This window comes from Hemibagrus wyckioides, linkage group LG28 (assembly GCF_019097595.1).
Source record: "Hemibagrus wyckioides isolate EC202008001 linkage group LG28, SWU_Hwy_1.0, whole genome shotgun sequence".
Lineage (NCBI taxonomy): Eukaryota > Metazoa > Chordata > Actinopteri > Siluriformes > Bagridae > Hemibagrus > Hemibagrus wyckioides.
The window spans coordinates 11,346,818-11,451,849 of NC_080737.1; the positions used below are offsets into that span (position 1 = coordinate 11,346,818).

General features: G+C 37.7%; 10 protein-coding genes and 5 non-coding genes across 22 annotated transcripts; 2 read left to right on the plus strand and 13 right to left on the minus strand.

Moving 5' to 3' along the window:
• Window positions 1-10,888: 10,888 nt before the first annotated feature.
• On the minus strand, window positions 10,889-23,243 carry kank1b (KN motif and ankyrin repeat domains 1b). The gene is made up of 11 exons (XM_058383820.1): window positions 23,216-23,243; window positions 17,953-20,379; window positions 17,717-17,794; window positions 17,120-17,213; window positions 16,570-16,707; window positions 16,355-16,442; window positions 14,168-14,387; window positions 13,457-13,599; window positions 13,182-13,382; window positions 12,987-13,085; window positions 10,889-12,896 (listed from the first exon to the last, which is right to left on the minus strand). The coding sequence occupies exons 1-11, from the start codon at window positions 23,241-23,243 to the stop codon at window positions 12,885-12,887; spliced, it is 3,528 nt and encodes a 1,175-aa protein (XP_058239803.1). The 3' UTR covers window positions 10,889-12,884.
• A 5,412-nt stretch (window positions 23,244-28,655) lies between these two features.
• prkaa1 (protein kinase, AMP-activated, alpha 1 catalytic subunit) lies at window positions 28,656-42,694 on the minus strand (the record flags this gene model as incomplete). The annotated part of the gene is made up of 10 exons (XM_058383822.1): window positions 28,656-30,622; window positions 31,152-31,278; window positions 32,583-32,934; window positions 33,414-33,563; window positions 34,400-34,624; window positions 35,434-35,521; window positions 35,649-35,793; window positions 37,082-37,175; window positions 38,031-38,172; window positions 42,454-42,694. Coding segments are annotated over 10 exons (1,869 nt in total), but the record flags the coding sequence as incomplete, so codon positions are not given.
• An 832-nt stretch (window positions 42,695-43,526) lies between these two features.
• LOC131348545 (kynurenine--oxoglutarate transaminase 1-like) lies at window positions 43,527-52,169 on the minus strand. Its single transcript, XM_058383616.1, has 13 exons — window positions 51,293-52,169; window positions 50,989-51,047; window positions 49,810-49,957; window positions 49,465-49,614; window positions 49,243-49,329; window positions 49,032-49,157; window positions 48,660-48,780; window positions 48,458-48,534; window positions 47,709-47,798; window positions 45,089-45,275; window positions 44,888-44,964; window positions 44,730-44,816; window positions 43,527-44,455 (listed from the first exon to the last, which is right to left on the minus strand). The coding sequence occupies exons 2-13, from the start codon at window positions 51,042-51,044 to the stop codon at window positions 44,411-44,413; spliced, it is 1,251 nt and encodes a 416-aa protein (XP_058239599.1). The 5' UTR covers window positions 51,045-51,047; window positions 51,293-52,169; the 3' UTR covers window positions 43,527-44,410.
• Window positions 52,170-53,968: 1,799 nt separating this feature from the next.
• LOC131348724 (kynurenine--oxoglutarate transaminase 1-like) lies at window positions 53,969-59,240 on the minus strand. Of its 3 annotated transcripts, none has more exons than XM_058383885.1 (14): window positions 59,143-59,209; window positions 58,993-59,036; window positions 58,689-58,762; window positions 58,134-58,281; window positions 57,786-57,935; window positions 57,387-57,473; window positions 57,140-57,265; window positions 56,910-57,030; window positions 56,561-56,637; window positions 56,219-56,308; window positions 55,783-55,969; window positions 54,788-54,864; window positions 54,618-54,704; window positions 53,969-54,388 (listed from the first exon to the last, which is right to left on the minus strand). In XM_058383885.1, the coding sequence occupies exons 3-14, from the start codon at window positions 58,739-58,741 to the stop codon at window positions 54,308-54,310; spliced, it is 1,284 nt and encodes a 427-aa protein (XP_058239868.1). In that variant the 5' UTR covers window positions 58,742-58,762; window positions 58,993-59,036; window positions 59,143-59,209; the 3' UTR covers window positions 53,969-54,307. The 3 variants fall into 3 exon arrangements, with proteins under 3 accessions (XP_058239868.1, XP_058239866.1, XP_058239865.1); XM_058383883.1 differs by having other exon boundaries at window positions 53,972-54,388; window positions 58,689-58,777; window positions 59,152-59,190; XM_058383882.1 differs by having other exon boundaries at window positions 53,973-54,388; window positions 58,689-58,777; window positions 59,143-59,240.
• A 2,403-nt stretch (window positions 59,241-61,643) lies between these two features.
• LOC131348723 (kynurenine--oxoglutarate transaminase 1-like) lies at window positions 61,644-70,688 on the minus strand. 4 transcript variants are annotated; one of them, XM_058383881.1, is made up of 15 exons: window positions 70,469-70,688; window positions 70,121-70,181; window positions 69,937-69,982; window positions 67,983-68,041; window positions 66,374-66,521; window positions 65,944-66,093; window positions 65,744-65,830; window positions 65,501-65,626; window positions 65,196-65,316; window positions 64,834-64,910; window positions 64,472-64,561; window positions 63,062-63,248; window positions 62,757-62,833; window positions 62,579-62,665; window positions 61,644-61,818 (listed from the first exon to the last, which is right to left on the minus strand). In XM_058383881.1, exons 4-15 carry the CDS (start codon window positions 68,033-68,035, stop codon window positions 61,762-61,764), a joined length of 1,260 nt encoding a protein of 419 aa, XP_058239864.1. In that variant the 5' UTR covers window positions 68,036-68,041; window positions 69,937-69,982; window positions 70,121-70,181; window positions 70,469-70,688; the 3' UTR covers window positions 61,644-61,761. The 4 variants fall into 4 exon arrangements, with proteins under 4 accessions (XP_058239864.1, XP_058239863.1, XP_058239862.1 ...); XM_058383880.1 differs by having other exon boundaries at window positions 70,121-70,208; XM_058383879.1 differs by lacking the exon at window positions 69,937-69,982.
• A 993-nt stretch (window positions 70,689-71,681) lies between these two features.
• On the minus strand, window positions 71,682-74,608 carry surf6 (surfeit 6). The gene is made up of 5 exons (XM_058382499.1): window positions 74,397-74,608; window positions 74,192-74,299; window positions 73,110-73,331; window positions 72,924-73,003; window positions 71,682-72,663 (listed from the first exon to the last, which is right to left on the minus strand). The coding sequence occupies exons 2-5, from the start codon at window positions 74,283-74,285 to the stop codon at window positions 71,953-71,955; spliced, it is 1,107 nt and encodes a 368-aa protein (XP_058238482.1). The 5' UTR covers window positions 74,286-74,299; window positions 74,397-74,608; the 3' UTR covers window positions 71,682-71,952.
• A 14-nt stretch (window positions 74,609-74,622) lies between these two features.
• LOC131347992 (surfeit locus protein 1) lies at window positions 74,623-81,770 on the plus strand. The gene is made up of 9 exons (XM_058382501.1): window positions 74,623-74,835; window positions 76,313-76,382; window positions 77,865-77,992; window positions 78,355-78,437; window positions 78,526-78,717; window positions 78,821-78,893; window positions 79,158-79,320; window positions 79,506-79,587; window positions 80,584-81,770. The coding sequence occupies exons 1-9, from the start codon at window positions 74,773-74,775 to the stop codon at window positions 80,648-80,650; spliced, it is 921 nt and encodes a 306-aa protein (XP_058238484.1). The 5' UTR covers window positions 74,623-74,772; the 3' UTR covers window positions 80,651-81,770.
• Window position 81,771: 1 nt separating this feature from the next.
• rpl7a (ribosomal protein L7a) lies at window positions 81,772-86,051 on the minus strand. Its single transcript, XM_058382503.1, has 8 exons — window positions 86,026-86,051; window positions 84,964-85,084; window positions 84,574-84,723; window positions 83,784-83,924; window positions 82,772-82,851; window positions 82,372-82,502; window positions 82,112-82,181; window positions 81,772-81,930 (listed from the first exon to the last, which is right to left on the minus strand). The coding sequence occupies exons 1-8, from the start codon at window positions 86,026-86,028 to the stop codon at window positions 81,826-81,828; spliced, it is 801 nt and encodes a 266-aa protein (XP_058238486.1). The 5' UTR covers window positions 86,029-86,051; the 3' UTR covers window positions 81,772-81,825.
• Window positions 82,253-82,324, minus strand: LOC131348790 (small nucleolar RNA SNORD36). The gene has a single exon (XR_009203977.1). It is a non-coding gene; the product is annotated as a small nucleolar RNA SNORD36 (small nucleolar RNA).
• LOC131348789 (small nucleolar RNA SNORD36) lies at window positions 82,632-82,709 on the minus strand. The gene has a single exon (XR_009203976.1). It is a non-coding gene; the product is annotated as a small nucleolar RNA SNORD36 (small nucleolar RNA).
• LOC131348794 (small nucleolar RNA SNORD24) lies at window positions 84,401-84,473 on the minus strand. The gene has a single exon (XR_009203980.1). It is a non-coding gene; the product is annotated as a small nucleolar RNA SNORD24 (small nucleolar RNA).
• LOC131348793 (small nucleolar RNA SNORD24) lies at window positions 84,821-84,893 on the minus strand. The gene has a single exon (XR_009203979.1). It is a non-coding gene; the product is annotated as a small nucleolar RNA SNORD24 (small nucleolar RNA).
• On the minus strand, window positions 85,159-85,231 carry LOC131348792 (small nucleolar RNA SNORD36). The gene has a single exon (XR_009203978.1). It is a non-coding gene; the product is annotated as a small nucleolar RNA SNORD36 (small nucleolar RNA).
• med22 (mediator complex subunit 22) lies at window positions 86,021-91,767 on the plus strand. 3 transcript variants are annotated; one of them, XM_058382504.1, is made up of 5 exons: window positions 86,021-86,161; window positions 86,406-86,564; window positions 86,837-86,917; window positions 87,001-87,209; window positions 91,215-91,765. In XM_058382504.1, the coding sequence occupies exons 2-5, from the start codon at window positions 86,442-86,444 to the stop codon at window positions 91,402-91,404; spliced, it is 603 nt and encodes a 200-aa protein (XP_058238487.1). In that variant the 5' UTR covers window positions 86,021-86,161; window positions 86,406-86,441; the 3' UTR covers window positions 91,405-91,765. The 3 variants fall into 3 exon arrangements, with proteins under 3 accessions (XP_058238487.1, XP_058238489.1, XP_058238488.1); XM_058382505.1 differs by having other exon boundaries at window positions 86,028-86,161; window positions 86,410-86,564; window positions 91,215-91,767; XM_058382506.1 differs by lacking the exon at window positions 91,215-91,765 and having other exon boundaries at window positions 87,001-88,280.
• A 90-nt stretch (window positions 91,768-91,857) lies between these two features.
• On the minus strand, window positions 91,858-96,981 carry lg28h9orf78 (linkage group 28 C9orf78 homolog). The gene is made up of 9 exons (XM_058382502.1): window positions 96,791-96,981; window positions 96,546-96,605; window positions 95,294-95,345; window positions 95,034-95,104; window positions 94,837-94,908; window positions 94,477-94,674; window positions 93,301-93,437; window positions 93,030-93,128; window positions 91,858-92,274 (listed from the first exon to the last, which is right to left on the minus strand). Exons 1-9 carry the CDS (start codon window positions 96,868-96,870, stop codon window positions 92,180-92,182), a joined length of 864 nt encoding a protein of 287 aa, XP_058238485.1. The 5' UTR covers window positions 96,871-96,981; the 3' UTR covers window positions 91,858-92,179.
• Window positions 96,982-105,032: the final 8,051 nt, after the last annotated feature.

A 105,032-nucleotide genomic window follows, 5' to 3' on the forward strand; every position in this document is an offset into this window, starting at 1 on the left:
ATCCAGTCAACATATTGTACTGTACTGTAATATACAGTATATTAATTTTAGTTTTAACACCCAATCATGTACATTACTGTAAAGCAAAACTATCATTATCTGTGTTTTCTCATGCTACACAATGTGCCTGTTCATATGCATCTGAATATGTTTAAGACTAGCTTTGAACTTGATGACAAACAGCCCTGGCCCTACCTCAGTAAAATCTTTAAATATGCTGATTATACAAAGACTTGTATAAAATCTGATGTTACCTTTGCCTCCCTGGAAGGAATAAAGTGAATCTAATTTGAAAAAGAATGTCAAGGTACAGCCACTCTTAAAGTATTGGAAGTGCAAGGCCGGTTCTCTTTTATTCTTTTTGCTATACACTGAAGACATTTGGATTTAAGATCAAAAGATAAATATGAGATGATATATCAGAATGTTGGCTTTCATTTCTGATAGGTACATCTAGATGTGTTAAAGGGCCTCCTGGTGGTCCAGCAGTAGGATCCCACGCTCTCATTGCTGCATTGCTGCGATTCCTGAGCAGGGCGCTAACCCAGCCACTGAAGAGTTAACTTTCAGTGCCGGTCCCAAGCCCAGATAAAATGGGAGGGTTGCGTCAGGAAGGGCATCCGGCATAAAACCTGTGCCAAATTAAAACATGTGGATCAAATGATCTGCTGTGGCGACCCCAAACAGGGAGCAGCCGAAAGAACGTCAACGTCTAGATGTGTAAAACAACTTACAACATGGCACCTTTGTAAACCATAAAACCTTTGACCTTTGATCATAATATTGGAACACAACTAGTGGAACGTGTAACTGACAGATGTTACTTTTTGCACAGGTGTACCCTTATAGATTTATAATTTGAATATCTATGCTTGGTTTGAGCCTTTCACCTATGAGTTGAAACCTATGAAGGTTTCACCTATGAAGACTGAATATGTTATTAAAAAGGATAAAGAAACATGAAGACCAGAGAGCTATCTATGGGGCAAAGCTAGCTATTTTAGATTATTCTGAAAAATAAAGAAACCAGCAGCTGATGACAAATATTGTGAGACCTGTATAGAAAATCCAAAAAATAATACCAACAACCAACAACCTCCACAGCACAGGGGTGAAGGTATTAATATCCACCATTCCGTGAGTCAGAATGTATGATAACTTGGTTGCACACACCTAAATTTAAACCTAAATACTTAGTTGAAGCACCTTTAGATTTTATTATGACATTAAAATGTTTGGTAAGAATCAATTTGGCACATCTTGACTTCTTCCTTACGAAAGCATTATACTCTTTCAGATTGGCCGGACATCTCCTGTCCACAGGCCTCTTCAGGTCACCCAACAGATTATTGAGAGGCTTTAGATCTGGAGTATGGAATCTAAGATCTTGGGCCATGACCTTGTTTTGGTATAGACATTACTTTTTCCAGCTGAAAAAAGTAGCCCCAAAGCATGATGCTACTGGGGGATTGTATTCTTTTGGTGATGTGGTGTGGGTGTTTTTTTGTTTTGTTTTTGTACCAAACATATCTTTTGCTCTCATCAACCTATATATATATTTTTTTGGTTTAAAAAAAATGTCTCCGTCTCCAACCAGGAAGTAAAGACAGAACAGTGTGGCATTGCTACAATATTTTCTGTTACTGGTGATTTATATGTTGGCAGAGCACGTATCATTGCCACTTCACAGCTACAGGGTCTCCAGTTACTGAAAGTGAATGAGTGGGTATGCATGGCACTTCTGATCTATGTAGCATTAATTACTGTCACAAAAGGATTCATGGAGGCGGATGCAAGTGCAGGTGAAGAATAATATTTAATAACAATGGCACAGTGCAAAAACATAAGACTAAATCCAGATAGAGTTCAGGACAAGCCAGAAAAGGGCAGGCAAGATCAAAACATTGAATGTCTTAAGGATCAAAGAACTAGTAACTATGGACATGGAAAAATAACATGTACAGGAACAGGGCTTGGGAGGCTGCCACATCAGCCTCATCATCATGAAACATGGCATGGAGTGCTGAGGGCTGGCATGTTGGCCTTTTATTGAGCAGGGTTTTGAGCTCAGCATTGGAGGCAAGTCTCAGAGCTCAGCTCAATGTTGTGGAACAGGGCTTGGTGTTGAATGCCACCCACCGGCCTTGTTATGAAACAGGGTTTGGAAGGCTGCCAGATTAGTTTCCAGCTGTGGCTCAGGGGCAGAAAAGGCCACCACAATGGCCTCCAGCTGGAACGCCAGCAGGGACAATAGGAATCCCAGCCATTATCTCTCTTTGGAAACGGTAGGAGTTGGGTGCCCGCATGGCCTTCCTGATATAACTCCATGCTGCTGCATACATGTTTAAGCAAACATGTATTCTGTCAAGTAAGGATTTGCAAAGTGCAGGTGGAGAATAATATTTATTCAGTGGGCTGTAGTGGCTCAGATGGTTCAGACTCTGGGCTGTAGATTAGAAGGTTGGGGTTTAAGCCCCAACACTGCCAAAATGCCACTGTTGGGCACTTGAACATGGCCTTTAACCCTCCCTGCTCCAGGGGCACTGTATCTGGGCTGATGCTGCACTATGATGCCCAACTTCCTAAGCTGGGATATGTGGGGAAAAATCTTGGGGAAAAAAACACAAAAATCTTGGTTTCTTCTTCTAATAACATAATAACAGTGACACAGTCTAAAAAAACATAAAGTAAATCTAAATCCAAAAAAACAGGCAGAGGTCGGGCGATCAACAAGCAGGCTATACAAGGGCAGGCAAGATCAAAACAGTGAACTTTAGTCAACAATAGTCAATCAACTAGAAACTATGGACATGGACAAAAGGCTCAGTATAGACAAGCAAATATAATTCATGTTGAACAGGGTGTACATAGACACACAATGAAAAACGTAATGTAATTTCATCAGATAAAAATCCATTATTTTTAATGCTAGAGTACATGTGAACTTTTTTTTCCATTCATCTGAGTACTGGAATATTTTGTCTGGGTACTACCACTTATTTTTATTTTAAGACAAATAATATATATATTTTCACTTTTCCCTTTGATTTAAAGCTCTGAAGAGAGGTTTTTGTCACTTAGAGTGCCCAAGAAAGTCCTGCAGTTACTAAAAGATTTTATATGACTGACATTGTAAGCACTCTAGGCCACTTACAATGGCATAGAGGGATGTGGTTACAAAAATGGTGACAGAAATTAGAAAAAAACCCAGACCTGTTTATTCCTTAATTGGTGCAAGTGGAAATATTCAAGCAAAACCCATAAGGAGCTATCACTCACACAAACCTTTTTCTATCAGTCCAGTAGTTACAGTCACTGTAAGTAAATGCATGTAGGTGCATATTTGGGCAACCTATAAAGCAGACAGTGCATGACTTCTAAGATTAAGAGTGAAGAAAAGTATAAAAGTATAAATATTTCCAGAATAATGGTGCAATCCTGAGAACTCAACTCAGCTCTTTTTTTTTAAGATTCTCCATTTTAATTGCCATCATGCTTAAGGGTGGAATAAACATCTAATACCATGGTTTGCAGTAGGTTGTTCTTATATCTTCACATTTTCAGAACATGACATAACAGGTGAGGTTAGGGGGTTTTTTTTTATTTTTTTTTATTTAAGTCAGACCATTTTTGGTGAGGTTTACGGCAATAACTCAATAACAATTATGAGAAACACTGGTCTCTTTGGCACCTCAGGCTCTGTAAACCGGTGAGGAAACACATGATGTGGACCACCACCGCCAAAACAATTCAGTACATTATCTGTTGTGGCATAGCATGATTTTAAATTTCATTACAGTATTCTATACATATTCATATACAGTATTCATGCTACTATATTGGCACATGGCATAATAATCATGGCTATTCCTTCTATTTTTTACAAACCTGCTTTAAACTATATAAAACTGTTTGATGAAGTAAATTTATATTAATTGTCCTTAAGAATATTATAGTCTCTTCTACTCAACCCCTGAGGCAGCTTTCACGAGTGGGAACATTTTTTTTAATTGCAATTTTGCCATGGCAACGGTTGTAGCACCAAGGACAGAGCACGGTTTCACTGATCAAATATTAATGCAGCTATATTTCAAGAATCACGTTAGAGTTGAACCATTAAACCAGCACCAACAGGGCAGTGTGTATGATGATCTAGTGAAATGCTGTTATAACAATATAATTCATATTCATGCTTTATACCCTGATTGACTGGGGCATTTCTGTAAAACATCTCTGTCAGTTACCATGGCAACAGCACGTTTTACTGCCTGCAGAGCTGTAACACTCTCTATAGCATTCACTACACATGCAAGCATACACGCACACTCTCTCTCTCTCTCTCTGTCTCACTAACACACACACACACACACACCAAAGAGATAGAAATATAGTCTTTAGATTGTACCTTTATGAACCATAAAACAATTGCTGATGGACCGATAAGCAAAAAATACATATCAAACAAGTAAACAAGCATTCATAGTAGGACTCTAAGGCTCTGGGTCCAAGTAAAAATCTCAATTCTCATTTGTTCTTTTCCTCTGGCGATCATTATGCATTGTATGAATATAATATTTACAATATTGTGCCACAGTCAGTGGCCCCCAGTCTTCAAGGCCACTCCTGAAGAGCAGTCAAGAAAAACAATGTAAATGTAATGCAAGAGAAGCTATCATATATTTAGGACGCATCCCAGACCACCAGAGGGCAACCCTGAACATTTGAGTTTTCTTTGGTTGTGTGATTCATTTTCTGTGTTCACTGTGCTCACCTGTTCCATGTTTAGTGATTACTCATCTTATTTAACTTCTGTTTTTTCATGCTGTCTTTGTCTAGCTTCTGTTTGTTCCATGTGTGTTTGTTGAACCTAGTCCCTTTCTAGTTTTTTTAAAAGTGTTTCTGTATGTTGGTACTTGTTTTTCGTTCTTTGATTCCTGTTCTTGCTTGTTTGTTCAGCACAGAAAATTTTTTTTTCTGCATTTGCGTCTTCAGCCCCCTGATGTGACACAGAGCTATACATTAAAATGGATGCAGCAAAATTCAGGCAGTGCTGAACAGGACAAGTAGTTCCAGTAGAACCAAAAGCACCTCAACTGGCTTACTGCTCTCCTGGTCTGCACTGAGGCCTCCCCAGTGTTGGGGCACCCTGCCTGGAGGACAGCAACTATACACACTCCCTACCCCTTGGATATTGCTCAGCATCGCTGCCCTGCTGAGGAAGCTGTCCCTCTTTCCAGCTTTGTGTGGGATGCTGCTCCACCTCCTGGTTCTACAAAGGATGTTAATCCACTTCCTGGTCCCATGGAGGATGCCTCTCTCCCCTCCTGCCCTGTGGAGGATGTTACCCCTATTGTCTTTGATTATGGTTCTTGTTTGTAGTTAGTTCAGCACTGAAAATAAAAGAATGTTCTGGACCACCTTCTGTTCTGTGCCATGACAGAAGTCTTCTAATGACTTCCATTGGTTTGGGGTTGTTTTTCATTAAAAGCAATCAAAGAGAAGATTTTATGTTGTCCTTTTCTAGAGAAAGTGGGCATTCTGTACTATGTGGCTGTGGCATGCTCAAGCATCAGCTGTGAACAGGTAACGTGTTATGATCCTCACCTATGTCTACTTCTGTGTCTCTTTGTGCTATTATTGACTCCCCTAACCAACGTGAGTAAGTGAAATAGCTGGCAGAGCTTGTGAGACACACATGCACATAAATACACACACTCCCTGTGTCTATCCTGGATTTGCAGCTTTCATTCCAAAAGGTTAAACTCCATCAACCCCAAGACTAAAGCACTCCCCATCCTGCACAACAAGCAGTAACTTTCTTTGTGCAGGAACAGGCTGAGTGCTGACTGGCTTTCCAGGGAATGCTGCAGCCCACTGAATATCCAGCGGTGTCCCCTGCCTTCATGCTACATGTGCCATTCAAGAGGATGGCCTCCAAAGATGATCCAAGGGCCAAGGGGCCTTCCTGTAGCTCTTTGAGCATGTTGAAACTGCACGGGAATAGTTCTTAAACTCCTCCCCATGCTATCTGAGGAAGCCCTGCTTGCCACCCAACAGACACAGCTGGAATATTCCAGCATCAAGAGGGCAGTCCTGCAGCACATCAGCCAGACACCTGGGGAGCACTGCCAACAGTACTTCCAGTCACTGCAGGTTCCAAGGTTAGCTGCTTTTTTACTCCTGTCACTGGTGGTTGAGAAGTAGATACAGAACAGATCATCAAGATGGTACTGGAGCAATTCATTACTAAATGCAGAAGAGTGGCACTTGCACCCTTAGGTGATACAGCAGTCCAGCCCATGCCACAAAGTGGTTGCCAAACAAAACTGTAATAGTCTACTTGAGGCCCTGAAACATAACCCTTATTTCCGGTGAAGCTCTTGCTAGTGGTTGGAACACTCTAGAAAACCTTTCTCAGGCATTGTCACAAACAAGGTAAAAGGTGTGGCACTCCAAGCCAGATTAACTGCACCTGTGGGGTTGGTCATTTGATCCAGTGGGCAGACTGATATCTATGGCATGAGAATTCAGGAGTGCTAGAACCTTACCGTAATGGCCTTATGCATTGAAAGCATTGGGCTTAAAATATTATTCTAGAAGGACTATGTAATCTTCATCCACCACACTCCCCAGCCAGCTATAGGATCTCCCCACATGTGTTGAAATCCCTTAGAGTCTTTCCTTAAGGAAACTTCAGCAAGGGCTGACAGAAGTAAGCTTGCCCTGAATGCACCAGTGATAAAACTCACATTTCCTACCCAAGATTATATGTTTCAAACCAAAAAAAATACTGATAATTGTCCCTCTTTCTCTATTGTGCTGTTCCTGCACTCCTACACTAAGTCTGGCTGATGTACAACACTAAGCATTCCTATCCCTCCACCACCTAGGATAACAGGTAACCAGCCTACTATCCAACACATTAGTCTGTAAAACAAGTCAGGGGGAGAGAAAGGAATAGAGGGAGAGGGAGGCATCAAGCAGGAGGGACAGGAAGGGAGTCATGTCCAAGGAACTGGTTTTGTGGTAACAGAGTCTCGACTTTAAATTCTTATGATTGAGTACAGGGTAAAATATTCTGTAGTCTTTTCAAATGGCACTGGTAAAGAGTCCAGGTTTGAACAGGAGCAGGAGCAACACAAGGACACAAGGTTTGGTGGTCAGTCAGATGTCATGGGGTTTCAGAACTGTTGAATATTTGTGCCATTGCCTGACCTCCTTTTTGATTCTGGCTGAGATTTCTTCAGCCAACTGAGGCATTGTTAGATATCACACTTACAAGGTAACTGAAGCTGAACACAAATCTTTAAATCATTGTAGATTCTTGGCTGATTGAACTGGAATTTGAAGCAGGCTGGAAAAGTACCTTTGTTTTACCCTGGCTGGTGGTGAGACCAAACTTCTTTGAAGGCCCTGAGAACTTGCTGAGCATGGCTTACATTGATTCATACTTTTGAGTAATCAGTGCATAGCCATCAGCAAAAAAGGGCCTCTTGAATTATGGAGTGGACAATGTTTGAGTTTGCTGAAAGTCTTCAAAACCAATGACAGAGTGGGATGTAGACTCTTTGAGACTTGCCACTGATTGCATGAGGACACAGGTGAAGAACAAGTTGAATAAGATTGGTGCAAGGATGCAACCTGGCTTCACTCAACTAGTGATCTACAATCGGTATGAATAGTTTCCACTAGAGATCACCTGGCAAGTCATGATATCACGAAGAACCTGATGATGTGGATGAACATGTAGGGGCAGTCATACATTGACAGCATAGTCCGGTGTGCCTCTCCGTTGGCTGAGTCAAAGGCTTTGGTCAGGTCAATGAAAGCACTTTTCTTGGTCTTCACTATGGTCCCACTGTGAATATCATGTACACCATACTTCTTTCAGGCTGGAATCCTTATTGGGTCTCTGGAAGGTTGGTTTCTACTACCTAAATAATCTTTGTTCTGTCCAGCACTCTGCACAATGCATGGTTTGTATGATGCACATATCTTTTCCTGACAATGATAAAATCTATCAGTGCTTATATCTCAGTATATTTTGTGCTTACCTTTGTACAAGGTAGTGTTAGTGATGCACAACATGTGCTCCAGTGGTGCTGTTCTGACAACCCACACCATGGGGTCCCTTCCAGCTCAGACTGTGAGTCATTTTTATTTTGTTATTATTTTTTACATTGTGATATGAAAGTTTGAAGGATGATCTGCCAGCCGAAGTGTGCTGGCCAGACATTGTGAGGCAAGCAATATTTAAGTACCTTTTTAAACCCACTTCCTTTTGTGAGGGTGGGCAGTACTGTCCTAATTATGACTGCTTATTCATCCTGGATGCTGCCAAGCTCCTTTCTTGCTCTGGGTTTGGAGATGAGTGACTGCTATTCGAAGGACCATCTACATGCCGGTTTGTTAGTATGACCACTGTTAATCATCTTCACCTGTCACTTCACAACTCCACCTTCACCAAATGACTTGGGTAAGGGGACAAGATTTATGGGAGGTTGGGCCAGAAAGGAGAGAGGGACACTGGAAACTGGAAACTTCCTTGGTTGCAGTTGGTGATTGTGGTATCTTGACATGGCAGCCCCCCCCTTACCATAGATACTACCCTTCCTTAAATGTATGCTTTAGCCATCCATTTAGCCATCTTCATAGCATGTCTCTGGTAGACATGCCACAACTGCTACACTTTTTACAAACCCCAATTCCAGTGAAGTTGGGACGTTGTGTAAAATGTAAATAAAAACAGAATACAATGACCTGCAAATACTTGTTGAATCATATTCGATTGAAAACACCACAAAGACAAGATATGCAATGTTCAAACTGATAAACTTGATTGTCTCTTGCAAATATTCACTCATTTTGAATTTGATGCCTGCAACACCTTCCAAAAGAGCTGGGACAGGGGCAACAAAGGACTGGGAAAGTTGGGGAATGCTCCAAAAACACCTGTTTGAAACATTCCACAGGTGAACAAGTTAATTGGAAACAGGTGAGCATCATGAATGGGTATAAAAGGAGGCTCTGTCATTCACAAGCAAGGATGGGGAACAGTTTACCCCTTTGTAAACAATTGCATGAACAAATAGTCCAACAGTTTAGGAACGACTTTCCTCAGCTTACAATTGCAGAGAATTTAGGTATTCCATCATCTACAGTCTATAATATCATCAGAAGATTCAGAGAATCCGGAGAAATCTCTGCACATAAGTGACAAGGCCAAAAACCAACACTGAATGGCTGTGACCTTCGATCCCTCAGGCGGCATTGAATTAAAAACAAACGTCATTCTGTAAAAGATATTATCACGTGAGCTCAGGAACACTATGGAAAACCGGTGTCAGTTAACACAGTTTGTTGCAACATCTACAAGTGCAAGTTAAAACTGTACCATGCAAAGCACAAGCCATACATCAACAACACCCAGAAACGCCACCGGCTTCTCTGGGCACGAGTTCATCTGAGATGGACTGATGCAAAGTGGAAAAGTGTGCTTTGGTCTGATGAGTCCACATTTCAGATTGTTTTTGGAAATCATTGCATCCTCTGGGCTAAAGAAGAAAAGGACCATCCAGATTGCTGTCAGCACAAAGTTCAAATGCCAGCATCTGTGATGCTATGGGGGTGTGTTAGTGCCCATGGCATGGGTAACTTGCACATCTGTGAAGGTATCACTGATGCTGAAAGGCACATACAGGTTTTGGAGCCAAATATGCTTTCCCTTCTAATTTCAGCAAGACAATGCCAAACCATATTCTGCATGAGTTACAACAGCGTGGGTTTGTAGTAAAAGAGTGCAGGTACTAGACTGGCCTGCCTGCAGTCCAGACCTGTCTCCCATTGACAATGTGTGGCACATTATGAAGCACAAAATACGACAACCCAGACCCCAGACTGTTGAGCAACTGAAGTCATACATCAAGCAAGAATGGGAAAGAATTCCATTTACAAAGCTTCAACAGTTAGTGTCCTCAGTTCCCAAACCCTTATTGAGTGTTGTTAAAAGGAAAGGTGATTTAACATAGTGGTGAAAATACCCCTGTCCTAGCTCTTTTGGAGCGTGTTGCAGGCATCAATTTCAAAATGAGTGAATATTTGCAAGAGACAATCAAGTTTATCAGTTCGAACATTGCATATCTTGTCTTTGTGGTGTTTTCAACTGAATTTGGTTCAACAAGGATTTGCAGGTAATTGTATTCTGTTTTTATTTACATTTTACACAACGTCCCAACTTCATTGGAATTGGACTTGTAATTATGGCAGACAATAGTGATAACATATATTTAATAATCTCTTCATTCTTTCTGTAATTTGCCAGGTATGGCATAGTATCTACATCAATGCAGTATTAACAATATTGCCTAGTTAGTGGCATTCAGCTGTGACTCTGTGTTCTGTGTAAAGCAGTGTAAATATATATATATATATACATAATGTTTTTCTTAGACAGAGAGTGAGCCAGTTAAAGACAGTAGAAAGTGTCTGAATATAAGCAGAAAGTCAGAAAAAACCCTAAATGATAATGAGCCATAAAAGATAATGACCAGTTTTATTTAAAATGTAACATGAGATACAACGTAATTATCCACAAAAAGAGGAGAAAGAAATGCTTAATAAAAAAGAAGGAAAATTACAAATGTGAAATAATTATCTAAAAGGGAGATTATTCTATAATTAAAATACTTTTATATAAAAAAACAATTTAAAGTAAAGAGCAGTCTTATTTAAAAAGTATAGTTTAGAATATGATATTACACATACTGATTAGAATAGTACACATACTGTACCTGCAACACAGTATAAATGTGTATATAATATATTAAATGTCTGATATTCAACAAAGAAAATTATTTATATTTTTATAAATTAAACACAGCTAATTACATAAAGTAAAATTTTGCTATTGGCAAAATTTATTCTTATTCATTTTGTACTGACAGTCAATACATAAAGAACATTAATTTGCTATAAATGACACTTTTTGGAGTCGGCCAAAGTACATTTAAAATTTTTAAATCTACGCTGTCTTGGTTAACTTCTGGTTAACTGTTAACTTCAATGGGGTAATGGTTTAGTCTGCCATCTCGTGAAAGTTGTTAAGATCAATAATTCCATAACGGTAATTCATTGTGTGGTTTTATAACAGGCAACAAATATGAGGCCATTTTATGGGACCATGTGTATTCTAATGCCCTAAGACAAACTACAAAGTAATTTGATAAGTCAAGCATCTTCCAATATCCACTTCGCCTCCCCAGTCACCACATTTAAACAACCTTGATTCTTTATGAGAAATTCTGCAGTGCAGACTGTAAAGAAAGGTATGGCCAATAGAACTGAAAAGATTTCCATGGTTCCATCCCAACACATTAGAACTGTCTGACAACAGTCCAAGAAGGATAATTCAATTCAATTCAATGTATTTATATAGAGGTTTTAACAATAGACATTGTCTCAAAGCAGCTTTACAAAAGTATAGAAACAGCAAAGGAAAAATAATTATAAAGTTTAAAGAAAAGTAACTATTTTATCCTTAAAATAAAAGTTGTTCAGGAGGAAAAGTATGGCCCTACCCCTTTGTTCACTTCTATTATCCTTTAGCATAGTCCGACAATATACAACAGACAATATAACCTCATTATATGCAACAGTAATTTCTGCATATTATTTTGTAGGCTTAAATTATAATATAATGCAAATATAACATTCAAGTAATTTCCTCATTAACATATGCTACCACAATAAATACTGTATATTTGTGCACTATATTGCCATAATGTGTATTATAATGTAGATTTGGCAACAGTTCTTTGCTGGGAATAATATATTGCATGATTTAAATCACCTTTATTAACAGCATTCTTTTAATACAAACAATTTTGTGACCCATATCATTCTGTTCAAGGCACATGCTGTATTATAAAATAGAAATATAAATCCATTTTACATCACATGGATATTGCTCTAATGCTAAAATGACATGTGAATGATATTTAGTCATCTAGTCATATATAGTGGGTAGACTTGTCAATTCAATTCAAATAACTTAAACTTAAATATTTAATGTATAGCTTGTGTGTTGCTACCTAAGAGAGCCTCTAGCTATTTGATTAATAGCAGTATGATAGCAGTATATATATATATATATATATATATATATATATATATATATATATATATATAAACATCATGCAGTGTTTTATGGTTATTCCATGGGGTGTTTCGAGACTTCAGTTGTTCACAGCCTAATATTTAATATCTGAAAATGTAATAACATTTAAATGGAACTTTAAATGGTAATTCAATGTGTATGCGTACATGCTGGTGCAAGGGAAACAATGCAAAGGAGAAAAAACTATAGTCCTGTACTCGGGATTATTTTTGTGATGAATCAAAAGCAAAATAATTACTAGGTGGTTCAGTAAATCATACATAGTAGGTTTAAAATTTCCTCATATCTGTTCTTCATTCAGATTATGCAATAGACTTTGTTGTGTTTCATATAACACATTAGAAGCGTTAGAAATGTTGCATTTGCAAATACAATATAATGCAGCAATATTTCAACTGGACTTATAGTTAGATTATTATTGGATCATCCATCCATCTATCCATTTTATATTGTGCTTATCCTACACAGTTTCACAGGGAACCGTGAATCGCACCTGCCACCATGCCCCCTTTATTGGATCATTAGGCTGTATGTAAATACTGTCATCTAGGCCTTGCTTTTTCACAAATCTCCTAAAAGTGTCAATACTTGACTTCTAGATTTATGGTAGTGGTCTATGAAGATTTACAAGGACCAGGCATGCAGAGATTCTAAATAAGCGAAACAAATCAATCAAAATGTCCAAAGTTGTCAAAGTTGGTGTCCAGCTTCAGGAAATAGCCTGCAAGCACAAAGATAAAAAATAAAGACAAAAAACTACAAGAGTTTAGCAGTATCACAATCAATAGTCACAATATATGAATGATCCTACCAATGGCTGGCCCATTCCATAGTTTATATGCGCATACAAGAGCATGGCAATGTCATTGTGGCCAGCATCCAGGGCTATGGACATGGCAGTGCTGTCATCCTACCAGAAACACACAGATACATACAATGAAGAACACTGTGACACTGATCCTTGATAATAAAGTTTGTGTTGCTTGAAATCATATAGGCTGCTTACATTGTCACTCAGAGTGGCATCACAGCCCGGGTGAGCTAATAGGAAACGGACAATATCAACATGGCCATGCTCACTGGCACACATGAGTGCGGTAGAGCCTTCGTCATCCTGAATATTGACCTTTGACCCTGTAGCTAGGAGAACTTTCACCATGTCCATACGACCATGACTGACCGCCAGCATGAGAGCAGTCTGACCAGCCTACAATGTGAGAACAATAGTATACAAATATATACAGGCATACACAGTACACTACACAAAGATAAACACAAAACCTGAATGGCCTTGGCATTGACGTCTCCCTTCCTAAAGAGTCCCTCCACTACGCTCATGTCCTCCTTGGTTTCCACAGCAGCCAGAGCAGCCAACATGATGGGAGTGTATCCAGCCTTATTCTGCTGATTTACATTACATACTCCTGTACACACACACACACACACACACACATTTATATTTCTAGGACTTGCTAGACGCTTTTATCAAGAGCGACTTACATTTTATACAACTGAGCAATTGAAGGTTAAGGGCCTTGCTCAAGGGCACAGAGATGGCGGCATTGTGGACCTGGGATTAAGCTACACACATCCAGCTTGCACAAAAAACAATAAGCAAGCAGCAATATTATTAAGAATGTTAATGTGGTAAGGGAACAAAACTTCTCCGTGTTATGGCATTTTGCACTTCACAATTTATTAGGACACAAAGGGAAACTGCATTGAAAGATAACATTTTTAATGTTTCTGCATGTCCACTTGCCTTTGGGCTTTTGGGAAAGGTAATAAAACCCTGATTCTTCCTAACGAACAAATGTTTTTGTTTTTTTCCTGAGCACTTTTTTTAGTTTCTCACATTATAATAAAGTGCAATAATAATAAAGCTGGCTCATTCACTCTGAAGTTCCTAACATATAATGTTAACTGTTTTCCAAGATGGACAAGAAATTAACTACTTAGACACTGACATGTGTCTCAGACACAAATATGTACCTGCATCTAGCAGTTTCTGCACCACCCTGAAGTTAGAATGGGATACGCTGTAGTGCAGTGCTGTGTTCCCATTCTGGTCAGCCATGTTAGCCACATGAGTAAGAACAGCAGGTGATACATGACGACACATGCTCAGAAAACCCTCAACTGTCTCTGGACATGCATTCTTCTGACTGGACACATAGAACCAGTCTTGCTGGATCACGTTCAGACAGGAACGCTTTGAAGAGAGATAAAATTAGAGAGATTTGAGTCAACACCTTGAACACTTCTTGTCATGTTCTTCATGTTCCTGAACAGTTTTTTTTCTGTGTGGCAGGCTGAAAGAGGCCAGTGCTATCAAGGAATATTGTTGGCATAACTGGCAGTACATGGTCTGCAAAAATGTTTAAGTAGGTGGTGTGTGTCAAATTAATATCTACATGAATGTCAGGACCCAAGGTTTGCCAGCAGAATTTTGTATAGAGCATCACACTGCCTCAACCGGCTTTGCTTCTTCCCATTGTACATGATTTAAAGTAAATGTGGTGTATCAGATCTTCTTCCATTGCTCTATGGTCCAATTCTGATGCTTGTACAGTGTGTAGGCACTTTCAGAGGTGGACAGTAGTCAGCACTCTGACAGGTCTGCAGATGTGTAGCCCTGTACCTAACAAGTGTGTTCTGACACCTTTCTATGATAGCTAGCATTACCTTTTTCATCTAGATTCTATCACCAGTTTACCAGTTGTCCTTCCTTGGACCACTGTTGGTAGTTATTAACCACTGCATACTTGGAACATCCCATAAGACCTGCTATTTTGGAGATGCTCTGACCCACTTGTCTAGCCATTTTGGTCCAGCACACTTTGGTCTTTGTCAAAGATGCTCAGATCCTTACATTTTCCCATTTTTCCTGCTTCCAACACATCCAGAACCTCAAAACATTTCACATGCTGCCTAATATCTCCCACCTTTTCACAGGTGCCACACGATAATCAAATGTTTTGGCTGATCATATATGCCTCATTCTACTGAAGCAAGTGTTCAGATGACATACCCAAAGGATTTTATAGAAAATGGATCATAATGTTTTGCACAAACCTGTGGAGTTTATTCCAGCTCAAGTGCACAATGTGTCATTAATGCAAAAAGGGGAAATAAAAAGGTTTCTGCTTTTCACTCCAGTCAATAATATAATTTATAATGAAAATTGTTGTATCAAATTGAGAAGCATTTTTACTAGTGGTCTTGACTTTTGGACCCACTGTGTGTGTGTGTGTGTGTGTGTGTGTAATGAATATACATTTAAACATAGAAACAATATCTCTGGACACACACAAAACGTGATCCAATTGCATTTTGTTCTTAGAATACATAAATTTAATTAAAGGTTAGATTTCTCATATTTTCAGTTTGACCTAGTTTGTTCCACAATTTAAGCTAAAAAACTGCATGCCAGGAAGGTAATTGCAGGATACATGTGACAGCATGGTAATGTGAAACCCAAGAGAAAATAGTTTATACTTTGAATGCCAGACGGCAAAGGGTAGTTTTACAATTCATAGTCATCTAGAAATGTTCACCACAAACACACCCTTCCATAACTCTCTCCACTTTATATTTTCTTTCAAATGAATTTATTTTCAGCTTTTAAAGCACAAATGTATGTACATAATTTCGCTCCTGTTTATGAACCACTGTTCTAATCAAACATTTATTCCCCTAAAGGTTTGCAGATCCATAAACAGCCAGTAAAAAGTGGCCTCAATAGCTCAAATTTATTCTCCTCTTCCAAGGCAAAATCAAGAACACTGTAATATTTGTTTTCCTGATTACAGCCCCCAATATATCCACCTTTTCTTGATTTTACCTTGAAACTTATGCATCTAAATAAAAATAAGTTTGGGGATTATCCTACCATTATCCACTTATTAAACTTAATATCTTTATCTCGGTATTGAGAATCTTGTCAGGCAATCAAGTCTAGTTTAAACGAAAGTTAGCAATGCTAACTTCTATTATCATTTAAACTATATCCCTAGGTCCCTGCACAGTAAAGATGAAGGTATGGTTCAAAGTGCTTTCACTAGTATTTAATGACGATGCTTTCCCTTTAACAGATTAAAGCCCAAGCAGGGAAGAAACACTGCTTACTGTAATAAAAATAAACTAAATATTTCTCTGCTTCAGGTTATGGGAACTTACCAGTTCTCTGTTGGATAAAACTTTGGTGTCATTTAGATGGGCTTTTAATTTATGACACGCAGAAATCACCTCGTCATTCATCTCATATCTAAAAAATATGAAACAATTCATATTAGTGCTAATATCAGTGCAAAAGAAATTTTGAAACCAGCACAGAATATTCATAGGGGAAATTATGTGTATGTGTATGGAAACGTGTTTCCTTTTTAACCAACCCTTGTCTTCTCTCCATTTTAGAAGATTTTGTACTGGTCTTGGGGCCCTCCTCTATCTGCTTCATTCTTTTTCTCCCCTCTCCTTCAGTATCAGTCCATTCAGAGAAGGATTCTTCAGTAATGGATAGACACTCAAACCTACAACTTAGACATAAAGGACTAAACCAGTGTGGCTCTGTGGTTCATTTCTGAATAGCCAGATATCATGTCCCTTACATCAGAGAAAAAAGCTAAAGGAATCTGAAAATTGAGTTCACAGGATGAAAGCTGTGGTTCAAGAGTATTCATGGAAGTATTAATGAGCTGCAAATAATATGGCATTGCAAATACTCTGCAAATGTGATTAGAAAGCAAAGTACAAATAATAATTTAAGCCCTGTCGGTACCACAGACATTTCACAAAAAAGAGAAATTCTCACTTAAGGTTTTAAAAACAAAATAAATGTGTCAATTGGCCAAAAATAAAACTGCCATATTATTAACTCAGTACACTCAGCTACCTATTTGTTCAATATTTGGAGAGATGTTGTAAGAACTGCTTCATTCTCACCCTGGAGAAAGAGACCTGAGGGTCTTCCTGCTTTCTACACATCTCTTAGATATGTCCTTTCTTGTGATAATGGATCTGATGGTGCTATTATCATCTTGAAGACAACAAAGAGAAGAAAATAACCCTTATTACATGTTCAAGTTCCAGCTAAAATGGTAATCAGGCTCAGTTTAGTTGCAGACTTGCTCTCTAGAACCTTTAGAAAACACAGATAGGAAGAACAGACTGATCATTTTTGATTTGTCTCCTAAGATTGCAGTAACACCTGTTTGAGGCCTTTTTAAAATAATATGGAATTTAGTTCTGTGTGTTCCTTCTCTTTTCTTCACCATGCACTGAGCAGCTAAACTCAGAATAGATAGTATTTATGTCCTCTGTATGCCGCAGACCATTGGACTATGAAAGTTTTCCAAACCACAATGCTATCCAAAATATTCTAAGTGTAGGGCTCATCCAGCCAAAAGGCAAACCAGAGTGAGCTATTTCTATCTCCTGTCTGCATTCCATTTTTTAGAAAGGAAATCATGGAGTCTAACTCTTCTTCTAACAAATATTGGAAAGTTTTACTTGAAGTAGATGGATGCAAAAAATGCTTACCATTGAAATGGCCCATTAAATTCTTTGATTTAAGCTGCATGCTGTCATTGGCTTTCGAAGAAGGGCCATGCCCAGGTACTAGGAATGTTAGAAAGAATGTTTAAATGATATTGCACATTACACAACCAATGAAACCTACATAAAAAAATTAAATAAATAAATAAATAAATCAGAAATATAATTTTTACCAAAAAACAAAATTAAAAAAAAAAAAATCTCAAAAGCAAATGCATTACCTCCATGTTGTGTGTCCAGGAGGTGCTGGGGTTGAAGAGCAACTTCATCCCTTTGTTTAATATGGCTGCTAGTTAGCAGACTCTGTTGCTCTTTTAGCAGTCTCTGCATACGATCTATGTAATGATCTAGTCCAGGCTCTGTCTGTGGCTGTAGAAGATGTACAGGCATCCACATGTGCCCGTTCACATCCCGTATCCTCCCATCACCCACCTCGACCCCAATACTTCGGGTCTTGTTAGGGTCCGGTAAGCGGGATGGACCACATGCCATGTTCCGTGTCCGAAGCCCAACCAAGAAATTCTCATTAATGTTAGCCAATCCAACACCGGTATCACGAGTCATCACTTTGGGGGTACCAGGGGTGACTGTTATTTCCTTCAGGTATACAGGAGTCCCCACTCCAATGGAGCGCATTTTTGGAGCTACTTTTGGATCAACAACTTTCCCATCACCAACTGCAAGTGTTCGTGTAATTATGTGGGCAGTGTTGGTATGTCTCGCCTGTGTAAGCATATTTCTTGGGATGGTACTTGATTCAGAGATATAAACTGGTGAAGTGCTAGTACAGCAGGAAACTGTATGGACCTCAGTGTTGGTGCACTGGGACATGGTTTGTGGAGTCATTAAAACACCAACGTCTATACCTCTGACAGGTTCAGTGACAATACCCTGGGAAATCAAAGGCTTAACCATGTTGACATTTACATCTATAGTGCAATCACCACAGCCTACTGTTCTACTAGATGACTTCTTTTTCGTCAGAGTCTCCATTGACTCTAATGTCATAGTACCAACCTCACAAACACTCACAAACGTCCCAACACCTTGACTGCAAGTTGGCACATATTCTGTTCCTACACACTGAGCCCTCTTTTCCACCTTCTTCTGTATCTCCCACATGTCAAAGGGTGTGTCCAGACCAGAGGCCACATCACTTGTCTCTGGCTGGCAGGTCACTCCTACAGTGTTAAGAGTTTGCACAGCCCCTTCCCCAACAGCAACATGTACAAGTTCAACAAAATTTCCAATGCCAATTGTCCTTGTCATTATTCCTGTCTGAGTCGTAATGCTTTGCATATCTGCTTGTGCACTATAATTCTTGGAAGCCCCAGCTTCCTGTAGCTCACTCTTTAGCCTGCACAATTCTGCATTAAGCATTGCCTCTTTAAGCTCTACCTCCAGTGTTTGTACCTTGTCCCTCAAAACTTGAATAGTTTGTTGTTGTATCTCAAACTTCAACACAGTGTCTGACACCATGCCCAGCATGGATTCAGTAACACCAACTGCTACTGACCGTACATTGAGTTTGTTTGCGATAGCAACATCTCTACAATGCACAAATTCCTCCCCCATATTCTCCTGATCATTGACAGTCGACTGTATTTCAGCATTTTGTTGCTTAAAAGTACTGCATTCCCAACTCTCTACCTTTTTAGCAGACCCCTTCAGGCCATCGTCATCTTTTTCTGGTTTGGAATAGTACACAGAGCTTCCTGTGCTAAATGCTCTTTTCCTGGATAGACCTTGCAAATCTAAATCTATATTTTGACTCTCTAGATTTTTTACCAGTGCTCTAAGCTGTTTCTTTTCTTCTTTCAAGACAGAGATCTTGACTTGCAACACAGGTATAATTTTTACCCGTTCTTCCATCTCTTTCAGCCTTTCTAGAGCCACCACCATTTGGTCCCTGACCAACTGAAGGTCAAGTGGACTAACAGTAGTCACTGGAGTGGCCTGGCCAGAGCTCTTTGGGCTGGTTCTCAAAGAGCTGCTTCCTGAGGAAGCCTGATCAGAAGCTGTTAGTTTAGACCCTTTATGGTTTTCCTGGGACTGAGTGTGGTTAAGAGTATTCCAGCTGGTATGAGGTGACAGAATATTACTTGAGCCTAAGCCAGCAAAACTAGCCAGTCTACGCCGTGGGTATACCTCTGGGGTCATTGTTTGAGAAGAACCCTTCTCTTGCTCTAAACGCTTTCGTGTCTCTACCAAGGTCCTTTCCACTGAAGGATTTGGTTTAGAAGTAGTGGATTGGCGTGTCACTAGGGGATCCTTCCCATCTGAGCTACTCTGGCAAACCTGTAGGGCTTCATTATGCTCAGAACGTTCAGAAGTAGATTTCGATGAGGAATGGGAGGGAGGAAGTGGAGGCTTTCTTCTGTTAACAGAAGATGAGGAGGAAGAGGAGGTGATAGAAGAATTCCTAGTTTCATTGCTGCTTACAGATGACCCAGAGGAGGCCCAGTGCAGAGGGTGAATCCCACTTTGTGGTTCAGAGACTGGTTTGGCCCTGGGCCGTCTGTTAAAACCCAGCCGCCGAATGATGCTAATATATTTGAGGCCGTCCACGAATTTAAAATCTACTTCGAGGTGATTGGTGTTTGGTGCACTAAAGCAAATGGACAAATTCTGGGAGGTTTCAGCACCATCTGTACAACAATGGAAAAGAAAAGGGGTCATCATATAGTCATGAGTTCAACTAATAATATTGATATACAGCTTAATATTTTAGATTAGTTTCCATCTAAAGATCATCTCTACTGTTCACTTCTTGCAAAGTTAATTCCCCACCTAGGCCATATTTGTGCACTACATACCACAGTATCATTGTTACTGATATCCACATACAGTCTCTGTCCACTTTAATAGGAACACCTGTCCACCTGTTCCTTTATGCAATTATCTAATCACGTGGCAGCAGCACAATTATCAAAATAATTGAAATAATTAACTGAAATAGGAAAATACCTGTAAATATCAACAATATCAGCATCAGCTCTTTACAGCTCCACTGCTAACACAGGCTAATATACAGACATGCCTGGGGTTTGATAAAAGGCATGTTACAAAAACTGAGAGCTTTTGGAAAAAGATTTTTGCCATTTTGTCTAAAAGCAAACTGTTATTTTTGGCACAGACCCCCAGGTAACACCATTCCCACCACCAAGGACAATGGTGGTAGCAAAATCCTCTGGGCTTGCTTTCCAGCAGGAGGGACAGAAAAAAAATCCATTCTAATGTATTTCAATGTAATGTTGCAACAACAAAAATAGAAATAATCACTAGAGGGTGAATACTTTCTGGAGGCACTGTACATTTTGGGATTTGGGATACAAAGAGAATACTGTAAATAGAAAAACGCCAGCAAACTTTGATTTATTTCTATTGCCCATATCTAAAACTTTATTTACTCTTTTTTAAAATCATTTTACAAACTTCTCCAGCAAATAATAAATATACAGAATTGTAGCTGATCATGTATAAATAATAAAGAGGTTTTGCTCACCTGGCAAAAAATGTAGTCAATTAGTGCACTCTTCTTAGATTTTCTTAAACCATTGACTGCTCTCTAGGTCTCTACTTTCACCCTTCATTTCTCTAGGTTCTTATACTCTCCTCCCTCATACAATATTGCTCTCCTCCTCTAACCACCTATTCCACTCCTTCTGTCTCTTTCATCATCTCTAAATAAATAACTAAACTGAAAAGGAAGGACAAAATCTCCATCTCAAATTTCAACACAGAGACTAAATCGATTTCTGCAGCTTTAAATTTTTCATCCTATAGTTAGGACAATGGCTATGATATTAAAGACTGTTAGCTTTTATGCAAATTTATTTACCTTACTTAGGCATATGTCCCTTTTGTCTGCAAGTCATAGCTGATGTTGTTTTTCAGAGTCTATTTCATATACTGATTATTTACTTCTTACTCTTTTTATGATTATTTGTTTTTTCAATACCTGTCTCATGTGTCTTGCGTATTTTATTTCCTTTTTTCCCTATATACTGCTACACAATGGACATAATAAATAAATAAAGCTCTTGAATCTTTCACTTGAAAGAATTTCTGCCTATACAGTGTGCAGTATATTGCACTGGAAACACGTTTTGATGTGTGGTCAACCATTTTTGAAATTCCCAAAGAAAACTGGACTTTTTTGGTTGTTTCTTGATTATCTGTGTGCCACTGCATCGCTAGTTCATGCTTAGGAAAGAGAAGAACTTGACTGAAATATATTTTATAATTTGTATTATTAAATGATTACTTATTAATAATATAAAATTATTTTAAAATATAATTATTATTTTTATTAGAATCTTTATTAAAATTTAAGTTTAATTATTAAGTACCGAAACTAAAATTAAGAATGCGCACAAGAGGGTCATAAAATATAAACCACTGATATGCCACAAAAAAAAGCCGACTAAACTGTCTGAACAGTATGTTAAATGCCTAATTAAAGGTCTATTCTGAAACAAAATGGACAAATTTGGAAAATGTTACTTGCAGCTACATAATAATAACAACGGTGATGAGCAGAAGTAAATGCATATATAGTCTTGGCCAATCTGAAACCAACATGAGCCAAAGATAAGCAGATTTCAAGCTCCTGTTGGGCCTGCTGTGTTCCTCAGACAGAATACTCTGCCAATGCTCCAGAAGCTCCTGGAAAAATGAAGCCCCCATTATCCAGTCACAGATCAACCTTCAAGTGCAGCATCATCATGATCTCCTTGGCCTGAAGAAACGTGAAAGGGATACATACAAAGTTCTCAAGATCAACTGGTGGCCTATAGCCACAGCCAGTGGAGTGGGTTGGGTTGAAAGACAGAGCTGGCAGAGCTGCCTTTGGAGGAAAGCCATTCTCTGTCACAAAGAAGGTCCTGGTTCTTGCATTTGATGGCTATGGCCTGACCCCAAGAAGCCAGAGATAGTGGTTGAAAGAGCGGTACAGGAACAATTTGTCACCGGACTTTAGACTGGCATAATAAAGTTATTCCACTGGCACCACACTGCCACACCCAGGACCTACCCTAAGCCACAGCAAGCTCCACAATACTGATCCCTGCTGCTGGAGAAAGAAATTGCACAGCAGATGCCAAGGAAGGGACAGCCAAAGGAGAAAGGAATACGATCCAGCATTTCCTGCCCAGAGTATGTTTTCCACTCCAGAATCTCAGTAACTTATTGACCAGAGCTTATTCGATAACCTAACCTTGCATTAAAACTATAAGACTACATTTGCAATATAAACAGCATTGTGCAGATGAAGAGTTGTTTGTGTGCAGCTTAGAAACATCATAGTTTAAGAGAATTTTTCTCTCCTGAGTCATGTATCTTTTTTCCTTGTAATCATGGGATCATTTCAAAAGCAATGGAACCAAAACAAACATTCTGTAATTTTTATAGAATGTTTTTAACACATTGCCATTCTTCTTTTCTGGTTTTCACCCAGCATGAGAAGTGTGTTAACTTCCTTACCTGTTCCATTTGGGCAGGTTTTGGACATTATTTAGTTACTGAGCCCAGGACATGTCATCTGTTAGTATTACATGAAGCATTATCATAAGAGTCGCATTGCAAACACAAATTTAATCATAGAAAAAGACTTGTTTGTGTTATAAATAGCCTCCACAGTAAGGTTAACCACTGATGAACTGCAGCTGTTGCGTTTCTGATTTATTAAATGATACCTACTCCATTGCTGCCTCCTACTGGAAAAAACTGGTAATAGCATTGTAACGGGATTTCTAGGTTTACAGTCATACAAAATCTACCTTCCAGGGAGGGTGAAGGATGACATGTGCTTCCTCTGAGACATGTAAAGCCATCCAGCCACATCTTTTCAAACTGCTGCCAATGTTGTCATAGTGCCAGAAAGTGCTATATGCCTTCCTCAGGACAACATGACACCCATGATGGTCTGGTGTTGCTATGACTGACAGGGGAAAGAAATATGCTCTCAAAACCAGCTTGATGAAGTGGTCTGTAGTGTGGGTGGTGTCCATGATCATTTTGAGACCCCATTCTGACATCTGGACATATAAATGTCCTCTACATCCTATAACTGTATGCTAATGATGTTTTGAGCCATCCTGCTGACCCGCTGCAGAGCCTTCTTGTCTTCTTTTGTGCAGCTGGAATACCATGCTGTAATGCAGTATGTCAGTCCATTCTCCACTTTACATTGATACATTGAAGTTCACAAGATCCTGGGATAGTCTCACTCACCTAGTTATTGTTGTGATAGCATAGGTCTGTGTGAACCTAAGGCCAGCTCTTCTTTTCTTCCTGAAGTCTTACTACAGTCTCCTTTGTCTTCCTGGTGCTGAGGATAAGACTGATGATGGCTTACCAGGCTGTCAGACCAATGACTGTTATGCCATCTGCGAACTTGGTGTTAGTTAGTTTTTTATTCAGGGTGAGAGTGGAGGATGTGTGCTTTCTTAACTGAGGACAGCTGGTTAAAAAGGCAAGAGTCCAACTACAGATGGCTATGCTTAGGCCTAGACTGTAGACACCAGTACACTGGGAATAACCATGCTGAATTCTGAACTTAAATCAACAAAGAGCTCTTTTTTTTCTTGCATAGGATATTAGTTCTGTGCTAAAATATTCTGCTTCTGAGAAGGATGCCAACAATCTTCACAAGTACCCCCAGTGGAGAAAACAAAAACTGTATGCAACCTCATATTTAGCTAAATGCAATAGAGTTTCAAGAGAGCTTTTTTTTTTTTTAAGTTTATTTTATAGGGTTATAGTTTATTTTATTAGGATAACAATTTCTTGCAGTGTGTTCATTTTAAAATATTTTAGGTTATCCATCGTATTTCCACAAGCACAAGTGTTTCAGAAAATAAGTTTAAATTCTTGTGTGTGTTTTACATAACCATTGTTTGTCCATGGTGCATGAAGGTTTACTGTATATACACAATGAGCATGGAATTAGATTTTAAAGAAGGGAAGGTGGGGGTGTGGCTGGGCTACAGTGGCTACAGAGAATTTACAGATGCTATACAAATTCAAAGTCAATACAATACAATACAAAGTCAGTGTTTTTAGATGAAGGAGGCACATACCCCACCCTAGCCCCAACACACACACACACACCATCCCGCTCCGCTGTCACTGCAGAAATAACGGAAACCAGAGACCATCTTTGTAACTAGCATTGAGTCAGCTGAATGTCTAAGCATAGGAAGAGTCAACACTCCAGCCAACAAATCCCCCCCCCAACACACACACACACACACAAGTCCCTAAATCTGACTTGATCAGTGTTCCTGTAACAATACATTATGATTTTGTATACTCAAAGAATACAGGAGTCTTCTTGCTTGTCTTATTTCACTGAAAATTTGACATTAATGGCATTTGGCAGATGCCCTTTTCCAAAGCAGTTAAACTTATATGATTCTTTTACAGCATAGGAGTTGAGGGTCAGTTGACCTTCAGATCAATAGTCCAACATCTTTAACCCCTGATCTACCACTGAAATTGAAGCCTTTTATGATGACCTTCACATAGGGACATGCCAAATGATAGGTATGTAACCCTTATAGTCATGTTTTTCTCTGCAATCTTATACTCTTATACAACTCTTATACTCTCATAATATAAATGAGCTCTATTTCAACTAAAAAAACTTGGAAACAGTAATACATATAGATAGCTCTTCCTTATTTTTAAAAGAGCTAAAGGAATTGAGACACACACACACACACACTCTTCATGTAAAACTTACCAACAGGACTGTGGTCAAGCATCCAGTATTCCTGCTCATTTTGTTTGGTTCATTAGATTTCACTATAAAAATTCAGAAAAGATTATTCCTAAATATTACAAATTTGATTGACTGGATTTGATCCAGTAGGGAGACAAAACCTCATACCTTTTCCACCCTGTTCAAGAAGTTCTTCCATAAAACCACCAGAGAACTTAACGAGCGCGTCAGTGCCCCAACTCACAGTGCTATTTAGTGCGCGTTCATTGTGAATGTGTGTGTGCGCGCGCATGTGTGAAGACATTGCGGTTACGTCATGACGCACAGGTACTAGGTCTCGCACCGTGCTTTCAGTGGGAAAAGGTGTGTAATTATTCTGGGTAGAAAGTGAAATGATGCTTGGAAACTGACAAAAGTATTTTAATATAAATTTCGTATGTTTGGATTACATTCTGGTCGGATCCAGAATCACTTTTAGGGGCTAGTGCAGTGACAGTGAACAGCTGATGTGATGTGATGTGATGTGATATGTTCCAGGTCTGCAATGGTCAGTCCTGTAGGTCCTGTAAATATCCTTTCAGACGTGTAAGCAAGGTGGGGCCCATGGGTCTGCTGTTAACATCTTGGTGCCAGATACCACAACACACCTTCAGGGATCTAGTGGAGTCCGTGCCTTGATGGGTCAGGGCTGTTTTGGCAGCAAAAGGGGGGCTAACACAATATTAGGCAGGTGGTCATAATGTTATGCATGATCTGTGTAATATGATATAATACAATGTAATAAAACCTAAGATTAATCAGAATGACAAGTGCACCTGAAGCCTTAATGTTCTTCTCCTATACACTGATCAGCCATAACATTATGACCACCCATGACCCTGTTGCCGGTTCACCACTGTTCCTTCCTTGGACCACTTTTGATAGATACTGACCACCGCAGACCGGGAACCCCCCCACAAGAGCTGCAGTTTTGGAGATGCTCTGATCCAGTCATCTAGCCATCACAATTTGGTCCTCGTCAAACTCGCTCAAATCCTTACGCTTGCCCATTTTTCCTGCTTCTAACACATCAACTTTGAGGACAAAATGTTCACTTGCTGCCTAATATATCCCACCCACTAACAGGTGCCATGATGAGGAGATCATCAGTGTTATTCACTTCACCTGTCAGTGATCATAATGTTATGCCTGATCGGTATAGATAGTACTCTACAATGATGTCAAGAATTTGATGCTTAGTATACACTAGGTCCAGTCTAAATATTCAACACATATATCTGTATGGCGATGTCACCCTCTTGGGCTGAATTAGAGACTGTTTGGAGTATATAACGAACTGTGCTTAATACCCACTCGATGCCTTTCATCAGTTAGCTGTATGATTGCCGGTCAGTTTAGATTAGCAAAGCCTAACAAAACAGGGCATTACTAAATAGTTACACTGGACATGTGGTGCTTTACATCACTTTTTCCTGAGTAGACCAGATCTTACCCAGAAAGGGCTAGAGGATGTGGTAGTTCAGCGCTCAAGGCGTTGGATGACTGATTGGAAGGTTGTGAGTTAGAATACCAGGATCACCAAACTGCCCCTGCTGGGCCCTTGAGCAAGGCCCTTAATCAAACAGAAGCCATGTCTGATTCCACTTTGCTGACTCGGGGGAACTTGGCTTTCAATAGACTCTTCTGCTTGGTTTGAACGAAAACTAGCTAGAGTTCGATCACCCTCAAAAGCATTTACTTTTCCCCATTGCCCTAATGTACATAACATTTGTATTTCTGAAATTTGAAATATAATTTGGTAATTATATTTAGTTAATTTGTATTTACAATAAATGTGAAATGCGTTAATTCAAATATACAAAATTTATATTCAAATACCTTCGACAGCTTCCCTAAATTTCCACACCCTAAATGTAATATATAAATAAATTGATCAAATTAATAACACACAATAACTGACATTGTTGAATCAATCATATCTCAAGTTTATACTGCTACATTTTTTTTATTTCTTAAAATTTTGGCAACTTTTTTACAAATCTTTGGAAGCATTAATACAATAACAAAAGCAGTTTATGCCATTTCGGACTTTATTAAGTAATTAAATGGAAAATGTCCTTTAAACACAATCAGGAATTTGTCACTGGCCAACCTCACATTCCACAAACATCTTATCATTATTTTTCTTTTTTAACAGTGTCTTTGAAGCAGTTAAGACAAAGCCGCCAGATGTTCCCCACCTGAGTACCGCAGTAGACAGTAAACACAGCATGTGGAAAAATCTGCTACATCAGCAATCACACAGACCCCAATCTGACAGTACGAGTTTCCCTTTTATTCAAAAACAAAGATGAATTGTTTAGGATGTTCCAAAATGTTTTTTAGATAGCTGCAGATCATGGTCTGGTGTGATTTTTCATGACTGATTTTCAGTGCAATCATTGAAATAAAAATGGAAATATAACTTCAAAAAAAATCTACTAAAAATACATGTTAAAAAAATATATTAAAAAAAAAGGAATTATAAGGACAAGTCATCAGTGGACATACTGTCACGTGTTTGAGATCATGCAGCTTTTTTTAAGGTTTGGGACAATGAATTCGATATTACTGATATTATAGTGACATCTCAGCACAAATATTCAGGGTGTAACCACCATGAGGCATTTTCATGTCACTGCTGAAATAAAAATCCATTGGAACAGATGTGTGTCTATTAAAGCTAGACAATATTCTATGACAGATTATTTTAAGGTGAAACATCCTTTTGCACAACTGATTGTGACAACTTAATACATGTTTAATTAGACCGTTGAGACAGGAACAGGAAAGACCCTGAAATTGTGCCCTACTTTCAAAAAATTTAAATATGAATACTTTATATATGTGTGGTTATGGATGGTATATCAGAGTTTAGTATATTTTACACTCCTATTTATATTCCTAATGCTGGGGAAATACGGTGGTCCATACTGCATTGTTACTGCTTTACAAATGATGAATATCTGAAATGAGGTATCACAGATCGCCCCAAAACCTGCAATGATAAACACCACTTTTTTTATGGTGTTCTATTTTAAAAAGATACTGTTCTGACTGTATAGCTTATATGAATTACTAGATGTTGTAAAATAAGTGTAATGATCAGACACAAGAAAATACTCAATTTTTTAAAATCTATAGGCCCAAAACTATATGTACAATTTTTAAATAGATTTTATTTACTCATTAGGTCACTTCAGCAAGGACAGACACACGAAATGTGCTTTCTCCAATCTTCAAACACCAAACTCTATATTTGCACTGTTACATACAAATAAATACGGACCATAGCTGTTTATGCTAGTCAGTTACGGTTGAATCAGTTAATGCAGTATATTTTGCATGAAACATTTTGCAAAGATACTTTTGTTCTGGCATTGTATAAGTACTAAGGGTCAACATGGACCTCCCACCAGCAATTGACTAATTCTGGGGTGTAAGCACACCGGGCTATCATTTCCAGCTTTTCCCTCCGAGTTTCTTGTTGATGGATGTGACTGAAATGGCTCGCCTGGGTTTCAGTTCTGTACTAATACTTTTAACGAAGCAATTTAAAGCAAAGTCAGAAGTCCATTCTATTCCTCAAAGCACATGTTTCAGTCTATTTCCTTTTTAATTTCTGGGGGGGGTCCTTTGTTGAAAGTATAATAACGCAAGGTGAATTCAGTCGATTTCATATGTAATTATTTTTCCAGCTGATTATATATATATATATATTTTTTTTTTTTGTAAAAGATCTATAACTAAAAGTTTTCAAAATGGATGAAGCAGTGTATGGAATAAAACATCACAAAACATCATGAATCAACAACCACCAAAGGAATTTTCAGTCCATTATTTCAATATAAAATACCATCCCATAAAGCACTGATAAATATATATCCAAATGCCATTTTATTATGTATATACTTCTATCTATGTCTAAAATGTGAGCAATGCAAAGAAGTCTAATATGACGTGAAATAAAATCAGAACTTAAGTCTTAAAAATCAATCAAGTTTACATCAAAAAAAAAAAAAAAAAACGTTTCTTATCTATGAAAATGGTTAGAGGAAGGGTCATTGCACTTCCTTAGAACGAACAAGTTAAATCGGCCCACTCATTAACTAAACCCCTCTGCATAACCCACTATCCACTTGATCAAAGTTGGCCCGTTAAATGTTCATTCATTAAGATGGCCCCTTTGTGGAATTACTTGCTTCTTTTATAACATTGGCCAGCAGAAGCATGTGAAGAAAAACCTGTGCAAAAGTGCATTCTGCCTCATTCGCTCTCTCTTTGTGGTGCCGTTATATACAGTACAGCTAGCTCAGTGTATAACAAATCATCGTGCACACATTTCCAACACTTCCACCGCGGGCCAACAAGCCCATCAATAAACAATTGTAAAACCAGCTCTAAAAGAATATTCTATAGTTATTATAAAGTGGCTAGACAATCTTTTGGACTTCTTGTCTGTGGCATGAAAAACATGCTTTCCCTTTCTCAAGAGGCTCAGCTCTACTGTCATCTCCTCATTCACCATCAAAAACGGACTGTAGCAGTACCACAGACCAATCGGCTTGGTTGTGCGTGTGGGATTCATGGAGCCGTGAGACGCCTGCTTGCATGCTTATTGCTCTAAAGACACTTAGAAAGAAAGAAAGAGCGAGCAAGAAGAGAAGAAGACAAGCACAGAGAGAGGGGGGGGGAGAGAGAGAGAGAGAGAGAGAAAGGAATTGCTGGAGATGGAAAGAAAAGGTAGGAAGTCCAAGAAGCAAGAGAAGCAGAAAGACAGGGGAAAGTGGGGGGAAAAAAAGGCGTGAGAGCAACGGCAAGTTATCGTGCCAGCAGCTTGATGAGGTTAGCACACATTTCAAAGAATTCAATGGTGTGACTGCCGGGCCGCGGGTATGTCTCTCCTCCTGCCGAATCAACTGAGGAGGTCAGCGAAGACGCAAGAGAGCCCTCTGCCTGCTTAGCCCCACCTACTGGGGGTGTGGAGGGGGCTGAGCCTTCACCCTTTATCACCTCCTCTGATCCGTTCCTCTCACTCTTATCGTTCTTTAGAGTAGTTCGGTAGTTGCCAACCGAGCCGGAGCGATGCGGCGTAGCAGTACCCGACTTTGTCTCCAAAATATCATCTATTTATAAAAATAAAAATAAAAAAAAAGGTGGTTAAAAGACAAGAGTAAAACCATAAAACTTTACTAACTACATTCTGTTTGACACACTGCCATCAAAATATCACCATTTAACTCCCTGTTTAATTTGGTTTACCTTACCAGATATTTCCATTATACAACAATAGGGTGACAAGTGAATTTCTTTGTCTTCTATCTGACTTATCTCCAAAGTTAACATCCACAGACCATGATACAGAAATGAAACAACTGATTAAGTTACACTGTACCAATTTTAAATGTCTTAAATCTTACATTTGGAGATAATTATTTGCCCTGTTTTTCCTACATTGCTCTGTTAGTCAAATGAAAAAAAAAAAAAAAACCTGTCAATGTGCAAAATTACATTACCATCGTCTACATCATACAAACTTTTTTTCTCTACACAAAATAGAAACCTTCCTTGAATACTTCAAAATAAACAAAAAGACAGCTTCATAAAGGCAATAATTCTAAAATGATTTTTTTTTTCTAGAGGTGCTTGCATTACCATCTATGCTCCTGAAGTCCAGTAGATAGGTCCTACTGTCCACTTGGTAAAGCTGCAGGCTCATCTTAGTTTGGAGGCCTGTAACTGGATTCTTCCTCCGCACGCGTAGATAATAAGGATTAACGACCTGGAACCACACAAAATAATCCAATTACTCATGCAAGTATTTATATAAGAGTACTGCAATTACGTTAATAAAAAACAAACAAAAACAAAACAATGAAGATTCATCACTGTTGTGTGGTATTTCGTATATATAATACACACACAACTAGCACTTTATTAGGAATACCTGTTTACCTGCTCATTTATAGTTATTCAATAATTCAATCGTGTGACAGCAGCACAATACATACAATTATGCAGACACAGGTAAAGAGTTTCTGGTTATTGTTCACATGAAATGTGAAAAATATGTGATCTCTGCGACTTTAACTGTGACGTGACAATTTGTTGGTGTCAGATGGCCTTGTTTGATATTTCAGAAACTGCTAATATCCCACACACACAGAGTAGTCTCTAGAGTATAGACATAATAATGTGAGGAAAAACCAAAAAAACATCCTGTGAGCGGAGGGGCTGCAGTCTGAAAAGCTGATAATGGAGATCAGAGGAGAATCACCAGACTGGCCTGAGAGGACAGGAAGTCTATTTTAACTCAAATAAGCACTCTTTACAGTAGCATCTCATCAGGTTTCACTCCTGTCAGCCATGAACATGAATCTGAGGCCATCATGGTGCACAGATGTTCCTCTTAAAGTGGACAGTGAGTGAATATTTTAAAAGCTTAGTTGTATGGAGGAACATGTGAAGACCTTGAGTCATACAACGCATTAAAAGTTCATTCTGAGCATTTTTTTGTTCCGTTTCGTCAAGCATGCTTGCAAGTAAAACAGCAGTTAATACTGTCACCCTTGATATTGTGACACCACATGGTGCTAAAAGAAGCACTGAAAACTAATGTGAACACCTGGATCAGAAATAGCAGACCATTTTAAAAATTCATTCATCAGCCAATACAAAAATCAAACATCGAATAGTTCTACTAAAATAAAACCTTGCAAACAAATTTCCTGGGCATCCAAAAAATGATTAGATCATGTTGTTTGACTTTCAGTAATCTTTAATATAATTCTCAAATTTCAATATGATTCTCAATTTATAGTCCAGTCCACAAAAAAGACAAAACCTAAAGCAGTGCTATGAAAAAGTATATGTAATTGTAAGGTAAGCTGCAATAAATGGATTTGTTTATATAAGGCAAAAAAACCCTGTGAAACATTAGCTAATCGCATTTATCACTCTTCTGTGGTTGACCATTAGGGATAAATAATCTACAAAAACCCTTGAAACAACTTTTACCTTCCTACCCTTCCTTTTACAATCTCAGGTTGTTCTACTCCACCCCCCAGGCCCCTACTTCCACCTTACCTTCCACTCATAGTCAAGCTGCTTCATGGCTCGGCAGACTTCACTCATGATATCATTAGGCCTGCTCTGGCTACGAATGCCTAAGTGCCACTTAGCACGGCGAACACCCAGGTGCTTGGACTTTTGGGGGTTGAGTTCATCCAGAGTGTGACGGGGTCGCGGTGGTTGAGTTTCAGCCACCAGGAAGGGCACTCGCTCTGGGTGAGGCTTGGCAAAGTGGTGAGCAGGCAAATCATCAAGGAAGGAGTCCGGGGGACTTGTGGCCAGGTAGAAGTCTTTGGCTTCACTCATAATGCGCCGGTTATCTATGATCAGATGGTATGCAACCGCAAGAGGGTCCTGGTTTTTCCGACTATAGAGAAAATAAGAGTCAAAATTTAAATAGGAATGAAGAAGGACAGTGAGATAAATCTACTCAGCTGCCAATCTATATTTTTACTTGTGTAATATACACTCATCTAGCACTTAGTAGGAACACCTAAACATCTAATCATTCATGCAATTATTTAAATCAGCCTGTCCTGTAGTAGAATTGTAATGCATAAAATCATGCAGTTATAGGCCATGATAGCTTTGGTTTATGTTCACCAGTCTCATGACTGTTGGTCTCAAACAGATCTGAGTATTGCTATAATTGCTGATCTGGAATTAACAGGTCAGCATGGGTCAGAATTCTGTGGAGTCCATGTTATGAAGAACTGAGGCTGGGAGGCCCTGTTCAGTATTAGTATAGTGTTCCTAATAAATTGCTCCATTAGTGTATATTTCCAATTATTTACCAACTTATCCAGTCTCTATGCTATACACACACACACACACACACACACACACCTGTAAAGGCAGTTGAGCACCTCCTCCTCTGTGCACTCGAACTTCTCACACACTTCCTTCAGTGCTTCCTCGTCAATCATGGTGGTACTGTAAGAAGCATCTTCTGGAAACAGATACTTGGGTAGGTCCTGTTTAAACCACTCGTCCTCCCTAAGAACAAGAAAAGAGAAAGACAAGAAAGGGATGCCCCCAAAAGTGTAAGAATTCAAAATGTAAGAATGGAATATTATAATAATTTATACACATGGCCACTCCAGGTACACCTACTTGGTAGCTACACATAATGGTCAGGTTATTAGATATCTCTGATACACACCTGCACTTTGTTAGTAATGTAAATACAGAACATAGCTGAATCCATTGCTCTGCAGTTTGTTTGGCCTCAGGTTACACACATAAGGAAAATATTACATTACCATACATTCAAGAAGTCTCAGTTACAAGTTGTGTAGTCTTAAGGAACTTAAATGGTAAATATTGCTAAGCCTATTGGAGAACCTGCCACAGTTCTGGACAGTTCACTGACCTCCTAAATTACACCTTAACTGTAATGTTTTGTCTCTGAAAAATGTACTCACCTATACAAACATTTTTTGTAACTTTTTTTGTTAGAAAAATTGATGTTTGGAAATATAAATCATTTTTGACTAAGTTTATTTAAAATAAATATTAAATAAATGTTTTTCAAATTTAATTGTGCTAAAACAGTGCTTATGACGTTGAACAGTATGGTATGTAAACCTTTAAGAAGAGAACCTGCAGGATCCTCAACTAGAGGCTTCCCAATCTATTTTTCTATAAACCATATAGTAAACTAGATGAACCATTGAATCAAGATACTACATCATGTTCAGCTTCTCATCTATAAGCAAGTGCAGAGCTTTTAAGAACATGTCCGATTTGCCTATATGCACAAAACAAGCTTTTTGTTTATATGAATATACTTATACGTGGGTGTGTGTGTATGAAAAAGAGGGAGCTCTCACCGGATCTCTTTAATGGTGGCTCTCTTCATGGGGTCCACCTGCAGCATGTGTTTGAGAAGGCTGATAACTGAAGGATTCAAGTACTGTGGGGTGAAGAAGATGCCATCACAGATCTTCTTGAAAAGCGTTGGCACATGGTCATCATCGAAGGGCAGCGTCCCGCACAGCAGAGCATACAGGATCACTCCACTGCTCCAGATATCCACCTCAGGTCCTGCATACAGCCTGAGCACAAACACATGCATATATATACACATCAGCCACATACAACCGAATAGATATAACAGACCTAAAAACAATAAGGGGAAGAAGAAAAGTAAAGAAGGGTCAACACTGCTAGTCATATAACGATGCTAAAATGATGTAAGCAAAAGTAAAGAAACCACAAAGCATATAGCCTTCTGTAGTGAAATATTTTACTGCTGATTAAAAAAAATTATAGAATAAAAATTATAAATATATATGTCCATCCCAATGAAAACTATAAAGTGACTGAAATTGACTGATCTGTACCACAATTAACAAAAGAAATTCCATTTAGTTTTTTTTTAATGAAAATGACCTTCTTGTATGTCCAGGATTTCTACATTTTTTCAATTAAAACAAGTGAAATGTCTGCTAACCATTTAGCCATGGTTCTCAAACTGGGGTCTGTGAAGCATCACCTATTTTATTTTATTACTGTAGTGGAAAACAACTGAGGAAAAAAAAAACCCTGTCGGTAGTTTGGTAGTTTAATTTCTCACACCCATGCCATTAACCTGACAAGTGAAAGGATAGGGGAATATAACTAGCTTCATGAAACTGTCAATATCATGCTGCTTTGGATTAATTTGCTTTCAAATAGAAAAGTTCACATTTTCACACAGTGGTATTTTCTGCAAAATAAAAGTATTTATATGTTTTGTATACATTTCTATGTAATTTCTGACAGTCTTTAAATTGTGTGTTTTCTTTCACTTTAAAATAAACTAATGGAATGAAGCAAATAGTTAAGGAACAAAAAAAATAAAAAAAATAGAAAATAAATATACCTCCCCGAGATGACTTCAGGAGCTGCATAATTAGGGGAGCCACAACTGGTCCGCAAGAATTCCCCATCCGACATCATATTTGATAATCCTGCACAAATGACCCGTTGAGGGTATGATCAGGTTTAATACATAAAAGAGTAAATGGGAAGAAAATTCAACGTAAATATCAGACATAATTTAATATCCATAAAAAAATCTTGTTCGAGGTTTCTAACCGAAGTCAGCGATTTTAGCGTTCATGTGAGCGTCTAAGAGGACATTCTCCGGCTTGAGGTCTCGGTGTACCACCATGTGTCTGTGGCAGTAGTCCACTGCTGAAATTATCTGCTGGAACAGACGTCGGCTCTCCTTCTCATCGAGCTGGTGGGTAGAACACAACATTCAGTTTTTTCAAAGGAATGAAATTATTATTACATAATCATAACTGCTGTGAAGCATATTCAGTGTTATGAGTAGTTGCGTAGGTTTGCTTCCATTCACTGAATGGAAGTTCTGTTTAACAAAGTGTACCTAGTTAGCCAAAAACATTACAGGATAAATTCTAAATGGGAAAAAATCATTTCAAATCCATCCTGAACTGCTTCCATATTAATGATCAAAATTAACATGATTTTCAGTAGCATCCAAGATTTACTTCATAATAAAAGTTGGTCATTTCACATTAAACAACTTTTTCTTTTTTTTTTTATTTATCTATTTTCAATTTAGTTGAGCCTCTCCAGCGCTCTCACCTCCTACACTCTGTTTAAACAGATCAGGTTCTAAAGCTTCAAATATTAACATAACACCACCGTCAACACCATTGGGTTGACATTTCATAGATCAGTAACTAGCACAAATGCATTGTATAGCTGCACTGCCACCACCTTCTACACTGGATTTCAACTTTGTTCAACATTGCTCTTCTGTTTTTAGGAGGTAATGGTGAAATCTGGCCGCTCACGTTTGAGATCCTTGAAATCTTTTCTCCTACTGTATTAAACAGCACTGAAATGAGCTAGCAATGTCTCCCTTTGACTATTCATGGATTATATATATATATATATATATATATATATATATATATATATATATATATATATATATATATATATATATATATATATATATATATATATATATATATACATACACACACGCCACACAATAAATCATCACCATCAGAACCATTAAGCAACTATTTCTATATAAATGCAAATATAGATTTCCCCTTGCATGGTTACAACGATATTGTAGAGGAAAAGCTTTTCTAAAGATATGCATCAAACAGTTTTATTTATACAAAAAAAAAAGCTCTATATGTATTACCTACCTAGGGGACCACAGGCCCAACATCCTGTTTTCTACTGGCACACGAGAACAAGGTTCACAAATGATCAAAGTTCACCTTGATAAGGTTAACCTTAATATAGTTAGGTTAGCATGTTCCTTCTCTTGTTCAGTGAATTCTACCAGGCAATTTTTGTAACTTTTGGTCTGACCAATGCAGAAAAGTATCAAATGCTATGACCAAACCATAGATAGTGGCACTGGTGTAACAGCAGTGTTATTTGAGTCACATGACCATCCACTTCACGAACCACAACAAGGTCAACCTGTGCATGTGTCTACAAATACTATTGTACATTAACAACTGAGAGGGTCTTACCTTTCCATTTTTGCAAATGTAGTCAAAGAGCTCTCCCCCAGACACATATTCCATAACCATAAATATGTCGGTCGGTGTGCAAATCACCTGGTACCTGCAATTACAAGAGAGAAAGAACTTGACTGATTTCTTCCCAAGTACTAACCACTGTATACTGGAAACACTCCACTGTTTCCATACTGCTGAAGATTCTGTGACCCAGTTGTTCAGCAATCACAATCTAACCCGAGTCAAAGTCGCTCAGATTCTGCTTCAAGAAGGGACTTTTCACTTGCACCTAATATATCCCTCCCCTCGACATGTACCACTGTAATGAGACAATCAGTGCTATTCAAGGGTTAACAGCAAATCCTTCCCCTCCTCAGTCTTCTGTAATTACATCTGTCTTTTGTGCCTATTTAGAAAATCTTTAAGAAAAATGCTTCAGTTATGAGGATCTGTAAAATCAATACACAGACACAATAAACAGAACTCTTTCATAATGACAAAGCCTCTCTAAAACATTGAGGACTGGATCATGTTCAAAAACAAGTCCTAATGTAGCCTATTTTTCATGTACCAAACCCTGAAAGAGCACAGAGCAAGTCTGGGTGCAATAAGAAGTCAGTGAAAGAGGAAATACAATGTGACTAAGCAAAGTGAGTCAGAGGCTGTTAGGATAGTGAGAGTGTGTGAGAGGTGGAGACTGAAAGTGAGGAAGACAGTGTCAGAGTGTGATCCTTTTAACTAGAGGCAAGGCTTGATTTATACTGAGAAGCTCTGAAATATGATGTTTTTTTCCTGGCCTACTGCACATGTGTGGTGATGTACACCTAGTTAATCCATCTGGCTATTTTTTTATGTGAATATAATACAGAGACAAGGTCAGGACGATGACAGATCTTTTTAAAATAGCAGTGTCCTATCTAACCTTTACTGAGCATTGAAAAGAACTGCCACTGATACTCACAGTTTAATTATGTGTGGGTGTCTGAAGAGCTTGAGGTTCTGGATCTCACGGCGAATCTTGCCCACTACATCCAGACTGCGGATCTTCTGCCTGTTCAGGATCTTCACAGCTACCTGGTGCTTGGTCAGTTCATGTTGGCCCACTACAAATAAAAACAAGAGATTGCTGAATGTTTCATATAAAACAATATGAGAAATGCCAGACAAATGTATTCATATAATGCAAACCATGAGAGGTGAAAACTTCAACAAGGAACATCACGTGGAGGCAACAAGCCCCAATCCTGACACATCATTCTGAAGTCAGTGTTCATCACACCACAGATTCTTCATCTCACATCCATTATAACAAGCTTTTTTATTCTGTAATGATTCTGCATCCTGCTGCACTTATTGCTTTTTTTCCCCCCACCAACATAAACTTGGTAGAGATGCTTTCAAATCCCACTATTGCGTTTCCTATAAGCTTGGAGTTTAATTTAACTTATGTACAATAGTTATCCACAGTAATAATTATATTGCACATGTAAAAAAAAAAAAGTATGTGGACACCAAACCATCACACACACATGAGCTTGTCGAACTTTCCATTTCAGATGTACTCTGCTTTGTGGTTATAATAACCTCAACTCTACTGAAAAGGCTTTCCACTAGATCTGAGCGTGGCTGTGTGGATTTAGTCATTCAGCCACAAAAGCATTAGTGAGGTCAGGCGAGGAGGCCTGGGGTTCAGGCAGCATTCCAGTTCATCCCAAAAGTGTTCAGTGGGTTGAGGTCAAGGCTCTGTGCAAGTTCTTCCACTCCAAACTTGGCAAACATCTGTATGGCCCTTGCTTTGCGCACAGTGGTACCGTCATGCTGGAACATGTTCGGGCCTTTTGGTTTCAGTAAAAGAAAATCCACAGCATAAAAAGATATCCTATAAAATGGCGAGCTTCCAACTTTGTGGCAACAGATTGGAGAGAAACAGCATACTGTGCATCAATCATTTTGAATCCATGTAGTGAATCATGTTCTTAAAGCTTCATATGGATTTTTTTTAGCCAAAAAATGAGGTATAATTGATTAACTAGAAAATTGATGAAGCCTTCTTAAACCAGTCACCACTGCACATCAACAGAACAAGAGTCATCTCCAATCGGTGACAAGAGTCAAAAGCTCCAGGACTCTCAATAGCACCTGCCTAGCCAAGAAGGCCCGTCAGTGCCTCCACTTACTGCAGAGGCTGAACAGAGCCAAACTCCCCCTCCCATCCTCACAATCCTCTATAGAGGGACAAGAGAGAGCATCCTAGCCAGCTGTCTCACCATGTGGTATGGGAACTGCGCAGTCTCTGACCACAAGACCCTGCAGCGGACTGTGAGAACAGCTGAAAAGATCATCAGGGTTTCTTTACCTACTATTGATACCTCATAGAACTGACACATCCACAAAGCAACCTGCATGGCGAATGACCCGTCTCATTCATCCTATAGATTCTTTGCTCTCCTGGCAGAAGGTACAGGAGGACCCGTGCCACATTTTCCCTCTGAGGCAGTCAAATTACTCAACACCCTGATGCCCCTCAACACTCACCTGGGATGGTCAAACACCTAACCCAGTGTGACTAAATACCTTGCAGCTGATATTTTACAGCTTACAGCCCATGTTCCGTGTATTAATTACCCTGGATTCACCTCACACTGCTGTGCATTCAAACTTTAGGGCTTGTGAACTGTTGTGTTGCATCATAGCCCTGGAGAAATGACCTCTCCTTCCAATGTTTACAAGCTACACAGAGGAATGACAAAGACCCACTGGACTGATTTGAAAAACATGCATTCAGACCCCCTTTATCCAGAATAAGAGTCTTTTATGCAAAAAATAAATAAATAAATAAATAAATAATAATAATAAGAGTGTTTTCAGTCCTTAGTAACTAAAACTAAAAGGTATCTTTAACATTCAGCCGGGAGACAGGAAGTGCAGTTTCTTCACAACTGGGCATGGGATAATAAGCAGTTAGACAATATGTCATTGTTTTCAGCACACACCATGCTGGTGTAATGGATGGTTATATTCATTTTCACTACCACTGCATTATTTGGGGAAAAGGTTGTATAAAAGAGCAGGATATCTGTAGCGGGTGTTTATTTACACTGGAGAGTGAATGAGTGCCTCACTTGAAAGGCAGCATAAATCTTTTCTAAGGTACCTTATTTTAAGTCTAATATTCCTGAGATACATTTGTAAGAGAGCGGAAACACTATTCTATTCAGTAGATTAGCATTACATGAAAATTTAAGAAACACAACTAACAAAACTCTTATTTCATTGATAGGCTATTGGAAAATCCCTGTGATAAAAGGTTTACTGTATTATTAAAAGGGAAGGGGCTAAAAAAAAAAAGCCTTCCTAAAAAAAAATTTCTTCCATGTACTAATGCGGTGTCAAAAACAGACACGTCAAGGTGAAAGAACAAAGAGTCAAAGTCAGTCAAGCACAGTGACTTGAGGAAACAGCCTCCAGTCTGCTCAACCTGTTCCACAGCACAGCCACTGGGCACAAATCACTTTAAAACCAAATATACTTTTCAGACAATGACATTATTTTTAGGAAGTTGCATCATACAAAAACACACACAGAACCAATAAATGACCATCCATCCAGTATTTTTTGCAAGAAAAAATTTAACTGCGCAACTAAAATACAGCCTGCTGAAGGACATCTTCATTCATGTGAGAGTATGCTTTTACAGATATTTACACTGATCAGGCATAACATTATGAGCAGTGACAGGTGAAGTGAATAACACTGATGATCTCCTCATCATGGCACCTGTTAGTGGGTGGGATATATTAGGCAGCAATTGAACATTTTGTCCTCAAAGTTGATGTGTTAGAAGCAGGAAAAATGGACAAGCGTAAGGATTTGAGCGAGTTTGACGAGGACCAAATTGTGATGGCTAGACCACTGGATCAGAGCATCTCCAAAACTGCAGCTCTTGTGGGGTGTTCCCGGTCTGCAGTGGTCAGTATCTATCAAAAGTGGTCCAAGGAAGGAACAGTGGTGAACCGGTGACAGGGTCATGGGTGGACAAGACTCATGTAAGGAGCGAAGGCTGACCCGTGTGATCCGATCCAACAGACGAGCTCAAACTGCTGAAGAAGTTAATGCTGGTTCTGATAGAAAGGTGTCAGAATACACAGTGCATGACAGTTTATTGTGTTTTGGCAGCGAAAGGGGGACCAACACAATATTAGGCATAATGTTATGCCTGGTCGGTGTATGAATATAAATGGCTCACTGGTTTAAACAAAGACGCTTTCATCTCGAATATAAAAGGAACATTAACAAACACGACCCAGTTTACTGATGCTTCACTGAATCTGAAGGTCTTTGTTACAACAGATTATGTGAAATGAAGATCCAGAGTCTGTGTGCTGACATGAGGTTAGTTGCCCGTTTTAAAAGCCCGTTTCGTAAATGCTGTGACAACATCAGGGAAAACCCTCTTAACAAGGTAAAAAAGAGAGAATTTCCAAATCAAGAAGGAAATGAAAGACGCTAAGAGATCAAATGTTCGGGTTTTAAAATTTACACGAGCAACGAAAAACAACAAAGAAATGATTTTATTGCATATTTGAGTTCACTTTTAATGTCAAGTAAATGTGTAGTTTTAGGATTTTCTGCGCAGCTCCTTATAACTTCAATCAGACCTCAGGCCTACAACACTTCAAAAAAAATCAAGCATGATAACTATATATTTTGTCCCAGTGTGTTGCAGGATTATTTATGACTAGTTAGTTAGTTAGTTAAGCTGTGCTAACTAGCGCAACAGGACAAACCGGAGGCGTTCACTAGCACGTCGGACACTCATTAGCTTACTGTTTGCAGTTTAGAAACTTAACTTATTAACCAGTCTTGCGTTACACTTGACGTGCATAAAGATTAATAACTATTAACTAACACATTCGCAACACTGTTAACCAAGACACCTTAACATACACCAGTGTTGATCTGCGAGTCTTGACCAAGCGCAGATAAAGCGGTTCAGTTAGCAAACACAGATCCGACCACAGCAACTGTTTCAGAGTCCACTGCTAGAGAGCTAGTTAGCTTTACTAGCTGTAACCGCACCGAGGCAACAGCTTAACTTGAAGCCAATTCAAGTTATTTGAAGTTAAGTAACATTTTTCTTTGTATGTTTTGCACAGAATTCCCAAAAACGCCTCATGCCGAATTGAGGTGTCTTTAAAAAAAACTATGTTGACTCTTCCACCAGTTAGCCACATGAGCTAACTACTTAATATGCTACCTACCTTAGAAATAGACGCCCTAGCTACGTTGCTAATTCGTTAGCCAGTTTACTAGCTTAAGGTCGCAGTGAGTGTTTGAGCAAGCTGAGCTGTGCAAATTAAAATCCACGTGCAAACAGGAATTACCTTTAACTTTTCCGAAAGTCCCCACTCCTAACGTGTCTCCGAGGATGTAATGTCCAATTTTCACTCTGCCTTCATGTTTGTGTTTATCCGTCGCCATCTTCCCACATATGAGCCCTACCTGAGGCGGCGGGCGCTGTGCTGGAAACCGACAGCCGCAGATACACAGCAGGCACGCTGCTCGTGTCCCAATCCGATCATTTGGGACCTCGAAAGCGCGCACACATTGTAAGTCTATATGCTGTCACTATGTCACCAAAGTGCGCTCCTGAAGGCGGACCTTAGGGTTTAGGGATTAGAATTGGGACAAGGCCCTTAAACTGGTCTTATTTCCGAGTGCACATAAAAGTCCCCCGAAAAAAAAAATTAAACCTCATAATAAAAAAAGATTACTGGTCTTTTCTTGCGTCTTAGGTTCACCCTCTGAGGAAGTGACTAGAAAACTAAAAGAAAGGAAAGGGGTACAGGAAGGGGTACAAGGGTGGATCCCAAAACTCTTTACTCTTTCTATGTATGAATTCATTCTCTGTTCACCATCAAGTTTGTTTATTGTGTGCACATGTACAGTGTAATATATATATATATATATATATGTATATATATATATATAGAGAGAGAGAGAGAGAGAGAGAGAAATTAGACACAAACAATCATTATCTACACGTTAGTCACATATTAAATGATTACAGTCGTTTGAGTAGTGTGTCTAGAATTACACAGTGAGAGTGAAAGTGTAGGCTGGATTAAGATAAAGGAAGGACATTTGTCCAAAACTTTCTGTTTCTCTAGAAACTTTATTTACTGTACATACCTTTTACTACATTTGCTATAGTGGGCTTGGAGAGTATTCAGACCATTTCTAATTTAAAGTGAATAGGATTTACTCTTCGCCATTACACAATAATCTATAATGACAAAAAAAACATGATGTTTTAGAAATGTATTAAATATCAAAAACTAAAAGCTTTTATTTAAATACGCGAGATGTCTAAGGATAAAAGGATAAATTTATCTTGAGATCTTGATCAGGTTGGAGAAAACAGCTTTAGAGAAATATAAATTTCAAAAAGTGCTTATCATTTAAATTTGTATTTATCCCTTAAACGATCAGTTTAACACAGAACAACTGGGGAAAAAGAAATGCCTGTCCGTTCCAATATTTACGATGACTTGAAAAGTGGGTGGGACTGCACTGCATTTCGTAACCAAGGCTACCCTATAGTTCTATTGAAGTTATGCAATTAAAAGGCAATGCCACAAGACACAAGAGAACGGTTCTTAGCGATTATTTTGAAATGACCTCTCATGCAAATAAACTAGGTGCATTAATTATTGTAACACAGAAAAGGTAAGGTAATGTGAAAGGTGTAGTGTGGTGTAAATTTAAGTCTGAAGGTCTTCAAGATTTTAGGCTTTGATTGAGTTCTGGGTCACAAGCTAAGGGATGTACAATAAATGGAATAAAGGAACGATCCATTAAAGCTTGGGATGCACCCACTGTGTCATGGAACAATCGGTGATCATTCAGACCTGCTGATTTATTGTGTATCTTGTCATATTCTTGGCCACATAAAAGTCAGAATGCTTTTATTTTATGTTCTGCATTGATTAATACATTAACTGGAGCTAATTCACTCATTCATTGGTTATTAAAATATTTTTTCTGTTATTTATGCTTTTTGTTTTGAATTGCTCGTTTGCTGCAGCGTTTTTCTTTCATTTCTTTTTTTTAACTGAACAATGTGGGGAAGAAAGTTTGCACTAAACTGTAAAAATTAAAACATAAATGTTTTTAATTATGGATATAACACAAAAGGACTGCTGTCTTTCCCACCTCCCTCAATATGCATTTCATTTAAAAATTCCTATATCAAAAGTATATTCCCATTTGACTCAGACATGCTATGCAAGAGAATAATTTTTATCAGGATTAGTTGTATCCCATTTTCATATAATCATTTCACTGTTTCAGTATGTCTTCCACTGCATCCAGGGTTGAATCATCCTGTTAGGAGCAAAGAAACGGAATGTTATGAACATTTAAGCTTTATAAACCATGTGCCTAGGATGTAATATGTATTGTGATATTTAATGTCTTAGAATAGTGATACAATTGTCATTTAAAACATATATACTAAACCAAGGCACTGGCATTAACTGGAATTATACTGTTCCTCAGATACCCAGAAACCTAAACATCGAAGATGATCTTAAATAGACTTCCTAAGGGCTAGGGTACTACTTTTTTTAAGATCTGAAACATGCAATAATCTCATCACCTTGACAAAGCAGACACTAATGTAATTCTGGAAGTGTGCTCTTTGTTCCAGGCTGAAAAATGCAGATACAGGGATAGTGCCCAAACCCTGAAAGGAAAAATGAAATAAATCATCCTGTTAATGTTGCAAATAGGTTGGTGAAATAGATTTATTCTTACCTTCTCTTTAATGAGCCATTTGACAAATCTGCGGTCATAGAGTTCATTCTTAGTATCTCGATCATTTAGATCAACTTCTACAGAACAAATACATTCAATTTAATACCAGGAATGGACCAATTTTTAAAAGCCTGAGACTCCATAGAAACCAGGCATGGGTATGCTTCCAAATGCATGTGTACAAATTGATATAATACTCACTCATGTTGGAGATGTCCATTATCATAAAGTAGCCACCCTCAGGCATGATGGGCTGCAGCCCCACACTACTCATACAGTTAGCAAGCCTTTGGCGTTTGGCTTGGATTTGCTTTGGTAACTGTCTAAAGTAGCTCTCCTCTGTGCCGAACATATTGTATTCTCTCTGGAAACACACTGCCAGAGCCTCCTAGACAAATAGTTCATAATCATATAATCATATAGTATACTGCAATGCCATGATATAATACTGTATATGTGGCATTAGGTATTAAAAATAAATAAGAAAATTGCAGAACTACACCAATTTACACTGCATCACTTAGATTTTACCATTTGTTTTGGACCATTTTATATTGGCATGTTATACTTAATTGGTTTAATGCACATACATCCAGCTCCAGAATTATTGGTACCCTATACAAAAATCAGGAAAAATTAAGCAAAATTGTTTTTTTTTGTTTTTTTTAATGCCAGGTTTTCCACAGAAAATGTATTTTTTTTCAGCACTGTGTTCCCATAAGGAGATCACTTTAGATTCCAGTGTTTTGTGCATGTGCTTTGCCCTTTCTAATCTCAACCAAAGGTTTTCAGTAATGTTCAAATTCCTTGACCGAAATGTTAATTTCCGAACACTGATTTTGTGATGTAACATATGACAAGCTTCCTTATGTGTGTTCGGTTGTCCTTCCAAGACAACACCATGAACTAGAGAGAAAGAGCTAAGCTGTGCTCACGAGAATGGAAGCGGATGTATAGCAAGTGCTGAAAACTTAAAGGACACAGGAAGCTCCAAAAAAGTGGCCTGTCTTATGAGTCCTTGTTCCTACTAGAGGACACAATGTCCTCTACTGGTCACCATTTCACATCATCTTAGATCGTAAAACACTACAGCCAATATGCTAATACACTATATTGCCAAAAGTATTCGCTCACCCATCCAAATAATCAGAATCAGGTGTTCCAATCACTTCCATGGCCACAGGTATATAAAATCAAGCACCTAGGCATGCAGACTGTTTTTACAAACATTTGTGAAAGAATGGGTCACTCTCAGGAGCTCAGTGAATTCCAGCGTGGAACTGTGATAGGATGCCACCTGTGCAACAAGTCCAGTCGTGAAATTTCCTCACTCCTAAATATTCCACAGTCAACTGTCAGCTGTATTATAAGAACGTGGAAGTGTTTGGGAACGACAGCAACTCAGCCACGAAGTGGTAGGCCACGTAAACTGACGGAGCGGGGTCAGCGGATGCTGAGGCGCATAGTGTGAAGAGGTCGCCAACTTTCTGCAGAGTCAATCGCTACAGACCTCCAAACTTCATGTGGCCTTCAGATTAGCTCAAGAACAGTGCGCAGAGAGCTTCATGGAATGGGTTTCCATGGCCGAGCAGCTGCATCCAAGCCATACATCACCAAGTGCAATGCAAAGCGTCGGATGCAGTGGTGTAAAGCACGCCGCCACTGGACTCTAAAGCAGCGGAGACGCGTTCTCTGGAGTGACGAATCACACTTCTCCATCTGGCAATCTGATGGACGAGTCTGGGTTTGGCGGTTGCCAGGAGAACGGTACTTGTCTGACAGCATTGTGCCAAGTGTAAAGTTTGGTGGAGGGGGGATTATGGTGTGGGGTTGTTTTTCAGGAGCTGGGCTTGGCCCCTTAGTTCCAGTGAAAGGAACTCTGAATGCTTCAGCATACCAAGACATTTTGGACAATTCCATGCTCCCAACTTTGTGGGAACAGTTTGGAGCTGGCCCCTTCCTCTTCCAACATGACTGTGCATCAGTGCACAAAGCAAGGTCCATAAAGACATGGATGACAGAGTCTGGTGTGGATGAACTTGACTGGCCTGCACAGAGTCCTGACCTCAACCCGATAGAACACCTTTGGGATGAATTAGAGCGGAGACTGAGAGCCAGGCCTTCTCGTCCAACATCAATGTGTGACCTCACAAATGCGCTTCTGGAAGAATGGTCAAAAATTCCCATAAACACACTCCTAAACCTTGTGTACAGCCTTCCCAGAAGAGTTGAAGCTGTTATAGCTGCAAAGGGTGGACCGACGTCATATTGAACCCTATGGATTAGGAATGGGATGTCACTTAAGTTCATATGCGAGTCAAGGCAGGTGAGCGAATACTTTTGGCAATATAGCGTACCAAAAACCAAAGACCTGACATCATAAGGGACATTCACTCTTTGTGGACCTTACCTTGGACTTGTGTTCTACAAAAAAGTAGCTCTAGAATTATTATATTACATTATATTATATATTACCAATTCTTTGGGTATTGTATTTACTTTGTAGTTTTATTTTTGTTGTATTCCTTATAATATAATGGCTTGGCTATATAAGCAATTAAGCCAAACATTGGTTCTTGTGATGGATTCTCTTTTTTTTTTGGTAATTAGTTTTATGGAGGGAGAATGCCGAAAATAGGTGAATTACTGTGTGTAATGTTGACTTTTTACAATAACTTCGGAATATTCTCTTGAAGTGTATCAATAATTCTGGAGTTGACAGTATTTATAAACTGTTCTTGTTCTTTTCTTTACTTTGCCCATTTGAAGGATATGAATTTCATCAGTAATGTATTGCAAAAGAGACAGATCATATATTTACCTGAGTAGGAGTGGGACAGTGGTATATAGAGCTCTCATGAATGTTTTGTAGGTGTTTAAGGATGTGTCCTGCTCCTATTGCCCAGCCCAACTGGACATGAGTAGAAAGGATTAGGAAACTGGTTCAAAAACCATATAAGCTAACCTAACAGCTAATCAGAATTACTTTCAAATTTATACTAAAAATTTGACTCGGTAAACAGTGTTGCATACATAGACAGCCAATGCAGAGCAATAGTAACAGCAATCTATTTTAGACTATACACACACATTTCACACATTCAGACTTAATCAAGCGTATTGGCAAGTGGAAAGAAACTACACTGCTATTCATTCACTCAGACAGAACTGATGGTTCGTGTAACCACAATATGTCACTTTGAAATTCATGTTTCGCTTCCTGTGAGTATAATCAAAACACCATGTAATTCGATTTGAGGACGCTATTAATAAATGCCACTATTTATTTATTATAGCTCCCCATAAGATCCACATAAGGGGTTTTTACACATGGATGACATTTCAAAGAAACATTGCTTATCTCAAGAATTTTGTCTCAAGTTAACAAAGCCCAGATTTATTATGCTGCTGAAGAATAAAATGGATCTTTATGATCAAGTTCATGTCATTTATTGCTAGCGTTGACACTGCAGTCTTATAACATTCTATTTAAAAATGCAAAGTTAGTATTTCACAGGGATATTTTAATCCAGACTACATGATGCATGCAAGCAACATTCCGCATTTTACCTTCCATCCTGTTGCGCTAAAGCTTTTTCCTCCGCTCCCAATAGTCACAGTGCGCTCCCACATGCCAGGAAAACTCGCTACAGTAGAAAAACAGATCAGTCCTCATAGGTTAAAGACATCTGAGCAACTCTTTATTCCTTAAACATTCTATAGACCTTCTGTAAAGAACCACTGAAGATTTGGTTATATGTGCTGTTCTTACCTATTTTAACATGTTGTGCTCCGTCATATGTAAGCCACTCATACGACTCATCACTGATGCAAAAAACATCATGCTTTATACACAGGTCGGCTATCATCTGCAGCTCTTCCCTCTGAAATACCTGTAAAATAAGAGAGGAAATCACTAATGAAGCTAAGCTAATTCAAAAATCTGTACTGTGGTTTGCATAATAGTTTCATCTTCCATGATTCACTGGTCTGTGATTATTTCTGACATTTTCTATTAGCTTCAGTATTTATAATAATGCAGCCGTCCTAAATATGCTACTTTGGACAGTAACCATAAATAATGGATTCAACTCTGGATTAAAGGTCCAGCTTCCTGCTCTGAAGGGAAATGAAGAGAACTCACCTTGCCTAATGGATTATTAGGATTGTTAATGATGATAGCCTTTGTATTAGAGGTCAATTTTCCGGCCAGCTCTTCAGGACACAACATCCAGTCGGCACTGGACAACGTTGGACCACTGACATTTGTCTGTAAGATACAGATAAGCATCCCATTGTTTTTATGTATAAAATTAGGTGAGGAATAAATTTCATTACACCATTTGAACACTCACAGGTTTGAGGGGCACATACACAGGTTTTCCTCCTGCCATTACTGTCATGGACTTATAGCAGTTATTGAAAGGTTCCATAATAATTATCTGTAAAAGAGATCACATATTGGAGATACAGAGAGACAATTACATTATACTGTTAATAATTTAAAAACAAAAAACTACATAGTCAATTATTTAATAAAAGTCAAAGATTGATCAATATCGCTTGACTGAACGTACTTCATCGCCTTTAGCAATCAGAGCCTGAATCGCACAGAAAAGGGCTTCAGTGGCTCCCACAGTAACCAGTATATCCTGCATGGGATCTATTTCCAGGCCCAAAATCCTCCCAAAGAATTTGGCAAGGATCTTTACAAGAGGTTGATGGCCCTGTGGGTCACATTACACATTTCCTTGCTAAAACCATGTAAAGCAATTAATTAAATTAAAAAAAAAAAAAAATGACTATGCACTACAGCCTGCACTTTTATTTTAGACAATACTTCAAATGCAAGCTCTAACAAGTTCAACGACTGAACAAGGTGTAGATGTAAGGTAATGAATAAAATAAAACCTCTGACTTACAGCAGTGCGTGTGTATTGGTACATATCACTGCCTCCACTGATAGCAGTGCAAAGAGCCTCCTTGACAAAACTGGGAGGAGGGAAGTCAGGAAATCCCTCTCCAAGGTTCACTACTTTGTTCTCAGCAGCTAGTTGGGTAAATTCCAGCCTAGCATCCAAACATGAGTAGTTACAAATGGAAGAAAAATACTGAAAACCTACAATATACCTATACCATACTGAGCATCTGACTAAAAAACATTCTAGGCATTAAAATGTCGCATTTATTTTTATTTCTATCCAACTGTTTTCATTTATTTATTTGATTTTTTTGTGCATGTGTAAAAGCTAAAATCTACAAAATGCCAAGAATAACAACAAAAACAAATGACAGAAAAGTTGCACTGAACTGAACATGACAAAGAATGCTTACTTTTTTTTTTTTTTTTTACAGATTTTATCTACTTTTCCTTGGTGAGTTTTCTAGTTTTCAAATCTATATAGTGTGTTTGAATTAAATGACTTGTACTATATACTAGTTTTGGCCATATATTTATATTAGCTGTTATAGTAGCTGGGAAAACCTAACTGAGGTTGTTAAATGCTTAACCAGATAGTTGACATCATGACTGTGTGATTGGTACACTTTCAGTTAACACCCCTTTCAGTTATTTGCATGACAGCTTTAAAATACACCCGAACACAGACACCCACACACACACACACAGACACAAATTTGAATATTCTTTGCCAATTTTGTTTTAAAATTGCATGTTAGGAGTGGCACAGTGACATAGTTGCCTCTTCTCCACTTCCAGGTCCCTAGTTCACATTGTCGTTGAGAAGGTTTTTATTCTGTGCTTGAAAACATGTTGTCAGACTGCTAAGTTGCCCTTAGGTGTTAATGTCCCACCTGGAGTAAATTTTCCCACCCTGCTGCCAGTGTTCCCAGGAAAGGCTCTGGATGAGTGTGACCCCAACCAGGATAAAACATTTACTGCTTTAACATGGATAAATTAATAAATAATGAATACATTTGGATATAAGTGCGTACCATTTTTTTTATTAATAAAATTAAAATTACAACCTTAAAACAGTGAGTTATAAAACCAATATAACAATTCATTTTCCCTGAGGTTTTCTACAACTGTTCTGTGGTTCCTGCTGGATTTTACTGAAAAATAGAGAGTAAAGTATTACCAAATGTCTCCTTTGGTCACTTCTTTGGTCCTCGGTGTATGGAGCTTGCGGGACATGATCTAAAAATGTGAGTCAGTATATAGTCTGTATAAAAGTAATTACAGCTTTGCATTTGATTAACACAGCATGTTTTATGTATTAAGCATTTAAACTGGCTATAAATAATTATCTAAACTAATTAATCTTAATGAACAAATTGATATGCTCATAAATATACAAATATTAAACCAAGAAAGTCTAATCAAATCTTCACGTTAAGCTTGATCATAATCTTCTTGCCCTAGTCTAAAACAATTCTGCTTACCAGAATTCTTCAGAAATCCTCTGTAACTGTGAACAGAAAGAAGCTAACCAGACAAGTGAAATGCAGCTCTGTAGTTAGGACTGACTCTAATATTCATCACGCCTCTGTGTATGGATGGATCTGATATATATCTACCTGTTTTTCTGGTCATGTGAATGACTGAGTTTTTCAAACTTGTCCTCTTGTAACACTACTGTTCTAAAGACTGCAGTATTTAAATCATATCTTCAGGGATAGGCTTACAATGCTTACATATTTAATCATATCGTTAATATACACAGACTTCGTCTCTAACACAAAATCACCTTAAATATTTCTCCTTTGAAGCAGAGCTTTGAATGTGTCCTACTGTTTGTGTTTATATTGTTCAGTTGAGCTTTTTTTTTTATTTTTATAATCCTGTAATGATATAATAAAGCATATCAGCATGTGTAGCATCTCTGCTTTTATACTCTCAGAATTAGCCCTGGTTCAATGGTCCATTAATACTGCAGTTAATAAAGTTTGGATTATTTGTTATATGTAGCTAAGTCACTATGGCTTCACTATTGCAGACCGAATGGCATAAACCTTATATTAATGTTGGAATCACTCTGTGTCATGCCAAAAGATGATCACAAGTGAATGTTTTCAGGCTTTATCAAATCTAAAATAGCATCTAATATAACATCGAACTTGAGGCAGGCAAATGGTTGGTGAGTTATAGGTGTGGGTGGAACTTTACATAAGATTTCAGAATCTTAAAAGTTACAAAAAGTGATGTTTAATGCAGTATTTGCGATAAATAATCCTATCATACATACACACCCCTTTCTCTGGAATGTTCTTTTTTTCTTTTGGAGTTATTGCTGATTTCAAATGGCAAGGAAACCTTGTGAATATCTTGGGCTAACAGAACCACAGTTACATATCGAGTTTGCCTCCTATAACTATGAGGAGAGGTGAAAATCAAATGGAAAATGCCAGATTACCTTTAGTTGATTTTGTTTTTCAGATTTTGTCCTGTGATGACTAGGGCTGCAAAGGGGCGGAAAATTTCTGGTAAATTTCATCTCTGGAATTTTGGAAATATTCCAAGTTGTAAGCTTAACAGGAATTTATAGGAATTTACAAGACTTTTTGGGAATTAATGGGAATTTATTTAAATTATTTAGACATTTGGGGAAATTTATATAAACTGTATATACAAACATAAATCTAAACATTGTATTTGGTCATAAGCTGACATGCAAGCAACCTAATGCAGAAATAAGATTTTTGACTTTGATGTAATTGTAAGTAGAACTTAAATTAATGATTTCATTGAACAACACAAAAGATTGAATGTTGAATGTAAAAGAAAAACATATTTCCTTATGTTTGCTGTAAAATGAAAGCACACACCCCCCCTTCCCTTCCAAAAAAAGTACCATTCAAAATTGTAATCTTCAGATTCAATGGAGAACTGTGGCTTCAATATTCTCATGATAGTCAGAGCCTGGGAAATAGGGAGGAATTCTCCTCTTAAGTGTGTGTGTGTGTGTGTAGGATGGTGTTTTTTAGAAAATGTTTTTTTTTTTTTAAATGATCTCACCTATATGCTTGCTCAGTCAGTGTATTTGTTTTTACAATAGTAACATTTTGTTTTAAATATAAATGTATGAAATATTTATACAATTTATATGACTACTCACCATGATGGAAGAGTTTTAAAATTGTTTAGTGTGCAGGATTCAAGAAATGATCAGTGTATATTACGGAGGAATACACAGTGCATGTGGAGGTGTGGTCTCAATAGCCCTGCAGTGCTGTGTGCATGTGATTGAGGAATATACAGGGTTGTTCAATCTGGTTGTTTTAACCAAGATTATGCTGCAAGATATTTTTTCAACTACATTTAAGTTCCCTTTTATAGACTAACCTGCAAATTTGCAAATTCCCAGTTTATTCCAATATATTCCCGTTAATTCCCATATATTCCCGTTAATACCCGGGAAATTTTGAAACCCTAGTGATGACCCACTCAGACATTGTAACATAAGAAGGCATGATGTCAAGCAGCTCAATGTCAGCCTAAGAATCTCCTCAGGGTATTGGACTGATTTGATAAGTTGCAGAAATTACCATTTTTAGCAAGTGCCATATCAGTATATTGCCTATTGTGACAGAATGGCCTGACCCTTAGTTGGTCTCACCACTGCTAGCCACTTCTACTGCTGAATGATTCCACTCTGTGCTGCAACTAACATCGTTGATAATATCTCACGAAGTATCAGTTTTTAAAGACTTTCAGAGACAGCAAAGCACCTTCACCTACCATAGTCCCATAAGAGCCCAGTGTGGGACCTCTCCACTGGGCTGGTGTCCATTTAGCATGCTTTTTATGTGACTATGAGTGAAGCTCTCTTCTTGTTAGCAAGAACTTCAGCTAAAGGCGTGGTGTGCTCTGGTAATAAGATAGCTTTGCATGTGTTTGTGGTTCGATGGCTCTGGGGTGACCTAGTCGTTCAATGCAGTTGCTGAATCTGAATCTGTTCATATCACCAAACTTATTGGATTTCTCTATTGACCATGATGCTTTTAGTGAAAATAACCCTTCCAGAGCATTATTCGCTGTTCCAAGTAGACGCCCTCTGGTGTTATTTGGACTGAGCAGCATCTAATTCTCTAATAAGTGTATAAGTCTATATCTAATTAAGTGTAGCCATTTTGGGGGTAAGACATAGGCAGTGGTGTACCATGCCAGGAAGTCTGTGTTCTTGCTACCAGGGTATTGAGCAGGGCAGTCATCTCTGACCTCCTTTCAGGGATGTCCTAAAGTAGGTGGTACGGAGGGGTAAAACAAAAAGATGACCAGTATGAAACATATGCAACTAGACCACTTATAACCAGCTCTGGTTTATTAGCAGGAGTTTAGCCTGATTTCAAACAACTCTCTCTCTCTCTCTCTCTCTCTTTTTAACAATAAAGCAAGATTCTTCTACTTGCTTGCTTAACAATCATATTGCAGTTTGGCATAGATATACTTTGAAAATCTCAGACAGAATCTGTATTCTGTATTCTTTCATCTTTCCACTTTCTCAGAATATCTTCAACTGCTCTCAGGGTTGAGTCGTCCTGTTTAGAGAGAAAAATAATCATTGAGACCAGTCGTTGTTGCCATGTGATATAACACATCTTCCTCATTATAGACTACAATTAAATGGCATTAATCATACTCTCACAAGCTGCTTTTTTATAAGAAATAAGTAACTGGCAGCTACTTCATTAATCAAAAGTTCATAATTATTTTGAAATAACAAGAATGGGTTTTGAAACAGCCTGAAACGTTCATACAACAAATCACCTTCACAAAGGTGATTCTAATGTAGTTCTGGAAAATATCCCTGTATTCTGGGCTGCACAATCCAGTTAGAGGGATAGTGCTCAAACCCTGAAAGAACATACAAAAGACATCCTGTTCATTAAACAATATAAAGCAACGATCACTTTCTAGTCAGTATGATTCACTCTTACCTTCTCTTTGATAAGCCATTTAACAAATCTGCAGTCATAAGGGTCATCCTTAGTACTTGGGTCATTCAGATCAACTTCTACAGGAAAGACACAACATTTAATACTGGGTACAGGCTAGATTTGAGTTTTGATTTAATAATCAGTGTCCATGGAAAGACAGTGCTGATCCATAGATCCACAGATCGTTACACCATTGCTTACAGTTGCTTACATTTCTAAACTCAGTCATTCTAATTGTGACAACAACATACAACTTTTAATACAACATTAGAAGCATCTGCCAGGTCATGCTAAAAAGCTGCTAAGCTACTCATTAGCCAGCACAATTGGTGGTAACAACATCTAGCTAACTAAACCTATAAATTAACAAATGGAAATAATCAACATACTGCAGCTCCAAGTATTCTTCCAATCCGATTGGTCCGACAATATGTTTATATTTTGTCAGTCATATTCATTGACATTTTAGTGATTGACAGTTATTTACAAGGTTCCACCCATTTAAGAGGTCACCCAATATTATATAGAGAAGCAGGGAGAAGACAGGGAGGTGACCAAGAACTCAACTTTCACTTTGATGAAACAGCACGTCATCACCAGATATAATCTGACCTTTTTTGATAGTATGACCAGATAAGGCACATGACAGCTTTCAGTTTCCCCAAAGAAACTGATGTAACTTGCCCAGACAAGCTGCAAGTTGCACTGTACATAGAGCTGAATATTTCCAAAAGAAATCCTTAATTGCTTATTCTAAGCATCACTGAGCAGAGCCTGGAGCCTATTCTATGGAGAACATGCAAAACATGTGTGGAAAACATTGATAAACATTGGGAGTTGTTCAGTATAGTACTGAAGAAAGGGTCTGAACACTAGAGTAAATGTAATATTTCAGTGTTTCTAATAATCTCTGCAATTATGTACTTAGCTATTTCCATTCATGTAGTGCTTTGCACTGAGCCCCTGTATTGTTGATGATGTGTGCGAGTACTCACTCAGGGTAGAGATGTCTGTGACTATGAAGAAGCCGCCGTCAGGGACATAAGGTTGCAGCCCAAAGCTCCTCAGGCACTCAGTTAGCATGAGCCGTTTAGCCTGGAGCAGAGCGAGTTGCTGTCTGAAGTGGCTTTCTTCTGTACCAAATGTGTCATATTCCCTCTGAAAACACACAGCAACAGCCTCCTGCAAAAAATGAGTATATTATGTATACCTGACCAGAAAAATATAAAATCAATATGTTGCAGTGTACAATTTAGCCCAAATTATTCAGGATTGTATTAGAAATATCTAGCTACAATATGCTGTAATTCTTAATTAAACTGACTTTATGATCATGCAGTTGGTTAGTGCATTTCTGAATATTTTTATGCCACACAATTCATGTATATCATTTTGAGTTCCTTTGAAGTCTGCACATTTGTGATTATTTACCTGAGTCGGAGTAGGACAATGGTGTATAGAGTTCTGGTGGATTTTTTGCATGTGGTCCAAGATGTGTCTTGGCCCTATTGCCCAGCCCACCTAAAACAAAATGAAACCAGGTTCGTAATCTGTATTACACTAAATTCTACTAAATAATCAAAAGAAATCTATGGGTTTTGCCAGAAAGCTTAGATTTTGAAGAACAGTCCCACTTGGTAAAAATCATAAAACAGTTATTTTACATTCATTTGCTCACACAAAACATACATTAAGACTGAATGAAAATGTATAAACTAGATTTTGACTTTCTAAAAGCACTGTAAAGAGGGGTACACCATGTGACCCCATTACCTTCCATCCAGTGACGCCGAAGCACTTGCCTGCAGTCCCAATGGTAACAGTGCGCTCCCACATGCCCGGAAAAGTCGCTGTAAAAGGATCTTTATCATTACATGATAGATCACACACTGGTTAGTAAACTGAACTATTCTAACTATATTAAAATTTGGGAAATTTGCTTAGGTTCTTATGTCTCCGAATGTTTATATGTCTCAGAATTCACAGGAGTTGAGATTCCTCACTATTTTAAAAACACATTAAAATAAGGTCAAGGTTTGTGCATGCTGAGAAGTTTTCCTGCTACCACTGGCTCTAATCTGTAAAGACCACAATGTGTCTGAATCCACAGGAAAGTTCTTACCCATTTTAATATGTTGCACCCCATCATACGTAAGCCATTCATACACCTCATCACTGATACAAATAACATCATGTTTTATACACAGGTCAGCTATCATCTGCAACTCTTCCCTCTGAAAGACCTATAAAAGAAATGTCTAGAGCACTAATGGATACTATAAAGTATTATACTCAACATGTGATACATCTCCAGTATTTGCACATCATATTAATGTTTGAAGGGAAATTTACCTTGCCCAATGGATTACTAGGATTGTTAATGATAATAGCTTTTGTTTGAGAGTTAAATTTACTGGTCAGCTCTTCAGAGCAAAACACCCAATCAGCACTAGACACAGTTGGACCGGTGACCTTTCGCTGTAGAAAAAAACACAAGCACCCCAGCTTTTTTATTTCTAATAAATGATGTGTTGAATTCAGAAATGTACATTACAATCAAACAACCTTTCAGGCACAGTTTATAAAAAAGAACACTCACAGGTCTGAGTGGCACATGGACGGGTTTTCCTCCTGCCATTACTGTCATGGGCTCATAGCAATGATAACAAGGGTCCAAAATAATCACCTGGACCGATATAACAAACATGGGAAAGATAGAGATGGATAACTAACATTATGAACGTCCCTCAATCTAGCCTTCCAAGAAGTGTGAAGGTTATTATAACAGTAAAGAGGAACGTAATATTGAATGGGATATTCAGCAGGCACATATGGGTGGGATGGTCAGGTGACCACAAACCTATGGCCATATAGAGCACATTTGTACTGATACTCCAATTTGTCTAATTTACTTTAAAATCGGCATTACATTAAAAAGTATTTAGGACAAACATTTTCTATTAGTTTAGCCATGAAAAATACTATTTTTAGGACTTACTTCATCGCCCTCATAAACCAGAGCTTGAACTGCACAAAAAACAGCCTGATAGGCTCCCATGGTAACCAGGATTTCCTCCAGAGGATCAATGTCCCGGCCCAAAATCCTCCCAAAGAACTTGGCAAGGATTTTGACAAGAGGTAGATGGCCCTGTAGGTCACATTGCACCTTTCCTTAATGAACCTAATTTAGATGGGGCACTGATTAAGTTAAAAAATCATTTTAAGGGAGAACCTCATAAAATGTGTTAATAAGGATGGGATGCTAAGAAAATACCTATATATGAACTTTAGGAGAAGGAAAAAGTGGTAGTAGTAAGAAGGTGTGGAAAAAGAATATCTCTCTTACAAGACCACGTGTGTACTGGTGCATATGTAAGCCTCCATTGGCAGCATTGAATAGCGCCTCCTGAACAAAGCTGGGAAGGGGAAAGTCTGGAAATCCTTGGCCCAGGTTCACTGCCTTGTAATCATGAGTTAGCTGCAAAACTTGTGACCTTGCAGAAAACAAAATGGTTAAACTCAAATTCTGTCCAAAGTATCATGGTGGCATGAGTATATTTATAGAGCTCAGAAAATAATTAAGAGAACACCCTTTAAAAGGGCCCCCCCTTTTTATATGCACACTCAGTTTGTATACTCATAGGGGGGCGGGGTGGGATGGGGTGTTCATGTTCATGAACATGTTGGGATAAGGGCACAGAAAATCTATGTTATAAAATTATGTTAATATTATGCATGAAGGTATCTATTGCCAGAAAAAAATAAAAGCAAAGCTGTTCAAACGTAGTCAGGGTCTATGGCATCTCCAAATGAAGCTGAAGCATGTTTACTTTCGTGCACTTTAATTATCATGGGATACTTTAAACATACCTGTACTAAGAAAAGGTGAGTAAATCATTACCATATAGGTTCGTTATCTGCCTCACTCCAGGGTGTGTGCCGTTTGGAGGACATGGTGATGTGTACAGCAAGAACCTGTCAAGGTTTAGCCTAAAGAAAATCAGTTATATCACTCTTTGGTGAAGGTTGTTAGCTGCATATTAATTAAAAATCGATCACATAGACCTATGTATTTATGCTAAAAAAAATTACTGCAACCGAAGCTCAGTCATTATGCGAAGAAAGAAGCCAACAAGTGAATAAATAGATAGGTAAATAGATAATATAATACAAATAGACAAACATTTAAACACTTATTTGCTTACCAAAATAGCTGGAACAAAAATATCAACCGCAACTCAGCCAAAACCTGATAAAATAAAACAATCCTCATAAGTAATATTGTTAGATCAATGACATCAATAATATTCATCATAACATCATATGTCAGTATAGGTAAAGAGAGGAGTTCATACCTACTGTACCTTGTTCTGCCAGCTCATGTGAATTAGTGTTGAGTGTTTTCCAAACTGCAGCTGGGTATACTACCACTCCTCTAGACTTTCCAGTATTTAAATGACAAGAAAAAGAGTTGCTTTTAAATTTGCATGAATAAGATTTTAGTTACTTTTAGTTAGTTAGCTAGGCAAGTGGATCATTCTACTTAGCATTCACTATCTACTCAGTAAGGTCATTTTTATCTAACTTTTTTTTTTGCAAGATTAATATGACTAATGTTTTATTTTCATTCAGAGAAAATGATGAACAGAAAGTGTACAAATGTATAAATGTGCATTCTAGAAGTTTAAATATGAGGATTTCTACTTTTGTTAAAGTGTTAAAGATGTTACCAAGTCTGGCAGCCCTTGAGTAGATTCCATGGAATCTACTGCCTATACATATTTATTATCTGGGGCTATTGGGAAGATCGATATATGATGATCAGTTGGTCCAGGGTTATCTGATACTGCCTCAGGGGAGCTCAGTGATGGGTGGTGGTGAACTGTAATGTAATGTAATGTAAGAGAACTGCTAAAACGCCTCAGTGAGGAGAGCAGTGATGTGATGCTCAACACAGAGGCTTCAAAGCTTGAATCGAACAAATAAAACATCTCACAATAAAGCACTGTACCAGAGCTTGATTCATTTTCCATAACCATGTGATCTTTGACGTCCGAATTCATTTCCGCACACAAGCGTAACTGCTTCGTATTCTGGAGACAATAGAAGTCATGCTCCTTGATAAAAATCTTTCATTCCAATCTTAAGAAAATGTCAGCTGCCCAGTTCATGAGCAAAGGTTTAGGACTAGAACAAAACCTACAGTACAAGTTAACTTGTCCCATTTATAACTTCGTTCATAAATTTATTCATAGACTCATTTATACATTCATTATGTAAGTACACCAAGACTGACACATGAAAGTACTTTTATTGCCTTTATGGTGTTCAGAGCACAAAGTGTGTGATTTATTAAATTAAACCAAACAATGGATGGGATAGCTATTCAACCTTTCGACCACAAGATATCACTAGTGTTGCAAAGCTTCGAGTAATGAATCACTTCACGATAAAGTTGAGGAAAAAAGTTGTCACCATCACTTGAAGAGAGCATTTATTGGGGCCTCCAGATCTGCTCCTGAGTGTGGTCAGAGTTTACAGAGAATGTACTCCTTTATCAAAATTCGCCGCACCTTACATTTACCATCTTCATCATGCAGAAATACCAATTGCCAAGAAGCAATTAGGATCAATACTAAACGGCTTCATGTTCACTATTCAGCCACTATTAGTAGTCAGCACTGTTGCCTCAGGTTCTGGATTTGAATCCCGCGTTCGATCAGGCAGGGGCCTTTCTGTGTGGAGTTTGCATGGTCTCCCCAAGCCTGTGTCGGTTTACTCTGGTTTCCTCCCACAGTCCAAAAACATGTAAATTAGGTTGATTGGAAATTCTAAATTGCCCGTAGGAGTGAGTGTGAATATGTGTGGTTGTCTGTCTATATGTGGCCCTGCGATGGACTGGTGACCTGTTCAGGTTATACCCCTGCCTTTCGCCCAATGTGCGATAGGCTCCAGCAGATCCCCGTGACCCTAATTAGAAATAAAGCGAGTATAGACGTTGGATGGATGTTGTGCCAATGGCATTGTTGTGCATTATACTGAGTGTACTATACCGTCTAATAGCTAACTGTGTGTTTATTCATATATTTGCCTTAATTATCACTTGAGACACCTTCCCATAGAAGGAATTTTCACTATTTTAAAAGAAGACTTTAATACTATTAAAATGCTGCACACGGAATCTGAACAAATCGAAATTATTTTATATTTTAAACTCTTAACATTATTCACAGAATATGGTGTGTTACAAAATGGGATAGGAAGGCAGGGGCCAGTACAGATAGGTTTATTTTACAGTGCAAAAAAAAGCACTTAATGAGATCCACAATCTAATGTAAGAACAGTGTTAATGACTATGGAGTAAAAACACAAACTAAGCTTTGGAAGGTGATGCAAACAAATGCAACATGGCATAAACAGAAGTTTGATAAAGAAACAGAGGGACTTAAATAGTGTGACTGATAAAACTTATACAAAACAGATGAGCATAATCAAGCAGAGAAATGTGAAGAAACGTTCAAACAATAGGTGATGTTGCCCTGCAGTGGTCTGAAGGGAGTTTTTCCATGCTGGCCTTATCATAGTGTGTGGAATCTTTTTACCTAAAAGTGACAAAAATAATGCTGTGCAAGATTTAGCCAAAGCACTGAAAATACCAGGTAGAGGTAGAGGTCATATTAAATCTATATTCACAGATAAAAATAGGATTGTTTGAATGACGTTTTTCACAATAATTAAATGATTAGACAGTAACACCAGCTAGAACTGTTGAGTGACTTGTCTGAGCACATACTCTGAGGTTTACCTGTTTAGCAACTTAGCTGGGTTTTGACAAAGAACACTGACATACAAGGAGGAGGGGAAAAAAACCTAATTTAATTAGTTTAATTAATGCACAGTTAAAATAAAACACGATTCTTCCATACTGATCTGACTCGCAAAGCTCATTTTGGACAGAATCATTTTATTTCATTTCATTCCTTCATCCACTGCCACAGAATATCTTCAGCTGCTTTGAGGGTAGCATCATCCTTTTTTATAAAGAAAAAAGAAAAACATGAACATTTAGGGGGTGTTTCATGTCTTGGCATGATTAAATCACATTTATAATACTGTCTGCACACCTCCCGACATAAACGAATACTTATCAATGGAATAGTAGGATTTTAATCAATGGACAATATACCAGGAAATTGCAGGGTATGCAAATGTATGTAATTTCAGGGTATTTGTACTGGCAAGGTACATTAGTGGGTCTTGATTAGCTAATATTTTGCATTCTTTTTTCTGTATTATTCCAGTTATCTGTTGTATAATATATGCCCTGAATATGCAGAAACCTGACCATCAGACCCATATGGGCTTGGTGAACATCAGTGAGCATTAATAATGTTTGCTGCTGTAACAGCCTCCACTTTTCTGGGAAGGCTTTCCACTAGATTTCGAAGTGTGGCTGTGAGTATTTCTGCTCATTCAGACACAAGAGTATTAGTGAGATCAGTCAGTTAAGGAGGCCCGGGGTGTTGTCGACGTTACAAATCATCCCAAAGGTGATCAGTAGGGTTGAGTTTAGGGCACTGTGCAAGCCACACATTATCTTTCACACTAGGGACATTATCATGCTGGAACATGTTTGTACCCCATAGTTCCAGTGAAGGCAAAATTGTATTGCTATATACATTCTAGCCAATTGTATGCTTCCGATTATTCTGTTGAATGCTCTTGCATAGGTGTGATGGTAAGGTGTCCACATACATTTGGACATACAGTGTATCTTAAGCAACAAATTACCTTTACGAAGCAGAATCTGATGTAGTTCTGAATCTGTGCTTGGCTTTCTTGGCTGTAAAATGCAGATACAGGGATAGTACCCAAACGCTGAAAGAACATACAAAAAACATCCTAATTAATTTTCAGTAAATAACAGGTGTCACTTGAAAAAGGTGAACGTTTTGTGATTTATACCTACCTTCTCTTTAATAAGCCACTTGACAAATCTGTGGTCGTACGGTTCGTCCTTGGAGTTTGGGTCATTCAAGTCAACCTCTACATAAAAGAGACATGTGGGATTTAATACTGGGAATGTGACTTAGTAGCCTTTCCCTACTGTTTACAAATCCACCATTCATATCAGGCTGGTTTTTCTAGCAGTGCTAGGTATGTTACTTCAGTTATTGAAGCTTCTCAGTACTGCAATACTCTCAGTACTGAGCCCCTGTATGTACATTTTATGTAGGCTTAATTTTTCACTCCACGTATAAATACTGGACTCACTCAGGGAGGAAATGTCTGTGATCATGAAGTAGCCACCCTCAGGCAGGATGGGTTGTAGCCCTACACTCCTCAGACTCTCAGCTAATTTGAGCCGTTTTTCTTGCAGCTCTGTGGGTAGCTGTTTGAAGTAGCTTTCCTTTGTGCCAAACAGTTCATATTCTCTCTCAAAAGCCACAGCGACAGCCTCCTACAAACACAGATAGTATGTACATTTGTCCAAAAAAACTCACCCTCCACTCTATTAGGAACACTGCACATTCATGAAGTTGTCTAATCAGCCAAACATGTGGCAAGGGCACAATGCAAAAAAATAAAAATAAAAAATCATGCAGACACAGGTCAAGAGCTTCAGCTATTGTTCACATCAAATATCAGAATGAAAAATGGTGTAAAAAAACAAAAAAGATTGAGTGAGTGACATCCAAAAAGCCAAAACATTGAGTGAGTTCCATGGGCGGAAAAGTCTTGTTGATAAGAGAGGGCAGACGAAAATGAGATTGTTTCAAGCTGCTAGGAAGGATATAGAAACTCAAATATTCAATCTTTACAACCATGGTAGCAGAAAGCATCTCAGCATTTACAAAACATCAAACCTTTAGGTGAATGGGCAACAGGTCGGGTTCCACTCCTGACAGGAAAGAAAAGGAATCTGAAGCCATCATGGGTACAGTCTCACTAAGCTGTGGTGTCCATTCCAATGATAGCCCCAGATTCTTGTTCTTGGCTATAAAGAGTGGAACCTGATGTGGTCTACTATTTTCGGAGCCCATTCACCTCAAGGTTGTGCAAGGTGCTTTTCTGTTCTCCTACAGACTACAACAGGGTTCCTGTCAACTCAGACCAGTCTGGTCATACTCCTCTGATCTCTCTCATCAAACAAGGTGCCTCAGACCCTCTACTCACATGACTCTTTTTGTTTTTCGCACCATTCTGTGTAAACCTTTGAGATTCTATATCTTAACTAAAAACCATGTTATGTGTGCTGCTGCCACATGACTGGCTGATAAGATAACTGCATGAATGTGCAGGTGTCTGGGTGTTCCTAATAAAGTGGACGGTGAGTGTATGTTGCAAGAGAAAAAGGACAATCATCAAAAAAGTTTACAAAACACAATTAAAACTGAGAGAATCATCTAACAGGCATGAACTAAGTTGTTTCATTCAGTGTGATATCACGTATATACAGAAGATGGATTGTATTTATTTGTATAGAGACATAGTAATATGAATATATTTACTGTACGTCTTGCCACAGATTTCCTATATAATCTTTTCTTGCCAAATACTCAATATGTTTACTCAGATTATTAAATCAAAATCAATAGTACCCTGTATAGCTGGGATTCCTTGCCATTCAACACATTTAAAACAAACAGACTGAATGGAAAATTCTCTTAGGTGTGTTTTTACCTGAGTAAGAGTGGGACAGTGGTATAAGGAATTTTGATGGACAGTTTGAAGATGTTTCATTAGGTGTCCCGGCCCTATAGCCCAGCCCACCTAAAGCACACATAGGTTGGGTTAGAAATTGAAATGAGAAAAAGTATTCACAAACAAGGTGGCTTTTTTTGCCACAATAGGTGAAACACAGAGAACACAATTATTCTACAATGTGTTCAAAGACATCTGCAGGGGAAAAAGTAAAACCAGAGGCATACAAAACCAAATCATTTAGTAGCAGCATTCTCACAGACATTGTGATTGAAAATGTGAAATGCACAAGTGTGTTTTCCTAAACATTGAAAAAAATCAGCTTCATGCTGAAATATTACCTTCCATCCTGTAGCACTGAAGGTCTTGCCTGCACTGCCAACTGTGATTGTACGCTCCCACATGCCTGGAAGACTGGCTACAAGTAAAACACAGATCAAGTCAGCTATATGAACTCAACAAAACCTTTCAGCAGCCTTTATTACTTATACTTGATGGAAAAATCACTTATATACCTTATACATTATCATGTTAATGTTCTAAATTTGAAAGATTAATATGAATGTATCAGAAATCACAGGAATTGTGATTCTTCCCTATTTTAAAAACATTAGAAAGTTTTAAAGAAGCTGTTCTGCTACCATTGGCTCTAATCTGTAAAGACTATAACGTGTCTAAATCCACAGGAAACTTGTGTTCTTACCTATTTTAATATGTTGTACACCATCATATGTAAGCCATTCATACACCTCATCACTGAAGCAAATAACATCATGCTTCATGCACAGGTCAGCGATCATCTGCAACTCTTCCCTCTGAAAGACCTAAGAAATGAGGAAATTATTCATCTTCAGATCTTTTGCAATGACTCCTCACACTACCTATTAGTTTCAGTTGTTATTGTAATGCATCCTTGATAAATGTGGTTCTTGAAGTACATAATAAATACAACATCTACAATATTTTGTGTAAAAACACAAACTCTGGAGGCAAATCAGCAAAACTCACCTTGCCTAAGGGATTATTAGGATTGTTAATGATGATAGCCTTTGTACGAGAGTTAAATTTACTGGCTAGCTCTTCAGGACATAACACCCAATCAGCACTAGACAGAGCTGGACCGGTGACCTTTTGCTGCAAGATACGTAGATACACCTCAGTTTATTGTGTGGAATCATTTCTGATGAATAAATAAATGCACAATATAACCAGAGCAACGTTTCACTTGAGCGTTTCAAAGTGAACACTCACAGGTTTCAGAGGAACAAAGACGGGTTTTCCTCCTGCCATTAGTGTCATGGATTCATAGCAGTCGAAGAAAGGCTCCACAATGATCACCTGTACCACAGAAAAAGCATGAGAGAGGAGAGAAATTAGAACATGAGGCTATGACAGAAAATGATGCTCAAATATTTAACCCAAACCATAATAAATACCACACACAAACTTACTTCATCACCCTCATCAACCAGACCCTGAAAAGCACAGAAAAGGTTCCCATAGGCTCCCACAGAAACCAGTATCTCCTTCATGGGGTCTATTTCACGGGCCAACATCCTCCCAAAGAATTTGGCAAGGATCTTGACAAGATGTGGATGGCCCTGTAAATCAGATTGCATGTTTACTCAATTTAACAGGATTCCCCATTAATAATAATAAATAATACAATTTGTTCATAAATATGCCCAATTAATCCTGGGGTTTATGTGCATCTGAAATATTGTGAATTTCTATGTACATTTATTGTTATAAAAGCTTTTTTTTAAAAAAAATTATAGATTATTATTTTTATATTACTTTTACAAATCCTAAAATTAACATAGGAAAAATGTGTAAATGAACAAAAAAAGAAATACAAATAAAAATATAAAAATGCCTTACAAAGGCTCGTGTGTACTGGTGCATGGCTGCTCCTCCGTTGATGGCCTTGCAGAGAGACTCCAAGAGGAAGCTTGGAGGAGAAAAATCAGGGAATCCTTGTCCCAAGTTCACTACATTATACTCAGCAGCTAGCTGCGTAAATTCCAGCCTAGAAAATAAACACAAATAATTACAATTAGTAAATAACTCAATACGTGCCAGTGCTTTCAGCAGGGTTCATATGGGCTAGGGTTGTCTATGGCTGAAATCTGAGGATTCAATTTAGTAAAGATTTAACTAATATTGACTTCTAAATCCCTACAATCAGCTCCAGATGTACTGGTATCCTTGGTGGATGAAGATGGATAAAGGAGAGTATGAAAATGTCTGTGAGTAATTAATTTCACTCTATGAAAATGACCAGGACTGTAATGAACCTGCCTGAAAAAAAACATGTGCACTCATTCATGCGCCGTGAGGAGGATGCTTATATAAGCAAAAACCTTTTCAAATATATTTACCAAGAGTGTTTTATTATTATTATTATTATTATTATTATTATTATTATTATTATTATTATTATTATAAAGCTTAGCATAATGGAAACACTAGAAACCATGTAATGCTATATTTATAATACTAATTTTCTTTTACATTTCTTTCTACTATATAAAAATGTTTAATGCTTATGCATTGATGAATGTTGATGTTTAATGATTAATGTTGATGAATGGCATCAAGGCAGGATACACCCTGGACAGAGTGCCAACCCATCACATGGCACATCGCATCACACACACACAGTCAGTCTGTCACTCACACAATCACACACACTTTTAGAGACTGTCCTAGTACATGGACATGCTTTGTCTCTCCAGAAACAAGAGCACCTGGAGGAAACCCACCAAGCATGGGGAGAACATGCAAGCTCCACACACACAGTGAGCAGGAGCAAGACTCGAACCCAGGACTCTGGAGGCGTGAGGTGAACGTGCTAACCACTAAGCCACCCTGCCACTGCATTAATGAATAACTGGATGGAAAATTGCCTGCTACACCACACTAAACAGCAAAGCTGTGGGCACTTGCCAACCCTTCAAACACAACCCTTCAACAAGTTTTCAATGTTTTCTTGGTTCCAGCCTGTACTCCATTAAATGTTTAAACCCATACAGTACCAGTGGAGCAAAAACTGTCAGTGGTTAAAACATATGAGTTGTTAGCTTTATATAAAGCTGCATCCCAAATGCCACCATAGTACATACTGTTCTCCTGGTAATTGACCTGTGAAAAGTACTATATGTATTTACTGAAGATAAATCTGAGGATAATCCAAATAACTGCATCATTGTGTGCTCTACACACTAGACACAGTGCAGTACTATGTGGTTTTGAACATCCAAATGTCCAAATCTGCAAAAGCAAGGACAGTAGGATAAACATAAAGGTGTGCAAAAGCACATGACAAAAGCAAGAAAGGTTACATGAGAGGTAAAGGAATTAGTGATGCATATAATGGGTCTATTATAAGTAAACCAAAGCCAGAGTAAGGATCTTCAACCAAAAACAAAAGTGCTCTTTGGTCATCTTAAACAAACCTAAAAAAAAAAAAAAAAAAGTAAATATTTACCACACATTCTTGTCCACGTTTTCAAGCCTTCGTGCATGCAACTGCCGGGACATGCTTGCCTGAAAAAGGACACATATGAAGTTACAGCCTAAAAAAGTAAGAATCGCACATTATGAAGCCTAAATTGAGCACTTTTGAATGGCTATATTTTTTTACCTAAATTCAAAGCTGCAAGTACATCATTCTTTAAAAAAAATTGCATTAGAATGTCCTTAATATCTTCATGCCATTAACACTGATGGTATTTAGTCAACAAACAAAATAGACTCTGTTCCTCATTAAGAGTGCTGACACTGTTTTATCAAGCTGGATACAAACAAATACATTTACAAATAGAAGTTTGTATATATAAAAATTTATGCAAAAATAAATTTGAGAATTTTTAAATATATACAGATTACAATGTCAAGTTAAAAGAGCTTATGTATTTCAATTATACAAACAAAACTAATGAAAGTCTTATGAAGCCCAGTCATATAATGGTATTAATTAAAGAAAGCAAGCCGATATTAATCCATCAATCAACACTAACAAGAACAGTGATTCAATTAAGTTTTTTACCCCTTTATGACCAATAAGTGAGTGATCTGATAATGTCTCAATCTGTGCCATATATCCTCTACTACACTGCAGGATGTGTTCATTATCTACAACACTCAAATCAAACTATTTTCTGTCATCTCACCTAATCCACATCTAATGAGTCTTTTCTTTTATTTGTCTCCAGACTTTGGCCTTTCTGGTGCTGTTAATAATAATCACGAAATGAAACTTCAACTGTCTAAAGATTATTGTGTATATTCAGTAACTCATTACTGTCTTATTGTCTGTGTTGGTTATTTGCAATGTCATGTGAATCATCACTTTTTGCAGCAGTGGTTTCGATCACATGTAGTGGTGAAAATGACCAGAATCTCCAGCACGATTGCAGAATTACTTAAATCATAACAACTTGGAGAAAGAGAGGAACAATAATTCTTATAAAGTGAGTATTATATAAAAATGAAAGTAAAATGATTTCAGTTTAAAAATACAATTATTTTTATAGTGATTTATCCAAAATATTGGATAAGATTAACAGTGGGGAAGTGAAAATGCCAGTCTTACAATAATAACTATAAGTCAGATGTTCTCAAAGTGGAGTCTATGATTATTATTATCATTATTTTGACTGGCTGCTGAACAAATCTTAAGCTTATTAAAACAAAAAAAAGTCAGCCTATTAATATGATGTTCTACTGTAGGAACGTTCATTAATAAAATCCTATACTGCTTCAAAAAATAGACAAAATATTTCTGGTCACATTTATAAAATTATACACCGATCAGCCATAACATTAAGAGCACTGCCAGGTGAAGTGAATAACACTGATGATCTCCTCATCATGGCACCTGTTAGTGGGTGGGATATATTAGGCAGCAAGTGAACATTTTGTCCTCACAGTTGATGTGTTAGAAGCAGGAAAAATGGACAAGCGTAAGGATTTGAGCGAGTTTGACGAAGGGCCAAATTGTGATGGCTAGACCACTGGATCAGAGCATCTCCAAAACTGCAGCTCTTGTGGGGTGTTCCCGGTCTGCAGTGGTCAGTATCTATCAAAAGTGGTCCAAGGAAGTAACAGTAGTGAACCAGTAACAGGGTCATGGGCGGCCAAGGCTCATTGATGCACGTGGGGAGTAAAGGCTGGCCCGTGTGATCCGATTTAACAGATGAGCTACTGTTGCTCAAACTGCTGAAGAAGTTAATGCTGGTTCTGAGAGAAAGGTGTCAGTGCATGACACAGTGCACGACGGGTCAGGGCTGTTTTGGCAGCAAAACGGGCCCATCACAATATTAGGCAGGTGGTCATAATGTTATGCCTGATCGGTGTAGAATACATAATATTTACTTTACGATTATAGGGCTCTCTGGTTACAAATAGCCCGAGAATTAAGTGAGGAATTTTCTGCTTACCAAAATATTTGATTTCTTCAGCAAAATCAAGTGCAGGTGAAATGGTCTGAATTTAAAAAAAAAAAAAAAAAAAAAAAGTAAAAGATTGCTTTGTTGATGGCAGCAAAACTAATATTTATACACCACTAAACATTAAGTAATTTTATATAAAGTCGGGATGCGGAATATTTTCTCTTTAACCAACCTGTTTCTTGGTGGGAATTAGAGATGATTTCCAAACTGCAGCACCATGTACCATCACTCTCCTAAACATTACAGGATACAATATACACCTTAAGGAAAGAAATTCATTTGTACATCAGAAGTATAACATTTTCTATTTACACAATATTTTAAATATCCATTTCATTTCAGCTGTCACTACATTATGTCCTTCAGTGTCTTAAAAACCTCAGCACACTAATATACTCTCTGATAAGTACTTTAAGCCTTGCTGCTAAGGAAAGCTAATACAAAACCCTGATCGGGATTATAAAGTATTTATTTATTTTTTTTGCAAACTGAGATCTAACATTAACAGTATATCAGTTACCTTAGTTGTTATCGCTGGTCGGAATTACGCTGCTCACCAACTTTCATTTCTTTAATCAGGTGCTGCTACGTCACATCATGGTTCAATCACAAACGCCTCGTTTCTCCCTATATTGAGGGCACTACTCGTGGTAAGTACTGTTAGTACACTAATAAAAATCCCGAAGGCGTTTAGACATTCACACGTCGAACCCTGACCCTTTGAATCTACTACCGGTAAAGGCGGAGTCTGTCATACCAGCGTGAATCAGTTGCAGAAATTATGGAGTCGACTCTAAATTTCGATTCGAGAGTCAATTCACACGAAATTGTCTCGGTTAAAGGTGTTATATTAATTAAGACAAATATTACACCATGTAATATTAAATACATAAGAGCACAATTAGTATGAACGACAAGTGACGTTCTCCTATTCCTCGTATATGGAGTCGCAGAATCGACTCTTTTGGGCACTCTATTCCAAGTATATGGAGTCGCAGAATCGATTCTTTTGGGGATTCGATTCCTAGTATATATAGTCGGAGTATCGACTCTTTGGGGGACTCGATTCCTAGTATATGGAGGCGCAGTATCGACTATTTTGGGCATCGACTCCCCAGCCCACTGTTATCCAAAATTTGTTCTTTTTTTTTTTTTTTTTTTTTAAACGGGGGAAATACAATATCCATTGTATTAAATGTTGATTAGAGAAAATGAACTTTTCAAATATCACAACTTCTGTGGATACTTGTGTATTAATATCTATATCCAATACAAAAAGTATCACTATATTCTCTGAAGCTGAGATGGAAATTGAGGGTGAGAGTGAAGTTTAAGGGAGGATGTTAATGCTGACTATGGCACAAATGTGCTGCAGACTGGTCAGAGTACCCATGCTGACTCCTGTCCACTGCCAAAAGTGCCTACAATTGATGGATCACAGCTGTTTTAGCAGCACAAGGGGAAAATACATGCCGGTGGTTTACATGTTATGGTTGATCAGTGTAAATTTAATTTTAACACTCCTGTCTCTCATTAGTCAGCCATGTACAAGCATCACAATAGAGAGGTATTGTCACCTATTAAACCAGGATGCAACATTTCTGCAGTATGAGCTAATGTGCTCTATACATTTTAAGTCAAATTTTGTGTCTTGTAAAGGAAATCTTTATAATGAAATTGACTGTAAAAATGGCTTCACATTTTCAATCACAGTGTAACAAAACAGTGAAAAGTAAACACCAAAACTATATTTATTGTATTACAAAAGATACAGTGATGGCTGACATGCCAATTCTTTCTCACAAACAGAAAAACCAATGTAGACAAATACACACAACCAATCTTACCAACTGTCTGTAATTTTTTTTCAATTTCCCCTTCTGAACAGAGAATTATCAAGTTATGCTTAATGTATCTGATATATTTACACTGAATCAAGGCAAAACTTCAGATTAAAAACAAAAGTATGGAGTCATTTTCTTACATAAATCCACTCATTTCTCTCTACACAGCAGCCTTCTTCAGATCCTCAGGCAGCACCCTGCCTTTCTTCCTGACTCTCTGTTTACGTTTCTCCATCTTGTTCTGCTTGGATTTCTGTATATTTCTGCGTCTTTTATCTTGCCTCTGTTGCATCTTCTCCAGCACATGCTGACTCCGTTCGGTCCATTTCTTCTTCCTCCGCATCTTCATTTTCTCCTTCCTCTTCAAGGAAGCACGCAGAAGGTCTTCGTTGTCTTTGATCTTCATGCCCTCGGCTTTGTAGAGGACGTTCGTCCACCGCATTTTCTCTTCTACCTTCTTGGCTTTCTGTTCGTCTTTCTCTCTCAGCTCCTCAAGACGGGCATTCCTTGCCTCCACTCGGGACAAAAGCTGCTTATAGTTCCTGCCTGTGAGGGGAGTGAGAGTTCCTTTTGCCTTCCTTTTCTTCTTCTCCTTTAACTTGGTTGCTTTGTCCACATACTCCTCCCCTACTTCTACCTTGTTGAAGATGATGGTGTTTGGGTCCTTTGTGCCAGGTTTGCTTGTTGCAGAATCACTCTGAGGCACAGGTGTCGGTTCTGTTTCGCTTTCTACTTTGACCTCTACAGAAGCACTGTCTGCTAACTTTTTCATGCGGAATTCTTTCCTTTTCCTCTTTTTGCGTTCTCTCTCCTGTTTCCGTTTTGCTCGCCGTTTCTGAACTTCCTCTGAGGAAGGATCCTTTGGAGTGCCCTATACAACAACACCACACTTAGAAAACATCAATATTTAAACCCTGAAACATATGAAATATATTTATATCGCAATATATATACGTGATGTGCTTTAGCATTTTTAGTGCTATTTTCTTTGTTGCTGCTGTTTCATTATTCCTGAGGGAGGTTAATGATCAGGTTTTGTTCTTAGCTCCCAAACAAAAAGTGCAAGAGATTCTTTTCTCACTTAACCTTTAACCAGTTATGTTCAATGTCAAGGTCATATAGATTACACACCTGCCCCCGAGATGCCTCGATCTTCTCATGAAGTCTTTTCCTTAAAATATCCACCGCATCAAACTCCTCTGTCCTTGTACCTTGAATTGAAACATGTTAATGAATATACAAAAAAAAGTACATAAGTTACATGATTTACCAGGAATCGTTACTGATACTTTCAGACTTGTTGGATTTGTGGTTTACCTTCAGTCTTCTGTTGTTTCTTTATTTGTGTCCCATGCTGAACTTTCTGAACAGCATTCTGTCCAGCTGTACCGCTATGCTTCAGTGCTGGTTTATGAATACTCTTTGCATTTGGCTTCCTGAAATTTGTGTTCATATTACGTCCTTTTCTAGGCTCCGGTTTGTTCTTTTGCTTCTTCTTGGGTGGACCACCATCACTGTTAGCTTTGCCTTGAAATGGAACTGAAATGAAAAATATATAGAGATTTTTTTTTCCTGGGGACCTACACATTTCTACATTCCAAGCCAACGATATTGTCTGCACTCTCCAAATAATATTATTAATAATAATATGCAAGCGATTATCCCATAATAACTATTAAAATATTAACTCTCAGTGCCGGTCCCAAGCCCAAATAAAATGGCAGGGTGCATCAGGAAGGACAACCAGCATAAAAAAAAAAATAAATAAATAAAAAATCCCTGTGCCAAATTGAAACATATGGACCAAATGATCTGCTGTAGTGAACCGGAACAGGCAGCAGCCAAAAGAACTGCTAATATTATACCATTAAACGAAAACATATATGGATTGATTTTTCTTTATTATTTTCTTTATATATGTAATACAAGGCATTACTTGGAAAAAAAAAAAAACAAGACTAGTGGCATGGGTGGCATTATTTAGGTGGCAGGGTCCTTAGCTTGACTGTCTGTGTGGAACACTGGGTTCTCGTTTAATAGCCACCTCCCCAAGTATGCCATTAGGTGGACTGGCTATACCTAATTGCCCTAGTTGTGAAATGTGTGTGTGTGTGTATTTATGTATGTATATCAAAAGATCAGACCTGTTAATCCACCAGGGAACCATACACACACACACATTATATATTTATTTCACAACTAGGGCAATTGGGTATAGCCAATCCACCTAATGGCATGTGTGTGTGTATTTATGTATGTATATATCAGAAAGACACACACACACATTTCACAACTAGGGCAATTAGGTAGTGGACTACCAGGTCTGATATTTCTGATATCTACATACATAAATACACACACACACACACACACACACACACACACACACGACTCCATACCATAGCCTTTCTTCTTGGCCTTTTTGTCCTCAGGACGCCAGCTTTTGCGGGTAAACTTCTCCAGGTACTCATATTTGGCGGCGAGACTGGACATCTTAGAAGATGTAACTGTAATAAAACGACACGTAACATGTGTTAGATCAAGCTAACATGCACTGGATTTTCACGCACCGAAAATCCTAAAACTGAGTGTATCGTCACTCACCTGCTTGGCAGTTCTTCCAGTAAGTGTAAACGTAGTAAATAAATCTGTGCTTACATCTCTTATCTTTTCAGATGAAACACTGAAATCATGCCCATTTCAGAAATTCAGAACTAAATATTATGGAATGTAAAACAAAAAAAATAAAAACAGCACGCATCTGCAGTAACTTTCAGCTCAGACACGTGTGTTTGTACCGCGCATGCGCAATCTTCCTGCCTTCCCGGATATGGTAACATTGAAAACATTCCCTTTAGCACACGTTTTTGAGGCTAATATATGGATGCTCACTGACCTCCTACTGCTTTATTCAGTTTAAATAGATAGATATACAAAGAACCCACTGGAGATTTCACGTTAAAATATTTAGAGTATAATCATGAGCAGTTTCAGATGTATGCAGACTCTGTGCAGTTACAGCCGCAGAATCATTCGGATTCATGTAAGTCTCTGGTCATTAGTTAGGACACTGAGCCACTGTCCATATTTTAATAGACATACACTACCAGTCAAAAGTTTGGACACATTTTCTAATTCCATGGTCTTTCCTGATGTTTATTTCTTTCTACACTGTAAAACAATGCTGAAGGCGGCCGAAATACACAATAATGTCGTTTGAACAGTTGATATTGAGATATGTCTGCTACTGATGCTCTGTAAAGCCTTCATAACGCCTCTAATCTGAGGTGCTGTTAATTGGTGATTTCTGAGGCTGGTAACTCTAAATGAACTTCTCCTCTGCAGCAGAGGTCAGTTTTGGTCTTGCTTTACTGGGATGGTCTTCATGTGAGCCAGTTTCATCATGGTGCTTGATGGGTTTTGCAAATGCACTTGACAATACTGTTCTTGCAAGAACTATTCCAGAACACCTGACCTTCGTGTCTTAAAATAACAACTGACTGTTTTTTGTTGTCATTAGATATGCATTACTTAAGTCCATGTGTGTTATTTCATAGTTTTGAAATCTCCAGTATTGTTCTAGAATGTAGAAAATAAGTCCCTAAACAAAAAACATTGAATTAAAAGGTGTGTCCAAACTTTTGACTGGTAGTGTATACTAGTTATGCAAACTTAACATGGCTGTTAATTATTTATAATTACTCTGAATTCATCATATCGTACTAAACAATTTAGGATTTCATCCAAATGTTTTGCACATACCCGGATCTCTTATACCTTTAAATTCTAGTTTTTACCTTTACCTTTACATTTCTAGTATTTAGTATTTTTTAAATATTTTTTTTATTATATTTTATGTTATATTTTTATGTTTTGTACGTTTAAAATTCTGTTATTTAGTATTTTTTGTTATATTTATATATTAGTACATTTTTTAAAATTTATTTATTCATTCATTCATTTATTTATTCATGTATTTATTTATTTTTCATTCATTCATCTTCTATACCCGCTTTATTCCTAATTAGGGTCACAGGGACTTGCTGGAGCCTGTTTTGTTTTGTTTTGTTTTGTTTTGTTTTGTTTTGTTTTGTTTTGTTTTGTTTTGTTTTGTTTTGTTTTGTTTTGTTTTGTTTTGTTTTGTTTTGTTTTGTTTTGTTTTGTGGCTACTGCTGGAAGTTGTAAATTTCCCATTTTCTATAAAACCCGTTTTATAAAACCCTTCCCATTTATATATAAAACAAGAATTTTTCAAAATTTCAAGTTCATTTAAAACCCCATATGATAGTGTAATTTTGCTTGTTTGTTTTTATTTTTTATTTTCATTGCTATTTGTCATAGAAACTATATTTGACATGTAACTACTGGATATTTTGCCAATATTACCTAAAACTATGAACAGTCTGTAGGTAAATGAACCATCAGCCAATGAAGGACATTTCATCTTCTGTTTTATTTTTTAAGTCTAATGTCATGTTTTCAGTATTTGTTCACATATATGTTTTTTTTTCTTTTTCCAGACACAAACAATCACTCCCACAAGGAATCTTTACTACAGGTCACGACAGGACCTCCTTAAACATGAGCATGGTAAGAATAGCTATTGAGAAGAAGAAAGTCAAGAAGTCATTTCAACCACATGTAGCTGAGGTTTTATGCTTAGAACGGTTTTATGCGATGGCTCATTAAAAAAAAGAGGGTAAAACTGAGCCCCACTGCTTCTCCCTCTAAACTCTTCTCCACAGGAGAGAAGGCTGTTGTGTCCAAACACCGTTTAATATTTTACATATTATAGAAAGTGGATAGGAAGTGTTTTTGTAACATGGTAGGCTTGTCCAGGTTTGTGTGAGACAGTAAATTGTCCATTCACTATTATCTGAAGAGTGCTTTTCACAGTAGACATTGTCACAAATCAGCTTTTCAGAAATACGGAAAGAGGTTAAGATTCAGTGGCAAGGAAAATGTTCCTGATACTTCAAGAGAAAACAGAATCAAAAGGGAGTATGTCCGTACAGTGACATTATAAATCATTACTGCTCCACGACTGTATACTTTACATTCAAACAGTACTAATTGTGTTGAACGGATGTTTGATATGAGGATATTGTGAATGAACGTCATAGAAAGAGCACAGGACAGTCTTTATGAGTACAGCAGCAGTTTTTGGTCTTCAGTATCCAGCTGAGATGAGGGCGCACATAAACAGTTTTGGGTAATTGCAAATCGTTAGCACTGCCAAAAAGAAAAAAACAATATGCAACTCAGTCAGGGTTTAGGGATTTTCATAATTAAAGCCATCACTTTCACTCAGGAATTTTGTAGCTTTAAGAGAATTATAGAGATTAAGGCATAAGCTTACAGTATTGTAAAAATAAAAAATCTTTTAGTAAAGTATTAATCTGTTTTAATCTGAGCTGTAAGCGTCCTAGAGAATCCAATCTCAGACACACCTAATGAGGGCTTTTGTTGAATCATAGCTCTTGTACATAAAATGTATAATAAATATAAATGTAATGTATATAAAATGTAATAATTTAGATTTTTGTTTAATGAAATGCAGTATTGAAATGCAATTTTTTATATCATATTATTGAAGAGAATAATAAGTGAATAATATTGAATATCTTGTTACAGTGGCACATAGCAAAGGGGTGGGATAGTGAATGATCAGCTCGGTCAAGCGCAAGGATCTTTATGGCTGAAAAAGAACAAACTGTGATGGCTAGACAACTAGGTCAGAGCATCTCCAAAACAGCAGGTCTCAGGGGCTATACAGTGGTTAGTACTTACCAACAATGGCACAGTGAAGGTTGTTGTTTGAAAGGCACTAAAGACTCCACAGTCAGCATGCTCTCTGAATACAATGCAATTCAATAATTATGTTATGCAATTCAATATTTGCATAACATAAATATTTAATAGAATAGTTATATTTCACATTTCTACGATGTGCATTGTCACGTTTTTGCATCACGGCATATCATGTCATGATGTATTGTTACACCCTAGTTTTTACTGTAAGTTGCCAGCAGTATTACTCTTTATGAGTTCAGCTTCCCATCTGTTTTACAGTTAAAATTGCACACAAGCGTCAACAGTTCAAATCCACTGTTGTCCAGGAAGAACGGAGTGAGGATTCCATATTGAAATGGTTTCTGCTGTTGATCCCTATTACCACCTTTGGCCTTGGAACCTGGCAGGTACGTCCTTCACTGTGTTCAGCCTAATTAATCTTACTGGTCATGAATGGGTTGGTGTGGTGGTAGAGTTTCTGTTGTAGGTGTTTCTAGGTGTTCCCTCCAGGTTTTCTGGTTTCCTTCTACCTTTCTGTAAACATTGTAATAGGTGAATCAGCTACTCTAAATTGCCCCTGTGAATGAGTATGTGAATGGTGCTCTTTGACTGGCTGGAGTCACATCCAGTGTATATTCCCAAATAGTGACTATAAATAAGTTCCTTGTATCGGATCAGGACCCACTGTAAAGCTGGTCTTCAGGTTCCTGAAAATGAGTGTATGATTGTGAATGAACGGTTTGTTTTAATAGCATTAATACATTTAAAGGTAAAGCGGAGGCAGTGGAAGCTGAAGCTGATCGAAGACCTTCATTTATTGACGACTGCAGAACCAATCCCGCTTCCCACAGAGTGAGTCAGGGCTATTTTGTACCTAAATTGGTAGTAAGGTCACTTACCTTATTAATAAAATCTGTATGTGGATGTTTATTTGCTGCAGTCCTGCAGAGTTGAAGGATCTGGAGTACCGGCGTGTGAGGGTCCGTGGTCGGTTCGATCACTCTCAGGAGTTGTACATCCTGCCACGTTCGCTGGTGGATCCTGAGAGAGAAGCTCGAGAGGCAGGCAGACTGTCATCCAGTGCAGAAAACGGAGCTAACGTCATCACACCGTTCCACTGTACTGATCTAGGGTGTGTATTAACACGCACTATACCTGGCTTCACATAATTAAATAAATAGTCATTTGAGAAGTTGGAATTATTTTTATTTCTGTCGCTATTTTCTATCCCTCAGGATTACCATCTTGGTGAATCGAGGTTATGTACCCAAAAATAAAATTAGACCAGAAACAAGGACGAAGGGGCAGGTAAATAAGCTTTTTTTTTTTCTTCATTAATTTTGTTCACTCAGTCATTGCATGAATTTTTTGCTGCTTACTATGTAATGTGCAGTCTGATCTAATGTGCAGGCTCTGGGGTTCAGTTCTGAGCTTTGGTTAATGGCTAAGTCATGTGAAATAAACTGGAAAGTCAAGTGTTAAGCTTAAGAAATGTGCACAGAGAGATATTACTGACGGTATATATGCAGATATTGTTTGTGTAACTGAGCATTTTTGCTGCTTCATTTGTAGGTGACTGATGAAGTGGAGCTGGTGGGTGTGGTGCGTTTGACGGAGCAGCGCAAACCGTTTGTTCCTAAGAACAACGTGGAGGCCAATCGGTGGCACTATCGGGACTTGGAGGCTATGGCGAAAGTGACTGGTGCTGAGGAGATCTTCATCGATGCTGTGTTGGGTCAGAGATTATTTTTAATTACACTAAAAATTACACATATATAATCTGATTTCTCATGATAAAGCATGCTGATAATGTTTTCTGTTCTTAATACCAAATATTTCATTACCTTTGCTCAGATTTATTGGATAATGAATGAAGTAAATAATACTGAATCCAGATGTAAATCCGATCTTTCCATGCAGAGAGTACAATCCCAGGAGGACCAATAGGAGGACAGACAAGAGTAACACTGCGGAACGAACACATGCAGTACGTCATTACATGGTGAGTCACTGACCTCCTCTGCTTCGGAAATGATGTGCAGGCAGGCACACCTGGAAGAATGTAGTTTATTATATCAGTTTTAATTACAGAACCTTTAGTGAATGCTAGTGTCTGTAATTAAAAATGCATGTCTAGATGATAATATACACCAGTCAGGCAGAACATTATGAGCAGTGATGTGAGGCGAAGTGAATAAGACTGATTATCTCCTCATCATAGCACCTAGTTAGTGGGTGGGATATATTAGGCAGCAAGTGAACATTTTGTCCTCAAAGTTGATGTTAGAAGCAGGAAAAATGGGCAAGCGTAAGGATGGCTAGACCACTGGATCAGAGCATCTCCAAAACTGCAGCTCTTGTGGGGTGTTCCCGGTCTGCAGTGGTCAGTATCTATCAAAAGTGGTCCAAGGAAGGAACAGTGGTGAACCGGCGACAGGGTGATGGGTGGCCAAGGCTCACTGATGCATGTGGGGAGCGAAGGCTGGTACGTGTGAGCCGATCCAACAGACGAGCTACTGTTGCTCAAATTGCTGAAGAAGTTAATGCTGGTTCTGATAGGAAGGTGTCAGAACACACAGTGCATGATGGGTCAGGGCTGTTTCGGCAGCAAAAGGGGGACCAACACAATATTAGGCACGTGGTCATAATGTTATGCCTGATGTGTATTTTGAGTTATTACTAGACTTAAACCTCCCTGTAAACAAAGCAATGCTTGCTTTATCATCTTTACCTAAGCTTCAAAACTAAAAGAAACTAATATTCCAAATATAGCTTTATTTCAACGCCAAAAAGCAGCTAAGACTTCATATTATAGTCTTGTTTGGCTAAGTTTCAATGAATCACACTGAAAAAAGTGACACCTCAAGACATTAAAAGTAGTTCAAGAATAATTGTTAATAAATGCGGTCTACAATCGAGCATGAAACAGAATGAGAAAGTAAAATATCACTTGGAGATGAAATTTCAATCTGATCTAATCTTTTTTTCCCCTTCTTAGGTACGGACTGTGTGCTGTTACTTCCTACATGTGGTATGCAAAATTCATCAAACGCCTCAGCTTATGAAACCAACCTGTTTTTGTACAGACCATGGGGTAAAAATTTCGAAGGGTACTTTTTTTTTTAAATTGTTGATCAAGTATCTAAATGAACCAGAAGTCTGGAAATTCTTTAAAGCTCCTGACTGCAAGCAACATTCTTTTGGTTTACAGTCATGTATTCAGAGTACTCCAAAAACAGTGGTTCTTATTTCTGCAGTAATCCTGCCATGCTCATCATCCATTTCTTCAGCTCCAACACCAAATTAAGAATATCCTGATCTTGTTCACTGTTGCTGCAGTTCTGCAAATCTCAGCAGTTTTAAGCTGCAGCTACTGGGACCTCGAGCACGGCCCTTAAACCTAAGTATAAAATGAGAAATATAAGTAGTTCTGAATCAAGTCTGTTAAAATGCTATAAATATATTTTTAATGATAAAATTCAATCAACAGCTGAGCTTCTCTGATCTTAAATTCTCTCATGTTCTTCCTAAGTGGGTTTTCTTTGTCAGATTTAGTCATGTAATAGGATTAGAACCATTTATTTCCAAATATATTTGATGCTTTTGTTGTGATTTACATATTTTCTTGAAAAGAGGATTTATCTTTTGTGGCTAAAAGCTGTTCACATTACAGAAAAAAAGGATTCCACTCTTCTTTCAATACATGTGTATGGATGAAATTGTATACAAAATGTATTGCAACCAATTATTTTTTTCTACAAAAGGGTTAAAGAAGCTGATGTGGCAGTACACACACATTATGAGGGATGTAAACCTCATGCTTCTGCACAATGGGTTTTAAGGCACTTATTTGATATTGGATGATACTACTGAATCTTTTATAGCTATTTAGTAACTTTGTTTAGACCAAACCTTGTTCATAATCCTGCAGAAGTTGTAAGAGAAGCACCATTTCAAAATCAAGTTACAGGCAAATCACTTTGTTAGCCTATTAAATTTGCACATCACCAGTTGTTTGTCCTTTTGTACAGATTGAATTTATACAGTTAAGTTTGGTGCCTTGATGCATGTCAAGTATTCTTGCATCAAAGTTGTCCAGTTGTTGCACCCTAATCTATAATGAATTTAAAGAGCATTTGCCACATGACAATTTAAGTTCACTAAATAAAGATCCATAAAACTTCAGTTTCTTTTATTTTTTATTGTTTTATTTATAAACACAAACATCTGTGCTAGGAGTTTAACCCAGTTTGGTAGCCAACTCCTTGGCCTTTGCCTTTTCGAGTTTAGCAATGCGAGCTGTCGACTTGGGGCCCAGGATGTTGCCTCCCCAGTGACGACGGATCTGAGGGAAACAAAAATAAATTAGAACATAGGCATACTTAAATTACTTTTGTTCAGCCAAAAATGGATTATACATTCCTACATTAAAGGCATAAAATCATGCCTTACAGCTGATTGCAATTCATTTTCATTTTAAAAGCAAGTGTCCAAAATAATTGGAGCCACTGATGTACTGCACTGACCTCCTCATATCTGTCGTTGTAGTTGGTCTTAATGGCCTCCACCAGCTTGGCAAGAGCAGCTCTGTCCTCACTACAAGATCAGGAAACTCATGTTAGTCATAAATACTTGAAATGCAGCCTCACAAATTAAAACAATCCTCTTCTGCTCAGGGTTAAAAAGCTCATTTGAAACAACATGGTTGTTCAGGTGAAGAAATTCAGACATCATAGCCAAGAGGCTGAGTATGCAAACACAAGTGGAGGAAAAATACGTTACTTACGGGTTGGTCTGTGTGAAGCAGACAGAGGTGCAGGTCTTCCTGTGCACAAGGCGGCCCAGTCTGGCCTTTCCTTTGACGATGCAGTATGGAACACCCATCTTACGGCACAGAGCAGGCAGGAACACCACCAGCTACACAAGGCATGCAGAGTCAGTAAACCATTTCTAATAACCTGAACTACAGATACTACCCAAACTACAAAGTGCACATTAAATGAATTGCTTAATATACACAAGAATGTGAATGAAAATGCTGTGGTTGTTGCTCAGGGTTAAAAAGCTCGTCTATTTTGATCTTCACGGTGCATTCAGGTGAAGAAATTCAAAACATCATTGCAGCAACCACAAGATTTACCATCTGAACATGTTAATGTATGGTCCTTCAGCCAAAAAGCACTTACCTCAATTGGGTCGACATCATGAGCGATCACAACCAGCTGGGCCTTTTTGCTCTCTACAAGTGATGTGACTGTGTTCACACCTGGAGGAGGAAAAATGAGAAATGATGTTAAACACTGCAGCAGCATTTTCCTACATTATCATCAAAAAACCTATACACCGGTAACTCAAAGCACACTGTACCATCTCAGATACCTCCATCAGTGATACTACTTCCAGAAAAAAAAATAAAAAATTCTGGCACAGCCACTAGAAAGGATCGCTACAGTTCTACAGGCAAAGTGTTGAATTAAAGCCATTTCTGCTTGCATTTCTAACCGGAAACTAAACAAGCAACTCCATATTTCAGTGCCCTGGTAAAGACAGATCTCAGCAAGCACCAAGGACAAACATTAAAGATCTAGGATGAATTTTCTATTTCAAAATGACCAAATCAGGAACAGACAGTGAGGGGATAAAAAAAACAACCAATTTTACATTTCTGGCATTTGGCAGACTCTTATCCAGAGTGACGTACAAAAGTCTCAAATCATATTTTCCTGCTACCACAACAGATGCCTCATGGTCAAAGAGAACACACTAATTAAACTTGAATAATCTCAATCTGCAATGTGATCAAAACACTGTGCCATGACTTGCTTTGTCTAGGGGATCAACATATGCTACAAAGCTATAAACTGCTATAAAGGGTAGAATAACTGGCTACACAAAGACACCATCCTAATGAATTTACATAGTGTTTCAATCAGTGCAAAGACCATGAACAAAAAAATCCTAGCAGACAAAATGTACCACAAAAGTCTAATGCATGTATGATGTGACATGCCAACCACACAACTGAAAGGCATCAGCTGAAGTGATTTACCTGAAGTAAAATTTATTCTAACAGCAGGGAGAAAGGAGAGGAAGAGGAGGAAAAAAAAAAAACTTCTCCCTCAAATAATTTCATAGATCAAGCTGTTTATAGGGCTTTGTCCAAAAAGAAAGTTCAAACAAAAGGACAAATCCGCTCACCTGCACGGAGGACAGGTGGCCTTTTAGTTGGGGCATCTCCCTTTCCTGCAGCCTTCTGTTCAGCACGAGCCAGCAGCCTGCGCTTCTTCTCCTGCTTGGTCTCAGGCCTGTACTTGTGAGCCAACTTGAACAGCTGGGTAGCTGGAGAACAAACAAGACCCAAGTTTAATTCAGACAACTGAACATATTAAAAACATTCATTCAGAGTGGGAGTCAGTTGATCCAAATAATCTTCAATCCCAGATTTTTTCTTCTTTTTAAACCAAATGGTTTCTGTAGCAAATCTTGTATTGACTCATTATTTAATTTACTCTAATCTGATCAGTGAAGGCATGGCGTGTCCAAAAAAAAGAATTAAAGAAAACATTTACAGAGAAGCTCTTTCTACACTCCATGCCATCTGTTTAGAGTCCTTATTATTTAACAAAAGCACCAGCATGAACAATTGTGTGAAAATCACAATGAATGTCAGTTACAGAACAAATTTGATGACTATAATAACCCAACCATTACAGATAACTTGCCATTAAAGGATGGCGACTTATTTGCTCATGCAGATCTTTGAGCATGTAATTTTATACAGCTGAACCATCACAAATTTTAGATATATACCCTAGTGCATCAGTGATCTTGGTGATAAAATAAAAAGTGTCAACATTGACTAATCAGATTTTCTTCACATCATCTGCACACTGCCATTTTTAACATGTAAAAAACAACAGAACTCCACAGCTAAAACTGGATCCAGTCACACTGGACCATAAACCCTACTCCATACCAGATGACTTACCAGTCTGGCGGTCCAGAGCCTGGTTGAACTGGTTGATTGCAGGGGGAACCTTCAGACGCTTGTACAAGATAGACCTCTGACGCTGCAGACGAACATATCGTGGCCATTTCACAAACCGGGTCAGATCCCGTTTGGGCTGGATGTCCTGACCTGATGGAGTGAAGGAAGGAGGAGAAATTGTGAGGGGAAAATTAAAAACACAAACAAAAAAAAAAAACTCTCCAATACAGGAAAGTGATCATCAGGGTGCATCAGCGATCTTGGTGGGAAATTGTCTGCATTGCTGTTAAGATAGCAAATATTCGTTGACATCATCTGCACCACTTAGGGGGGGGGAAACAAGCAGTGACAGGACACACTCAAACGATATACACCAAAGTGTTTACTCACCAATGCCAAAGTTCTTCGGCCTTTTCTCAAAGAGGGGGTTCACAACCTTCTTGACCTCATGCTTCTTAGCCACTAAAGGGGCAGGTGCCACCTTCTTCCCCTTGGCCTTCTTTCCTTTAGGCTGGGGAAAAAAAACAACAAACGTCTTTAAAATGTACCACAGATCCAAAAAGAAAGAAAGACACTTCTGCAGCTTATGCTCAGATTGAAGCTTGTGTTTTTACTCCACATGAGTTTTCAGGTGAAGAAATTCAAACCATCACTGCAGAAGCCACATGTGATCATTTCATACAACTTGTATTCAACATGCTTCTTAGACTTTTTAAAAAGGATCACGCTGTTTTCAGAAAAAATTGACACTTATCCTAAAAAGGCAAGGCATTATGACCCCGGAGATTGCTCAGTGAAACGTCTTTACAGGGACAGACTTGTGTATTAGACAGAAGATCAGCACATCATTAAATCGCTTTCTATAGCATTTGTTCCAGTCTGGAAATAAGTGCCTCTAAATTCATACCTTTGCCAACTTTAATAAGCAGTGTTTTCATCCGGAAACTGAAAACATTCCCATGTTAAAGTTTCTCTGGAGTCTAAACTTTAGTCAAAGCACGAAAAAAGCGTGACTGTAAAACCTCATTAGCCAACCGGCTACAGCTAAGCTAACCGGCTACAATCGCCTTCTATCTAAACGGGAGCTCATCCTCGGCCTAGCAAGCTAAATCAGGGCTAAGATCTTACAACAAACTCGAATACTGCAGGGAAACAAATTAAACAAATCGAGCAAATTTCCCCCAAAGACAGTGAGGAGACTCCGCCGCGCCAACACGGAGAGCTCTGGGGGCTAAAGCGCTGCGGAGAAGCAGACCAGCTCACTCCTTCAACTAAGACCCAAATAAGTACAAAATTACAATTTTATTTCTTCGTAATACACGTCGATAAGCGATCTAGTAACAGTGTACACCGCATACATGTCGTTTCTTTGAAGCTGGGTGATGGTATTTAAGCGATGTTTAAGGATTTTAAAAGACTGGCTTTCTAACTGAATAACAGTTTGACACTCACCATGTTGGTTCAGACAGAAAGGAAGACGAAAGGGCTTGTGGGTAATTTTAAGCCGCGCGACGTTGGGAAGTGGCGTCATTAGCAAGCGACAGAAGACGTGGGGGCAATTGTTTGGGAAATTGTTTACGGAATGCAAGTAATTGAATTATTATTATTATTAATTATTACATTTATTTACATATTTTGCTAGGCTAAATTTAATGGTGTCGGTTTTAGCGCTGGTTTTGGTTAGTAGCTCGTTCGTACACACAAGCAGCCGTGTTGTAGAATCGTATGTCGTATGGAACAATGATATCAACCTGAATATAAATCACTGTTTAGGGAGAAAACCATGATGAAGTGTGAGCTTTCAAAATCTTCTTCTTTTCATTTCTTTCCAGTGAGACGGTAAGAAAGCTGAACAGTGTGAATTAAAAATGGCCACACAAAGGGTTCTCCCGCAAAGTAAAGAGACTCTTCTGCAGAATTACAACAAGAGATTAAAAGACGATATCAGATCCATACTGGACAACTTCACTGAGATCATCAAGACTGCCAAGGTGGGTCTGTCTGAGCGTTTAATTATTTAATTGACTCAGAGGTTAATACTTTGGTCAGAAAGTACCCAAACTTTCTCTGATAGATTTCCAAGCAACCTGTAACTTGTTAGTTATGGCCTATATATCAACTGAAAGTGCCTTTGGATAAATCCATCAAAGCATCAGCCAAAATGAGCAAGTGTAGTTACAAATGCGAGTCATAACTGAAGCTATACAGGATATGCAGCGGTACTCCATTCTGTGTAAGAAACAAATGTTCATTTATTTCTCAGGTGGAAGATGAAACCCAGGTGTCCAGAGCGACGCAAGCAGAGCAGGACCACTATGAAATGCACGTCAGAGCTGCCAACATTGTAAGAAATCTTTCATGTTCTGTCAAAATTTGGAAGATGTGCAAATATATAAAGTATCACCTGTACATGTGAATTAAAAAAAGGTGCGAGCTGGCGAGTCTCTGATGAAGCTGGTGTCGGACCTGAAGCAGTTCCTGATTCTGAACGATTTCCCATCTGTAAACGAGGCCATTAGCCTGCGCAACCAACAGCTGCGTACCCTGCAGGAGGAATGTGACAAGAAGCTCATCTCCCTGCGCGACGAGATCGCCGTCGACCTGTACGAGCTTGAGGAAGAGTATTACTCATCCAGGTACAAATAGATCCTGATCCAGAGACCCTGCAATCCTGTAGTCGAGGATCATATACACACTCCCTTTATATGCACATACCCAACAACCCGTACCCTAGTGCCTTAGACCACAATGTGTGTGTGAGTGTCCAAATTCATGCATTCACAAACTGTAGTGCCTTAAAAATGGAGCAAGAAGAAAAAAAACGGGTTAAACTTGTGATTTTATCATGACATTTATTATCATATTTTTATAGCAGGATTGTCAAAAGGACTAAAAAGGAGATCTAGAAACCACCAAATTTTTTTCTTATTCACCAAAGTTAAAAAATATGTAAAAGTGGGCTTAAAGGCTATCAAGCATTTCATACATTTTATGAACATGCTTGTACTTTTTAATAAGTGAAATAAAATAAAACAAGCATACTGTGCACAGTAAGTTAAATAAGGGCAAGAGAAAAGGTGAGATTTAGTAATACTGTCTCCACAATAAATATACTTTAAAAAAGGTCTGCAAAGATAACCGCTGTAAATGTAAATCTTCTCTTCTTAATTACCCTGGAGATTGTTGGTTGTAATCACTAGTAGTCATGTGACAGAAGTTTTAATTCACATAGACAGGTGAAACTAAGCCTTATTAAGAACTGACTTAATGTTAGACATGCATTTTAGTCCTCTAAATGATCCAATGAACATAATTAAATATGATATATATATAAAATATTTTAACAAAATATATAGAATATAATATATAATAAAATATTAAAATATTTGTGTGATCTCAAAGCGCAGTGTTGTATTAAACATACAGCAGTTTATATAGAAAAATGTACAAATACAGCACAGCTTTAAAAAAAGCAGCTGAACACACTGATATGGGAACTGGCCAAACTGTAAGTGGCCTGCTGTTCTAATGAATACGCTTGCTTGACCTCTCTCTCTTATAACACTGTCACAGGATCATCACAAAATACCAACAGATATGCTGTGTGTAATTAAATAATTCTGTAAAATCCTTAACACAGTGGCTACGCATATCTTTTTTTAAAAAACAAACAAACAAACAATTGTGGCCAGTATTTTTCTCATAAATAGTTTAGTTTTCTCTTCTTGTCTAGGCTTATATAAAGTAGGGGTCTTTTACTTTAACTACAAAGGGCCAGTGTGACTGTAGGCTTTCATTCCATCCAGATAGAAGGATTTGATTTAATAAGTTGTTTGGAATGAAAGCCTGCAGCCGTTCCGGGTTTTGCAAAACCTGTGCTGTTATATTAACAAAGAGCGTGTTTGCTTTGCGTGCTCAGATTCAGTGATTTTTCAAAAAAAAAATTTTTTATCAAAGCTCTGTCTACAGGGTGATCAACTTGAACCTGAGTGAAGCTTATACAAGTTCATAAAGTATCACTGTATGTAATAAAGGGCAGATTTTGTGGAAAAACCTACACACTTTTATACTTTATTATGCACTCACTCACATAGACCAATCTTAACCCAATAATAAAACAATTACAAGTTTAAGTTCTGTTGTGCTTTAATGCATCTAAAATTTAGATTAAACAATAATTTAGTTTAAACGTTCAACTAACTGGATTAAAGGGTAAATAAAATGTAATATCTATGAAAGTCTCTAAATGCATCTAGCCTAGTAGCTAGTCTAGAAAACTCTTGCTTATTTTTTATCAGTTAATACATTTTCAGTTCTGCTGCATTATTTTTTTTAAGCACGGTCCACTGAAATACTTGTGCATTTGCATCTGGACCACAATCCAGCAGTTAATGACACGAGGTCAGAATATTGCAGTAGTTAAGCTTAAGGTTGTATTCCGTTGAGGTCACAGGGTGATTGATTTTTAGTGAATCTGAGCAAATGTTTCTTTTCACTCATATTAACAGTATGATACGTTTGCTAGAAGTTTATCACTGACCTTTACAAATACTATTATACTACAGTATCTTCAGTATAGCGTCCATGGCCATTACTTTGGCCTTTGGTTTTGTGCAAGAGAAATGTTAATCAAGTTCAGTTAAGTTAACCTTTTAATAATAAAAATGTTTATGCTTAATACAAGTATATACAGAGAATAGGCAGGTCAGAATGAGTCCATGGGTTTTTGTTTTTAGGATGCTGAAATTTTGAACAATGTAATGCACTAAAGTAGTTATTTCTGTAGACTCTGTACCTCTGAAATGAGGAGCACTCCAGAAGTTTTAATAATCTTGAGTAATTCTTGTAATTTTATGGCCTAATTGTATTCGATTAAAAGAGATCATCATTGTCCTGTTAAAATGTTAATGAAAAAGATGTATGATTTATATAAGTACATTTTTTTTTAGCTTGCAAAAAATATTTACACTGATCTGAGAGTTGATATGGATTGATATTGATATGGATCAATAACTGTTAAGAGTATTGTAATGTTAACATTTCCCCCCACTGGGCCTGATTGGCCATTTTAAACATTACAAATAAATCAGAAAGGAAAGAGAGCAACTTTGATGTCTTTAGTATTTATTGGTCTCTTCCAAATTGGATTTTCTGCTTTTGCTTCAAGTCTTCTGAAAAGTCTTTGCCGCTCTAAGCTTTTTCTTCTTCTTAGCTACAAAGTGGAGCTGTAAATATGATTCAGTATATTTGGTTTTAGAGTAGAAAATGACTGACTGATGTCACTGAGTAGAAATGCAATATGTAACATTACAGGTTTTTATAATCATAACAGGACTTAAACTCACTCAGACCTCTGTTTTTTTGCCTCCTTCCACTTCTGTTTTATGTGTTTTGCTTTCCTTTCTTTCATACTTTAAAAGAAAGCACCTTAGTTGTTTTCAAGCGAATCATTTTCTCTGTATTGAGACTAGAGCAAAAAAAAGTCTAGGAGAGGTTGTTGCCGCCAATAAATGTTTAAGCAAGGCACATATTTTGGTTAAACATGTTAATAATTTCTTACATATTTTTATTTAAAATGCAATATTACGTTTAAGGAGGAATCGGTTTATGCATTACCTATGTATAGTCCCCATAAGATCTCTTATCTTTTTTAATTAACACAGTCTAAATAACAAGTGCGTGATTCACTCCAACTTCTATAACCTACCAAAAAAAGCCAATAGTCATTTTTTTCCCCCAAAAAGTAAACTAATATTCACATCAAATTGGGAGAAAATAAACACACCCTATGATTCAGTAACATGTAGAAACTTCAGTTGATGGATTGGGTGTACTTATTTTTGCCCAATGTCGGATTAGGTTTTGGGGGTAAAAATGACTACAGAATGAAATCTGTTGTGTCACCTGGGGTTATTAGTGTATAGACCTTGGTGAGGACCAGACGTGTTATTTAATTAATTAAAAACTTAGCAAAACCCTAAATGTATTTTTATCTGCATCACACAAACACAAATGTCCGACATTCAGACAAAACGACTGCCCCTGCTAAACCTCCACCCTCCAACTGGTTACCTGCCAATCAGTCAGAACCTGTTATATGACAGCTTCTGTCTGGCCTCTTCCACGTATGTATGCTTACAGATGCTCACGATTGGCCAGTGTCACTTTGGTTGACAGGTGAGAGAGCAGGTCATCCCCCAAATCAATTTTTCAAAATGTTTGATTGGATTTCCATCAGCCCTTGGATTGTAAGGGGGCTTCTAATATACTGCTTTTCTGTTCATAGAAGCATCAGTTCTTATTTGTGGTAATTAGACATATATATACATATACACACACACACACTTCTGGTAGGTAAACAGCATTTTCCTTTACTGAACAGGTTCCCAATCCTGGTCAAGCAATACTGTCCTCACATCTTAGTGTTTTCCTTGCTCAAACACTTTAGCTCAGGAATTGCTGTTAAAACAGCCAGTTAGCTGAATCCACTGTAAAGCAGGAACACTGAAATGTGCAGGACATGGGAACTGATGGGAACCTGTGCTTTAAGGTAAGCTGAGAGTTCATGTAGGTATGTAACGTTTCTGATGAGGAAAGTTTGGTGTGCATCTCTGTAACGTGTTTGTATGTGACATTTCTAGCTGTGGACAGTGGGACGGCGTCGAGTTGCCACTTTGCGAGGCGTTTCGTCAGCGAGACAGTTGGGGGTCACCCAGTACGGCACTTGACCCTTCAAACGCCGTTACAGATGATTCAGAAAGGCCTGTCGCGACAGAAACAATGTCCCATCACCTCAATGGCCATGGAAGCAGCACAAATGAACAGTCTTGAAAACAGATCAGTTAGAGCACAGCAGCTACTTACTTCATCTTTGCTTTTGACATTAATTCCTGAGCCAAATAAACTGACTTGATGAAATGAAATAACATTCACCCATCTACATCTCTGCAGTGGAACAAATCCTGGATTCTCTTTTTTTCTATGACTGACTACTGTACATTCCTCTCTCATACCTCACAGTATTATAGTGTGTGTGTTTACCTACTTGACTTATCACTCTTGGGTCAGGAAGACCCTGTTAGATATCTGTTTACACTGCTTTTTTTTTTTTTTATGAGTCCTTTTACTTGATACTTCAGCATTTAGAATCTCAGTCATTTGTAAAATTTTCATTGTGGTACTGTTTGAAGGCACATCTGCTTAGTTAAATCCACTATGAATAAAATGGTTTGACAAAGTAATGCGTTTCTGACGTTTTATTTACTTGGAAAGCCCATGTGGGTTCTCAATTCTCTCAATAGAATTATTTAAATTAATCAAAATTATTTATGATTATGATATTATTATTTAGTAACAATTCAACATCAATCGGCACATAATAACTGATGATAATATCCCTTGTTTATTACACATTATATTTACAGGACAAATCTTTTCCTTTAAGAAAATAAGAAACTTGCTAATTGCCTCACCAGCTCTTCATAAAGGTTCATAAATCATATCTCCAGGTGTCAAAATGGTATCGAACAGGTGAACAATTTCAGCATCAAGGGTGTTTGTTTTTCCCCCCCAAATGTCTTTTTTTTTTTTTTTGCTTTGCAAGGGATCAGTATCTTCGGTTCATCTTCTTGAATTTCTCATAATGGTAGTCGTCTGTGGCCTTCTCGTTGTTTGGTCTCTTGCGGTAGTTGGGTGGCGATTCTGAATGAGAAATGAGCATCACGGCGAAATCAGAAGCCATTCAAACTAATATACTGTTAAACAGTAAATGAATGAAAACTGGAAAAATAGACCACAATGTGTACTCTGCATTATGTGAACTGAATCTGTAGTTGTAATCGATGGATTTTCTATGAGCTGCACAGCAAAGTCATGTGAGATTTACCTTCATAATCTGTCTATATTTACTTAAACCTACATCTGCGTATTCCTTACGCAGAACAAGACTGATATACAGGTAAAGCAACTAAAAAGAGTAGCAAATGGCTGCATAACATTAGTAGTTTCTAAATATAGTGAATTTACACTGTGTTCTTTTCACTACCATCCTGGGTATTTATATTATTGTGCTGCTTTCATTCTTTAGGAGGCTTTCACATTGGCAGTTTAATCTGAAATAGAGCACAGTTTGCATGAAAATTTGGGAACATGAAAGCTGTCATGTGGACCAGGAAGTGCACCACAGTGCTGAACCCAGCTATCTGTAAAATTTGGTGCGAGTTTGGTCACGCTGGAACTGTGCCACAATTCCCATGATCATGAACACGACTTGTACTCGGGTCCACACTTGTTCAGGAAGTAAACAATCTGTGTTTTAGTGAATAATAAGATCATTTGATTGCACAACACACGTACTAAAGGGGAACTTTGTGGAACACAGAAGACGACATCTTACTGATGCAAGATGACCCCCAGGTGAAAATCTTTCAGGTGCGAGCGTGATGTTTTGCACTTACTTTCCGGTGCTGGTTTCTCAGTATCACCGACGCGTAGTGGTCGTGCTTTCGGCTCTTCTCGATGCCGTCTATGAGGTGCGTTCACATCTTCGTGGTAGACTGAAATGTAAGTAACAGTCAATCACCACACCCTCTCATATATTCAGATAACCTAGAGCATAAAGCTTTTCATCTTTTTATCTTTTAGTGTTTGTGTTAAACATGTTTATTTTACAGATAACACAAAAGTAGTGGCGATTGTACGTTGTCCTAAATGACAGATAATACTCACAGCGGTTGTGCTGGACGTAGTTCACGGCGATGTTAGTGGGAACAAATGAGGTACCGCTGTCTTTCTTCTTATTCCTCTGCTCAGCAATCAGCTTCGCTTTGGCATCCTCTGTACTGATTATGTTCTTTATCTTTGCACTGCACAGGATACCAACAAAACAGTCAGACACAGACAGACACCTGATGCACACAAACACAACTATAGACAATACTTCAAGAAATAGCAACGAACAGGCCACAGAAAGTAGAAGACAGGAAAGAGCCAGATTTCTTTCTAAACATCTCTTCATATAAGTGTAGCATAATCCTCGTTTTTTCACAGGCTTATACACGTTACCGAAATGACCCTACATGGCTATCATTCTCTGAAGGACCCATTTTCTAAGGACAGCATTCAGTATTGGTGTATGCTCCTTGTCAATCACACCAGCTGTGAACTTGTCCTGTAGACTGTTTGTGCTTTATTTAATTTTCTGCTGCTTTGCCTGCATACTGCAGTGGATGCATGATACCTCTCTCTCTCTCTCTCTCTCTCTCTCATATATATATATGAGGAAATACATGAGGAACAAACAATCTATATAGAGGATTGTTCCACACATTATCATTATAATACTCTACGATTACTTTATTCTGGATTATAGCCATGGAGTGCTGCTTCATTCCCTACATCACCATCTGATGGTTTAAATCACTGGTTTATTTGATATTATACAAGATTTTTTTTATATAAAAATGAAAAAATTACTATATGTATGGTTTATGGTTCTGTAAGGAAATGTTGATTTAACCTTCCTTCCTTGTCCTATTAAATTTCTAACTGCAAGAAGACAAGTTTTAATAAGAGCTTTTTTTTTTCACAGACATTTCACAACACTGAATGAACTACATATTCAAAATTATGGTGGTATGAGCAGAATAAAACTTTGTATTGTGCCGTTAAGGAAAACAATCAACTCAGGTATCTCATCACACTCCATCACTGAGCACGAAATCTCCCCACTTGTGGAGATCTGATTAAGTGAAGCCAGCGATGTTTGCTAAACCCTGAATGTGTCACGATTTCTTCATTTTATAGGCCTCAGCTCAATTCCTTCTAATCAAGTAGCTGTGAATATTCATATATATTTATCAGACAGTAATTTTACCTGACAGGAAAAGCTGCATTTGCACTTACTCGATTCCCAGGTCCACTTCTGGGATGCCACTAAGCATTTGATTAGACAACATCTCTTCTGTCTTTTTAGCAGAATTGACGCGGATGTTCTCAGGCAGCTCGTACAGCTGATCCTCGGCATTCTTCATTTTTATCTTCTGCTCCTCTGCCTCCAATAATCCCTTCTTCTTTTTCAGCTCTGTTTCAATGTACTTCATCCTGCATCGGGAAAAACAGATAAATGAAATGATACACAAAGCATCATTTGTATTTTTCACCACCGTTAATTTTTTTCCCTCAAGAGTTTTTTAATTAATGCATCTATACTGTCTATTTAACTCATCTCTAATATTAATATCTGTATATGACTTTTATACGTACATGTCTGCATCTTCATCTCGTCTGTTTGTTTCAGCAGAGAAAGCAGTTCCCAGGTTCAGCTCATCCTCTGTACTGCAGTGGATTAAAAAAATAAATAAAAATCAAACCTTGGTTTAAAAATATGCTCATACATGACCACTGTAAAAGATCCTGGGGACTAAACACTGGCCTTCACAAGTACTCACTGGGACACTTACATATCTACAGCTCTGTCTTTTACTTTCTTCATGTCTACAATGCCTCCTGTCTTGAGTTTAAACGGATCATCCTGATAGATAGATAGATAGATAGATGGATAGATGGATAGATGGATAGATAGATAGATAGATAGATAGATAGATAGAACAAAAATGTCACGTCACAACAAATTAGATAAACATATAGCGCTATGCTTCAATTTATAACACCATGATGATGATGATGAACTATAACACCTTCAATCATGCAGTGAGCATACCTCTATCTCTGCTTCCAATGGTAGCTTCTCTCCCACAAGTAATGACGCTAAACTGGGGAGAAAATTAAAAAAAAAAAGGTGTTAAACATTGCTGGAAAATTGTACATGAGAAAAGACGCTCTTATTCTTGTGTTTTAGGCGCTAACAAAGCCTGACCAATATAATTTAAGTTTAAGATAAATTACATCTTTTTCCTCATATCCTTTTTTTACGTGACATCACAAAACGTATGTACGTTTCTGTCCACTATTTGGATTCCCTGAACAAATGGCAAATCTCTTTGCCAAGTCCTGATGCTCTAAATGACTAGATGGACAAAACTAGTTGTGAAATTGAATAGGAATCAGCGCCCAATTTTAGATGGACAAAACTAGTTGTGAAATTGAATAGGAATCAGCGCCCAATTTTAGATGGACAAAACTAGTTGTGAAATTGAATAGGAATCAGCGCCCAGTTTTATCTGAAGAAAGACAGAAGGCTTTGCTTATTTGTATATCACCACAACTTAGAACAAGGATTAAACGCTTTTCTCAGGACGTTCTCTCTTAATATTTGGCACTACAGATACGACCACTGATTACATTACCTCATGCAGGTTAATGCTCACTATGGTATAATAAAACATTATGTGGTCTTTATAACTCATTCATCCACACAGCTCTACAGATATTGTGCAGAGGAGATATCTCAATACTGTTAAAGAATCGCATTATAAACATTACAGTACGTGTTTTAGGGTGGAGGTTTGCCTTCACAGGATACTATTATCAGCAGTGAAACCGAACCTTCGTTAAGAAGCATACACAAAGCCACTAGAACATTAAAGACAAAGAGTCTATATCCAAAAGACACCTGAAAACGTCTTTAGAGTCCAGATGAATACAAGTATTTTAAGTACATTTGTATTAGGTGCAATCTCCCTCCTTAAATGTGAAATAAATGTCTCATTGCACTTAATAACAAACAAACAAACAAACAAACGCATGTCAATGTTTACACGTTTTTAGCCAGTTTACAAATTATAGAGTATGTAAATATTTCGCTGCACTAGTCCCTGTGAACTGACCCTTACTATAGAAATGATAACAACGTGTTAGAATGCGCGCATTAATATAAAGAGGCGCTTTACCGTGCAGCCGGAACTACTGTCAACTTTACTGCTGTGATGGAGAATTAATCAACACTTTTTGACCAATCAGAAGCGAGAATTTATCCGCGCTGCGTTATTAAAGCTACGTTAAATAGTGCTCACCTCACGCCACTCTGTCTCTTCCGTAAACTTTGCAGCTCCTTTGCTTCATCAAGTTTCGACCTGTGGACGCAGTTATTTAAAACTCAACATCAGTTAAAATAACACAATGTCTTAAACCGGGAGCCGGTATCAGAATTAGAGTGAAACGTTTACAAGTAGCCTGCGCACATTGTTTTCCTTTAGCAACAGTTAGCTAGCTAACGTTAGCTAACGATTACCAATAATGCGATGGAGAGATTATTTACCTAACTTCAGCAGTTACGTCGTCAGATTCCTCATCATCAGAAGACTCTTTCCTTCTCCTGAAGTTTTTACCGGCTGGCATGACTAGATACTTAACTGTGTATTATTATAAAATGTTAGTTTCTCCTGCTCCTGACTGTGGTTTAGGGGAAACAATGTTCACTTCTTCCCCTAACTGAGACGCCCGACATCCAAACGTTATGGTTTATTACCGCCACCTACTGGATTGGTGGGTGTAGTGCGCTCAAGAGGTTTTGGGATTCGAACAAACAAACTTAATTGTAGTAATATAAATTCCACGTATTTGTTTTATGAACATAATCCATCTATTAAAGTATTAGAGTCATTATTCGCATTTGTGCAATGGCTGTTTATTTGAGACAGAGCTTTTATTCTTGAACTTTTACATCTATAGAAGCTGTATAATATCTAGAAGCTGATATTATTTATAGTTTCACTTTTTGTGTGTGTTATTGATGCTTGGATTAAACCCTTCCCTTTTAATTGAAGTGACCGGTCAAACAGGTTTATAAATATAAATAACATATATATATATATATATATATATATATATATATATATATTTATTTATATATTATATATATATATAAACTGGTGGCTTGTGTTTTCCATAACTGCTACGTTCACCTGCTGCAGTATGAATCTTTTTCAGCAGCCAGATGAAACCACCGCTTAATAAATTTTTCATCCTCCAGCTCGGTTGTCTGTGCACACACTGGATTTCTCCTTACAGCTTCTAGAATAGGAGCATACAAAAATACATGTAAATAAAATGAACAATAAATAAAGACACAGAACACATATTTTACAAGACACCACCTGTCTAAGAACTAATACTTTCAACATTCATCCATGATTTGTGGGGGGAAAAAAGCCATGAAGGAGAAAAAAAGTTTTAGAAAGACTTGAAATAAAAATAAATGAAATTTAATAAATGAAATTGAAATAAAAATGCACTTACTAATCACAGTGTTTGTAAGCTCCAAAGTCTTAAACATTTTTGACCTCTCTACTTCACAGTTTTTCATGGCCTGACTCATAATTCGCCAGACTGTGTCCTTCACATCCATTGCACCCAGCAATCCTAGTTCAGGTACATGATAAAATTGTTACCTAAAACGTTTAGTCTAGTTTCAGTGACTTTCCAGAGAAGTTAATGACCTTAAGGCTTCAATGGGATATCATTTTGGATTTAATTGGTCAGCCTTGGTGTTTGGTTAACCAGTTAAAATAAATGAAATATTTTGTATTGTAGTGTTTAACTTTTCTCTATTTTGTTGAAACAGCATATCGTTATTAATCGTGCAGTTATCGTGCATAACTAATCAGCAGTTAGTTGAACTCAAATATGATGTTAACAGAAATGTAACTTAAATAGTTTTTACAAGATTCTAACAGAATGATGGCGTCATATAAAGATTTTCTACTATAATGATGGATTTTCTGAATTTGTCAGTACTATTCCGTGGAGATTATATTTTTCCACTGTTTATTGTTTTTCCTGTTATCTGGCTGAGATTCTTTTCCCCTTCTGCATCAATAAAACACTTTGCTTTTGCATTTGTGTAATTTCATTCTTTTATTAGACCTGGAACAATGTGTATAGGTTATATAAGAGTCATTTCTGGGTCAGTTTTGGGGATTCTGGCATAATATTAGTCCAGTTATGGCTGTCTTGTGGAGCTGCTGGATAAGTTGTGGCTGGTGAGTTGAGTTCTGGGGTAAATGTGGTGGCATTTTGGCTTGTGTCTGGCTGACATGTGGATTCTGGCACTGTTGTGGGCCAGTTATGGCTGATTTCAGGTGACATTGTGAAGTTGTGGCTGAATTTTGGTCTGTTTATGGTGTGGCTTTTGACAAACCGTCAAAGATTTGGGCCAGCTTTGGGCTGTAATTTCATGTGGTATGTGAGCTTAAAGAATGGAAACTCAGCCAGATACAACCAAGAGCCTATTTGCTATCTGGGAAATGGATTGACCACAAATGTCATGCAAATATCATATACAATATCAGTTTTAACAGTGCACCATGTGGTATTAAAATTAATTGTTAACTACTTACAACTACTTATACTGTAAAAAATGCACGTGAGAATTACAGTAAAAAACTGTGAAATAGCAACAGTAAGAGACTGTAAAGTCAAAAACAATATATCACTGTAGTACATACATCAAATTACTGAAAATAAAGAAAAAAAGTATGTGCTTTCATTTTTACTGTCCTAATATGTAAAAAAAATACACATTGTTACTGTGAAAATTGAAAATTTTGGTAAAATTGCCATAACTTCATAAACAAGTAATTACCCTAAAATCTAAGGTATTACTCTGTCTAAATTACAGATTTTGCTGATATGTTTATTTAAATTTGCCATCAGGCTTCTCAACTGGGACTGAACTGTACAAAACTCTCTCACAGACATACACATACACATACACACATACATACACATACACACACACACACATACTCTCTCTCTCACCTGTGTGGACACACACACACACAACTTATATTGTTCAATACTTATTGCACTACCTCAACCCCCTGTGTTCATTACATCTGCTGCTATATTTATATTTATATTTATATTTATATTTATATTATGCACTACCTCAACCACCGTGCTATTGTATTTTTGCACAATACATGTTGTCAGGTCTCAAAGTTGTACATCATCTCATTTCATTTCATTGCACATGTTCTTTTTTTGGCGCTAAGTGTCCACTGTTGTCTTTTTTTTTGTACTTATTGTTTTTGCACTGTCTTGTCTTTGCTCTGTTTGCATCTAGCTGCGCACTGTGCACTTTATGTGGCTAAGACAAACTTCGGTCCTAGCTCTGTGGTGTTGTTTTTTCGTATTTGATCTTTATGTGTATGTAGCACCAGGTCCTGGAGAAACGTTGTTTCATTTCACTATGTACTGCGTCAGCTATATGTGGTTGAAATGACAGTAAAGCTTCTTGAATCTTGAAAAATCTTGAAAAATCTTGAAAAATTGTTTGGGTGTTTGTGTTTGTTTTGTGTTTGTTTATGTTGTGTTTACTTGTGTCTGATATTGCCCCAGTTGATTTTTGTTGCTGCAACTTCGCAGAAATGAACCACATTGTTTATTTAAGTGCTTTGGAGATGGTTACAAACAAGTTCTCAACTGTGAAATTTACGGTTGCTAAAAAAGCATTCCATAAAGTGGTGAACAGTGTCACCGTACAATTTACGGTAAAATTCTGGCAACCCAGCTGCCAGTATTTTACCGTAAAATATACTGATTTTTTTTAATGTTTATACTTATCTGTGTATTATTATAAAATGTTAGTTTCTCCTGCTCCTGACTGTGGTTTAGGGGAAACAATGTTCACTTCTTCCCCTAACTGAGACGCCCGACATCCAAACGTTATGGTTTATTACCGCCACCTACTGGATTGGTGGGTGTAGTGCGCTCAAGAGGTTTTGGGATTCGAACAAACAAACTTAATTGTAGTAATATAAATTCCACGTATTTGTTTTATGAACATAATCCATCTATTAAAGTATTAGAGTCATTATTCGCATTTGTGCAATGGCTGTTTATTTGAGACAGAGCTTTTATTCTTGAACTTTTACATCTATAGAAGCTGTATAATATCTAGAAGCTGATATTATTTATAGTTTCACTTTTTGTGTGTGTTATTGATGCTTGGATTAAACCCTTCCCTTTTAATTGAAGTGACCGGTCAGACAGGTTTATAAATATAAATAACATATATATATATATATATATATATATATATATATATATATATATATATATATATTTATTTATATATTATATATATATATAAACTGGTGGCTTGTGTTTTCCATAACTGCTACGTTCACCTGCTGCAGTATGAATCTTTTTCAGCAGCCAGATGAAACCACCGCTTAATAAATTTTTCATCCTCCATCTCGGTTGTCTGTGCACACACTGGATTTCTCCTTACAGCTTCTAGAATAGGAGCATACAAAAATACATGTAAATAAAATGAACAATAAATAAAGACACAGAACACATATTTTACAAGACACCACCTGTCTAAGAACTAATACTTTCAACATTCATCCATGATTTGTGGGGGGAAAAAAGCCATGAAGGAGAAAAAAAGTTTTAGAAAGACTTGAAATAAAAATAAATGAAATTGAAATAAAAATGCACTTACTAATCACAGTGTTTGTAAGCTCCAAAGTCTTAAACATTTTTGACCTCTCTACTTCACAGTTTTTCATGGCCTGACTCATAATTCGCCAGACTGTGTCCTTCACATCCATTGCACCCAGCAATCCTAGTTCAGGTACATGATAAAATTGTTACCTAAAACGTTTAGTCTAGTTTCAGTGACTTTCCAGAGAAGTTAATGACCTTAAGGCTTCAATGGGATATCATTTTGGATTTAATTGGTCAGCCTTGGTGTTTGGTTAACCAGTTAAAATAAATGAAATATTTTGTATTGTAGTGTTTAACTTTTCTCTATTTTGTTGAAACAGCATATCGTTATTAATCGTGCAGTTATCGTGCATAACTAATCAGCAGTTAGTTGAACTCAAATATGATGTTAACAGAAATGTAACTTAAATAGTTTTTACAAGATTCTAACAGAATGATGGCGTCATATAAAGATTTTCTACTATAATGATGGATTTTCTGAATTTGTCAGTACTATTCCGTGGAGATTATATTTTTCCACTGTTTATTGTTTTTCCTGTTATCTGGCTGAGATTCTTTTCCCCTTCTGCATCAATAAAACACTTTGCTTTTGCATTTGTGTAATTTCATTCTTTTATTAGACCTGGAACAATGTGTATAGGTTATATAAGAGTCATTTCTGGGTCAGTTTTGGGGATTCTGGCATAATATTAGTCCAGTTATGGCTGTCTTGTGGAGCTGCTGGATAAGTTGTGGCTGGTGAGTTGAGTTCTGGGGTAAATGTGGTGGCATTTTGGCTTGTGTCTGGCTGACATGTGGATTCTGGCACTGTTGTGGGCCAGTTATGGCTGATTTCAGGTGACATTGTGAAGTTGTGGCTGAATTTTGGTCTGTTTATGGTGTGGCTTTTGACAAACCGTCAAAGATTTGGGCCAGCTTTGGGCTGTAATTTCATGTGGTATGTGAGCTTAAAGAATGGAAACTCAGCCAGATACAACCAAGAGCCTATTTGCTATCTGGGAAATGGATTGACCACAAATGTCATGCAAATATCATATACAATATCAGTTTTAACAGTGCACCATGTGGTATTAAAATTAATTGTTAACTACTTACAACTACTTATACTGTAAAAAATGCACGTGAGAATTACAGTAAAAAACTGTGAAATAGCAACAGTAAGAGACTGTAAAGTCAAAAACAATATATCACTGTAGTACATACATCAAATTACTGAAAATAAAGAAAAAAAGTATGTACTTTCATTTTTACTGTCCTAATATGTAAAAAAATACACATTGTTACTGTGAAAATTGAAAATTTTGGTAAAATTGCCATAACTTCATAAACAAGTAATTACCCTAAAATCTAAGGTATTACTCTGTCTAAATTACAGATTTTGCTGATATGTTTATTTAAATTTGCCATCAGGCTTCTCAACACCCAGGACTGAACTGTACAAAACTCTCTCACAGACATACACATACACATACACACATACATACACATACACACACACACACATACTCTCTCTCTCACCTGTGTGGACACACACACACACAACTTATATTGTTCAATACTTATTGCACTACCTCAACCCCCTGTGCTCATTACATCTGCTGCTATATTTATATTTATATTTATATTTATATTTATATTTATATTTATATTTATATTTATATTTATATTATGCACTACCTCAACCACCGTGCTATTGTATTTTTGCACAATACATGTTGTCAGGTCTCAAAGTTGTACATCATCTCATTTCATTTCATTGCACATGTTCTTTTTTTGGCGCTAAGTGTCCACTGTTGTCTTTTTTTTTGTACTTATTGTTTTTGCACTGTCTTGTCTTTGCTCTGTTTGCATCTAGCTGCGCACTGTGCACTTTATGTGGCTAAGACAAACTTCGGTCCTAGCTCTGTGGTGTTGTTTTTTCGTATTTGATCTTTATGTGTATGTAGCACCAGGTCCTGGAGAAACGTTGTTTCATTTCACTATGTACTGCGTCAGCTATATGTGGTTGAAATGACAGTAAAGCTTCTTGAATCTTGAAAAATCTTGAAAAATCTTGAAAAATTGTTTGGGTGTTTGTGTTTGTTTTGTGTTTGTTTATGTTGTGTTTACTTGTGTCTGATATTGCCCCAGTTGATTTTTGTTGCTGCAACTTCGCAGAAATGAACCACATTGTTTATTTAAGTGCTTTGGAGATGGTTACAAACATATCTTGTAGATATCTATCATTTAAGGCCCATTAAAGCCTGAGTTCATTTAAGGAAATGTTAGGTGAAATGCTCTATTATATTTTAAAGTGCTAGTTGAGGTTATTTCCCACCCGTTGAATGGAGAAGAATCACAATCAGTGTCAGTGTACCACTGACAATCTGCTGAGTGGTAATGAGACTCATTGAGAATGCTCCAATCACATAAGGACAAATATAGAAAAACAAGACTATCAGTTATAAAAATAACCTGCAAAACTATATTATTTAATTAATTAATAAATATTGCCTTCATTAATGTATAATTCATTAGAGCATTAGAACATATTTGAACCACTTATTTGACAACTAGAAGGCTGTTTATCTCTCTGTAGGCATCATGCTTCAAACACTGCATCACTCTAACCTTTGCTTTGTGTATGTTTTCTGGCTGCAGTGAGGATCAGATCGGACCACAGTGGACAACATGCAAGTCCTCAAGCTGAACTAGTGACAGTACATGCTGTAGCTTCCAGTTTCTCGAACATCATGTCCAAGTCTATCCCATGTCTTCACACAAGTCTGGACTCAGTGACTTATTCCTCTTGTTCAACCAGGGCAAGTAAGCTCTGATACATAATGTTTTTTTATTTCACCATGGATTATCCATCATATGGACATGTGCTGTTTTTTCAAGATTTCATTACTAATTTGTGAGTATTGGACAAGGTATTTGATCAATTTAAACAGTTTTTAACACTGAATATGTACATGACAAAATAGTTTTCTTGCTTTAGTCTGACGATATTTTTGTGCCTTGGTTTACAATGGATTTAATTCACTTAGTAACTTATCATAAAAAGTTGTTGACAGTAAAATCTAGGTAAACCAACTGTAATGCATTATGTGTTGTACTCTATTTTTTACGGTAAAATTCTGGCAACCACAGCTGCCAGTAATTTACAGTAAATTTGAACTTTACAATAAAATACCATAATATACGGTTGTATTGTGGCTTTTATCTGAGAAAGACTGTAATTAGGTTTACAGTATATCTATTTTACAGTAGTTTACCATAAACAGGTTTACATTCTGTCTGTTTTTTTAACAGTAATTTGTAAACAAACAAGTTCTCAACTGTGAAATTTACGGTTGCTAAAAAAGCATTCCATAAAGTGGTGAACAGTGTCACCGTACAATTTACGGTAAAATTCTGGCAACCCAGCTGCCAGTATTTTACCGTAAAATATACTGATTTTTTTTAATGTTTTTTTTTTTAGAGTAGTACTGAATGTGATCCAACTTTCAAAGCAATATATGCCACTACACTGAATTTCAGTTGCAATTACAAATATAGTTGCAAGCAGCAATAAAGGGGCTAAGCACATGAGGGACACAAGGTAGACAACTAAATATGTGGGTGTTTTTCACTGAATTTCACTAAACCTGGTATGTGCCACCCAGACCTCATGGTAAGCAATGACAATGGTCCAAAGAGATAATACACAAAACCTCATTGTGCCATAACTTTAAGAGGAGATGGTTAAATGTGATTTTGACAAAGTGAAAGATGAATGAAACACAAAATGGCTGACCTGGGGATTTTTAGTCCTTAACTTTGATGAAGTGTAAGTTTAAATATCTTATTAATTTATTAGTTGAACTATCTGCCGCCAGACTAATGGGGATTTAAATGTTTTATGATTGTGCCCCTATTGGCCATTACCATAGAATTTTATTGGCAAAATTCTGAAAAACTTGTGGTCAGAACCCTCTGTAGATACGTTCCATATGTGTATTCATATGTGATCAACGGTCTAGGAATAATTCACAAAAGTTTAAATATTTTTTAATAGTGTT

Excerpts from the sequence above, each read along its gene's own strand:
- LOC131348545 (XM_058383616.1), bottom strand. The coding sequence starts at position 51,044 with ATGTCCCGCAAGCTCCATACACCGAGGACCAAAGAAGTGACCAAAGGA. Across the intron at positions 49,615-49,809 it reads ACCAATACACACGCACTGCT|GGCCATCAACCTCTTGTAAA; the intron begins GTAAGTCAGAGG and ends TGTGACCCACAG. Across the intron at positions 47,799-48,457 it reads TTAGCGCAACAGGATGGAAG|TTGGGCTGGGCAATAGGAGC; the intron begins GTAAAATGCGGA and ends ACTCATGTCCAG.
- rpl7a (XM_058382503.1), bottom strand. Across the intron at positions 84,724-84,963 it reads GCCGAAGAACTTTGGCATTG|GTCAGGACATCCAGCCCAAA; the intron begins GTGAGTAAACAC and ends TCACTCCATCAG. Across the intron at positions 81,931-82,111 it reads ACAACGACAGATATGAGGAG|ATCCGTCGTCACTGGGGAGG; the intron begins GTCAGTGCAGTA and ends TGTTTCCCTCAG.
- med22 (XM_058382504.1), top strand. The coding sequence starts at position 86,442 with ATGGCCACACAAAGGGTTCTCCCGCAAAGTAAAGAGACTCTTCTGCAG. Across the intron at positions 86,565-86,836 it reads AGATCATCAAGACTGCCAAG|GTGGAAGATGAAACCCAGGT; the intron begins GTGGGTCTGTCT and ends TTTATTTCTCAG. Across the intron at positions 86,918-87,000 it reads ACGTCAGAGCTGCCAACATT|GTGCGAGCTGGCGAGTCTCT; the intron begins GTAAGAAATCTT and ends AATTAAAAAAAG.
- LOC131348724 (XM_058383885.1), bottom strand. The coding sequence starts at position 58,741 with ATGTCCTCCAAACGGCACACACCCTGGAGTGAGGCAGATAACGAACCT. Across the intron at positions 57,474-57,785 it reads TGGTTTATGAGGGCGATGAA|GTGATTATTTTGGACCCTTG; the intron begins GTAAGTCCTAAA and ends ATATCGGTCCAG. Across the intron at positions 57,266-57,386 it reads TCCATGTGCCACTCAGACCT|CGAAAGGTCACCGGTCCAAC; the intron begins GTGAGTGTTCTT and ends TTTTTTCTACAG.
- kank1b (XM_058383820.1), bottom strand. The coding sequence starts at position 23,243 with ATGTCCAAAACCTGCCCAAATGGAACAG. Across the intron at positions 20,380-23,215 it reads AACCTGCCCAAATGGAACAG|ATGGTGCTGAAACCTCCCAG; the intron begins GTAAGGAAGTTA and ends ATTGTTGTACAG. Across the intron at positions 16,708-17,119 it reads CTCAGGTCTCTTTCTCCAGG|GTTTGAGTGTCTATCCATTA; the intron begins GTGAGAATGAAG and ends TCTAAGTTGTAG.
- LOC131348723 (XM_058383878.1), bottom strand. The coding sequence starts at position 70,189 with ATGTTTAGGAGAGTGATGGTACATGGTGCTGCAGTTTGGAAATCATCT. Across the intron at positions 62,834-63,061 it reads CACAGACATTTCCTCCCTGA|AGGTTGACTTGAATGACCCA; the intron begins GTGAGTCCAGTA and ends TCTTTTATGTAG. Across the intron at positions 62,666-62,756 it reads AGTGGCTTATTAAAGAGAAG|CGTTTGGGTACTATCCCTGT; the intron begins GTAGGTATAAAT and ends ATGTTCTTTCAG.
- lg28h9orf78 (XM_058382502.1), bottom strand. The coding sequence starts at position 96,870 with ATGCCAGCCGGTAAAAACTTCAGGAGAAGGAAAGAGTCTTCTGATGAT. Across the intron at positions 93,129-93,300 it reads CTACGTCCAGCACAACCGCT|TCTACCACGAAGATGTGAAC; the intron begins GTGAGTATTATC and ends CTTACATTTCAG. Across the intron at positions 92,275-93,029 it reads TGAGAAACCAGCACCGGAAA|AATCGCCACCCAACTACCGC; the intron begins GTAAGTGCAAAA and ends TTTCTCATTCAG.
- surf6 (XM_058382499.1), bottom strand. The coding sequence starts at position 74,285 with ATGTCCAGTCTCGCCGCCAAATATGAGTACCTGGAGAAGTTTACCCGC. Across the intron at positions 73,332-74,191 it reads GGCCAAGAAGAAAGGCTATG|TTCCATTTCAAGGCAAAGCT; the intron begins GTATGGAGTCGT and ends TTTTCATTTCAG. Across the intron at positions 72,664-72,923 it reads TCGAGGCATCTCGGGGGCAG|GGCACTCCAAAGGATCCTTC; the intron begins GTGTGTAATCTA and ends GTTGTTGTATAG.
- LOC131347992 (XM_058382501.1), top strand. The coding sequence starts at position 74,773 with ATGAGCAGTTTCAGATGTATGCAGACTCTGTGCAGTTACAGCCGCAGA. Across the intron at positions 77,993-78,354 it reads TTGGCCTTGGAACCTGGCAG|GTAAAGCGGAGGCAGTGGAA; the intron begins GTACGTCCTTCA and ends ATACATTTAAAG. Across the intron at positions 78,438-78,525 it reads CCAATCCCGCTTCCCACAGA|TCCTGCAGAGTTGAAGGATC; the intron begins GTGAGTCAGGGC and ends TATTTGCTGCAG.